This window comes from Copadichromis virginalis, linkage group LG11 (genome assembly GCF_057382275.1).
Source record: "Copadichromis virginalis isolate Kocher_CV1m ecotype Utaka linkage group LG11, C_Virginalis_male_GT1.1, whole genome shotgun sequence".
NCBI lineage: Eukaryota > Metazoa > Chordata > Actinopteri > Cichliformes > Cichlidae > Copadichromis > Copadichromis virginalis.
Genome location: NC_140628.1, coordinates 21605035 through 21745887, shown reverse-complemented (window position 1 = coordinate 21745887; position 140853 = coordinate 21605035). Strand labels below are relative to the sequence as shown.

At 41.6% G+C, this 140853-nt stretch overlaps 11 protein-coding genes and 1 pseudogene across 19 annotated transcripts in view; 2 read left to right on the top strand and 10 right to left on the bottom strand.

The window, feature by feature from the left end:
- The window catches only part of atxn1b (ataxin 1b), an 11610-nt gene extending 10611 nt beyond the window's left edge, over positions 1 to 999 (bottom strand). Inside the window, exon 1 of one of the 2 annotated variants that reach the window (XM_085473690.1) lies at positions 627 to 999. The gene's annotated coding sequence lies outside the window, so the exon portion shown is untranslated. Of the gene's footprint in view, positions 311 to 626 lie in introns of those variants that run through there. The other variant, XM_085473691.1, reaches the window with a different exon arrangement.
- Positions 1000 to 13286: 12287 nt separating this feature from the next.
- On the bottom strand, positions 13287 to 17261 carry LOC146698533 (protein FAM8A1-like). Its single transcript, XM_085473689.1, has 5 exons — positions 16748 to 17261; positions 16461 to 16581; positions 15656 to 15779; positions 14571 to 14710; positions 13287 to 14458 (listed from the first exon to the last, which is right to left on the bottom strand). The coding sequence occupies exons 1-5, from the start codon at positions 17244 to 17246 to the stop codon at positions 14314 to 14316; spliced, it is 1029 nt and encodes a 342-aa protein (XP_085329815.1). The 5' UTR covers positions 17247 to 17261; the 3' UTR covers positions 13287 to 14313.
- Positions 17262 to 19763: 2502 nt separating this feature from the next.
- fabp4b (fatty acid binding protein 4b) lies at positions 19764 to 20603 on the bottom strand. Its single transcript, XM_085472688.1, has 4 exons — positions 20519 to 20603; positions 20230 to 20405; positions 20040 to 20141; positions 19764 to 19903 (listed from the first exon to the last, which is right to left on the bottom strand). The coding sequence occupies exons 1-4, from the start codon at positions 20589 to 20591 to the stop codon at positions 19850 to 19852; spliced, it is 405 nt and encodes a 134-aa protein (XP_085328814.1). The 5' UTR covers positions 20592 to 20603; the 3' UTR covers positions 19764 to 19849.
- Positions 20604 to 30689: 10086 nt separating this feature from the next.
- On the top strand, positions 30690 to 32686 carry LOC146698531 (hairy/enhancer-of-split related with YRPW motif protein 1-like). The gene is made up of 5 exons (XM_085473687.1): positions 30690 to 30831; positions 30994 to 31066; positions 31162 to 31245; positions 31337 to 31418; positions 31529 to 32686. The coding sequence occupies exons 1-5, from the start codon at positions 30746 to 30748 to the stop codon at positions 32152 to 32154; spliced, it is 951 nt and encodes a 316-aa protein (XP_085329813.1). The 5' UTR covers positions 30690 to 30745; the 3' UTR covers positions 32155 to 32686.
- Positions 32687 to 37111: 4425 nt separating this feature from the next.
- stmn2a (stathmin 2a) lies at positions 37112 to 40007 on the bottom strand. Its single transcript, XM_085473688.1, has 5 exons — positions 39850 to 40007; positions 38142 to 38237; positions 37807 to 37979; positions 37465 to 37656; positions 37112 to 37366 (listed from the first exon to the last, which is right to left on the bottom strand). The coding sequence occupies exons 1-5, from the start codon at positions 39866 to 39868 to the stop codon at positions 37307 to 37309; spliced, it is 540 nt and encodes a 179-aa protein (XP_085329814.1). The 5' UTR covers positions 39869 to 40007; the 3' UTR covers positions 37112 to 37306.
- A 1651-nt stretch (positions 40008 to 41658) lies between these two features.
- On the bottom strand, positions 41659 to 54379 carry upp1 (uridine phosphorylase 1). Of its 3 annotated transcripts, none has more exons than XM_085473683.1 (8): positions 54320 to 54379; positions 45095 to 45137; positions 44635 to 44746; positions 44370 to 44528; positions 44114 to 44228; positions 42719 to 42928; positions 42471 to 42617; positions 41659 to 42386 (listed from the first exon to the last, which is right to left on the bottom strand). In XM_085473683.1, the coding sequence occupies exons 2-8, from the start codon at positions 45130 to 45132 to the stop codon at positions 42235 to 42237; spliced, it is 933 nt and encodes a 310-aa protein (XP_085329809.1). In that variant the 5' UTR covers positions 45133 to 45137; positions 54320 to 54379; the 3' UTR covers positions 41659 to 42234. The 3 variants fall into 3 exon arrangements, with proteins under 3 accessions (XP_085329809.1, XP_085329810.1, XP_085329808.1); XM_085473684.1 differs by lacking the exon at positions 54320 to 54379 and adding an exon at positions 46788 to 46846; XM_085473682.1 differs by lacking the exon at positions 54320 to 54379 and adding an exon at positions 45393 to 46167.
- Positions 46246 to 54385, bottom strand: gra (granulito). Its single transcript, XM_085473686.1, has 7 exons — positions 54320 to 54385; positions 49835 to 49917; positions 49688 to 49731; positions 48624 to 48681; positions 46939 to 47045; positions 46788 to 46846; positions 46246 to 46504 (listed from the first exon to the last, which is right to left on the bottom strand). Exons 2-7 carry the CDS (start codon positions 49914 to 49916, stop codon positions 46477 to 46479), a joined length of 378 nt encoding a protein of 125 aa, XP_085329812.1. The 5' UTR covers position 49917; positions 54320 to 54385; the 3' UTR covers positions 46246 to 46476.
- A 1122-nt stretch (positions 54386 to 55507) lies between these two features.
- Positions 55508 to 59770, bottom strand: LOC146698527 (RNA-binding protein 12B-like). 3 transcript variants are annotated; one of them, XM_085473681.1, is made up of 2 exons: positions 59648 to 59770; positions 55508 to 57510 (listed from the first exon to the last, which is right to left on the bottom strand). In XM_085473681.1, exon 2 carries the CDS (start codon positions 57486 to 57488, stop codon positions 55584 to 55586), a length of 1905 nt encoding a protein of 634 aa, XP_085329807.1. In that variant the 5' UTR covers positions 57489 to 57510; positions 59648 to 59770; the 3' UTR covers positions 55508 to 55583. The 3 variants fall into 3 exon arrangements, with proteins under 3 accessions (XP_085329807.1, XP_085329805.1, XP_085329806.1); XM_085473679.1 differs by having other exon boundaries at positions 58661 to 59715; XM_085473680.1 differs by having other exon boundaries at positions 55508 to 58947; positions 59017 to 59715.
- A 2204-nt stretch (positions 59771 to 61974) lies between these two features.
- LOC146698526 (RNA-binding protein 12B-like) lies at positions 61975 to 69577 on the bottom strand (annotated as a pseudogene). Its single transcript, XR_014923034.1, has 2 exons — positions 69456 to 69577; positions 61975 to 63978 (listed from the first exon to the last, which is right to left on the bottom strand). The product of XR_014923034.1 is annotated as an RNA-binding protein 12B-like (transcript).
- A 2613-nt stretch (positions 69578 to 72190) lies between these two features.
- Positions 72191 to 92981, top strand: setd2 (SET domain containing 2, histone lysine methyltransferase). 2 transcript variants are annotated; one of them, XM_085473678.1, is made up of 23 exons: positions 72191 to 72567; positions 73941 to 74062; positions 74713 to 74753; positions 77866 to 77887; positions 78010 to 81974; positions 82087 to 82218; positions 82400 to 82528; positions 82756 to 82879; positions 82980 to 83057; positions 83150 to 83247; positions 83386 to 83518; positions 84557 to 84691; positions 84784 to 84912; positions 85000 to 86070; positions 86192 to 86240; positions 86319 to 86598; positions 86717 to 87443; positions 87835 to 87957; positions 88352 to 88488; positions 88587 to 88698; positions 90186 to 90260; positions 90438 to 90539; positions 91117 to 92981. In XM_085473678.1, exons 5-23 carry the CDS (start codon positions 78067 to 78069, stop codon positions 91276 to 91278), a joined length of 7704 nt encoding a protein of 2567 aa, XP_085329804.1. In that variant the 5' UTR covers positions 72191 to 72567; positions 73941 to 74062; positions 74713 to 74753; positions 77866 to 77887; positions 78010 to 78066; the 3' UTR covers positions 91279 to 92981. The 2 variants fall into 2 exon arrangements, with proteins under 2 accessions (XP_085329804.1, XP_085329803.1); XM_085473677.1 differs by lacking the exon at positions 74713 to 74753.
- Positions 92982 to 94768: 1787 nt separating this feature from the next.
- Positions 94769 to 104652, bottom strand: nradd (neurotrophin receptor associated death domain). Its single transcript, XM_085473676.1, has 6 exons — positions 104231 to 104652; positions 100253 to 100385; positions 99795 to 100148; positions 98745 to 98949; positions 98474 to 98616; positions 94769 to 96267 (listed from the first exon to the last, which is right to left on the bottom strand). Exons 1-6 carry the CDS (start codon positions 104267 to 104269, stop codon positions 95957 to 95959), a joined length of 1185 nt encoding a protein of 394 aa, XP_085329802.1. The 5' UTR covers positions 104270 to 104652; the 3' UTR covers positions 94769 to 95956.
- Positions 104653 to 107448: 2796 nt separating this feature from the next.
- Positions 107449 to 139904, bottom strand: nbeal2 (neurobeachin-like 2). 2 transcript variants are annotated; one of them, XM_085473674.1, is made up of 55 exons: positions 139348 to 139904; positions 132876 to 132964; positions 132540 to 132704; positions 131951 to 132032; positions 131532 to 131644; positions 131186 to 131268; positions 130400 to 130485; positions 129982 to 130285; positions 129727 to 129833; positions 129249 to 129335; positions 128372 to 128455; positions 128062 to 128160; positions 127264 to 127919; positions 127030 to 127162; positions 126732 to 126851; positions 126299 to 126629; positions 125978 to 126060; positions 125778 to 125870; positions 125378 to 125549; positions 124092 to 124225; positions 122195 to 122354; positions 121764 to 121866; positions 121432 to 121582; positions 121039 to 121194; positions 120758 to 120917; positions 120175 to 120263; positions 119353 to 120066; positions 119035 to 119219; positions 118708 to 118864; positions 117524 to 117667; positions 116554 to 116877; positions 115249 to 115398; positions 115007 to 115164; positions 114759 to 114883; positions 114554 to 114671; positions 114292 to 114449; positions 114079 to 114212; positions 113817 to 113924; positions 113629 to 113724; positions 113398 to 113522; positions 113171 to 113311; positions 112953 to 113083; positions 112755 to 112864; positions 112524 to 112641; positions 112314 to 112411; positions 112098 to 112211; positions 111916 to 111999; positions 111692 to 111801; positions 110886 to 111058; positions 110704 to 110798; positions 110462 to 110578; positions 109782 to 109943; positions 109535 to 109683; positions 109285 to 109420; positions 107449 to 109129 (listed from the first exon to the last, which is right to left on the bottom strand). In XM_085473674.1, the coding sequence occupies exons 1-55, from the start codon at positions 139420 to 139422 to the stop codon at positions 109022 to 109024; spliced, it is 8457 nt and encodes a 2818-aa protein (XP_085329800.1). In that variant the 5' UTR covers positions 139423 to 139904; the 3' UTR covers positions 107449 to 109021. The 2 variants fall into 2 exon arrangements, with proteins under 2 accessions (XP_085329800.1, XP_085329801.1); XM_085473675.1 differs by having other exon boundaries at positions 119035 to 119216.
- Positions 139905 to 140853: the final 949 nt, after the last annotated feature.

Below are 140853 nucleotides of genomic sequence, written 5' to 3'. Positions count from 1 at the left end.
TATCAATCTGAGCTCTGGCATGAAACAGAAAGGGGAGGTATTGTGGAAGACAATGTGTGCCTCGGTTTTATGATTTGCTGCACGCAAATAGGACCTCACTTCACCTACTGCTGCTTCAAGCACAGGGGAAAAAAATCAATACAGCGTACTGCTTTTTCTAATATTCAAAAGAGCCATTTTACTGTCCGCTTCTCTGTACAACAGTGCCGCCTGTGCCTTTAAGAGGCGGACTTAACTGTGTGGCAGACTAAAGCAGACAGTAAGAACAGGCACTGGGGTTCAGGCTGTTTGTCTTCACAATGACTCCAGAGTTCTGCATCACGGCTTGACACACAGCAGACGGTTCATGCATACATGCGTCCCCTTCTCAGCGAGAACCCCTGCAAACGAGCGTGGTCACTGCTGTTCAGTCCCAGCGGCTGGTTGTGACTGTGGTCAGATCAGTGGGACTGATGCTGTGGCTGTAGCTGTAGCCTCTGGGGGGCTTAAGGATGACAGTGAGAGCGCATGAGTGTAGTAGCAGGGCAGAAAATACTACTATGCCACAAATCAAGAAGAAAAGAGAGACCCCCCCTCCTCCTCCCTCCTCCTCCTCTCCTCTGTTTAAAGTACTAAGAATAGCTCACCAGTCTCACCACAGCCACTGCTTGCAGAGCATGTCCGAGGATTCTTCCTGCCTGTCAGCGCGTGTGCGTCTGTGTTAGAGACGTGTTTCCTAGTAGGACTCCTCTTCCCGTTTCTCTCCTTTGTGCTGCTCTCCTCTCCTGGAGCCTGTGCTGTAAAGCTGCTCCTGTTCTGCCTCCTTCTCGTTCCCCCTCTCTCTCTGTCTCTGCCTCTGAATTCCGGTTTTTGGAGGGTATGCTGCCCCTGCAACGAGCTGACGGTAAAGGAAGTTCCCCACTTCTAGAGCTCACACCAAGACCTACGTGCAAGGCTGCTCTAACGTGTGTTATGCAAGGCCACCAGACCGCCAGCTCCCTCTCTGCTTGGTTGCTTCTCTCTCTCTCTCGCTTTCTCTCTCTCTCACTCAGTGTGTGTTTCTGCCTCTCTCCCTCTCCCTCTCCCTCCCTCCTCTTTCTTTCTCTCGCAGTACTCCACTGACACAGCTCCTCCCCCAGCCAGCCTCATCAGCCGCATCAGGTATTCATTCAAAAAAAACACACTCTACTTGGCTCAGCGCCCAGACTACGCTCACACAGAGAGAGAGCGAGAGCAGGGAGGGGGAGGGCGCAACAGACGGAGGGCGAGGGAGGGAGAGCTGGAGATTCAGAAAGGGTTTGCACAGGCAGATACTGCATGGATGAGAACAACCGTGGGATATTAATGTTGCAAACATACATGCAGACACACACAAGCCAGGGGAGGATTGTGGTGCTCAGTACACTAAAGCTTTGTTAATGCTCCGCCTTGCACTTTTTCATTTTCATATGCATTTTTCCTCTTGTAGAGCCAAATCTCCTAATCTGCCCTATGAGCTGGTCTACAGTTTACTTTCTCAGCCTTTATTCAGCTGCAAAATGGCTCAGAGTACACCCACCATAGGTCTCCCCAGGACTCCCCAAAGATATTTCCCTTGGTGCAGGCAGGGAGGGCCAGTTGGCACCGGGGCCCTCCTCAAGGCTTCCTGCATATCCTGTGCAGTTCACAACAGAAAGACAAGGAGGCACTCAGCACCAGACCAGCCAGCTTCCTGGGCCTCTGTAGGTGAGGCAAGCAGGGGAGGCTCTTAGAGGATGCTGAATGAGGGGGAAAAAACAGGCTATAGAATACAGCAAATCATTTCTACTGCATCAATAAGCCCAGTATTACACAGGCAAAATCACAAATATATATATATTATGTTATAGTTAGGGCTGGATCAGGTGACCCTGAATTCTTCCTTACTTAGCCTGCAATAGGCCTTGGCCTGCAAGGGCTTCCTATGATACACTGAGTGTCTCTTCTTCACTCACGTTTTTTCGCACATTGTGTTTTTACACACCACTCTTTCATCATTAGTTATTACTCATCTCTGGCTCTCTTCCACAGTGTATCTTCTCTCCTCTCTTCTTCCCCTTATACAGATAAGATAAGATAAGATAAGATAAGATAAGATAAGATAGAACTTTATTAATCCCTCGGGTGGGTTCCTCTGGGAAATTCGTTTTCCAAAAGCACAGCACCGACAGAAGTTACAGTTACAGAATATTATATATACACACACACACACACACACACACACACACACACACACACACACACACACACACACACACACACACACACACACACACACACACACACACACACACATATAAATACAGAGACAAATATAAATAAAATATACGAAGGGAATTGCACATTTCAAGTATTGAGTCTATTGCACTGTTGACTATTTACAAAAAGTATTGCACAAGGTATTGTACAGTGAGGTGCAGAGGCACTACAGCTTTGTTGTTTCCCCCTCCTTTGTCCTCCTGTTTCCCCTCCCTCTCCCCTCCAGAGAGGAGTTAAACAGTTTGATGGCGTGTGGGACAAAGGAGTTTTTAAGTCTGTTAGTTCTTGTCTTGGGGAGAAGCAACCTGTCACTGAACAGACTCTTCTGGTTGTTAATGGCCGTGTGCAGAGGATGCCCAGCATTGTTCATAATGTCCAGCAGTTTTTTTAGTGTCCTTTTCTCTGCCACTGTCACCAGAGTGTCCAGCTTCATGCCGACCACAGAGCTAGCCTTCCTGATCAGTTTCTCCAGCCTGCATGAGTCCTTCTTATATAGAACTTATACAGAACCAATGGTGGCAGATGGCTGCCCCTCTCTGAGCCCAATTCTGCTGGAGGTTTCTTCCTGTTAAAAGGGAGTTTTTTCTTCCCACTGTCACCAAGTGCTTCCTCATAGGGCGTCACTTGATTGTAGGTCAGGAGTTCAAATCCTAACCAGGGCTTGTGGCATCTGGCAAGGCCCCCCAAGTCTACCTCGGTACAATCAAGAAGAATATGACTGAACACAGCTGCACGTGTTAAGGAACCAGGACATTCTGATGAGAAGTGAGCTAGTGGAACAAGAAGGCATCACAACCGATGAGAATAGGGAACTGTTGGAATGCTACTGCAAATGTAATCCCAGTGTTACAGATATTTGCAATCCCAGTGTTGCAGGAAAAGGATGTGGGACCTATGAATATATATATGTATAAAGTTGTAATTTTTGTGTTGCATGGGTGAAACCATAAATGCATACTTTTCCATGTAGACATTAAACCCTAATATATTGCCAGAAGCTTCAGCGAGCTGGAAGACAGAGATACAAATGACCACAGGCATGCAGAAGCACATGCCAAATGTACAAACTGAAGCTGTGTTTTTCCAGCTGTTGAACCTGAGAGAAAAAGAAAATAAACTTGCAGTGTGTCTTTCTTGCCAAAGGGGTACAGCCTCATCTTCCTACAATGACTGATATTACTACCAAGACGCTGCCAAGCCAATGTAAACCTCAGGACCAACACTATCCCCACAGAAAGGGAACCGAAACCGCTGTGAAACAAGCATCAACAACAAACAGAGGTTTGCACTGCCATAAAATGGCTCACTGTAAACTGAAGGTCAGAATTAATGTCAGACAAGTGATCTGACACGCTGCCTTCCGAGAATTCACAAATCCAGCTTAAGTTGCATGGGGTGAAATAAATGTGCAGTGTATAGAGGAGATCACATCAAGCGTGAAGTCGCATAAAGACAGAGCTTTCAAATGTGTCTGGCTGTTTGTATCTCGATCAAAGGCTTCCTTGCATTAGTATGTCGGGAAAGCTTTCACCACAGATCAGAATATTGAGTCCCTGTTGACATCTTCACAGACACTGAATAATATCGGATGCTGATTATTGTGGTCCAACCCGATATGTTTGTTTTGCTAGCCTAGCTGCACAGTCTAAGCAACATTTCTCAGTATGGTGCACACATAATGAGAGTGAGTGCATGAAACCAAATGTTTACACTGTAGTAGTGCAGTAGCGACAGTACTAGTCCTGGAGTACTTGCACTAGTAATAGATAGTGATTTTAGCAGCAGCATATCATCGTTCTAACAAAATAAACAACGTACCCTTTCATTTGTAAACACACACATGTTCCTATACACTGAGTCTACGCTCTCTCCTACTCACGCACTCAGTAGTTTTCAGCGAGGGAAAAAAAACCGTGAAAACTCAAGTGGGTTCCACTTGCTGTGGGCAATAACGCTGTATGACCTTCACTCCAAAGCCAAACATGTCCAAGTACCAATTTAAGTTCTGGGGCAACTCTTTCAAGGTTGAGCTTTAAATGTAAAGAGATGCATCATATTAGGCCTACCTTGAACCTGGTGGGTGTCGAAGAAACAATTATCCAAGCATCATTACCCGCATTCTGTCCTGCATCCACACCACTTACCGGGCATAAGTGAGCATCCACTACTGCGGAAGGCATGTCCAGACATGCAAAAGCGCTTCTACTACACACAACTAAGGGGAAGCCTGCACGATGCAAATGGTCACATGATTTGGGAAACGAAATGTATTTTTGTTTGTTTGTTTGTTTGTTTGTTTGTTTGTTTGTTTGTTTGTTTGTTTGTTTGTTTGTTTTTCCATAGTGAGTTGTTTTTGTAGCCATTAGGTCATTTATCGTTTCTCAAAATGTTCCCCAGAACATCTGTCCAAAGCAGGTATAGGTGTTCCACACAATAAGTCACACTCAGATAAACCAGAGAGCTAAAACAGCACTGACATAATGCAATAAATATTTAGCCAAAAATCCCCCATCAAAAAATTATGAATTATGAAATTATACAGTTTTATTTATATAGCGTCGACTTACAACATCATCTTGCTTTATACAGCAAGGTAAAAGACACATAAAAAATGTTAGAGGGAAAATAATCATAAAATCCCCTATGAGCAAGCACTTAGTGATCGTGGGAAGGGAAAACTCCCTTTTGACAGGAAGTATAACCTCTGGTAGAGCCAGCATCGGGGGGAAGGCAGCTAGACATCTGCCGGGACCGGTTAGGGAGAAAAAAAGGACGGCTTGGTGAAACGGGGACAGAACACAAACATGAGAGAGAAGACAAAACTTTATAGCAAGCAGTAGTAAATTATGTGGGTGGTGAAAAGAGGGGGTGGAGAAGAAAGGGTCAGTGCATCATGGAAAGTCCCCAGCAGTCTGAGCTGATTGCAGCATAACTAAACTACAGTTCGGGGTCATGACATCCAGTCCTGACTCATCAAAAAGCAAAGTTTTAAACCTAATCTTACAAATAGAGATGTTGTCTGTCTCCCCAGTGTAAACTGGGAGCTGGTTGCACAGAAAAGGTGCATGAAAGCTGAAAGATCTGCCCCCCATTCTACTTTCAGAAACTCGAGAAACCACAGTTAAGTCAGCAGTGTGAGAGTGAAGTGCTTTATTGGGATTCAATGCTATTTATGTGAGAAGAAAGATTTTAAATTCAAGTAGTCATTTTTTAAAGGGTGCAAATAAAGAGAAGCCAATATGGGAGAAATATGATCTGTCTTTGTAGCCCCGGTCAGTACTCTCACTGCAACATTTTTTTACCATCTGCAGGCTTTTTTTCAGGGAACTTTTAGAAAAACATTATAGAAAGAATGTATAATAGGCCAGCCTAGAAGAAACAAATATATGAATCAGCTGTCTGAAAAAGTAGTCTTATCAAAAACGCCACCTGTACAGGGGAACAGAGTGGGGTGGAAAGTGTCACATTAATAATAAGATGAAGTAGCATGCAAAATTAAATAAAAATACAATACTTCTGAATGGTAATTGGGTTACTTTCTTTTCAGCACTCGTTAGACACTCTATGCTTGTAATAAACCCCCTATTACTGTGTTATAAGGAGGTTTGCAAAAAAACCAATATTTTGTTTTACCTATATGTTCTATGCCAGCCTTTTATAATTTTTTTGTCAGCATTTTAAGGCTTCATTAGTTTTACATGAAAATGTTGGCTTTAAACATGCACATGTCCCCATGCAGGTTTAATTACAATACAGCTGTTGTGTTCCCAGTGACCTTGAACAGATTCCTTGGTGGACTGATGGACAGGAAATAACAATCAAATTTGATAACTGATTAATATTTTCAAGCAAAACAATTGAAAACTATACAACAACTAAACTAAACATCCCAACTCCTCTAATTTCAGGATTTACCATGTTGGTATTACCTTATATTGTTGGAGATATATTAGTAACATGAATTAAATAAACTATTAATAATACAAACCTGATTTATTCACCCGTGGACCTTCTTATCTTTTAGAGGATTGTAGGGGAGCTAAAGTCAGCAACAGATACAAGGTGTATAATGCCAGGAACACCCTGGGGAGATTACCGGTCACTCAAAGGGCTACTGATGTATTATTCTTAACATTATCTTTACTAAGATGGGGAAAATGCAGTTAAAACCCAGACTTTTTATTTCATTTTAAGGCTCCTTCACAACATCTAAACAATAGATAAGTTCCTAGCCCCCAATGACTAGTTCCACTTCACTGCTACACCCTTGTGAAAAATAACAAGCAAGCTTTAAGAAATATTTTAAAAAGCACCTGTTGGAGCAAAGTTCTCTGTGAGAGAGCAGCCACAGGGAATGCATAAGTAATGACGAGAATGGAAAGTGGAGTGTGGGTGGTGGGATTAGGAGGGCAGTTGGTATCAGAGCAGGAGGTAAATAACCCTGGCTCAGTCCTGTCTGAGAGCAGACCTGTCTCTGCTGTGGCGCGCTCCAGTTTGGAAGGACAACATGCATACTCCACTCTATGTGGGGAGAATGTGAAAGCGCTTGCTGCCATGGCAACAAGGCAGCTCCACAGTCTCCAGTCCCCATTAAGAAAGATGGGTGGCAACGTGGCTGTAGCTCAGTGGTGGTGTAGCATGACATGCTGAAAGAGCCTATTGAAAGCCAGTGAATTTAGCAGTTAATGAAAAGAGCAAAAAGGGACAGCAGGTCCACGAGGCAGGCGATACCGACCCGTCCTCTTGTTTTGGGTCCTGCGTGCTCTCGTGAGAGGTGTGCGAATATTAAATCGACTCAGTTTTCACTGTTTTGAACGGGGGATATTGTACACTTTGGGCTTCTGTGAGAGATTATCACAGGAGTGGAGGTTTAATTACAATAGAGCAATTGTTGTGCTCACAGTGACCTTGAACAGAGTCCTTGGGTATCTAAAGATGAAAGGAATGACGTGTAAGCGAGAGGATGAAGCACTGAAATGTTTCAAAAAAAAATGTTACCCTGGGTCTTTGTAAAAAAAATTAATAAATAAGCACATTTAAAAAAAATAAGCTGTTGAAAAAACTTTTCATAGTGTCAAGGTCAGCTGTAGATTTTAGGAAATGTTTTGTTGATTCAGGGTCTGAAGGTTTTCCCTACAAAACACAAGAGCTAAAAAATGATTCATAGTTTAAGCAGCTGATGCTTGATGTGGAGGTGTAGACAACCTTTTAATCAACCTGTTACATCAGAAAGATCAGAAAGATTAGCATTAACATTTTCAACAGACATCAAACAAATGCATTCTATCAAAATGGGTTTATTTTTGCCATCGTTATATACGACAGATTCCCATGGCGACAAAACATCACTCTAAAAGGCATTCCTCTCAGTCAGATGGTGGTGGTTTTACTGCAGGACACAATTAAACTGAGTTCTTTAACTCTGTTTCATGTAGATACTGTGCATGTGGTGGGAGCCAAATTCAGCAGAACAAAACAGATTTCATCCTGAGTCCAAGTGCCAAGACTCTTTTCATTCAGCTGAAAATAGCAAGCCACTGCTTACGCACATCTCCAGAACATAGTTTAGGCAACTAAAGGATTGGGTGGGAGTGATTTGTGGAGGAGGAATACAGCCACTGCAGGAGCTCAGTGGGGTTCGAACCAAATGAATCAGAAAGACACCAAATTGTGAATAAATAAATAAATAAGCACACTGTGGAGCCAGGAAGTAAAGTTAATGTTGGCCTTTTAATCACAGTTTCTAAAGACATTCGCAAGTGTTTTGCTGGGTGGTTTGTGAGCCAAGACAGGAAAGAGTAATGAGTAATAACCTCCCCTAATAACACAGTCTTCTTATATTTATCACTACGACAGAGTCAAAGTTACTACAGAGACATTTCCTCTGTTATGAGCACAACATTTGAATATTCCTGTCAAGAAATCCATCATGGACTGAAGTGACCTCAGTGACCCCAGTGACAGACTGCCAGCTCCTCCCGTCATACTGGACTGTAGGCTCAATACCAAACTCACACAGCAGGGGGCTGTTCATCAGCCTCTGTGACTCTTGAGCTGTAGCTCAGAGCTGGATAGATACTTCAGTATGTTGCCATTTGTCTCTGCCTTATGCTTTAAACTGCCTTATGCCATCCAGCAAATCCCAATATGAGTAAATGTTATAAACACAGGCATATGGAATCAGATTAAAGCAATGTAAAACTCTCAAAATTTACTGTTATTAAATTTATGAAATATTCATGACCCCTTTTGAACTAAAGAGTTGGTTTAATAAACACATTTAGTCAAAAAGCTGCAGATTATGCTCATCTAACTAACTTAAAGCCCAGCTACAGTCATGTGAAAAAGAACGTTTTTGCAGCACTGTGCAGTCGCGTGTACCCCACATGCTTCAGTAGCTTCTAACAGGACCTTCTGCGGGAGTGGGCGTCCCAGCAGTTTCGGTATGACTATCAGTCTCTCACATCATTGCAGAGGAATTTTGGCCCATTTTTCTGTACAGCGTTTCAGTTCATTGAGGTTTGTGGGCATGTTGTTGTTTATTGCTCACCTCTCTTCATGTTCCACTTCAGCATTTCGAGGTCTGGACTTTGACTGGGCGATTGCCTCACCTCGATTCTTTTCTTTTTCAGCTATACTCTCGTAGATTTGCTGCACTTGGGATCACTATCCTTTTGTTGCATGACCCAAATTCTGCCAAGCTTTACTTTAGCTTTAGGACAGACGGCCTCACATTTGATTCTAGAAGAGAGTCCTGTGGTTGCAAAACAAACCCAATTCATTATCCCACCACTACCGTGCTTAAGAGTTAGTATGAGGTGTTCGTGCTGATATGTTGTGCATTATGGCCAAAACATTGTGACATACAAAAATTACTTTTTCACATGACTGTACACGCTCTTCTTTTTATTCTAATTATATTTAGCAACTGTTTTAGCATTTGATCTTAGCCCAGTGAATTGCTGACATGTAACCAAGATACACTCTCTTGAGATAAAGGAAACCGAAGTCACAAGTAAGCCACAAAAAGACAAGCGGCTTTCTAAATGATACCAGCGAGACAGACATATTTTTTTACCCTTCAGCTTCTCACCAAACATGAAGGAGTTTCCATCTGATTTTGCTCTATACCACCATAATCTAAGAAAGAGAGAAAAGGCTGAATTTCTCTGCAGTATCCATGGTTGTCTTGACAACTCAAGCCACTCACTGCCTAGAGCAGAAATCTACTGTATTCAGAAACACAAACCCAGAAACCCGCTGTTATGTCACAGAAAATGGTATGAATGCTGTACTGCTTCATTTCAATGCACACACTCACAGTCTCTCTGTATGCTTTTATATCACTCATCTTGAGTTTGTACGCGCCTCATATTCACATCTATTTTTATAACAGGAAAATGAGCTCCTGCACAGGCAATGTACTATTCTGGAAAATGAGTTCACATCATACGCATTCTTATTCTTCAACTATCCTAGAAAGCCCTTTAATTGTTCATTTATTGGAACTGTAAAAGGAAATAACCTCAAATAGTAAACTGCTGATCAGACTAATCGACTGTATGTAAGCTATTGAGCCAATGCCATTAAAATTCCAATACAAACAAAAATAAATAAATAAAAATATTCAAACCACTCTTCTTTTGACCAAGTGGCCACTGAGTGCAGCGTCACTGTTATTACAGTTGTCTAAAATAACTACAAGAACTGGGTAGAGGTGGCAACTACATGTACTTCAAGGTAAGACATATAATAAAAATAACAGCCTGCTTTGAAAAAGTTTAAAAATTCAATTGTTCAGTCCCCAAACCTCTCTGTAAAAACAGCCCAGGGCAACGACTCGACCGCTAAATTAAATTATCCCAGTCCAATCACAGGTGCCACAAAAAGTGACCTACAGATTGTTTGATGGTTTTAATGTGATTAGGTACGTGTGAAGAAGATTCAGTTCAGTTCAATTCCATTTTATTTATATAGTGCCAAATCACAACAACAGTTGCCTCAAAGCGCTCTAAGGTAAGGTAAAGACCCTACAATGATCTTTACAAAGATGGGCAGACTGTGGTTGTAAAGGGACAGCAACAACACTCAGGTAGGTTGTGGTGTTTAAATAATACTCAGTTGGTACTAAGGGGCCTAAAGTGTGCCAAGAAAACATCCTAATACCACCACCATCAGCCTGACCTGCACACACAAGGCAGGTCATGCTTTCATGATGTTTATGCCAAATTCTGAAACCACCATTCAAATGTCGCAGCAAAATTCTAGTCACATCAGACCAGGCAACACTTCTATTGTCCAATTTTGGTGAGCCTGTATAAAATGTAGCCTCATTATTCCAGTGCTGTTCTTCCGCATACCTTTGTTGTAATGAGTAGTTATTTGAGTTACTATTTTTACCCACTTGCTGTATATTTTCCTCTTTTTCAGTCCACTATCAGTAAACCCTAGAGATGGTTGCGTGGGAAAATCCCAGTAGATCAGCAGTTTCGTAACACCCAGATATAAATGCCTAAATACACTGAGATGCTGCCATGTGATTGGCTAATTAGATATTTGCATTAACGAGCAGTTGAACAAAATAGCCAGTGTGTGCATTTGATTTACCGTTAATTAGCCAAGTAAATCCCACAGAGGTTAGAAAGCTCTTTTTCCAATAACTAATAACTATTTTCCATTATAGCCCATTAAAAACGGACATTTTATATGAAACAACCCTTATTTGTTTCCCCAGAAATCTCTTTTCTTTTTGCCAAAACATAGGGTTAAACATTAAGGTTAGTTCTCTCAGACATTTTTTTCTCCAGTAGTAACATGTAAAGTTTTTAAAAAGCAATAAACTAAATGAGAAACCATTAGATAAGTGCTGATCTGCGCAGCTGAATAAATTCTGTGCATGTAGGTAGCGACATTAGGAGCCAGCAAAAATTTTTATGTGTGTGAATGTGCCCATGAAATATGTGTTGCCTTATGACATCCCTAGCGTTAGAGCAGTCACTTATCTCCCTCCCCAGTCAACAGGTCTCCTCTTCATCAACAGCCCTTTCCACTCAGGCAGAACCCAGCCAGCCTGTAATTACTGATGCCACTTGAGAGGAATACCAACAGGCACAGACACACCAGAGAGGAAAAGCATCAGCAGCGAGCACTATTTCAGCCCACAGCACCTTTTCACGACTTCAAAACACCTGGAGCCTGCTGCTGTTGTCTGTGTGTGAAGAGCAGCAGCACCACCTGCCACTGCGGAGGATCTAATGACCAAATAATGAGTGTAAGGACACAAACTTAGGGAATATTTTAGTCTAGTTGAGCCCAGACTGTTTACTTCATTCCTTCTGGCTTGTACATGGCTGTCTGAGAAATCCGTGAGCCTGTACATGACTTCCTTGTTAAAAGAGCCAGACAGAGTGGCAGGAACTCAGGCTGGACACATCAGGTTGATAACGAATGGCATGTGACAGGTAGGAAGTAGATTTCTGAAGCAGGGCATGACAACATAAATATACTATGAGCGATACATTTTTGCACCCAGCTCACCTCCTCTAACCTCCATTATTTCCTTTCATGTTTTAAAAATTGATATTTAAATTTATTTTTACAAGGCTACATGAGGAATCTCTTCCAGCACTTCCATGCTTAGTGGCACATTTCCATTTATGGAAATGTAGGCGATCATCAGTGGGATTTACATACTAATGCCAGGAGTATTTCTAACTACAAGCGATTGCAAGGTCTTCATTTACTTCGGCAGCTGAGAGGTTTTGTAAAATATTAAGAAGTTAAACACAAAAATTTGCCATTAACTACGGGGATAAATGTCCCCTTGAGCTTTCCTAAAATCTGTCTCTTGCACTCTTTTTTTGGATGCGAGCCAGAAGATGTCAATAATAAAATCAATTACAAAAAACGCTTCAACTCCAAACTGAGCTACACTCACTCATCAGAATATAGCACAGTGATACTCGTGGGCAGTGTCTGCCCACACTTTCTTCACAACAATAAGCTACATTTTTCTATTCCCTATGGCATGATGCATGGCAGCCGCATGTGAGGGGGGGCGGGGAGTCGCTCTGTAATCTGGGAGTACCATCTGTGGCTGTCAGCTGAAACTGCCACTTAGTGGGCCTAACACAATCACCATGTCAACAGTTGCCAACACTTGGCGCTTCCACAGTCCCCTCGGAGCACATGTGACATGCCAGAAAAGTCTAAGCATGGGAGAAACGTCTCAAAAACAAGCTGAGTCAAGCTGCTGTTAGAGTCGGATTGATTCATGTCACGGGCACACAGCGATTGGTTCTCGGCGAGGATGAATGAAAATCACAAAGAGACAAATGTAGGCATGTTACCATGTAGTGATCTCTGTGATTCATCACAAGAGGCAGAAGCCTGATGTCTGCAAGACCAACAGATGTACAACAGGTGGAGCCAAAGTCTTATTAATAAGAAAAATAGGATCAGTAAGCTGCCATTTTTACACAGTGTAATCCTCTCACGACTGAAGTCGGCCCATTTACAGATTGTCATCAAGTTACACAGTAGATTTCATCACAGCACATCTAGCAGGCATTTTTGGTACTTTAGCACACAGAAAAAAATGCTTAACAGTGTCTTTGATCAAGGAAACTGGAGTAGAAAATGTCCATTAATGCATTTTTTTTAGCAGAAATTGTCACAGTACATTTCCTCTATAAGCTCTCATAATTAAATGTGTAAACACTTGATAATGCCATCTGTTATTAAATTAGGCCAATTAGTAGGAATTATCATAAGATCTTAAGTGGTTTTGATTCCACGGCAGCTTCAATCACCTTTGCACAGATCATAGGGCATTTTGCATATTGTGGTATCATCCATCCATCCAGCCATGTGGTGTTTTTCCATTTGTTACTCCTCTGCTTCAATTTCTCCCAAATGTTAGTGCTAATGATAAGACTACAATCAGCTATTACAAAGCAGCAATAATCACACGTTATCATTAATGCATGATTCCCACTGTGAGCAATGATCAAAAATTTTGAGTCTGAGCATACAAGTCTGAGGGTACGTATTTAATACAAAGACATACTTGATGGCGTAATCTAATTAATGCAGGATTAGCAACTTAAACTTGTTGCAGGCAAAATGTTTAAAAAAAAAAAAAAAAAAACACTGCATAATAACTCAAGCAGATGGAAAGGAAACTAGAGTCTTGCACCTTCTCCCAGCTCTGTCTTCAAGTTTTTAAAAAAAATAATAAAATAAAAAATTTGCCCCAGTAGACCTTGGCCAATCACAACGCACATCCCCCAGGAAATGACTAGAAAATAAACGCTTGGAAAAATGACATGAGCACTTGTTAATGCCTGGTTAAGCTGCTGCTGAGACACTGTCAGCACCTTTAGATGGGACAGAAACTTACATATCTATCTCCTAGACTCTGTGCCTCCTTAAAAGGGGAAATGTTCGTGCATTAGAGATTTGTTGCCTCTAATCTTGTTGCCTTTCATACCAGATCATGTGAGCAGTGCAAAATGTTATTATATATTATTATTAATATTATTTTAAATATTTTTTTTTTAAAGTGGGGGTGGTTAAACAGAACAAAAAAAGGTGCAAGAAAAGGGCTCTTTAATCTTCATATTCTGGCTGTTCTTTTAAATAAAATCCTGTCTTCTCTGGTTTCCTTGTCTACTGAAACTTTAAATACTGAGTTAGCCAAGTTAGACAGTCACCCTTAATCTTGAAAGACAATTTTAAAAAGGAAGCAAATCTTCTGTCAATAAAAACTTAGCAGATACCATCATTTTTTCCTTGCACAGGACCTGATTCTGAAAGCAGCATGTAGACATACGTGCAGAAATACAGTGTGTGTGTCAGAAACACAACAAATCCAAATTGAAACAGTTCATATTGGTGTGTCTCAAACTCAATGCAACCATCCCGATTCTCTTGTGCTCTGACAATACCTTGAAAGGGAGGTGTCTGAGTTCAGTCGACGTTATATTTTTAAAAAGAAAACAAATTGTCACTCAGTGCCTGTTCAGAGTTATTGTGGGGCCATTCTTCTGTGCAGCATCATCTGACCCTGGATCGCTTGACAACAATTGTACCAGCAACCATATCATACACAGTCCTGTTGTGCTGGAAGAACAGAAGAGTGATGAAGGCTGGGAAGAAGAAGGCAATGGAAAAGTTCTTATTCAAGGCTCGAACAGTCGATCTGAAGAGGGAGACAGAAACAGTACCGTTATGTGATGTGAGGCTGTTTGCATGCACGCTGTGACTTCTGATGGATAATCTTTAAAAAAATAAATAAATAAATAAATACTCACGCAGAAAGAGAGACATTAGTTGCTGGCACGACAAGAACCCTGTTAGGCTGAACCAGAACTGATGAGTCACATGTCACGACTCTGAGTCCAATGAGAAACTTTCCGGGAGTGGCTCCTCCTGCTCCCCAAATGCATATGATCTAAAAAGAGAAACGTGTATCAGCTACCAAACATAAAATACATTTTCCACAAACAATTTAACAAGTTACGGTCGGTAAAATATCACTGCTAGATGTCAGCAAATTGCAGTCGACTGAGTTCAGTCTTCTTCCTTAAGTGCTTAACTCTAAGTACAGTGGCCACGGTAGAACAAACAACTCTAGCTGCTGTTCATCTGTAGTGAGTGGAAGCTTTCAGTCTGCTACCTAAGCTGTTGATATGCTGGTGTTGTAGTCCATTTATGTTGGAGGAGGCTGTAAAACTTTGTGAAAGGACTCCGATAAGAGTCAATGAGTCAGTGAAGCTCACTTTTGACTGACGACAGCGACACTGAGGTGAGTTGATATCTCAGACTTTTTCTTGCTGGTTTTGCCACTGCTAGCTGCTGTTAGCCTCCATTAGCTGCTGTTAGTCAGAGTTAGTGAAACTTTCTTTGAAGTAAATGTAACACTGTTGGACTCGGACACTTACCAACCAGACCCTCATATGACGTGAGATGTGTAATCAAACTGTTTATCAGAGCGAAAGTGTGACTTTTAGGAAAATTGAGCCTAACATTAGCTGGCATAATGTTAGCTTATAACCCGCTGTTGCTGTTGTGTAGCCGGCTTAGTGGCAGCTGTCCAAAGACAAGAGGGTCGCATGTCAAATCAGCTGACAGTAAGGGACTGTGACAAAATCAGGAATGAATAAACAAGTTTATGTAGGTTTTTGTATGTTATTGCACTGACAAACTGGCACCTGCCCATTTTAATGGAGACGCTCTAAGGTTATGAGAACACAGTTTGTTGGAAGACGGAATTACACACAGAGCAAAATACTTAGGAGTACGACAGCCCCTGGTTCCCCTAGCAGCTGTACCCTTAAGACCAACATCCTAGTCAAGACTCCAGATAACAGCATAAAACTTCTCCGTGTCCACTCACCTCATAAAAACAAACTAATATCCGATACACAAGAGCAACAAGCATCATTTTCTGCAGCTCCTCCATCGAGGTGTCTTCATCGATTTCCTCCACTATAAAATGCATGGCGAACTTGGAAACATCTCTGAAAAGTGAATGAAACGATACAGGTTTAAAGAATGTCTTAGTCTGATTACGAGTCTCCTTCTTGAAGGGATAAAAATTAAAAAATTTAGAAAAACATAAATACACAAGGGGCGATCGTGGCTCAAGAGTTGGGCGTTCGCCTTGTAATCGGAAGGTTGCTGGTTCGAGCCCGGCTTGGACAGTCTCGGTCGTTGTGTCCTTGGGCAAGACACTTCACCCGTTGCCTACTGGTGGTGGTCAGAGGGCCCGGTGGCGCCAGTGTCTGGCAGCCTCGCCTCTGTCAGTGCGCCCCAGGGTGGCTGTGGCTACAATGTAGCTTGCCATCACCAGTGTGTGAATGTGTGTGTGAATGGGTGGATGACTGGATATGTAAAGCGCTTTGGGGTCCTTAGGGACTAGTAAAGCGCTATATAAATACAGGCCATTTACCATTAAAGTCCAAAGACATGCAGCTTGTGGGGATAGGTTAATTGGATAATCCAAATTGCCACTAGGTGTGAATGTGCAAGTGAGTGTGAATGGTTGTCTGTCCCTATGTGTTAGCCCTGCGACAGACTGGCGACCTGTCCAGGGTGTACCCCGCCTTTCACCCTATGACAGCTGGGATAGGCTCCCGCGACCCTGAAAAGGATAAGCGGAAGCGAATGGATGGATGGATGGCATAAATACACAAACTCACTTGATTCCACTAAGGTGCATAATACTGATGATTATAGTTGCTTTGATGAAAAACAATATGAAGAAATCCACCATCTCAGCCATTAGTCTTTGGAGAGGAGAAGGAATACTGTACTCTCGGCCTGGAGAAAAGAAGCAAAGAAGTTTGTTTTATTAAGGGATGCCGGACTGCCTTTCAATTGTTTTTAAAGGCGCTCAGTCCCAGAGGGTCATCATAACCCTCAAATGTAGTGACCCTTGGAGTTAGGAAAAATCGGATATGGTTATACTGTCTGTAGCAGCTTTTACCTGGTCTCGGTGCATTTCCATTCTCCCTCGCCTGCTGCTGCTGCTGCGGCTGAGCAGGCACTGCTGCCCCGACGATGGTTTCACCTGCACGGCCGCTCGAGGAGCCGGCCGCGGGTGGGTAAGGAGGCAACGGAAGACCAAACGGATTATTATGCCAGTGCTGGGAGTTGATATCAAGAACGGTCGAAGTCCCGTTAGGTGGCTGTAAACAGTAAGGGTAGGACATGGCTGACGCTGCTAGCCAGCTTTGCCAGTTCACATATCCACTGTAGTACTGCCACATCCATGCCTGTAGTTTCTCGCAGTATCGTGTCGTGGCACGGCTTTCTTCGGCGTCCTTCTTGCCATCAGTGCTGCCCCGGTTGTCTTTTCTTTGGGTAACTTCGTCAGATAATGGCTTAACTTGACTACCACAAGGTTTATTCTTTCTCTTATCGACATCCATACTTCTGTTTTCTTTGTCGGCCATGTTTGATCGCGTTGCGTCACGTAACGTCATCTGGACGAAGAAAATAAATACGTGTCAAGATAGAGATATTGTAAAGATATGCGATGTTATGGATTCAAATAAATTGAATAATATTTTTCAATTTAAAAAAATAAAAAAAATCTCTATTTATAATTCACGTTAAACTGTTACCCCTCCTCCCCTCTCCACCTAGCAGGATGTAGTGGTGCCGCCCGATAGTTGCCTGCTATTACGGGAATCAACCACAAGGGTGCAGCATATCTGCGAGGTAGAAGTTGCAGTGATAGTGAGACATTTGGGGTCTTCGAGTTCACACAATTTAATATTCAAATGAGAAAGTACGGCAGCAAAAGATTTTCAGGACTTACTTCTGGATTTTCTCGGATAACTGCATCTGTAATTATCACATTGTTATAGAACTTATGAGATTAACTACATGAATACATGAGACTACATAAGATGACTGCAAATACAAGCCTAGTTCCAAAAAAGTTGTGTGTGTAAAATAAAAGCAGAATGCATTGATTTGCAAAATCATAAACATATATTTTATTCAAAATGAAAGTGTGGACAAAGTTCACCCTGCCATCCACAAATGGTGGTTACAAATGTATGATGCAATAAAGAAGCCATCTAGAAATCTGGATCTTCTCTAGAAAGAGCTAATTTAAAATGAACTGAGGGCAGGTAGAAAACGTGTCTGTGGTCAGACCCATCAAAATTTAAAACTTTTTTGGAAAGCATGCACACCATGTCCTCTGGACTAAAGAGGAGTGAGTGCTTGTCATCAGGACTGATTTTAAAACCCTGCTGTGCAGGAATTGGGTGCATCAATGCCTATGGAAAGGCACTTGCAGGTTTTAGATCAACATATGCTCCCATCAAGGTGACATGTTTTCCAGCAAGACAATGCCAAACCACATACTGCATCTATCACAACAGCATGGCTTCACAGTAAAAGAGTCCCACTGATGAACTGATTCAGATGTTATTTTAATTGAAAACATTTTGCAGCCTCATCATCATGAAACAAATAGTAAAATGAGTCAGCTGATACATACGATATGTGTTCTGTGTGCAAGATTTGCAAATCATTGCATTCTGTTTTTATTCCCATTTTACAGAATGTCCCAAATTTTGGAATCACGATTTATTGTGTAACAGTAAATAATGTCATTTCTTACAGCTTCATGCTGATGAATGAGATCCTTGTAGGACCTGAAACCACCTTTCGCTATTGAGATTATTCCATCACAATCAACAGGCTGCTTTTCTTAAATAAAAGAGAAATGGAATAATTGTTACAGTATTGGTGTGCACACAGCTACCACATCCTTTCTTAATGAACAAAAGAACAAAAGAATTTAGCAGCTGATCATGTCATTGTGTTTAAGGGAGCTAAGCAATTTCAAAGGAAGTATGCTTCTTAAAGCTGGCACCCACACAACACCATAAGCATGCTTAATCTGTAGGGTTTTGTTTTGTTTTTTTGAGCTGGTAGGACCTCAGGTTTCACCGCATACCTTATATTTATATCTGAGCATGTATTTTAAAAATATAAGTAAATGCTCCACAACACATTCTTTGTGCAGGCAAAGCACCAAAAACATTTGTGTGCATATGGCACCATCTTACATAACATGGCACTTGACAAAACAAAGCAGCTTGTCATTAGTCAATACTCATTGTTGCTTGACCACCACCTGGGGCCACAACCATTCACTACAGCCTGGAAATCTTTGAGGATTTATACCTCAGTGTAGTGCTCTAAAGGACCCTAATTAAAACTAATTATGTGCACTCACTTGAATTTTGCATCCATGCAACCAAGACTAGGTCACTGCTCCAACTGCAAGCAGGGATTTGGCCTTCTCACCTCCTTGTCATATGAGGGCTACTCTGATTTTAGGAGCTTTCCTTCCCTTTGTTTAAACAAAAGGCTTTTGTAACCCCCTTCCCCTCTAGCTTCAAGATCAGGTGTGTGTTTAAGCCAATCAGGTTTCTTGCTTTAAAAGGTTTCACATCTAAACAGTTTGCAAGAAGGTAACTGCAGGTCATGCCAGCTACGAACATTAAACTAGTGCAGCTATACAGGGAGGTATTTCCTTAATTTTGCACCCTTAACTTTGACCTGATGTGCAGCTGGCACAGCATTTTTAGTAGAGGATGCACGTTTGCATAGTGATAGGCATCTGGATGCAGGACATGCTGTATTGATACAGTCTATAATGTAATTCTTGGAATTGAACCAGCCATATTGAAAATGCCTTTTAAAGTGCAATCTGTTAAACTGAAGGGAATTAGTCTGGCTTTGAAAGTAGTGTTAGAAATGGAGACAAACTGGCTCCACTGTAAATTTTTAGTAGGACATGAGCTGCACACATTGTCAATCATTTAAACCCCCATAGGTAAAGGATGTTGAATTGCATGGGTGAGTAGCATGTGACATTTGAGTTTATGCACCAGAGTCACATTCGAGTCAGTAAATGTGCACCTGATGCTTCACAAGTACAAGACTTTGTAGTAAGAGTCAGACAGAGTGAAGTGTCACAGTTTAAACTTTATTGGCATGTTTGGCAGTAGCGCACAGTCTTGAAGGAACAGAGGAACAGGAACTCTTCACAAAGAGTGCATTAAGCTACTTTCTTATAGGTCCTCACTGCAACAACATCATCCATGTAACATTTCTGTTGAGACAGGGTTCAAAGGTCAGACATTCATTCACTTAAAGCTGTAGAGCAGCAAAAGCGCCATGTTAGGCATGCAGACTGCATATAAAGAGCAAACAGCTTTAATGGCACAGATAAACCATCAGTTACTTACAGCTATTAGTTTTCCATCTTCAATTGCTCGCTCAATTCTTGTCGTCTTTCCATCCCAAGCCTGTTTCTGCACGAGTTTGCCATCCTCAATTGTCATGGTGGTCTGAAATTAGGAAAGTTTATAGAGAGGGCTTTAGTAAGACCTTAAAATGTGTGTAAAATAAAGTCTGGCTGGACCTGGGATGACCCACCTTGGTGGCTCTGCCGTCAGCAGTGTCCTCGTCGCATTCCTCATTCAGCTTGAACTTGAACTCCGTGGTCTTGAATGTAGTCACAGACTTTAGTGTGATAAACCCATCATCACCCATGCTGATCACCACGTTAGGCTTTGCAAGGATTCCCATTTGCCGAGTGGTGTAATTTACGCCTACAACACAGGAAGGATCCAATTAGTAAACTGTTAAAATACAACAGATAACAGCGTGCATCGTTTTAATCAAAAAAAAAAAAAAAAAAAAACCACAAAATGAACAAGCTTACCGACTGCTTTCATGTAGTCATCAAACTTGTCGCTGTTAACAAGAGTCCAGTTTCCAACAAACTGCTCAACCATGATGGTGAAGGTGACGTTTGGGCTGCAGACAAAGAATACTTGAATCCTCTGCTGATGAAAGGCGAAGGGACCGAGAAGTTGTGAAAATTGCCTATTTGTAGCTTGATTGAGCACGCGTTTGATTCGGGCCCACCAATCAAGAGCAGGTGCCGTGGTTGCCTTGGAAATCAGCAGATTAGGGGCGTGGCTTTAAATCAGATTTCATCTGATTTTGATTAAGTGTTTGATAGAAGTGAAATGTGTAGCTTATCCTGGGTTTACTGACTTCAGCAATAAAACGGAAGTAAAAGGGGGTTAAAAAGCGTTAACTTAGACACCTAAATACTCCTGAATAAATACTAAAAAATAAATATCATTTAAATGTTTAAAAGTATTATTTATATGTAGAAAAGAAGATGTTTTGCTTTTTTTACATTAAACTTATCCTATTAGAGATTTATTGTGAAACTGCTAATATAACGTGTTATATTTCAGTGAATTTTCCCACAACTGCAACAGAATGGTAAATTGGAAAATAGATTCCGACACAATTCTTTACTTTGTAGTTGTATAGTTATGTTGACTTTAAGCAGTAGGTGGCGCCATGTGAACAGCAGTTAATACTTTAAAAGGGCTAATTCTGTGTTAGAGGTGCAGACAGAACAATTTGTGTGAAAGTGCATTATCAGGCAAATTTATAAGGTCGGGGGGGGTCAACATTTATTTGCTCATATATCTTTTCGACATACAATAGTACTTCATAATTTGCTTCCAAGGAGCCAGACCTATCATTTCTAAGTAGTCTTTCTAAAAAAAGAGCATAACATACAATCTTTACACCAGGAAGGTGTTTGGCACAAAAACTTGGTACATCCGGGTATGCTGTACGACAAGCAGACAGGCCTGAAATACTTTCTACAGCAGATGAACAGTGTCTGAAAGTCAGTAAGAAACAGGAAAAAAATCCTGCAAAGACCTGACACATGACCTAAGAGATGCATATGGTCCTTCAGCTGATCTGTCTGCTGTTCACTGAAGTCTCATCAGAAATGTTCTCAATGGATCTGATTGACTACAGCTTCATTTTTCTTCAGCTTCAAGAGATGGTACTGTAATGTACTGCCCCCTAGTGGTTTCAGCAGCAGACTACAGTACGCTTTATATCTGAGCAAAGGCAACTCAAAATACCACACATGTCAAAGTGAAGTATGACAATGCAAAAGAGAGAAGCAAACTAATCCCAGTTCAACCAGTATAGTATAGTACAGGTTCTATGTTTCATTCTTAGTAGACAAGGATTTATTCACCCAGCATATGTATTTACTTATCTTTTTTTTAAAACCCCTCTGTGGAGGCCAGTATTTTGCACAAAAGTACAGAGTGATTAAAATAAAGTATTTTTTTCATCAAAGAGCAAAAGAAAGCTAAGTTTTTACATTTTCACTAAATATTTTGGGCTAATATTAGTGCCGCTGACAAATGTCTGAAGATGATCAAACGGCGGTGGGAACGGCTAAGATACAGACTGGAGCTGCTCAAAGCCAAAACAGCTTCAGATCAGATGAGTGCCCTGTGGCACATCTATGTGGACTGCTGTTTCATTCTCCTATGACCTCCTCCAATCGTTAAATTTCACAAGTGGCGTGTTGTGAAATCACATAAAACGGATTTGTTACTGCCTGCAAGGTATGAAATGGTTGCTTAAGTATAAACTCGTAAAAAAAGAAGAATCTTGTGAGTTTTGGTAGTGGAATAAAACAGGCAGGCCATCAGGCAGTTTTTGGCTTCAAGATGATACCTAGCACAGTATGAGAACACTTTTATATTAACTGAATATAAAACAAAAAGTGGGTCAGTGGGAAAAAAAAAAACTTGCTCTAAATCACAGAAGAAGCGATTTTGTCTTTTAGCCATTTCGTTAGTTTGTGATTGATTAAAATCAGCGATGCTGGAATGAATACATGCTATAGATAGAACATCTGTAATGGGACTGTCACATGGCTGCAATATTAGATTTCATGGTCTCCAGGAATCACTTTATTATTAACTTCAGTGACAGACAGTAATGATGTGATGCATCACGTAATGTCCCAGTATGTCCCATCACCTGGGGTTTCTCCGCATACATACAGGTGCCATCCAGTAGGCACAGTGGTCACCTAATGAACATGAACTCTCGCCGGCATCCACAGAGAAGTCCTTTCCTTCTGGTTTTCATCAACACTTCAGCCCCCATTGATGGGAGAACAGTGACCATGAACAAAAGCTGTATATACTGTACAAACACAGCTCTGAGCGGCAGCACACTGACTCATTCTTCAGTGTGTGTGAGAACGGAGGGGGACCCCTTTCAGCTCCTTTGTGTTGGTGTCTGTCAACAGTGTAGTTGGAGGCAGAGCCCATTGTGGCGGCCAGTGTTTCGTATTGACACAGGGCCTCGTTCAGCTTGTTCCCAGGGTCCAACCTGAGGACTCATGAATAATGGAGAGAGGATCCTCAGGGCCAAGGAGGAGTTTGCCAGTCTGACTGGGATGGTTTAAAACCCAAACGACAACTTTATATGGCAGCAGGTAAAACTGGGGTCACAGCTGATCATGTTGAGTGCCGTGAGAGTCCAGCAGAGTAGTGACATGTTCCACATCAAGGAAGTCTTTTCACTTCTTCTACTCTGTGTACATTTGATCATATTCCCTTCTTTTAAGCCTAAATTGTCTTTTCTATTCCAGGTAAGCTTTTGTCTGAGGTATAGGGGCTAAATTTCCCTCACATAGAAATGAGTGAAACGCTCGTAGGAGTTTTGTCTGTGAATCCAAACCTTTGAGTGACTGATTTTTTTTTTTTTTTGTTTTCATCTGTAAGGGTCAAATTCTGACAATGAAAATATGTCTAGAGACTACAACAAATTCATAGCTAGTAAAGAAACCCACTTAATTAAAAGAGATTTTTGCACATTTTTTTTTTAATTTTCTCTCCTTTTTTTGATAAAAATGTAAAATACCTGATGAGCAAGAAGTAAGTACAGCCCACATTCAGTGTGTGCCACACCTTTGGCACCAACAGGGGGCACCACTTTAGGTCAGGTTCCCAGCAGGTCCAGATCATCTGCTGAACGGCTCACACGGCCCGAGTGATGTGCCCTCTCCTCTTTGCCTTTTTACACGGCTGCTAGGGGAACCAGAGGCTGGTTACCGACTGTTCTGCACAGCCAAAATGAAGAGTGTATGTGTGTGTGTGTGTCTGCATGTGTGTGAGTTTGAGTGTGTGTGGCAGGGGTCAGTGAGGTGCCTCTCGCTTGTGTGCTTTGAGCTTTTTCATGCTTCCTGCTTTGATCTTCTCTCTCATCTCTTCATCCCACACGCTCCCTGCGCCTCAGGCTTCTGGTTTGCACACCGACAGAGGAGCAGGAGAGGGATGGGAGGGGGACATGGGGCTGCCTCTCACACAGACACTACTTGTTCTGTCAATACAGAGAGAGGTGCAGGGAGAGCTGCCCATGGGGCACAGCCACCGGGTGCAGAGTGCAGTGGGTGGAGGGGTCACCAGGAGCTAAAGTGATGCATACTGTACAGTTCTCTGCTCCTCTTTTATGCTCTCTTAGATCATCCAACAGTGGGTTGAAATTCTTGTGTGAAAAACAACTGCCACAGAGCTTAGAGGGTGGCCTCCTGACCCCTTACAACATGGGAAAGTGCACCCCTCAGCTGGTAGTTATATAAAGCCTGCCACAGAGTCATGAGAATCACTGGCTTGAGGCCACTTATGTCTTTCTAAGTCTGAGCAATTATTTCTAAGACTATTGTGACCTTTTCTGCCAAAGGTTTAAATAGCCTGTGTTCAGAGTGTTGCCATTTAGTTCATGTGGAAAAAGTGGGGACGCTTAGAAGAGCAAAACAACCATCATGTGAATACACGTCCTGCGAACCTCATAATCCTCATGAAAGCCCCCCTCATATACTTACACACATACACACACTCAATACCCCTCCCGCTGATGCGAGACTAGGAAACACAGATGCAACAGCACAGAGCAAGAGCCCTAATTGAAGATTAATTGGAAGGGGGGAACACTTACCTTTATTTAGACATGTGGCTAGTGTTAGGCAGTGACAAGCAACTCAACCATCTCAACAGATGACTGCAGTTAATATTTCATGACTAGCTCTGAGGGAGAGGGCACGTTCAGGGAGATTACCATCCATTTCTTCTAGCATATTTACATTGTTGTCATAGTATAGAATAAAGCCTACTGGTACAACTAATCAATTATAACTTGAAAATTAGAAAAGAATAATAATGAATTAAGAATGGATTGAAAGAAAATTAATGAAGAAAATATGTGAATTATAGGGAAAAATGACAGCAAAAAAGAAACAACACTGGATGTAACAGTCGGCCTTGCTTGGATTGTGATTCATGCTTGTGTGAGTGGGAAGAGAAAGAATAAGGGGTGCTGTGCTAACAGGCTTTCTGCAGATCACTGGCAGTTTGACTGCAGTGGAGAGTAATGGGGCTGGCAGGGCGGAATCAATTACTGGCCACAACAGATTTTCCCACAGGTCAGAGCTTGGGAAAGCAGTACTTTACTGCAGAGCAGACAGCTGGCACAGAGCATCCACTGGGAAAGGAGCCGGCTCTTAAAAAAAGACAACTTTTTTTCTCTCCTTTTTTGATAAACTTGTGACACATCATAAATTGGCTCTTTTCAGTTTCTCTATTATGTATAACATTTTTGGTGGTTATACCCATTCCTAATCAGATTTTATTTGAAACTGCACTGGGAAGGGAAAATAAAACTGCATGTAAGTGACCAAAAACACTTTGGAAAAGGTTTTTTGAGGTAAAGAGTTACTCATAAAATGACAGCTGAGCTTCAGAGACAGACTTGCTCTAAAACACTGATTTCCCACAGAAATGACCAAACGTGTCTTGTGGCACACAGATGCAGAAACAGAGACTCTGCAGCTTAACTTGGCTAATAATTCATATGGCCGGTGTCAGTGAGGGTTTCTTGTGATGTAAACCAGGAGATACATTTCAATTAGAGCCCTCACACCCCTGCACTTTAAGACACACATACACAGAGACACACACACACACACACCATTGATATGCAAACAATGTTTTTCCTGTGGCAGCACAATGTGTGGCCTTAAAAGTAGCTTGCTCCGCGGTCCTCCTTTCTCTGTGAGGACATCACGTGCTGTCTCCTGTTGCGCTTATTTGAGAACCAGTCTTGTGATCTGCCTTCCCCCCATTGTGAACTTGCATAAGTTAACTGGTAATTTGAAGCATTCTGGTAAACCTTATGAACAATATAATTGTGAGGGGCCTATGTGCAGGAGTGTGCGACATTGTGGGGGGAAAAAGGAGCGAAAGAGATTTTATTTATTCAGGAGTAACTTAGGTCATCCACTTCTTTTTTTTTTTTCCAGGCACATAAGGTTGTCCATATTGAGTTCAAAGTATTGTCTGAATCTTTCCTAAATGCTGTTCGTGCCCTGTAATCGACTCCAAGCCCTGTAATTGGCAGCTGGCACTGAAATACTGGTGTCAGTATTGTGACCTGAGGCCTGAGGAGATGTCCTCATAAAAAAAAAAGAAAAAGAAAAAAGAAAAGGCAAAAAAAACTTTGCTAAACAAAGAAAGAGGGAAGTCAACATATCCTCCCTGGCTTATACCTATCTGAAAAGTACAAGCAGAATGGATGCCAACAAAGACAGGAAAGTAAAGAATGAGAAGGCGGGTGTATTACGGTTAAGGAGTGGGAATGGGTCTCAGGCCTGCCCAATATAGCGCCTGGGTGCTGACCAGAAAGAGAGGGGACAGACAGGAAACTGTGGCCCATAGGATAACATTGTTGCATGAAAGCTGTCTGGGAGACATTTCCCTCAGTCAAACAACCTATTGAGGACCAGCATGGGTGGCATTTTCCTTGCCTTACATAATAATGTCATACCTAATGTAAATGCGCAGCAAAGCTCACACCTTTGGGCAAACATCGTCCAAATATGGATGAGGAAATTATCTCACACACATTAACAGACACATACATACAGCACACAAACCCACAGTTCACTCCAGCAGTTGTTGAGTGACAGGTATAAGATGTCAGGATGGTGTGCGCACAGGACGCAGGCACGGCTGTGAGCGTTGCTGCTGCCGACAGCCCCAACGGTTGACATAGTAAATCAATCCTGATGGGAGGGAGGGTAGGATGAAGGCGGAGAGGAGAGGGCAGGGGGTGGGGGTGTGGGGTCCAATGGGACTGAGCCGGCCTCCGTCAGACACACTCAGCCACTCAGCCAGCCAGGGAGAGACGGCCGACGGGTGGGAGAACACTCGCCGGGAAGCGCTCACACGGAGATTGAGTTACCACGGAATTAGATCAGGGTTGTGGGAAACAGCACCTCCTAAACACACTTGCACGCTCTCAGTCGCACACACATAAACACATGCAAACACACCAGCGCACACTCAGGCCGTGCTCTTGCACACAAAGAGTCACCAAGGGAAACCTGAGGGAAGATTGAGGAAGGCAGCTGGGCACACGCCAGTTTCAAACAAATGCTTGCTTATACCTTTTAGCTTCCTGGCACTGGGTTGAGAGGGGTTTCTAGAAATCGGTGCCGAGTTACGCCCACGTTCAATAGGCAGACTGGTAAGCTGTTGGAGTTATTAAATGTAAAGATGGTAGTCAAACAACACAAATGAGCCAAAGCCAAACACACTCTAACAGAACAGGACATTCACGTCCAGCGTCACCAAAAGTGGACTGGGAAGGGCGAGGAGATGTTGCGATACCACAGGTGAAAAGTCAAGGTTTTTAAAAGACGAATCGTAATTATGTTTAATGGGCCACAGGAATGTCAGCTCTAATGTGAATGACCTTGATGGTCAGGTGTGAGGAGAGTGGTTTGTGTTGCCATAATGGCCCTATTTCCATAATAGTATCATAAACAGTGCAAAAGAGTGAGCATAAATATATTCAGATTGACATGTAGCAGAGTCACTGGAAGGCCAAGAAGGCACAGTTCATGCATCTTGCATGAGAAATTCAGTCCAAAAAGGGAGCAGGCAGGCTGTGAGTATTTTTCAGCACTGGATTAAGCACATGTTAGGATCTATAAATCCTCCAAGTGGGAGTATGGGAATGTGGAAATGCATGAAATGGATGAAGGTAGGCATGACAAGGAGAGGAGATTAGGTGGGGGTCTGTGCATGTATCTGTGTGTGAGGGATGGTGTGAAGGCTCATCCGCGCTCACTGCATCAACAGAGTGACCGAAGCTCGCACATTGTATCTGTCACCACTGAAGCCCCTCTGACATTCTGGGACCAGCGTGTTGGCCTCCAGTTGCTCCATAGAATCAAGCTCTCATCCGCACTTGTCTAGCTCCCAGCGTACAAAGTTAACAACTGACCTGATGGACAGAGGAGAGAAACAGCTGCTTCTCTACAAGGCACTGGAATTGAAGACAGCAGGGGCACTGCGCTCCCGCTGACAGCCTTAACAGACATGTCAGGCACATGTCAGAGCAGGCGCTATATCCCAACATCAAGTCATTTTTCCAGACCTTCCATCAGACAGAAAAGACTAACATTCACCTGTTTCTTTATCTTAACTGCTTTCTATTCTTGGTTCATTTGTGGTTAAATGTGTATTTTTCAAAAGCCTGGTAAGGTGATGGTTCTAAAACTTTTGTTTTTAAGTAATTAAACCAAATTTCTGTTACAAGAGAAAACAATTTTAGATTTATTAATTAAATGTGCTTACAATATGACCATAAAGTGCTCTTTGTGCAGGGAAGATATGTTGTAATTGGATCACATCCTACCATATATTGCATATGGAAACACTTTATCTGCAGGGTAACTACTGATCTTATTTGTTGGCAAATATAGTGATATATATAAGCATCAAATTTCCAGCTTTGTGGAGGATAAAACAGCAGAAAATATATATATTCGGGCATCTAAAAGTTGCACTATCATGTAGTATTTGTGTAAATGTACAAATATTACTTTCTATTTTTGTTTTACAATAATAGAAATTGTATATAATAGAAATTAGATATGGTTTTACACCATATACATGATATATGGTATACATACATGACAGCAGAAGTGCTGAGATTGTTCAATAAAAGTAGCAATACCAAAATTCAAAAATAAAGTAACATAAAGTAAATAAAGTAAGTCCCACATTCACATTATTGTTTTAACCTGTAACCCTGTAAGTGTATCTAAAAGTGTATCTAATTACTTATTAATACATGAGTTTTTGTGAGTTTTTACCCCTCAAAATCCAAAAGAATTTGGACAACATTTTAAGAGATAAATTGCCAAAAAAAAAAAAAAGAAAGCCAAATGTAGCAAAAAATTACAAGTTAGTTAAAACTCTTTTTTTAAGTGATTTTTTCTAGTATTTTATATTCTAGGTTTTTATAGTTCAGTTAAGAATGTAAGAATTGTTTTTATCACATAAAGTATCAAGAGTAAGCGATTGTATTTTGCAGAAAATGTTCGATGGGAATATTTTAATGTGATATATGATTGACTTTTTTTTTATTGTTTCTACTGAAATTATGGAGTCTTAATGCTGTAGGTGTGTAAAGTTGGCCTTATTTTAACTACTAACTGTAACTGTACTTTTAGTAGTGTAGGGTAGTATAAATAAACCAAATTTTGTGAGATTCCCATGTTACTGCCCTGTGGGAAGCACTAAAAGGTCAGCTTGTAAGACAAACATCCCTGTTTTTGGTTCTGTTTCTATTTATTTTACAGTTTTCCAAGAGTATTTTATTAGTTTAAATATCTCATAAAGTACAAGAATGTTTTCAAACCAGAAAAATCATAAAACGCTACATTTAAAATCCCTAAAACATAAGAGATCTGTTGTGGGTTCTTCTGAGTACACAAAAGAAAGAAATCAATGTGAAAACTAACAAATATCTCAAAGAGAAATAGTAAAACATCAAATAAAGTACAAACACCTAAACTTTGTACTGTAGGTACAATACTAATGTCTAACAATGTCTAATAATGTACACACTTTCTTTCTTTCTTTCTTTCTAACATATTTATATATTCACACTGGCCACAAGTGAAAGAGAACTTAGACTGAACAGCATCATTGCACATTAGCACGACTTCTCCAAGTCCTGGAACTTAGTTGGAGAGATATAAATATCTAAATACATAAATATAGAAATATCATTTGCCCAACAGGAATCCCCTCACTTGATGTTTTGAACTAGAACTTCTTTTATTTATCCTTCCCTGACAAACCATGCCTCCACAGCGAAAGAGACCCCCCTCCCAACTAAAAGATTTGATATGCCCCTAAACTAAAAACATATGCCTAAAGGAATCAGTTACACAGTAGCGCTAGCACTGAAATCTCCCATGTTTCATAGTTTGCCCCCCTGACCCGCTTGTATTAGTGGGGTCACCCTATCACACTTCTGCAGACGCCCCCCTGTTCCCCTTGTGTTCCTTATTTTACGCCCAAAGCAGCTTTACCTGCTGTTATAGTTTCTATAGCTGCTTATAGCTCAAGCTTAAGAAAAAATTTCTGGTTTTTTGCACACTGCACTGCAGAGAGACGAATGTTCACCCAGCGGGTGTATGGCTCCATTGGAAGGTCTGCCTGCCTGTTGACCTGTTTGCAGAAGGTTTAGAGGAGGAAGTTCCCCAGGAGAGCGTGGACACACTAGCCCACTGTGGAGTCTCCTGGCTGATCAGTGACACTCTGGAACCACATGGTTGAAGACAGTCAGCTAATAGACCATCCAACCTTTATAATGCAGGAGAAGAATCTATGCTGCAGTCACTCCAGCTCTCTACAGGATGGATTAAAATGTTTAATTAATACATTGTTTTTATATATAGATTCATAATGTGATATCATTGTTTCAGACCACTTTTATTAGGATGATGCTCTTTGATCCCTCAAAACTTCATTGATATTTTTAAGGCCCCCGTCACTCAAGCCTCAGCTCGATTCTGACTGGCTCAAGTCTGTCAGAGCCCCGCCCACATCATTCCGGTCACCCCGCCCTCCTCTCCGCCGTGTGAAAACAGTCACAGCAGATGCAGATCAGACAGTTTTAAACTGTTACGCATACCTCGTGCTGTCTGTGCCCCGAGAGAAGAGATTGAAGGCTTGAAGGCGAAATGAAGCGAAGCCACAACTACAGCTCATCGGACAGCGATCTGGACGACACTGTTGAGGTGGAGAAGGACAGTGGGGATGAAAATGGGTATGTTAACTTTTTTTTTTTTTTTTTTAAGAAAATCAACCTATACGACATGTTTTAATTAAGAATTGGGTGTTTTTTGCGTTATTCCACACATATCCTGTTTTTTTTAAAGTGCTCTTTAATGTATTGCCTCAACATCGTTTTTTGTTTTTACTTTTTTAGTCAAATTGACTCCCACGGATCGATGTCACTCTCCACAACCACGCAAGTCCAAGCCAGAAAAAGGCGCAGAGGGGTATGTGAACCGCGTTTCCCGCTCTTGTTTAATAGTTTCCAAAGTTTCTCATCCTCTGCACGATTGAATTAATGTTGAAATATGTTTTCAAACAGATCATTGAGAAACGGAGACGTGACCGGATCAACAACAGTTTGTCAGAGCTGAGAAGATTGGTGCCGAGTGCTTTTGAGAAACAGGTATGTTATTCTTCATTTTATTTGGCACACACAATTTTGTTGATAGATAATATATAACTGAAAGAGACGCTTTATTATAACGTCTTTGCAGGGATCTGCTAAACTGGAGAAAGCAGAAATACTCCAAATGACAGTGGACCATTTGAAGATGCTTCATGCTTCTGGTGGGAAAGGTAGTGGATATTTTCTTTGAATAAATGCATGTTTCAGCTCTGGTATTAATAAATATGACATATTCTTTGAGTAACACGTTTATTTAACCATGTTTGTTCTTTTCTCACAGGTTACTTTGAAGCTCACGCTCTTGCTAAGGATTACCACAGCCTGGGCTTCAGGGAGTGCCTGGCAGAGACAGCTCGCTACCTGAGCATCATAGAGGGTCGGGACAGCACAGACACCCTCCGTGTACGTTTGGTGTCCCACCTCAGCAACTATGCCTCTCAGAGGGAGGTGCACACTGGACTGGAACACTTAGCCTGGGGCTCTGCCTACGGGGCTACTCCTGCCCATCTACCCCACCCACTCCTTGTACAGCACCCCCAGGGCAGGACACCTGCATCCAGAACCGCCAGTAGCCAGGCCCCTTCCTCCTCCTCTTCACCCTCATCATCATCTTCCTCCTCCTCCTCCTCCTCCTCCACTGAGACATCTGGGACATCCAGACTCAGTGCCATGCCCCCCACAGAGTCCCTCAGGGTTGCCCCCAATGGCTCTCTACCCCTCAGTCTTCCCATGCCAACAACCAAGCTTTCTCCACCACTGGTCTCATCTCTGTCCTCGCTTTCGGCCTTCCCCCTCTCCTTTAGCGCATTCCCCCTCCTTTCCCCGACAGCCGTCAGCACCGTGAGTCCCTCCTCCACACTGTCAAAACCTTACAGGCCATGGGGCATGGAGATCGGGGCCTTCTGAAGCCAATCCCTGGACTGAGGGCAACAGCTGAGCTGTGTCCACCGTCACATACAGACTGCTTCAACTGTTTTACAACAATAAAATACAGGGGAACAAAACTGATTTTATTTTATTAAGCATAAGGAACAAGTGGGAGCGGTTGCTAGAGGATCTAATTTCTCATTTACTTTTAACAAGTAAAAAAAAGTATTTTTATGTTATTAAATGAAATCATAAACTAATTTAGCTAGCCTGCACTGCCTCCAGGTTGAGGACTGTTGTAATGGTATGATAAATGGGTCATGGATTGATTTACAATAAGCACAAAATTAGAGATCAGCTGTTGTAGGCCATATACTGAAATATACAAATCTACACCTGGCGTAACATAGATTAACTTAATTATGTCAGCTTTCCTTATGATTTTGGGAACTACAGTGACAATAAATATGCATATTATGTGCGCAACTTTTGGGAAAATAACTTTTTAAGGTTTGGAAACCTGGATTCTTGTACCTGTTTGTAATATTTTTGTACCAATAAATTGATTCTAAATATATACAACATGGTTATAAAAGAATGTGTATTTCTGTTGCCTTCACTTCTTTCATTCCTTTTTGGTTCTTATCATGTATACCATGTTGTTGCTTTTCACATTCATTCACATGCAGCCAAGTCCTACATACAAGCAGACGACAGAAGCTCCTTTACTCATAAAGCCCATACATTCCCATAATGACACACAATCTGCAGGTGCACTTCTATTGCAGTCTCATAGAAGTCAATCATGAGCTAATGAGGTCCTGGCTATTGACTGAAAGGTAATTCCTTTACTGTGTGCCAGGTAAGTAACTGAATTCGACAGCATTGTTGCCCTTATGAATACACAGGAAATCATTAAGAGCCAGAGGAAATCCTTTACAATGTTACCCTGACCTCACCAGCTCAGGTTGGTCTGGAACGGAGACAATAGTGTGAACAGTATGAGGACATTGGAGGAAAGAGGTTGAAAAGTAACAACAACACTCAGGCAGCTGGACCCATAAATCACTGTTCCGCATTTTAGGTACTGTTTTTGTTTCTGTCTTTTAGAGGCATGGCTTTTAAGGGGTTCATTGTTTTAATGGCTTGGTCTTTTATCCATGCATGAAGCACATCAGGCATTCAGGTGGGGCATCTGCTGTCTGAATTGTATTCCCCCAGGGCTTTAAGTCACATGCTGTAAATAATAAATCAGATTATGAAAACTAAAATGTCAACAGCAGATTTTAGGGAATCTAATATTCTAATTCAGCCAGTCAGTAATACTGTTAATATTGTTGCCTATATTCCTGTTTAGCATATTATATATTTTGTTCCAGTTTTGAAGGGTTGTAGGGTTTTGTTTTGTTTTGGGAGGGTTCTGGTCCCAAATAAATCTGACACTGCCACCTGCTGGTGGAAAGCTTAAGTACAGTTAGAAGAATTCAACCCCCCAGAGCTGGTGGCTCAGTTATGGCACTGTGTTGTGGAAAACTGGGCCCAAACCTTAGGGAAGGTTTACTGCAGTTTAACACAACGTGTGATGAAATATTTCTCTCCAGAGAGGACACGATGCTCCCAAGTGATATGATGAGTACAGAAATCATGTGAATCATATGCTGTCCCCTCCACGGGCACAAAAGAATAAGTGCACATGGTGAAAATGCCTTAGTAGGGCACTGCGTTTCCCATATATGGAATAACCGTTTTTTCCCCACTATTTCCACTGCTGCACAGCAAACAATAACTGTTGATAACCAATTTGACAAGTTTTGTTTTTTAAATTGTAAACAAATACAGTTTAAGACAGTGTCGCCGTCACAGTGTAATTCAGTTAAACAAGTAAGCTGAAGTGTCCATCATATTGACCAATCACATTAGGATCCGTCATCCGTTGGGTTCCGCCTCCAGACAGTCGAAAGTAAGTTTAGCGAGCGCGTACGTGTTGGTTTAGCAGGGTGTGTGTAAGCAGGCTTTCTCCACAGAGCACCCGCCAGAGCGTAAAATTGTAGCAGCACGTGCAAAGCAGCTAGCGTGCACGATGGCTTCTTTGTGCGCGTTGCTGGATGGATTGGAATGTAATTGTGTCCCTGAAATGTTTTTGCTCGTGCATGTGTTATGTCATAAATATAATTCCATACAGAAGCACCATGATGTCTTTTTCCGCCACTCCTTTGTAGATTTGCAAAAAGAAAGTTATAACTTGCCTTCAAGACCTTGAAAGGCAACCTCAACATTGAAGTTTACCGGAAGCCCACACACACGGACCAGTACCTCCTCTTTGACTCCCATCACCCTCTGGAACACAAACTTGGAGTAATTAGGACCCTACACCACCGGGCAGAACATGTTCCCTCTAAGCCTGAAGGGAAAAAGAAGGAACACACACATGTAAAGGAACCACTTAAAACATGCGGTTATCCTAATTGGGCGTTTATAAAGTCAGCAAAGATGCACAGGAAAGAAGATCAGACACCAGCGAGGGAGGATAAGAAAGACAGACGCAACAACATTGTCATCCCCTATGTAGCTGGTGTATCCGAGAAACTCAGGAGGGTTCTCTCCAAGCACGACAACCCGGTGCATTTCAGACCCAGCAACACACTCAGACAAAAGCTGGTTCACCCGAAAGACAAAGCTCCTAAACACAAACTTAACAATGTGGTGTATGCTGTACAGTGCAGCGAGGAATGCCCAGACCTCCACATCGGAGAGACCAAACAACCCCCAGAAGAGCCACCTCCACAGGACAAGACTCAGCTGTCCATCTGCATCTAAAGGACAAAGGACACTCTTTCAAGGATGCCAATGTTCACATTTTGGACAGAGAGGACAGATGGTTTGAAAGATGAGTGAAAGAAGCCATTTACGTCCACTGTGAGCGACCATCTTTGAACAGAGGCGGTGGTTTACGACACCAACTCTCTGCCATCTATAATCCAGTTTTGAGATCCCTTCCCAGACGCCTTAACACCCACTCACATCCTGGGCCATCTGACCTCAGGAAATCACATGATAGGGAGGGGCCAGGTTTCACGATGAGCTCACCCAAAACCCTGGCTGATTGTAACCCACACCCGCTTTCACACCTTGGCTCATGTGATTAGGTAGAGGATCATCAGGGGGTCCTTTGTCCCTCTTTGGGGGGAAACTCCCACTGGGTTTAAATCTGGGACTCTCCACTATTTGACCTTAGAACTGAAGAAGCTTCTCAGATGAGAGGTGAAACGTCTTCAAGCAACTCATAGAAGTCCAGACGCTTTTCTTTCCAAGCTCCTTTGACTACGATGACCTGGATGACTGAGAACCTTCACAGACATATAGCTCTCCTTAGGATCATTGCCCTGTTGCACCAACCAATTTTGGCCAGCCTTTAGCGTTATTTGTCTCTAGAAAACTTTGGCATACAGAGGAGAGCCTAGATGCTCAGGTCCTACAAATGTAAAACAAGCCCAAATCATTACACCGCCACTGTCGGGCTTCACAGTTGGTATAAAATGTTTGTGTTGATGTTCTGTATTTTATTTTTGCCAAATATGGGGCTGTGCATTATGGTAAACCATCTCCACTTTGACGGCTTCTCTCCACTTTAAATTTTTCAGAAACGACCTCATGACCATTCCCAAATCATAGCTGATGTTTTTCGTCCTTGGCATTGTGATAACACACAACTGCTCCAGACCATCCAACTGTAAAAATAAAACCCTCTGCTTTTATAGAGGTGCTCATACTTGCTGATGATCAATTACATATCTGTACATTTTAACTACTCTAAACACTGCAATAATAAAAATGTTAAAACGCTATTAAAATCAGATTAGAATACAAATTTACAGGAAGATTCTCAGGATGTGTAGATAACTGGTTCTTTTATTTGGCAGTTTACAGAAAAGTTTCAGATGGTGCATGCCATGTTCACAGAACCCCAAACTTTTATTCAGCAAAGCTTTCACAGAGAAATAGATGGAGGGAGAAAAACAAGCAGCAGAAGATGCAGGCAGATATCAGTGGTACTGTATATTAAAAAGAGACTAGTTTAGTGTGCTGAATGTAAAGCATCCTGCATCCATTCTCTATCTAACCCCCTAAATGAGAGAAGGTGCTGATGATGCCTCAAGGTAATTCTTCATTCACACACACCCACACAGACATACGTAATGTTCACACTATCAATATCAAGATGGGAGCAACAGCACATTCTACTGTCCAAGACACTATGCATGATACCAGTATGGTGTCATAACATTCACAACTTTATAAGGTTCATTCCCAATACCGTGTTCTTAACAAAGCTATTCGTTTGGGTAACGATGGATTCATCGAAAAATGGCGCCGTCGGGGTAAAGTGGTAATCTGCAAGTGTATAAACAGTTGCTCCCATTGGGCATAGACATTCTTAATAACAATAAAGCACCTATTGAGCTCATTTCAGAGGAAGTGGACTTCTATGTATCTGTGGGGATTCGATTATTGTTAAGTTCCAAGTGTGCGTGTTGAGAATGAGTAGGTGCGCGTGAGGGAGATACAGATGAGATACGTTGATATCTTGAGGAGTCTGTAGTCTGGAAACACCAACCGTCATTCTTCACAAAAGACACAGCAAAAAACATCATTATCAGGACATCATCGGGAATCAATGCAAATGCCTGTCTACAGCCAACTCACACCACTGAGAGCTTCCACAAGAAAATGGTCGCAGAGTCAAACTTCAAGAACTGAACATTAATCAAAGACAAAGAAAATATTAGATAGATAGATAGATAGATAGATAGATAGATAGATAGATAGATAGATAGATAGATAGATAGATAGATAGATAGATAGATAGATAGATAGATAGATAGATAGATAGATAGATAGATAGATAGATAGATAAAAGTACTGACAAAATTAAAGCCAATAAAACCCATATTCTTTCAATTTCTCTTAAATCAACAAAACCATTCAATTCTCAAGATGAGTGTTATTCATGTTTATATCCACTGATAATACTGATAATAGTGAGTACTGGTGGCATGGTGGGTTGTGATATAGTGGTGAGGTCCTTGAACCTCTCAGCCTCCAGGGTTGAGTGTCTGTTACGAAGAGGGTGAAGGCTCTACCGAGGAAGGGGACAGGACTGGGTGGATGGAAGTCTGGACTCGTGTGAGGCTCATGCTGTCAGCTCTTCCCTCAGCTCTTTGTTTTTGCGCACCACAGCCGCGTGTTTCTCCTGGAAACGTCACAACAGCACAGTGAGAATGATTACTCATCAGGACGCTGCCCAGCCCCTTTCATATGCTTTTAGTTCTGATAAAGCTGACGACTCACCTTCTCTTGTAGGCGCTCCATCATGGCCGCCAGGTGGGCTTCACGGTTCTCCTTGATCTGCTCCATCTTCATCTGGAGCTTCTCCTCAGCCATCTTGCTGAAATTACTGTTCTCTTCCATAGCCTTTAGCAACACGTCCCTCTCATGTTCTCGCTTTTCTGCCAAAGCCCTCAGCACCTGGGCCTCTTGGTACTGAATATACAGAAGTATTCAAATTGAATCATTTGCACCTCCATCTTGTAACATGAATTATTCATTTTCCATAGTTAAATGTCTCAAAGATTTCTTTTGTTTTACAGTTTAAACACCTAAAGCTTGTTGACATCGATGCAATATACTCACCTTCCTCCGTTCTTCAGCTGCCTCGAGTTTCTTCTCAATGTCGTCCAAGGAGATATCCCTCTTTGGGGGTGAGGGAAGGTTGTGGGCTACATCTGACACTGGAGACTGAGGCTTGAGAATCACCTCAAAAGCCTGACCCGAGGCCCGCTTGTTTATAGGTTTCACCTCCATGTCTGTAAATGACACAATTACAATGCTAATGGTAGCAAAGTCAAGACATATTACTGTATCAGTCCAATGATACGTATTTTTTGTCTAAAATCTGAAAGAAATCATCAACATGGAGTTAGCTTGTTTAATTTAAAAGAAAATCCATGATTCAGCTGATTTTGTACCTTCAAAGTCACACACAAGCTTATTGCGTGGCTCTGGGTAGAAGCAGGAGCAGATGAGGGAGAGGACAGACAGCTCCTTCATCTTCTCTTTGTATGCTGCAAGAACATAAAACCATAAAACAAACACAGCATTATCCATTTGTCACAACCAACATTGTCACAAATGGATACATATAGTTGAGATTTTCAATTTGATTACTTGTTAAGAAAGGGGAAATTCTCAACAAGCCTGTTAGCTCAGATGACTGCCTAATGAGCTGTTAAAAGTCTGAAATGTATCTAAGTGCAGCACTGCTTAATAATTAATTGGATGAATGTATTCTGTGAGCATTATCAAACTAAGAGCATAACAACCATTACTTTTACTGAAGTTCACATGTGAGCTAAAATCAGGACATGAAACAGCTTTGTCCAATAATGCGCCTCGGTCACCGTGGTGTCATAGTCATAAAAAACACCAGATTAATGACCTGAACGTTCTTTTTTTAATTAACTTTCACTAGATCTTTGGACTATTTTTAATCTTCACCGCCAGTTCTTCGTGCTCTTTCTATTTTTGACAAAGTGCCCACCTGGCTCTTCAGGACTACAGATTGTCAGTGCTGCTATGCCTTCTGCTGCAAAGGCCAGCGTGTGAAGCAGCCCCTTGCTGCAGGGCTGGCCTGCCTCCCACCCTGCCGTACACCTGTCTGGTTAACTACAAATCTATGCTACTACATGCAGAATAGTGAGTTGGCACATTATATTTTATGTAAAAAAAAACCCTGAAGGAATGGGTGGCTTATATTAAGAATTTTGTAAAATAGGTAGCCAAAAACAAACAAACCCATGCTAAATGTCTGGCCTACAACAATAACTACCCATCAGAAGAGATGACTAGCGTAAAATCTAGTTCCTAATACCAGTGTGCTAACTCTACCTACATTTTATTTTTGTAACATATATCAATAATGAATTTTTGGAAAATAAACTGCAGCACCTCTGCCACAGCTGGTGCAATCCTTTGCAAGGAATAGATAAGGAAAGCTAAAGACATGAATAAAGGGTGCAATCTTATAACCGACAACAATCATCTTAAAGAGACGTTTAAGTGACAAAAAAAGTGAAACGATCACCTGCACCTTTCATTATAGCCACATGAATGTAAAAGTCAAACAGATGAAGCCTCCAAATGATTTGGTGTCGGCTAAATGATCGGCAACCCAGCATCTTGGGTGCGGTCCGTCTGCATTATGCTGCATGTTGGGGCCGCTGTAGCGTGAACCGCAGGTGGAGCATTGTAAGGTTAGTAAACCCCTCTCAGGCAGCCCATATTGTATAATTACACAATGTTACCTAACACAATTGTTATATAAAAATGAATATGTTTACATAGGTAGGATAATATAGGAGATTTTTCAGTAACCTAACGACAGAGGATGCTCGGCGTGAGCCCACATTCTTATCATCAATAGAGTCCTGCGTGGAGACAATAGTCTGCAGAAATGTGATTTAATGCAATTTAGTGTTGAAAACGGCAAAGAAAGCTTTTATTTTATTTTATTTTATCTATTTATATATTTATTTTTATGGTGGAGCTGTTACAGAAGCACGACCACCAGCCGGTAGGCTACACCGGGCCGACACAGACCTTCCGCAAAAATCCTGCACCTGTACCGTGCATCCATCCCGCTTTAATCCATCTGAACCCATCCAGACTAATGCTTACCGGTTGCTGTTTTAGCCATGGCTGATGTATTTCTCCGCAGAGGATGCTGTAGATCTGTTCTGGTGAGCGGTGATGCTGCTTAAGGCACTGAGTCAGCGAAGAGACGGAGGAAGGATCGGATAGCAGACGGGAGGTGGGCACGCACGGGAGCGCGCAAACAGACCCTCCTCTCACGCGCCGCGCGTCTTACACCACCCAGTGTAGGCTAGAAGCTCAAAATACTGAGACACCACAGAATAAAGCCGTTATCTGTCCTCAAGCCTGAATAATAATGTAATAATAATGTGTTTGAGAACGATCCAAGTTAACAGTGCAAAAAATATAGGCCAGAAATAAAATACACCAACATTGTCACTTTTTTTGCGTAAAGAAGTGAATATCCTGGTGTGCAGATGATTCACCACACTGACAACAACCGATATTTCCTCAACCTGCAACTGTGTCATGATATAGTCCAGTATGAAGAAGTTACAGGAATTATAAATGACTAAAGTTTAGATTGAAAAAAACAAAACCAAAGTCTACGTGATTATAACACCTGCATTCACATACTGATTCGTGTCAAAGCTGTGGCGGTGAAAAGGATCTGTTAAACTAATTCAAACAGATAATACTGTAACATAAGTAAGAATGAAGACTTCTTCACCGAGCTGCTGCAGACTGCCACGCCTGCTGGTCAAAAATATCAGCAATGACACTCGCCATTAGTCAGAGTGTTCAATTTTATCTCAACCTTTAATGCGTCATCTATCACCAGCATTAGACAAAAGAGGGAATGAGTGTACTAAAGTTATTCCTCTGACCAAAGCAGTCCAAAGTAACTTCAGTCTCAGCAGATCTTTCTAGAAAATGAACCCTGTGACACCAGCTGAAAATTTTAAAACCAGGTGTTTTCCCCATATAGCTGATTTTAACAGACAAACTAGGTTAGACCAAGGTTAGTATTCATGATTTTGACTCGAATTTACATGAATTGCTGATTGATTGAAACATCTTTCAATAACTGTTCCTTCATTAAATCCAAGCCTAAGGTACGACCTCAAAGTAGGTATTCTTTCCATTTTTTTTTCATTAATTGTAACAAATTAATGTAACTTTATGATAACCTTAGCAGACAACACAACAAAGCCATACTTCCTTCGGCCAGCTGTTTGTGTGTGGCTCAACACAAACCATTCTGCCAACAAAGAAACAAACAGATATATTTATACAACACTGCCTTTACATGCCTAGCTTCAAATACCTTTCTCATTTCTTATACTCGGGCGGGGGCTCAGTTGTTACATGTGTCACATTTTAACCTAGCTACCACATGGCTTAAGCTTGCTGATGAAAAACCTTGAGCTTTTTAACAAGTGTCCAATTTTTAACCGACTAATACTGTGTGAGCTTTTTATTACAGAAAAAGCAGCAACATGAAAAATTACTCTGACCCCTAAAAATGACAAAATACTTCCTCCCCTCAAACTTTTCTGTCTTTTCCACAAATTAACCACCGCAAAAGTGTCCTTTAATGTGGCGTTAACAGTTAATGTGACAACAACACCAGTCTACCCAAAATCTTTTAGGGAGATTATTATTATTATCATTGATAATTTACTGTTCAATCAGTACACACCAGAACACCATTTATTAATATCTTTGGCTTGTTTATTGGTCAGGATGCTGATCTTGACTTCACCAGGCTTTTCAAGAGCTGCAAATACTGACAGATCATATAACAAACTTCACATTGCATTTGTGCCGCAGTGCCTCTTACTTAAAGAATTCTTTTCTTAATATGTTGTGAAATTTCAGACTGCACAAAGCTTTACTTGCTTGCTTTATTTATGACACAAAGCAGAAATCTTTCTCAAGCGGAGTGTTGTGTTGTTGCAATTTTATATTGTGAAAGAAATGCTGAGCACATATACAAAGGTCGAAGAAACTGAATACAATCTGGATGACAATAAAAATGTAAAAAAAAATCTCCACATACACAATTAAGTTTTCAATAACAAATCTAAACCTATAAAATATTTTAAAAATGTATTTTTTATAATAGGTGTAAAAAGGTCATTTTGTTATGGCACCACTGTAAGTTTAGACTTACAGGTTCAAGTTTTACGGATCTGAAACTTTACATGTCAAGTAGAATAAGACGACCTTAACTAATACACATGAACTTAACTCACTTTAAATACAAGGGTGCTACATCAATTCAAGTGTACTTAAGAGAAATACGAAATAAAACAACAGTGTAGCGGTGCATGTTTTTATAGCAGTGTATCAACTAAATCAGTGTCAAAGGATAAATAGAAGGCATCATTTAAGTCTTTTGGAGATATTTAAAGGTATGACTTCTAGACAGAAGATCATAAGAATTTACTGTATGCTTGCATTTATTTAGCTATCTTTCGCTTTGGCATTCAGCTGCTTCTTAATGTAGTAGCCGACCAGTATCTGAGGACGCTGCTGGTAACTGTGAAGAACTTCGTGAGAGCTGCGCAGCTGATCTCCCTTCAGCCGATCCAGGAGCGTGACGCAAACCACAGCCGCTTTTCACAAACAGAGATAAAAGTTTTCAGACACAAAAAAAATGCTGTCAGAAGTAAAACGATGCTGATATTGAAATTTCTTACCTCGTAGACCACTCAGTTTACACATAGCAGCAAACACTGATGACTCCATCTCTATATTACAAACTCCTGCTTCCTGAGCTTTGTTGAGGTAGTCTTGCTTGTCCTCCTCAGTGTAGGAGCAGAAAGCGCCATCCAAACGGGCTTGCCCTACACGTGTGATCAAACAGAGAAAACAGGAAGACAGTGAAAGACTGTAGATGTTGGCAAACAGTGTACTCGCTAACACATTGATGCATCAGAACTCAAACCTTCATAGAAATCCAGCGTGCACATGGTGTTGCCTACAACTGTCTTAAACTGGTTTAGCTCCTTGCTGCACTGCAGCAGGTCCTCAGCCAGGCTTTGGTCCAGATCAGTATTGCGCACCACGGTCTTCCCAAGGATCACCTGCTCAAACCTGGGCTGAAAGGTGGGATCCACAGACTGTTTGGTGACAACAACAGTGCCAGGCTCAAGTCCTGAAAGCCAAATATAGCAGGTTAGATGAAAAAGTTTTTTAAAGTGAAAATACAAATGTAAAGATTTTAGGACAAATTACTTTATAGCCCTTTCTAGAGCATATATCTTTACTATGAAGATCTGTGGTTGTAAAATTTAGTCACAGCTTCTAGAATTGAATCACCATCGTGTGCATCATGTGCTGGAAATGTTACATGTATAGACTTCAAAATCAAAGATGCAACACAGGCCAACAGCTAAATGTTCATGCAATTGCTTGTGTAAGGCCAAGGTTGTGTAAATTTCAAAGGCAGGCTTCAAAGATCAGCTGATCTCTCTTTCAAAAATCTGATAAAATGAGTTAAAACCAAGTATTTGCAATTAATTGTGAAAATGTTTTCATGAAGCAATTTGATTAAGGAACCTTAGTCTGTTTCTTGGGATAAAAATAGAAAAATATGCCCTTTTTAAAAACAAAGACTCTGTTGTCATCTCTTGCGTCATCACACGATCCATCTACTGGAAAGTACGTGCGACACAATTACAAGGGAAATTAGCATATTCTAAATAACAAACGAATTTCTAGCTTGCTAATGCTGCACATGTATTATTATATATTTACAATGACAAAAAATATATAACCCCTCAATACTGATCTTCATTTAAGTGTAACTTTAACCTAAAATGTCACAGTTTTCCAGTCTAGTGCTCAGCATTCATCACTCTTATGCTGTCTCTCATTTTTGCTTACACCATCTCTGCTTTCCCGCTAGTTGTAATACCCGATCCTTTGAGCTTTGTTAAAATGTAACGAATAACACAGAAACCTTTGCCTCGTTTTGTCTAAACTGAAAACAAATCATTAACCTAGAGACCATTTTGTTGACAGGATCATACTTTCGCTTTCAGCTATTCACCGGTAACATTTTGTAACTGCATCTTGCACAGCTGCACACAAGAAATAAATCAGTCCCCAAACTGACAAATATTTATCAAATTAAACAAAAAACCTTATTTTGGTTGTTTATTTTACTACAATGATTTGGAAAATGGGTCTGGTATGACATGTAATTAGTCCCATGGTAACTAAGATCCTATCACAAGCTGGTCTTTAGGCTTAATCTACAAATTAATCCCAAACAGCACCCAATTCCAAAGGGTCACTTCACCTTTCCTCAACAAGAAAAGGGCCCAAATGCACATACCTACTCCACCTGATGTCCCAATGCGTATAATTGTAACATCTGTGCACTTTGCATGATAGAGGAGCTTTATTAGCTCATGCAACATTATGGCAATAGATGGGATGCCCATTCCGTGCTGCAAAAACAAGCAGAGATATACACAATTTTTAAATGACGTTCATGATATTATTATGCATTTTGGTAGATTAACAAATACAAGTTAAGAAAACGATCATGTGGAAAACAAAATAACATTGAGGATATTGTTCTTACATACACTGACAGAGAGGACAGGGCCAACTTTGTACATGGCGTAACGATCCGTCCCAGCACAGATATTTGGATACTCAGATTTGGGGTCTTCCATACCGAGCTCAGCTGCGATGTACTCAGTGAATGCTTTCATTCTCCAGGGACTCCCACCCACACAAACAAACTACAGTGAAGCACACACATAAAGATAGACATGAGAACTGCACAGACAAAAACAGGCTCAAGGCTTTAAAATAAAAATTTAAAAAGATGACTATGGGATACATTACTTTGACATCACCAAACATATCTTGTAGGCTATGAGTTTCAGTTCCTAGACTGAAGTGGTAGAGGATGTCTTCTTTCAGTGCATCCAGGTGTGGGTTGTGCACATAAACAGGGCTTTAAGAGGGGAGAAGGATAGACATGAAAGGGTCAGTTAAAACAATGAATCACACAGATCAATGAAGAGCAATGATTGTTACGTAAATATGGTGGGTAGCTAACGGGGCAGTATTACAAATATCTTATTGGTTCTGTAAAGACGGTGTTATTTAACAATAACAAAACCGTCACGACTTTCAGGGGGGGAAAGAAAGAAAAGAAAATCAATGGACATATATCCTGTCACACCCCAGCTTCCTCATTCCAAGACGACATTGCAGTTGACGTGTGTGAAGCGGTTTTGTCGAGTAGTACCTGCGTTTTTAAACAAATATGTCGAACATTATGTTGACCGGAACTTCTCACCTGCTGCACGGAGCGCTTCCTTCGGCCTTTGAGTCCATGTTTCCTGCGAACAGCCGAATCCGAACAAAATTACTCAGTGAGCAGAATGAAAGAAACGCATAACCACACCTGGCTGCTGAGAAAGCCTGTTACTTAGAATTTCACCAACATCTAACTCAGTTCTCGAATCTGGACAATTAAGGTTTTTGGTTTTGTTTTTACATTTAAAACAGTCACCATAGGAACATACTGTCAACATGCAGATTCAGCACTATCGCGCACCGGCTACAGGAAATACGGTAATGAGCTTCATCCTTACCTGAAAGATCAGCCAACGGGACTCACGAAACCAAACAAAAAATAAAAAGCAGATATAGATGTTTTGCTCTTTGCGAGGTTACTTTTCTGCTGCTGTCTTCCTCCGTTTCATTTCAGTATTAAAATCTGACTTAACGCCGAGAGCCGGCCCACAATGCCGTGACGTCGGATGAGTCACAGGGGTACTAAATGAGTCTCGTCACCCACTCACTTGTTGGCTACCGGCTTCCGGTCACGTACAGAGGTCGACGAAGTGCAGCAGATGTTCAGTTACAGCGGCGCTATTAAAGGATTTCCGCATATGTTGGGAAAAGCAGTACTTTTCCGAGTTTATTTTGTGTGAGTCAGTTTGGTCAAAATGACGAAGGTTGTACAAGAAATTAATTCATTAAGTACAGGAATCGTGGTTTTATCCTCGAATAGTGTAAAAAATACTTACATTTTATAAAATGTGCTCAACAAAATCTTTCATGTGTGATTTTCACTTCCTGTAGATTCATGTTGACCGTTAATCTTTTTTTTTTTTTTAATAGCAAATTTGTTGTCAAATAACCACTTTATGTAGAACACATAACAAACAGATAAAATAAAATACCATTGGTGTTCCTGTTAATATCTGCTTGACTGATGCAAGAGTCACTCCCGTTTATGCCAATTTCTTAAGCTGTTTAATGCACGGACATGCTCACCAGCTGTACAATACACAGGTGTGTCATTTGTGATGGAAACTGCTGCTGAAGCAGGTTGATAATAGCAGAGGTATAGGACAGAAAATCAAAAGCAATTTGTAGACAAATGCAAATCTTAACTCCAGAGAATTTCTAATTATGTGTAAACATAATTGGCGCCATCACTTCAGTTCAGGACTTTTATTAAAGCATCTGAAAAGTAGCCATTCAGTTTTTTTTTTTTCTGTTTCAAAAAGGTGTTCACACAGTATAAATACACTACAGCACTCTCAGGGGGTTATCAAAAACCGAAATTCTTGTGAACCTCCTGCAAAATAATAAATAGGAAATAAAAAGTTAAATTAAACTGAAAGGAAGAACAGCAAACACAAACACTGCACAAGCAAGACTCATTTCTCAAGGTGAGTGAAGCCCTTCAGCCGCCCTAAAAACAAACAAAGGTGACATATTTTTATTATGGTGTTTATGTTAGCGACCTAATTTTAACAATATACAGTAAAAACTACCTTTTTTTCTAGGTTTTAACTTTAACTTAATTCCTACATATACACATTAACTGGTGTTATAAATGTCCAATGTTCAAATTATTCTTGAAGAACAATGGGTATTTCATTCAAATCATAATCTATACTCTCTACTGTTTTTCTACTGTATGAAAAAAGCATTAAAGTCAAACTGTGGTAACAAATTTACAGTATTAAACTCACATTTTATCTTTCTTGCCATTCATCCTCATTTCATAAAGCCTTAGTTGCTCAGGATCTCTCTGTGAAGATAGTATAAAAGCATTTTAAATCCAGACACTACTGATACTATTTGGACCACTTAGCAAGTAAACAACAAGAATTTTACACTTACTGCCTCACTTAACACTATTGGGTGCTCTGGCAAGAATTCTGGCTTCTTCCTGGCCTCCGGACAACTGGCCAGACCAATTAAGAAGTCCCTTGTGTAAGATATCCTGTCTGAAGATAAACATGGTATAAGAGTTCAAGTTAGGGATATCCAAAAGAATCTGGTTGCTTCTTTACCTCAAAGGTAATAAAGCTGACAAAAAATGTTTGTGATGCATTGGGATTCACCAACACTTCTGCATTGGCTAACATCAAACACAACCTCACTAAAAAGACAAACTCCTTCTAAGAAGCTTATTCAGGTGTGTGATAATTCTCTGATTACTGGATGTTAAGGCCCTCTTGTGGTCATTCCTCACAATATCAGCTTTTTGAGGAAACATTTGTGATGTCTTTGGTCCAAAATTCCTCCTTGTCACTGTTTATGAATTCAGGGTTTGATGACAGGTGTAACAGTGAAGCTGTAAAGTATAGAGGTAATGAGGGTAAATGGGTTTAAATACATGGGGTTAACCCTTCAAAGGGATGAACAGAGCACAAGCGAGGTGAAGAAGAGCATGCAGGCAAGGGGGAGTGGAGGAGGTTTGAGTGATTTGTGACAGAAGTATCGCTGCAAGAGTGAAAGGGAAGATTTGCAAGACGTTAGCGAGACCTGCTGTGATGAATGGTTTGGAGACAGTGGCTCTGACAAAAAGAGACAAGGTCGAGCTGGAAGCAGTAGAGTTGAGACACTCAGATTTTCAGTCAGAGTGACCAGAGGCCTGACTGTGAAGCAGGATATCAGATTATCCAGGTAACTTCAGAGTTAACCTTGGATTTCCCGTACTACAAAGGTGGTTTACTTCTTACTGGGGTACATTGCCATGATAACTTATAACCTGCTCTGGAGCATGTTATGTTCCAGATTAGAGACCAATCGGTATGAAATTACTGCCTAATGACCAAACAGTTCTTCACAAAACACTAATTCCAGGAAGATTCTTCAGACACCTGAGGGGAGAGTACGAGGGTCTGAAGTCTTTGAGTTTCCCTGATGACAAAATCTGATTCCTTGATATATTTTTTTTCTGCTGGCAACAAAAAACTTTAAAATAGTTTCATTGTTCTATAAGCATTAATATATGATCATAAAACAGGACCATATATTGTTGACTTCCCATCAAATTTGTTCATAGACTGAGTCTATGATTTTGTTTTTTATTTAATGTTTATGCTTGAACCCTTAAAAACCAGAAAAGCTGCAGGTGGGAGAATAAAAACTAGAACGGCCAGGAGCAGGTTATGTTTGGTTCAGAGGTTTGGTATAAAATTGTGAAGAACATTTTCAGCATTGTGATAGATTTTCTTCTGGCAGAATAAATTTTATATGTGCAAGTTATTAAACCGTAACCTTACAAAAAACACTGAACGAAGTGAAAACTGTGTCTCACTCTCATGCAAACGTATGTGTCTTAATCTGTGATTCAGAAAATATATGAAATGCACTATCTATGTGTATACTTTTTTTTAATCTCCTGCTAAGCCTCCTTGGCATTTCTGGAATTGCAGCTACTAGAATGCACACCAAAAACACTTGTTTACCACACTGACAAGCTGAAGTGCTTTCCACGCCTTGTTTATTAGCCTATGGGACAGCAAAATATATTATTTTGGAAAAAAATAATATAAGAAGAAGAAGAAAAGACTCACCTTTTTTCTGTTTATGAAGGTTGATGATCTTGTAGAACTGCTCTACACCAATATTTGTCTATCAAATACAAAATTTCAGCTTAAATATATTTTTTTAAAAAGCATGATATCATGAGTCTAAAATACTGAAGCGCCGAATAATTAAATGATTAGTTATTTGAAAGGTTAGTGTTATGTGTCATCTTTGTGTAGTGCCACCGTTCTCAAATGTTGAGGTGTGTCACAGGTTTACTCTGGTGGCATAAGGTGCTCACACAGTGGAAAAAATCATCTTAGATTAATCTTAGCCTGACAACGTCTCACCATGGCAAACAGCATCTCTACAAAACCCAGATTTGCAGTGACAAGCTAGAGCCTGATGGACAAACTATGGAAAGCCAAAGCTTAGAACATGTTCACTTTCCCATCCTTTTTTGTTGTTTGATTATGAATTACCTTCAAACAGGTGGATGCTTTTTAGTACTTTTTTTCAGTACTGTTATACATGTATCTCCATATCATATATACACTGTCAGCTTCACCTTTTTGTAACAATGTCGTTTAAACTCCTTTTTTATTAGTAGGCTTCATTTACCAAAACTATATTTTACCTTCTGTGAAAAAAGTGTAATATGTTTAGTTTATCCCAGCTTTCATAGTGCACAGCTGTAATAGAGAGGGAGACAGACATACTCACATTCATACCTACAGTCAACTTAGAATCACATATTAACCTAACGTCTTGATGCATGCTCAATCATTAAGGTAAGTAAATCCCAAAAGGTGGATTCTGTTCATCTGGACGTAGCGTTGCGTCACTCATCCAAGGGAATTCTTCAATCTCGAGACTGAAGAATTCAATTGGATGAGTGACAAAACATTTTTCCCATTGAAAACGTAACGTCCAGATGAACAGCTACTAACCTAACCTTTGCATGTCTTTGGACTGTGGGAAGAAGCCATGCAGACACATGGAGAAGATTTAAACTCCACACAGAACTAACCTTCTTCCTATGAGTCACGAGTACTAACCACTGCATCACCATGCAACCATCTTCATAATTAGGGTTTTATTTTTTACTTGCCTCTTGATCCATCAGGACATGTGCAGCAGGATTTATTGGTGGATCTAAACAAAGTATTAAAATCCCCATATGAACATTCATTACACGGGAACACATTACATTTCAAACTGGCACATTTGATCCTGTTTACTTGCACTGATGACTTACCAATGTCGGCAGGAATGCAGCGGCGCAGGGGTCTCGCTGGCTCCAGGTGCTTTTGAAGGATTCTTCTCCTTGATACCTCCATTCTGGCGTCAGTAAGGTTCAAACATGCTTTAAGCCAACTAATTTCTACAAGCCTACTAAGCAGTGCTGCATTAACAGAAGGAGACATTAGTCACTAATATATTACTTTTCAGTGTTTTAAAAAGAGGGGTTTGGAGTCCAAACCAAGGCCAAGGCTGCATATCAGGAATACTTACAACTTTTCACTATAGTGTGTAATGATTTATGACCCTATAAATTATTGATATTATTTTATTCCCATTGGTAATGACTTTATTATTTCATAATTAAGTATCTTTTTTTACAGCTACAATATTCAAATACTTCACTAAATAATTTGAGTTTATTGGTATGAAAAGTTGTAAATGTCATGCATCTACATAACAAGATGATTGCTTAGATTTTGTGAAACTAGCAAAATAAACAAAAACAAAAAAAACGTTTGTGATACAAAACCAAACTGCAATCACAGTCCCTGTTTCAGTTCAATTTATATACAGTCATGTGAGAAAATTAGGACACCCTATGAAAGCCTGTATATTTTAAAATATATTTGGCCATATGGATATTTAATGCCAATTTTAATGATACTGAGGAATCCAAATAATATCACTAAACAATTAAAAAAATAAAAAAAGCCGTTTTAAAATTTTATGTGAAATGTAATTTTAAAAGAATGCAATTTCTGGTGAGGAATAAATTAGGACACCCTCACATATTATCCCACTTAAAATGGTTAAAATCACACACAGGTGTATCACATTAGGTGCACATGATCAGTACATCGTTAACCAGCATTTTAAAAGAACCTTGCCTTATCTATACCTCAAATTTAGTTTGGTGCTTTGCTGCAGCAGGACCTGGCCAGCTCACCATCACAGAATCCATCATGAATTCTGCTGTGTATCAGAGGGTGCTTGAAGAACATGTGAGACCATCTGTTAAAAAATTAAAGCTGAAGTGGAACTGGACACTAAAACATGACAATGACCCAAAGCATACCAGCAAATCTACCAAGGACTGGCTAAAAACTAAGAAGTGGAGAGTCCTGGAATGGCAAAGTCAAAGCCCTGATCCTAACCCCATTAAGATGCTGTGGGGTGACTTGAAACGGGCTGTACATGCCAGAAAACCCTCAAACATCTCACAGCTGAAGGAATTCTGCACTGAGGAGTGGAGCGAACCTTCTTCTGATCATGTCAGAGACTGGTAAAAAGTTACAGTAGTTTTATGTTGTATAGGACTACAGAAAGAGATCCAATTTATGAAAATGAACTAAAAATTTAAACTGTACAAAGTTTTTTGTAAGAAGATACCTGAACAATATTTATAGTGTTATATGTTTTTATAGTATGTTTGTTGGAATTACATTTCTATGTGTTTAAAAAAACAAAACAAAAAAAAGTTATTGGAAAGTATATTACTTTATATGAATGTCAGCTCTAAGCAAAACCAGTTTGACCAGATATCCAAAGTAAATCCTGGTCAGACTGCTGCTAATAACTGGGTAGACATTAATAGAAACTGCATTTTGGCTGGATATTACTGCCTGTGAGCATGTCTGTTTTGAGCTTGTGTCTCGTTCTTGTTTACATATTGTATATAAAAATAAATGGATCCGTGAAGGAAAAAAAAAAAAAGTAAAAAGTTACAAAAGGCGTCTCGCTGAAGTTATATGAGCCAAAGGAGGCAACACTAGTTATCAGGGGGTAGGGTTTCCTAACTTTTTCCTCCATTAAAACAAACATTTTTGGGTTTTTTGATGTTTCACAAAATGTTCATTTATACAACAACAACAACAATCTTTATTTATAGAGCACATTTAAAAGCCTTGGGCATACCAAAGTGCTTTACATAAAACAATAAAAAATAAAACAGTTCACACATTAACATCAAATACATAAAGGTAACGAATTATGTTCACAGATAAAAGCCACCAATAAGAGTAAACTGCAGCACATAGGTTATAGCAAGGTAAGACTGTACCACCATGATAAAAGACACCAATAATGGAAAGATAGCAGAGAATTTAATACAATAGGTCAATAGGTCACTGCAAGCAAGCCAGCATTTAACTGGTAGAAAAGGCAAGTTTAAAAAGATATGTTTTTAGCTGTGATTTAAAAGAATGAATAGAATCAGACGCCCGGATGCCAATCGGGAGATTGTTCCACAGCTCCGGTGCAACTAGAGCAAACGATCGATCACCTCTAGATTTCAGCCGAGATCTGGGCTGAACCAGCAGTAACTGTCAGGATGACCTTAAAGCCCTAGCAGGAGCATATGGGTTTAAAAGTTCCTTAAGATAGCTTGGTGCAGTGTTATTGGTAATTTTAAAAGTAAACAACAAAATTTTAAATTGAATACGATATTTGACAGGCAACCAGTGCAGATCAGCAAGGACAGGAGTAATGTGGGCAAACTTCTTGGTTTTAGTTAGAATGCGTGCTGCAGCATTCTGAACTGTCTGTAATCTATGTAAAAGGGAAGAGTGGAGACCACAATAAAGTGAATTACAGTAATCTAGCCTTGACGTTACAAAGGCATGGATGAGCTTTTCTAGGTCTTTATACGGGATATAGTGCCTGGCCTTAGAAATAAGGCGAAGCTGGTAAAAACTAGATCTGACAACAGCAGATACTTGTTTATCAAGTGTAAATGAGCTGTCAAATAAGACACTCAGATTCCTAACAGTGTCAGAGAAAGAACTAGTGAGAAAACCAAAGGCATCCCGAAGTTTGGCACGAAGGGCATTACTACCAAAAATCATAATTTCGGTTTTCTTATCATTAAGGATAAGAGTATTTGCCAAAAGCCATTTCTTGACCTCACACATGCATTCTCGGAAGCTATTCAAAGACAGAGCAAGATCATCGTTTAGCTCAAAATAGATCTGGATATCATCCGCATAATAGTGAAAAGCAATGTGGTATTTCTCAAAGATAGCACTTAAAGGAAGCATGTACAATGAGAAAAGGGTAGGGCCTAACACAGATCCCTGGGGGACACCACAGCAAACAGGTACAGCCGAAGAAGAGGATGTGGCCAGATGTACCGAAGAGAGCCGATTGGAGAGGTAGGATTTAAACCAATCCAAGGCAGCGCCCTTAATGCCTACAGTGTGCTCTAGTCTCGCCAATAGGATGTTATGGTCAACCATGTCAAATGCCGATGAAAGATCCAATAGCACTAGGACAGAGGGGCGTCCATTGTCAGCCATTAGTAAAAGATCATTGAAAACACGAAGCAGCGCTGATTCAGTGCTGTGATGTTGTTTGAAGGCCGATTGAAATTTATCATTTATATTTATGTTGTTTAATTGCAATTACGTCGCTTTCTTTTCCAGTAATACATAAAATCATGATTGGAAATTGATATGTGAACAGTTCATAATAAAGAGCTGATTAGTTAATGGGGGTGTCCCAATTTTCTCACATGACAGTACACAGTGCCAAATCACAGCAACAGTCACCCCAAGGCACTTTATATTGTACAGCAAAAAGTATTAACTCATCTGGCATTAACTCATCCAGGTGTGAAAGTGTGTTTTGTAAGAAGTCACAGACAAGGCTGGCCAAACAACAACAACAATAATAATAATAGTAATTTTGTTTAAACAATTTTTCATTTCATCTTTGTTTAAAGAATACAACGATTAAATGCGGTGTGATATCTGTGATGAAAAGGAAGAATTACTGATAACGAATAGGGAAATCTCAAAGAAAAAGAAAGTATTCGCATTTTATTAGCTAAAATAGTCTGGTCAGGGTTAGACCGTTAAATATCAAACTCCTAAGGTTTAGCATACAGAGAAACAGAATAGAAAAATAATTAAATAAGAAACTTACATAAATAATAAATTCTCCGGCTTAATATACTTAAATAAAAATCGGTTTAATGTTAGTTGTTTATTTACTTATTACTTAACATGTTTCATTTAGCTTAACTTTACTACACTGGATGTAAGCTAACTTGCCAAACTTTATGAGGCTGTCAACAATAGTTGTTAAAAGCCTTTTCTAAAAATCTAAATCTCAATTTAACTGCATTAACAAAACAACTTTTGAAAACAGGTGTAACGATCCCGCTGTCCACTATAACGCGCTCATGGCACCCCCTAAAAAATAAAATGAATCTGTGTAAAGCCTGCGCATCAAGGCAACGGCGAGCAGCTAACGTTAACATTAGCGGTTGATGTGAAGGTTCACAGTTCGCTGCGTATTTAATGGTCAGCATTGTGTGTACAGATAGGCTAAATGACGTTAAAACAACAAAACGAGAAAGAAAAATAAGACAAGTAATAGAAAAACATAACTTGGAAAACGATGCAAAAGTTTGAACTCCTATAAACATCTATTAAATCTAACTAGCAACGCTCTGCTCATTGCGCGAATTTATAGATATTGAGGTTTAAAATTTATTCACCTCTAGTTCAACGAAATTCCCTCAGCGTGGATTTCAGCCTGTTCGCCTCACCAGTGTCATGCTAGTCAAGAGGAAGAAAAAACACAAATAACACGACTTCCGAATTTTAATTTTCAAAATAAAACTCATGCAGTCACCATCATCGATACACGTTCTACTGTCGTGAAAAGGGAGTAGTGTTGTTTCCACATTTAATCTAATTAGCAATTTTATCAATATCTGAATGTTTTTTCTGTACAAGTAGGTATTGACTATCGTTACAGCATTAAAAGGAGTGTTTTTTCTTTTTATAACTGTACGGTCTTCTGTAACAGCCGTATTTGATGTGAAGCCACACCTCGCCATTGCTTAGGCGGCTACCAGGACCCGGTACACCTCGTTGCAACATTGGATAAGTGCTTAGTGGTTGATCAACTACCGTTTATCAGTTAACTAAATGTCTTGAGAAATTTTGTATACAAAGTTATTTTAGATTGTTATACACAAGAGAAAATTAGAAATTGTCATTTTAAATGTTCACATTTTTTAAACTAATTTTTCACTAGGTTTGAGCTGTGCAGCTCTCCCAGTGCTTACAAATTATGTAAAATGAGCAGAAAGCACACACACACACACACACAAAAACCCCCACCACGCAATAGTTTTAGACAGGCCTCTATAGTTATTATTTCAAACCTGTCAGTACACCATATTCACCACTACAGATGAGTAGTGACCATTTAAACGGTGGTCGTATTTAAGGTTTTGTTCTTTGAAGGCTGTCTACAAAAAATAAAATCAATAAAATGCAGAATATCATAACAGGTCTTTGAGGGGAGAAAAAAAAATACATCACTGAACTCGAAATATTTTTTATTTATTATTTATCTGTATCCTGTATAGACAAGCTTGATCAGCAGATCCTAATTTAATGTTAACAATTCAAAAGCATCCATTTTTATTTTAAAATGACAAAAAGACAGTAAGATGAAATGGAATACACACTATAACAAGTTCAATCAAAAATTGAAATAGAGTATTGCTTTTAGCAGCTAAAACAAGGCTAAATTAAATACATGCAAGCTAACTTTATAGTTAGAATCATAAAGCCACCCCATATCAACAGCCCCCAACACCCTCCTTTTCCCCACCCTACATAAAAAAAATAAAAAAAAACGAAAAAAAATGAAAAAAACAACAACAAGGCAGTGGTTTTTCAAATCAACATTGTTTACATTTCCAATTACACCTGGAATTTTAAGTGCAATGAAAAGCAATTTTACTTTCACACAAGGAGTAGCTTTATTTTTCTCTGCCCTATTGGTCTCCCACCTAGTTCTTCAACTGCCGTTAAAGCCTCTCGACGAGACTCAAATACCAAAGTAGCAGAGCCTTTAGGTTTTCCACTCTGGTCATACTGCAGTGACACAGATCCAGGTATTATACGATACCCGTAACAAAAATCGTAGATTTCTTCACTTCTGATTTGGAAAGGTAGGTTGAGTAACTGAACACAGGTGGGAGCGTCAAAAGGCTCCACAGGGGAGCGAAAACTGCCACGAACTCCATTGCCCCGGTCTTCTGGAGAACGAGACCGCGCTGCACGAGACTCATAATCAATACTTCCATGGATGCTATCCTGTGCATTAGTTACTGGTATACCCCCATCACGAGGAACCCTGAAGTCAGGATATGAAGTGTCACCAGTGAGATAAGATGCTTCGCTGCTCTTGCCCGAGTACTGCTCCCCTCTCAGCAGTGGCTCTTGCACCACTGGTGGATCAACACCCAACTCCTGCATCTCAGAACGTGTAATGCATTTTAGTATGACTTTTGACCCAAGAAACCGTCGTCCATCGAGAATGAGTGCCCTCATAGCCTCCGTCTCAGATCCAAAGACCACCATAGCTTGTCCAACCCCAGCACCTTCTCGGTCCTGCAGCACACACACATTGTCCTCTGTGATATTAAACCCAAGGAAGAAGTCGATGATCTCAACTTTTCGTACATCGAATGGCAGGTTTCGCACAAACACACATATCTTCTCTGAGTCATAAGGATCACTGGAGTAAGATGCAGGCCCCTCCCGAAACCTTTCAGAGTTTCCAGAAGGCCGGACAGTGGTACCTTGAGGTTTCAGAAGGGCAATCATGTTCTCCCTCGAAACTGGACGGGTATGCACTAGTCGATTGAAAAACTGTCTTTTTTCATGAGCTAAAGCTTCACAATAGTCACGCAAACTCTTGAACAGCACCAGTGCAGATCTTTTTTGTTTCCCATCAGAGTCAATCAAGTGCAGGATCTGGTCATCCCCAAGTTTCGCATTATGAAAGAGACGTTTTATATGTTCTTTTTCCACTGCAAATGACAGATTTTCCAACAAAACACAGTACTCCCCTTCTGAAGGAGCAATGTGCCTCTGAGCCACAGGTGATCGTGACCTTGCACGGTGCTGTGGATCCCTCTGATCGGGAATGGGTGATCTCCCCCTTTGGAAACTGCCACCTATGACAGCTGTTGGCATTCTACCAGTAACCCGATGCCAATCATTCAATGTTGTCGTGGAGATCTCAATATACCTTGCGCCAATGTATTCCCGATCTCTCTTCAACCCTTCCATTGCATCCTCTCTTGTTGCAAATTTGACAAAACCTGTTCCATTGTTTAATCCTTGGCGATTTTTTACTAAAACAACTTCATCAACAACTAAACCACCAAAAAAGTCACAAATTTCCTTTTCAGTGACAGAGAAAGGCAGACCTTTTAGAAACAAAAACACATCATCTGTGTTTGGGGCCCTCTGGAGCAGGGGTGGAGGACTGTCACCCGATCTGCTGGCTGATCTCCTGCCCATCTCTGGCTCCATAGATCTGCGAGGATGTCCAATGTCATCTTCAAGCCGCCTTTTCTGATCCCTCTCCACAATTTTTGTTGTTCTGTCGAGCATATTCTGCATCTCTGCTTTACTACTTAAAAGCAATGTAACAGGTGAGCCTCTAATGACACCACCTGAACGTATCATGGCTCTTCTTGCATCTTCATCTGAAGCAAAGATAATGAAAGCCTCGTCTCGCTCCCCACCAATTATATGCACCCCTCCATCAGGAATTTTGAGGCCAGTGAAGAACCTGCGAATATCCTCAGAACCCGCTGTGACTCTCAGGCCCTGTAAACGGATGACGACCGCCATGCTGAAGCACAAACAACAGCACCTGTAGACAGAAGGATATAGAATAATATTATTGCCAACAGAGCATCTGTAGCTCTGTGCCAATTTCCCGGCATTTCACTGTACCACCATGGAATCTGAAAAGCAATGCACTCTCAGGGGCAGATACACCATTTACACCAATACCCAAAACGGTCAATTTTTTAAAAAAAACACACAAGACTGCCTAATAAGAACTGCAGAGGTTAATCACAAATCCACCTCACATTCTAAAGAGCCAAGCTTCAAAGCACAAAACTAAAGGCCTTTACGTTGAAATCGCAGCAAAATTAAGGAACTAAAACACAGACCATATTAAAACTAAAATTCTGCTCACTATTTAAAATATTTGACTCAAGTTCCCACCAAATTGACTTCACCAAAAACCCAAAGAAACAAACAAAAAAACATCGGTGGCACAGTGTTCACCAGCAAATGAGGGGGGAAAAAATAAAAATAAAACCATACTGGTTTCAATAACCGAGCAAGATTAGTTCTGAAAGATGCCAAGCTGAAAATGAAACCACCTCCCAAAGAAGAAAAATCCTCAATATAGCGAGTCCACTTTCAAGTTTATAAATAATGTCCACTTATTTAGCCAAGTGATCAACTGCAGAACAGCCTCGATGACCAGTCATAAATCCAGCTGTGAAATCTGCGCTTGGTGGGGGGGTAGGGAGTAGTTCTTCATCTGGCACTGTCATCTTACAGAAAAAAATGACAAGATCACGCTTAACAGCAAATAACATCTCCAAACGTTAACCTTTGCTCCATCTGTTCCAGACATGATCAAACGCTGCTCCAAATCAGTCTCAGACTTCACAAGCACATTAAGCTGCACATTTACAACACGTGAAACCCTTCAGTATTGCTTTAGAGCTAGGAGTATACCAGTGTGGTCATAGCTCAAAGCAGCATGTTCATTTGTTTTGGGCAAAGAAGTCCTTACTTGACGTTACTTACAATACCCAAATGTATCAATTATGTACATTTTAGCTTCAAAGCTGTGCAAAACACTCCAATGTTTCAGAAGTTAATAGTTGACTGCTCGTAAAAAGCTAGTTAAAAAAAAATGTTTTATGCTTCAGCCACCACAAAGTCCACCTCAATTCATAATTATAATTAAATGAATTTGGATCTTCTTATAAGCAAACCTAATTAGATGGTGAAAATTCACACTCCTTTGTTCACTCCTTTTTTGTGTTACCAGTTCAATTTCCTGCTTTCAAGCTGGTCAGACAGGTCGAGCTAGACTGTTGTTTCTGATGAACCAAAGCAGGAAAAAAAACCCCAACGAAATCAGGATGTTGTTCTTCTTCAAGGTTTCTTCACTACATTGCAGCCTTGATCCAGCTTCTCCCAATGATTCCAAAACGTGCAGTTTATAGCAGCAATGGCTGTATCAGGTAAAGGAAATAAGTAGCCAGTCACTCATATGGTCCTTATGCAGCAGTACGCTGAAGTCACTGCTCAGTTCAAGATCATTAACCCAAAGTGAAAATTACAGGACCTTTTACCACCAATATCAATGAGAAAACGAACTAACATGGTATCTTGATGAGTCGCCTTCATGCACGGCAGGGAGATCTCAGAATCTTTGCAAACTGACAGTTGCTGTCAACCAGAAATCACCACCCATGCATCACGGGAGGGGGGCACGACCAACGACAGAGCCTTAACTGTTCCAGGTTGGCCATCCACGTAGAGAGAAACCCCCAACATGTACAATAACTTGCTAAATGACTTAAATGTGTCTCCAACGTGCACCTAATCAAAAGCTCAGTGCTCCAAATACATAACAACCACGTCGCCAATACTGAATCGGACATGCCCCCGTTAGCCGCATCGTTGACAAAATATACACGTAAAATACACGCAACCTGCACACATCGTAACCTTGTATGCCAGCTGAGATTAGCTAACGTGGATTGTTCCCCAGGTTGTTTCTGGCACTTCAAACGCCTCTGCCGCTGAAACCAAGAACAAAATGTCGAGCTGAGCTGCACTCGTCTTTGTACCCAGCTAGGCCTGTAGCTTTAGCGTTAGCTCGTTTATCGCCCGAACCCGGCCAGCAGCAATGACGACGTTTTCGTTTTTTAATATTACCACCATACTGTCACATAACCAACGTCAGAACTTACACAAAAGGCAACCAAAGACTCTCGTTAAAATATCGAGAGTAGTGGAGATAATGAGAACAATAAAGCTCGGGTACGTCGCTCTCACGGCACTGTTTCAGGGGAAAATGGCCTTCTTCTTCCTCCTTTTAAATTTTTATTGCCAGTTGACAAACAACTGAATGGTGCATTACCGCCACCAACTGGTATGGAGTGTGGTCTGAAACGCGAAAGTGGGAAAGTGGCCTTCTTCGGCGCCTTTTTTTCTTCTTCCTCAGGCGGCGCGGTCCAAACCGAAGTCAAAGGTGCATGTTGCCGTCTACTGTACCGGCGTGAGAATGCTCAGGCAAAGTTCTAGCAGAGCCTAACCATTAGTTGACTTGCTAATTAACCAGCCTGTATCCTTAACACATTTACAATCTTCTCCAAAGTTACATTCATCTAGAGTTTTTTCCCCCACAATATACAGTTTTATATTGTCTGTGTGTGTGTGTGTGTGTGTGTGTGTGTGTGTGTGTGTGTGTGTGTGTGTGTGTGTGTGTGTGTGTGTGTGTGTGTTAATATTTTCTGCTATGCCTAATGATAATACAAAAAAAAGAAGAACAAATCAAAACAGAGATCCGGCAATCAGATGAAATCTGCCCTTTAGGTATTGTGAGTGCAGTGTACTTTGGTGTAGTCTGCTGCGGGAGCAGCATTGGAGCTGATACCAGCAAACTGATTAAACCGCTCTGCAATTTTTTATGGAAGCCCATTTCCACCACTAAAAAAGGAAGAAAAATAAGTATCCATAACTTGAAATTTCGAGTTATCTTTCTCAAATCTTTGAGTTATTTTCTCAAAATTTTGACTTATGAACTCAAAATTTCAAGTTAGCTCTGCCAAATTTTGAGAAAAGTGAGTCAAAATTTTGCGTTACTTATCTCAAAATTTTGAGTCCATAAGTCGAAATTTCAAGAAAGATAACGCGAAACTTTGAGTTATGGATACTTTTTTTTGTGGCGGAAACGGGCTTCCAAAGACAGCAGATCACTTTCTCTAACAGGCTGATTCAGCTCTGATGGCACAAGGACAGATAAAGGAAATCTTTCATATCACTTGCGATCAACCTCAATAATTTAAAGTATCTGTCAGGCACAGAATCATCTCCTGCATACTATCATAATCAGTAATATTATTATTCATTGCAACTGCTGTACCAAAAGAATTAAAAGAAAGTATGGGATAACAAAAGTATTTCTCTTTCCATCATCACATTAGTGCAGTTCAAATTGTTCCAGTGGATGACAAAAAAACTGAATAGGCAGAACAAAAAGTAATCAATCAAATAGACTATGATAAACAACATCAAATAAATGAAGCATGAAATATGTTTATCAAAGGACCAAGGTCTCTGTTATTGAGATTTTAACCACTGTGTGATGCTCTCTAACAAGGCCTGCCTTTTTGAAATTTTAACTGGTTGTTTGACTCGTAGGAGCCGCAGTGCGCTCCGGGGTTCGCGCCAGCTGTGCACCCATATCATGTGATGCTGAACAGAGAAGCCTCAGAAACAGAGGCACTCGATTAGTGGCTGATACAAATAGAAATTGGCTAAAACACATGCTCAAAAGACTTCGTTGGGGGATCAGACTGTTAGTCTTGTCATTTTAAACACTTCCCGAGGCGCTGCATTCGCTATCATTTGTGTTTTAGAGCTCTCCCACAACTCTTCGCTAACTATGTGAGCGCATTCTGGCTCGTTCGTACCACCATTCACCCATGCTGAAGCTAGGGCGCAGCAGTAGCGGAGCAAGCAATAGTTTTAGACAGGCCTCTATAGTTATTATTTCAAACCTGTCAGTACACCATATTCACCACTACAGATGAGTAGTGACCATTTAAACGGTGGTCGTATTCAAGGTTTTGTTCTTTGAAGGCTGTCTACAAAAAAATAAAATCAATAAAATGCAGAATATCATAACAGGTCTTTGAGGGGAGAAAAAAAAAATACATCACTGAACCCGAAATATTTTTTATTTATTATTTATCTGTATCCTGTATAGACAAGCTTGATCAGCAGATCCTAATTTAATGTTAACAATTCAAAAGCATCCATTTTTATTTTAAAATGACAAAAAGACAGTAAGATGAAATGGAATACACACTATAACAAGTTCAATCAAAAATTGAAATAGAGTATTGCTTTTAGCAGCTAAAACAAGGCTAAATTAAATACATGCAAGCTAACTTTATAGTTAGAATCATAAAGCCACCCCATATCAACAGCCCCCAACACCCTCCTTTTCCCCACCCTACATAAAAAAAATAAAAAAAAACGAAAAAAAATGAAAAAAACAACAACAAGGCAGTGGTTTTTCAAATCAACATTGTTTACATTTCCAATTACACCTGGAATTTTAAGTGCAATGAAAAGCAATTTTACTTTCACACAAGGAGTAGCTTTATTTTTCTCTGCCCTATTGGTCTCCCACCTAGTTCTTCAACTGCCGTTAAAGCCTCTCGACGAGACTCAAATACCAAAGTAGCAGAGCCTTTAGGTTTTCCACTCTGGTCATACTGCAGTGACACAGATCCAGGTATTATACGATACCCGTAACAAAAATCGTAGATTTCTTCACTTCTGATTTGGAAAGGTAGGTTGAGTAACTGAACACAGGTGGGAGCGTCAAAAGGCTCCACAGGGGAGCGAAAACTGCCACGAACTCCATTGCCCCGGTCTTCTGGAGAACGAGACCGCGCTGCACGAGACTCATAATCAATACTTCCATGGATGCTATCCTGTGCATTAGTTACTGGTATACCCCCATCACGAGGAACCCTGAAGTCAGGATATGAAGTGTCACCAGTGAGATAAGATGCTTCGCTGCTCTTGCCCGAGTACTGCTCCCCTCTCAGCAGTGGCTCTTGCACCACTGGTGGATCAACACCCAACTCCTGCATCTCAGAACGTGTAATGCATTTTAGTATGACTTTTGACCCAAGAAACCGTCGTCCATCGAGAATGAGTGCCCTCATAGCCTCCGTCTCAGATCCAAAGACCACCATAGCTTGTCCAACCCCAGCACCTTCTCGGTCCTGCAGCACACACACATTGTCCTCTGTGATATTAAACCCAAGGAAGAAGTCGATGATCTCAACTTTTCGTACATCGAATGGCAGGTTTCGCACAAACACACATATCTTCTCTGAGTCATAAGGATCACTGGAGTAAGATGCAGGCCCCTCCCGAAACCTTTCAGAGTTTCCAGAAGGCCGGACAGTGGTACCTTGAGGTTTCAGAAGGGCAATCATGTTCTCCCTCGAAACTGGACGGGTATGCACTAGTCGATTGAAAAACTGTCTTTTTTCATGAGCTAAAGCTTCACAATAGTCACGCAAACTCTTGAACAGCACCAGTGCAGATCTTTTTTGTTTCCCGTCAGAGTCAATCAAGTGCAGGATCTGGTCATCCCCAAGTTTCGCATTATGAAAGAGACGTTTTATATGTTCTTTTTCCACTGCAAATGACAGATTTTCCAACAAAACACAGTACTCCCCTTCTGAAGGAGCAATGTGCCTCTGAGCCACAGGTGATCGTGACCTTACACGGTGCTGTGGATCCCTCTGATCGGGAATGGGTGATCTCCCCCTTTGGAAACTGCCACCTATGACAGCTGTTGGCATTCTACCAGTAACCCGATGCCAATCATTCAATGTTGTCGTGGAGATCTCAATATACCTTGCGCCAATGTATTCCCGATCTCTCTTCAACCCTTCCATTGCATCCTCTCTTGTTGCAAATTTGACAAAACCTGTTCCATTGTTTAATCCTTGGCGATTTTTTACTAAAACAACTTCATCAACAACTAAACCACCAAAAAAAATCACAAATTTCCTTTTCAGTGACAGAGAAAGGCAGACCTTTTAGAAACAAAAACACATCATCTGTGTTTGGGGCCCTCTGGAGCAGGGGTGGAGGACTGTCACCCGATCTGCTGGCTGATCTCCTGCCCATCTCTGGCTCCATAGATCTGCGAGGATGTCCAATGTCATCTTCAAGCCGCCTTTTCTGATTCCTCTCCACAATTTTTGTTGTTCTTTCGAGCATATTCTGAAACTCTGCTTTACTACTTAACAGGAATGTAACAGGTGAGCCTCTAATGACACCACCTGAATGTATCATGGCTCTTCTTGCATCTTCATCTGAAGCAAAGATAATGAAAGCCTCGTCTCGCTCCCCACCAATTATATGCACCCCTCCATCAGGAATTTTGAGGCCAGTGAAGAACCTGCGAATATCCTCAGAACCCGCTGTGACTCTCAGGCCCTGTAAACGGATGACGACCGCCATGCTGAAGCACAAACAACAGCACCTGTAGACAGAAGGATATAGAATAATATTATTGCCAACAGAGCATCTGTAGCTCTGTGCCAATTTCCCGGCATTTCACTGTACCACCATGGAATCTGAAAAGCAATGCACTCTCAGGGGCAGATACACCATTTACACCAATACCCAAAACGGTCAATTTTTTAAAAAAAACACACAAGACTGCCTAATAAGAACTGCAGAGGTTAATCACAAATCCACCTCACATTCTAAAGAGCCAAGCTTCAAAGCACAAAACTAAAGGCCTTTACGTTGAAATCGCAGCAAAATTAAGGAACTAAAACACAGACCATATTAAAACTAAAATTCTGCTCACTATTTAAAATATTTGACTCAAGTTCCCACCAAATTGACTTCACCAAAAACCCAAAGAAACAAACAAAAAAACATCGGTGGCACAGTGTTCACCAGCAAATGAGGGGGGAAAAAATAAAAATAAAACCATACTGGTTTCAATAACCGAGCAAGATTAGTTCTGAAAGATGCCAAGCTGAAAATGAAACCACCTCCCAAAGAAGAAAAATCCTCAATATAGCGAGTCCACTTTCAAGTTTATAAATAATGTCCACTTATTTAGCCAAGTGATCAACTGCAGAACAGCCTCGATGACCAGTCATAAATCCAGCTGTGAAATCTGCGCTTGGTGGGGGGGTAGGGAGTAGTTCTTCATCTGGCACTGTCATCTTACAGAAAAAAATGACAAGATCACGCTTAACAGCAGATAACATCTCCAACCGTTAACCTTTGCTCCATCTGTTCCAGACATGATCAAACGCTGCTCCAAATCAGTCTCAGACTTCACAAGAACATTAAGCTTAGGGCTGCTCAATTAATCGAATTTTAATCAGATTACGATCTGGGCTTTCAACGATCATTAAAAATGACTGAGCCGATTATTAGCCCCTCCCTCGTGCTTTACTCTCGCGCTGCTCCGTGTGGCGAATCCAGCGCACCTCTCTGCATTTCTAACACGTGTCACAACAATTAAGAGCAGCCAGTGTTGCCAATTTAGCGACTTTGTCGCTATATTTAGCGAGTTTTCAGACCCCCTTAGCGACTTTTTTTCTAAAAAGCGACTAGCGACAAATCTGGCGACTTTTCTGGTATTATTGGAGACTTATTTATGACGACTTTTTGACGTGAAAACGCGCATCGCTCTTACTCTCAACAAGCAGCGGGTGCTGCCGTGGGCACCTCACCCGTGCCAAAGCTCTCCCAGGCGGAGGATAGTCCTCCCCCGCTGTTATCAGGGCAGGAGATGTTCACACCCATGCGTCCAAAGGACAAATGAATCGCGCATGAGTGAAGCCGCTGCTCCCGCACTGACTGTAACGCAGTCAATTCTTCTTTTACTGTTATGCTGTTTTGTGGATCACAAAGTTTAAAACTACTTATAAACAAACACTTTCACACACAAAGTAACTCCACCAGAGCGCCAATTTCGGGTCACTTTTGCCAGTCCAGGCCCGGATAAAGGAGCAGGGTTGGAACTGTGACATTAAAAACAATAATTGTTAAAAGAAATTTAATTTGTAGTTCTAAATAAATTCTAACTGCATTTAGGACGTTTTTTACTCACTTTATGTCTCTTCCACGATGTTATTTCTCTCTCCAACAACGTAGGTTACAATTACATTAGCATGACCAATTCTACAAATTAAGCGATGACGTCATTTGGCGACTTCTAGCGACTTTTAGGACAACCAATAGCGATTTTACTTACTGAGGAGTTGGCAACACTGAGAGCAGCGGTTCCCAACCTTTTTTGCGCCACGGACCGGTTTATGCCCGACAATATTTTCATGGACCGGCCTTTAAGGTGTCGCGGATAAATACAACAAAATAAAACTAGTACCGGTACCGAAAAAAAGAACATTTATTCATAACACACGTGAAAAGACCAAGGAAAACTGAGTAAACGATAAAAACGATAACAAAATAACGCTGAAAACCGATAAAAACCCTGAAAACTATACATTTCACACCTGAGCCTCAACTCTCGCGGCTCGGTACCAAACGACTAACGGACCGGTACCGGTCCGAGGCCCGGGGGTTGGGGACCGCTGATTAAGAGGACCCGAGGGAAGCTCGGAAAGCTAAGCAGAAGTTATTTGGAGAGGAGAGTGACTGCTGTTGGTTTAAAAGAGAGGTAAAAAAAAAAAAACTTCAGTGGTGTGGAAACATTATGGGTTCGCGGAGTCAGACGTGGATCAAGTAGACATAGTGTGTAAACTTTGCTACAGTGTCGTAGCTGCACCACAGAGCAACACTGCAAAGTTCAGTGAACAGATGTTTACATTTTTCATTTGTTTTTTATATTGCAAACATTTGCACAGTTATCCGTATTTGCACACTATTTTATGACAATCTTTAAAGTCATTATTCAATACATTGTTATTGTTAAATAAATATCGTCAAATAATCGAGATCTCAATTAATAAAAAATAATCGTGATTATCATTTTTGCCATAATCGAGCAGCCCTAATTAAGCTGCACATTTACAACACGTGAAACCCTTCAGTATTGCTTTAGAGCTAAAAGTATACCAGTGTGGGCATAGCTCAAAGCAGCATTTTCATTTGTTTTGGGCAAAGAAGTCCTTACTTGACGTTACTTACAATACCCAAATGTATCAATTATGTACATTTTAGCTTCAAAGCTGTGCAAAACACTCCAATGTTTCAGAAGTTAATAACTGACTGCTCATAAAAAGCTAGTTAAAAAAAATGTTTTATGCTTCAGCCACCACAAAGTCCACCTCAATTCATAATTAAATGAATTTGGATCTTCTTATAAGCAAACCTAATTAGATGGTGAAAATTCACACTCCTTTGTTCACTCCTTTTTTTGTGTTACCAGTTCAGATTTCCTGCTTTCAAGCTGGTCGGACAGGTCGAGCTAGACTGTTGTTTCTGATGAAGCAAAGCAGGAAAGAAAAAGACCTCAAAGAAATCAGGATGTTGTTCTTCTTCAAGGTTTCTTCACTACATTGCCGCCTTGATCCAGCTTCTCCCAATGATTCCAAAACGTGCAGTTTATAGCAGCAATGGCTGTATCAGGTAAAGGAAATAAGTAAGACTTTGAGCCAGTCGCTCATACAGGGAGTGCAGAATTATTAGGCAAGTTGTATTTTTGAGGAATAATTTTATTATTGAACAACAACCATGTTCTCAATGAACCCAAAAAACTCATTAATATCAAAGCTGAATGTTCTTGGAAGTAGTTTTTAGTTTGTTTTTAGTTTTAGCTATTTTAGGGGGATATCTGTGTCTGCAGGTGACTATTACTGTGCATAATTATTAGGCAACTTAACAAAAAACAAATATATACCCATTTCAATTATTTTTACCAGTGAAACCAATATAACATCTCCACATTCACAAATATACATTTCTGACATTCAAAAACAAAACAAAAACAAATCAGTGACCAATATAGCCACCTTTCTTTGCAAGGACACTCAAAAGCCTGCCATCCATGGATTCTGTCAGTGTTTTGATCTGTTCACCATCAACATTGCGTGCAGCAGCAACCACAGCCTCCCAGACACTGTTCAGAGAGGTGTACTGTTTTCCCTCCTTGTAAATCTCACATTTGATGATGGACCACAGGTTCTCAATGGGGTTCAGATCAGGTGAACAAGGAGGCCATGTCATTAGTTTTTCTTCTTTTATACCCTTTCTTGCCAGCCACGCTGTGGAGTACTTGGACGCGTGTGATGGAGCATTGTCCTGCATGAAAATCATGTTTTTCTTGAAGGATGCAGACTTCTTCCTGTACCACTGCTCGAAGAAGGTGTCTTCCAGAAACTGGCAGTAGGACTGGGAGTTGAGCTTGACTCCATCCTCAACCCGAAAAGGCCCCACAAGCTCATCTTTGATGATACCAGCCCAAACCAGTACTCCACCTCCACCTTGCTGGCGTCTGAGTCGGACTGGAGCTCTCTGCCCTTTACCAGTCCAGCCATGGGACCATCCATCTGGCCCATCAAGACTCACTCTCATTACATCAGTCCATAAAACCTTAGAAAAATCAGTCTCAAGATATTTCTTGGCCCAGTCTTGACGTTTCAGCTTGTGTGTCTTGTTCAGTGGTGGTCGTCTTTCAGCCTTTCTTACCTTGGCCATGTCTCTGAGTATTGCACACCTTGTGCTTTTGGGCACTCCAGTGATGTTGCAGCTCTGAAATATGGCCAAACTGGTGGCAAGTGGCATGTTGGCAGCTGCACGCTTGACTTTTCTCAGTTCATGGGCAGTTATTTTGCGCCTTGGTTTTTCCGCACGCTTCTTGCGACCCTGTTGACTATTTTGAATGAAACGCTTGATTGTTCGATGATCACGCTTCAGAAGCTTTGCAATTTTGAGACTGCTGCATCCCTCTGCAAGATATCTCACTATTTTTGACTTTTCTGAGCCTGTCAAGTCCTTCTGTTGACCCATTTTGCCAAAGGAAAGGACGTTGCCTACTTCTTCAGTCAAGTTTAACGGCAGCTTGCATCCAAAACTGTTGCATTACTGCCATCTCCTGGCTGTCAACCGTCCGTCACTAGGACGTTGCCTAATAATTATGCACACCTGATATAGGGTGTTGATGTCATTAGACCACACCCCTTCTCATTACAGAGATGCACATCACCTAATATGCTTAATTGGTAGTAGTTTTTCGAGCCTATACAGCTTGGAGTAAGACAACATGCATTAAGAGGATGATGTGGACAAAATACTCATTTGCCTAATAATTCTGCACTCCCTGTATGGTCCTTATGCAGGAGCACGCTGAAGTCACTGCTCAGTTCAAGATCATTAACCCAAAGTGAAAATTACAGGACCTTTTACCACCAATATCAATGAGAAAACGAACTAACATGGTATCTTGATGAGTCGCCTTCATGCACGGCAGGGAGATCTCAGAATCTTTGCAAACTGACAGTTGCTGTCAACCAGAAATCACCACCCATGCATCACGGGAGGGGGGCACGACCAACGACAGAGCCTTAACTGTTCCAGGTTGGCCATCCACGTAGAGAGAAACCCCCAACATGTACAATAACTTGCTAAATGACTTAAATGTGTCTCCAACGTGCACCTAATCAAAAGCTCAGTGCTCCAAATACATAACAACCACGTCGCCAATACTGAATCGGACATGCCCCCGTTAGCCGCATCGTTGACAAAATATACACGTAAAATACACGCAACCTGCACACATCGTAACCTTGTATGCCAGCTGAGATTAGCTAACGTGGATTGTTCCCCAGGTTGTTTCTGGCACTTCAAACGCCTCTGCCGCTGAAACCAAGAACAAAATGTCGAGCTGAGCTGCACTCGTCTTTGTACCCAGCTAGGCCTGTAGCTTTAGCGTTAGCTCGTTTATCGCCCGAACCCGGCCAGCAGCAATGACGACGTTTTCGTTTTTTAATATTACCACCATACTGTCACATAACCAACGTCAGAACTTACACAAAAGGCAACCAAAGACTCTCGTTAAAATATCGAGAGTAGTGGAGATAATGAGAACAATAAAGCTCGGGTACGTCGCTCTCACGGCACTGTTTCAGGGGAAAATGGCCTTCTTCTTCCTCCTTTTAAATTTTTATTGCCAGTTGACAAACAACTGAATGGTGCATTACCGCCACCAACTGGTATGGAGTGTGGTCTGAAACGCGAAAGTGGGAAAGTGGCCTTCTTCGGCGCCTTTTTTTCTTCTTCCTCAGGCGGCGCGGTCCAAACCGAAGTCAAAGGTGCATGTTGCCGTCTACTGTACCGGCGTGAGAATGCTCAGGCAAAGTTCTAGCAGAGCCTAACCATTAGTTGACTTGCTAATTAACCAGCCTGTATCCTTAACACATTTACAATCTTCTCCAAAGTTACATTCATCTAGAGTTTTTTCCCCCACAATATACAGTTTTATATTGTCTGTGTGTGTGTGTGTGTGTGTGTGTGTGTGTGTGTGTGTGTGTGTGTGTGTGTGTGTGTGTGTAAGATAAGAGATAAGATAAGATAGAACTTTACTAATCCCTCGGGTGGGTTCCTCTGGGAAATTCGACTTCCAAAAAGCACAGCAACGACCGAAGTTACAGTTACAGAATTGTTATATATATATATATATACACACACACACACACACACACACACACACACACACACACACACACACACACACACACACACACATATATAAATACAGAGACAGATATAAATAAAATATACAAAGGGGATAAATAGAATAAATAGGAATAAAAAATAAAAAATACAAGTGAATTGCACATTTCAAGTATTGAGTCTATTGCACTGTTGACTATTTACAAAAAGTATTGCACAAGGTATTGTACAGTGAGGTGAAGAGGCACTACAGCTTAGTTGTTCCCCCCTCCTTTGTCCTCCTGTTTCCCCTCCCTCTCCCCTCCAGAGAGGAGTTAAACAGTTTGATGGCGTGTGGGACAAAGGAGTTTTTAAGTCTGTTAGTTCTTGTCTTGGGGAGAAGCAACCTGTCACTGAACAGACTCTTCTGATTGTTTATGGCCGTGTGCAGAGGATGCCCAGCATTGTTCATAATGTCCATCAGTTTCTTTAATGTCCTTTTCTCTGCCACTGTCACCAGAGTGTCCAGCTTCATGCCGACCACAGAGCTAGCCCTCCTTATCAGTTTCTCCAGCCTGGATGAGTCCTTCTTTGCTGTGCTGCTCCCCCAGCACACCACAGCATAGAAAAGTACTCCAGCAACCACCGACTGGTAAAACATCCTCAGGAGCTTCCTGCAGATGTGTGTGTGTGTGTGTGTGTGTGTGTGTGTGTGTGTGTGTGTGTGTGTGTGTGTGTGTGTGTGTGTGTGTGTGTTAATATTTTCTGCTATGCCTAATGATAATACAAAAAAAAAAAGAAGAACAAATCAAAACAGAGATCAGATGAAATCTGCTTTTTAGGTATTGTGAGTGCAGTGTACTTTGGTGTAGTCTGCTGCGGGAGCAGCATTGGAGCTGATACCAGCAAACTGATTAAACCGCTCTGCAATTTTTTATGGAAGCCCATTTCCACCACTAAAAAAGGAAGAAAAATAAGTATCCATAACTTGAAATTTTGAGTTATCTTTCTCAAATCTTTGAGTTATTTTCTCAAAATTTCCACTTATTTTCTTGAAATTTTGACTTATTAACTCAAAATTTGAAGTTAGCTCGGCCAAATTTTGAGAAAAGTGAGTCAAAATTTTGAGCTACTTATCTCAAAATTTCGAGTTAATAAGTCGAAATTTCAAGAGAGTAGCTTGAAATTTCAAGAAAGATAACGCAAAACTTTGAGTTACCAAAACTTCGAGTTATGGATACTTTTTTTTGTGGCGGAAACGGGCTTCCAAAGACAGCAGATCACTTTCTCTAACAGGCTGATTCAGCTCTGATGGCACAAGGACAGATAAAGGAAATCTTTCATATCACTTGCGATCAACCTCAATAATTTAAAGTATCTGTCAGGCACAGAATCATCTCCTGCATACTATCATAATCAGTAATATTATTATTCATTGCAACTGCTGTACCAAAAGAATTAAAAGAAAGTATGGGATAACAAAAGTATTTCTCTTTCCATCATCAAATTCAAATTCAAATTTTATTTGTCACACACACACAACCATACACAGTATGACATGGGGGTGAAATGCTTGTAGCTGTACAATGCCCGACCATTAAATGACAGAAGAAAAGTTTTACAATATTTACAATTTTCAGGTTACTACAAAAATGTACAAATTAACTTAGGAATTTACAGTAAAGAATGTGCAAATAGCAGAAGAGATTATAAAGATAAGGATTATAAATTATAGGAATTATAGGATTATAGGAAATGTGTGGTGACGTGTGTGAGAGTCCAGTCCTACACAATGACTACCTCCACAATCACATTAGTGCAGTTCAAATTGTTCCAGTGGATGACAAAAAAACTGAATAGGCAGCACAAAAAGTAATCAATCAAATAATAGACTATGATAAACAACATCAAATAAATGAAGCATGAAATATAATGTTTATCAAAGGACCAAGGTCTCTGTTATTGAGATTTTAACCACTGTGTGATGCTCTCTAACAAGGCCTGCCTTTTTGAAATTTTAACTGGTTGTTTGACTCGTAGGAGCCGCAGTGCGCTCCGGGGTTCGCGCCAGCTGTGCACCCATATCATGTGATGCTGAACAGAGAAGCCTCAGAAACAGAGGCACTCGATTAGTGGCTGATACAAATAAAAAGTGGCTAAAACACATGCTCAAAAGACTTCGTTGGGGGATCAGACTGTTAGTCTTATCATTTTAAACACTTCCCGAGGCGCTGCATTCGCTATCATTTGTGTTTTAGAGCTCTCCCACAACTCTTCGCTAACTATGTGAGCGCATTCTGGCTCGGTCGTACCACCATTCACCCATGCTGAAGCTAGGGCGCAGCAGTAGCGGAGCCAGTGAGCCGACGACCATTTCCGACAGCTCCGTATGGATTTAACGTCGGTATACGTTGCTGCCTGATGTTTTAGAAAGCCGATCACCGGTGATTTCGAAGATGGGGGATCCCTGTGACCTTGAACACTTCGTAAAGTGAGTACCTCGTGAGCATGTCCTGGTTGTTTAGCGGGTCCTTATTTCTGGTGAAACCACCTTACTACAAAACAAAACATTAGCTATCATGCTAGCAAAGCCGGGTCACAGACTCCACTATAGGGGTCCATTGTATCCTAAAATAGAAGTGAACGTCATATATTTTCTTCCGTGTCAAAAAACTACAAAGGTAAGGTGCTCACACTGTCGAAAAAAAACCCATTATTCTGAGTGAACACACCAGGTAAAGCTCAAAGTATAACAAGTTTACGACAGCCACGTTAGCCTACAGAGCGAGGCAAAGCTAACACAGCTAGTGTTAGCTGCTGATGCTAGCCCTTTACAGAAGCAAATGTGATTGTTCAACCCCCTGACAGGCACCCGAAAACACACTAAAAGCCTTACTTCTAGCATGTCAAAGTACACAACTGTTTGCTAGTCGACAGTAATAGCCTACGTTATACACAAGGAATATGCCCCTGCTGTCTTTAAAGACGGCCCATGAAATCTCTGCTAACCTACCCAAGCTAGCTCAGCTATTATATTTTTTAGCAAATTATCATCACGGTCTAATAACTAAGGTATGACGTGTTTTCTGCCTTCTCAGTGTTAGTGTAAGCAATCCTTAAAAAATAGCAGACTAAATTATTTGCTTTAGAACAATAATTTAGCTAGTTCTAGAAGTGGCTGTCTTTTTAAAGGCCATGTTTTGGCTGCATACACTCACTGCACAGGCCATGCTTAAGTGTAGTTACTCAGTTTGCATTCAGTCACGATTTGTTTGTCCCATTACAGTGTCGATGTGGTCATTCACATAAATCGTTGTTCTGCAAACAGCATTTTGTTTTATGTAGTCCGCATGCTTGTCTTTGCCGTGTCTAATAATCAGCTGCATCTTCTAATGCCCGCCCTGCATCCATCCATGTTTTTCCATTTATCTTCGACCATGAAACTTGCTGTTAATAAACAATTGGCGAACGTAACTTCCTATATGTTGATCAGCTGAAGCAACAACAGTGGAAATTTACAGCCAAATGTACTTAAATTGGGGGGAGGGGGTCCATGTCTAATGGGAGTAAGACGAGGTACGGCCACATTGCATCGATAGATAACAGAAAGGAAGGCGGGTCTGCAGAAGTCGTTACTGTGCAACGCTTTAATGCATGTGACACAATGTGCTTTCTGACGTTGTGTGCTGAATATACAATGTGTGTTGGACAACAGAGACAAACTGTGAAATACTGCAGTTATTGTGTCATTAGCAGGAACTTTACTGAGATTTTAATGGTGTCAAAAGTGTACAAGTTCCTGAGTGATTAGCTGTTGTGGATACAGAGAGACTTAGTTCATTGCTTTGTCTTTCTTTTTGTCAGGTGTGGCGTCACTTTGGAGGGCTCATTTCTCTGATTTGGATTATTCTTGGCCAGCAGCCCCTTCAGGCCTACTAATCCTAGACGAATTTCTCTATGGACGCTCTGCACAAGTCAGAGATCAGGTATTAGACAGCAGAAAATGTAGAATGCTTACCAAGTTGTGTTATGTTTATGAATATAGTCTGGCACGCTACTTTTAAAACATTTTGACTTCTACGTCAACCCATCCACCGCCATGTTATTGTTCATATAAAGAGCTTCTTTTTTTTTTTTTAATTTAAGCACTAAAGTGTCTTATGCAACTCATAAGTTCTGTGCTTTTTCCACATCCTTTCATCTGTTTATTTATTAATTGTCAGTCATTGTCTAGATGGTGTGTTTTTTGTAGTTCATACACAGTTCCTTAAAGTTTGTTGTGGTAATACAGGACAGTAAAAGCAGAAAAAAACAAAAAAGTCATATATATATATATATATATCGAACAAATTGAATAGAAATTGTTACCTGAAGATGTATTTTTTTTTAACCATATATTTTTCATTTTCTTTTTATAATTTATTTATCAGCTTAAAAGATTAGATGCTTGTAAATTACAATTACAAAAAAATTACAAGAAAGCTGTTTGCAAAGGGAAAGATATTCATTGAAACCTGTGTTATAATCTTTTTTTTAATTGATTGCCCTTATTGATTCCAGATTCAATCTTTACAGGGAAAAAAGTAGTCCTACACATGTTTTTAGCATCAGTGTAACTGATTTATTATCTTTTCAGTGCAGAGACAGAGTAGAAAATATGGCTTGGATTTGACTGAGGTGAGCAAAAACTCCACTCTTTGTTATTATTTTGTTTTTTGTTTTTCTTTGTAACGGGCAACTGTAAGGAATACATGGCAGCACTAATTAATGAAAAATGATTGGCTTGGAAGCATTTAATTCCAATGGAGCTAATGGGGTTATTTGGAAGCAGTTCTTAACAGGAACCAGTTGTTATTCCCCATTCTTGCATTTCATAGCTCTTTCTGTATTACTGAATGTCCCAGCGCATGTGTCTCAGTTTGAAGGTCACAGGAGAAAAAAAAGAAAATTGAAATCCTAAAGGAATAAATGACCCATTTTTCCCATCACCCATATCAAGCTTTGCCCAAAGAAAACAGACACATTTTATTAAAAGTAGAAAGGGAATAAAAAGTCACACATTAAGTTTTCTTATATGTTGACCGCTTTTATTTCTTTGCTTTTATTGTTGTTTTGGAACACCAGTTACCAGTCTCAGTAAAGACAGTAAAGATATATAACAGCAACATGGCGATGAGAAAAGAATGCCCAATGGTGTGCCAAACCCCTTGTTCTGTAGTCTATGCCACTGAAACAGGAGTTGCATACCAGTCGCCCCTTTTCACTCTCAGTGTCATTGTATGTGAGCTCTATTTATTTAAGTTCAGGGTTAGAAATGAATATGAATCCATTTAGTAGAACGTAATTATTTCAGAACAAGTTTCGAAACATTTAAATTCATGGACATTCCACAATTATCTTACCAACTGTTATTCTTTTCGGTGTTTCTATTGAAAGAGTGATGAAAGAAACTCGTACTGCCAGAAAAAAATCTTACTTGCAGTAAAAAGGGGAGAAATCTGAATGCTTTGTCCTTCGGTATGGTAAAGCACAGAATACACTGTGTAAAGGGCCTATTAGACCCGCCGTTGTCACCCTTGTCAATGGTGACGCGCACCATAAGTGACGTCATATCCGCATAGGCGAGCTGCGCTTTGGTGTCGTTTCAGTTAGCCGTGGACTTCTTAGGTTTTTCTAACCCTTGTGTAGTTGGGGGCAGCCAGATTGAAGACACACGTTTTCAATGGTCATGGGTTTTATCGGCATTTCAGTGATTTATCAGTGCAGGAGCTCAGAGATTTGGAAAGTTGAGACTTTCTGGAGAAAGTATTCCCCTTTCGTCGTCTTTTACTCCCATACCAATGCTGTCGTATAGGCTTTGTCTGTGTGGCAGCACCTGTCGTTCAGGAGAATACTGCAGTGAATCTGGTGCCCCCTCAGTGCTGGTGTAAATGGTGACAGGGCTGTGGTGACGTCATGTTTGGCTTGCGACATAACCAGTGGGGGCCTAAAGATGGATGTGGGTCAGCCCACAAGAGCATCACAGCTAGATATAATAAGGCCTGCATATTTAAAAAAAAAAAAAAAAAAAAAAAGTTTGAAAAGTGAATCCTAAATATTTTTTGTTCTGGTCTTCACTGAAATATCCACTTATTTCATTCAGCTCTAAGAATGTGTGGTAGCCGTAGCGCTTTGTTTTGGTTGAGAAGTGGTGTTATGCAATGCTGGATCACTTTTGGAAGTTCAGAGAGAGTTGAACTTTTATTTATGTCTGACAGAAATCATTTCGAAATAAGCAGGAAATGTAAACAATAGAGGCAGGAATCACCAGACACTCCACTATACAGTATTATCACAATACTTCACTCATGATACAATATTTTTGTGATTATTATTATTATTTTTTTAATTTTGCGAAATTCTGAGCATTGCAATAATATATATTGTTAGTTTTCATAATTTTTAAACTGCGAATGATGTCCTCAAAGTTAAACTTTGTCAATATCTGTTTCATCCACTAAGATAAAGTTGTCTCACTTCAATTTCTCCAAAAGTTGATTCTGTTCATCTGGACGTAGCGTTTTCAGTGGGAGAAACTTTCCGTCACTCATTCAAGTGACTTCTTCAGTCTCAGCTGACTGCAGGTTTCCCCAATTTTATAAACAGTATATTTGCATAATAACTGAAACCAGCCCACTGAAGGAACACTGAGCTGGTTCCGTCAGTTTTTCAAAGAAAAACCAGTCAGACCGTTGTCTGTCAGTCTGCAATTGAATGAGGGCAAGCTGGCATTTGCATGCAATCTGTTTCTGATAATACAGGAATTAGTTGTGATCAAATAATGTTGAAAATCATATGTGTTGCTGTCTGCATCGATATCGTCTGCATCTTGTTGTAATATTCCCAGAGTATTTGAATTTATCTAATAAAAAAATTGCTATTTGCTGTTCTTGTGTTGATACAATGTCACCAAGCAAAATGACAATACTATGCTGTATCAATTTTTTCCCTAGCAAAAAACTAAAACCTTTAAAACTGATCTTGCAAGTTAGTCAGCTTTTAGTAATCTGATTGAACATGCAGTTTTTTGTTAGCTTTTCTAGTTTTTCTCTGCATAGTAGCTCATTGTTCTGCCCTCAGAGTAACAGGCTCAGAGGCTGAATGTCTGTTCTGTTCATCTGGTTGTAGTTTGCATGCTCATACCATGTTTGCATGGGTACGTTCCAACTATGTCACATTCTTCTACACCAAAGGCATCTTTATAAGGAATTTGGAATTATATAGACATAATATATATATGTATATACTTATGTGAGAATTAGGCATCCAAAAGACAGTGCATTTAGATAAAATGTAACTTTCCTCAGAAATGTTATTGTATTCAACATCACATGCTGAAGTTTATTTTTTGCTTAGCAGGCTTCCTCAAACTTTGGTGGGTTTGAGGAAACCTATTTAAAGTTGATCTGAGCAGTTATGTAATGTAAAGCAATTTCCTGTCCCTGTCCCTGTTTAACTCTGATAGAAATCAGAAGTGTTAATACACTTGGCATAGCATTCCCTTTGAACTTGAGAATATTGGGCAATGAGTGAAAGATACTGAACCACTGTTTCAGATTGGGCAACAGTTGTTTTGAAGTCATTTGTCATTAGTCCAGAGAACATTTTCAGGTAAATGTTTACATCCGCAGGTTTACCCTGATAATTTTGGCTTTAATCTTAAAGTTTCTTTTCTTTACTTTTACGATTGTAAATTAATTTCTGACTTTCCTTTCTTCTACTTTCCCATATTGCTCTTATGTAAATCCAGAGAGGAAGGGAGTGGTGCATCGGTAAGTTAACTAAATATAATTAATGACTATAAATATCTGCGGTCTTATCAGCATTTTACAGCCTTTTTTATTATATAAAAGAACTGAGGCAGCACGTTTATGTGTTTTCTCTTGTATTGTAGGTAAAGGTGGAGGGCCTGTCTAAAGCAGCTCTAATCAAAAGCCTGTCTCCCAGAGTCATGCTGTCCAACCACCTTTTGCCTAAAGGGACCAAGATGAAGGTCAACTTAGAAGATCAGGGTCGTCAGAAAGTGTCCTTCAGCTTCTCACAGACAAAGAAGCCACTCCAAAGCTCGTTCTTCATCCCTCCCAGTCCTGATAAGTCAGATCCTCATGCTGCCTCGTCACAGTCAACCTCCGAAAAACCTGGAAAGAGTGCAGACAGCAAAACTGAGCAAAGGCAGACACCCTTGGTGCCAGTATCAAAAACAGAGACACCTCAGACGCCAGTCCCCACAGCTACTAAAGTGAAAATGATGCATTTCAAGAAGCAAATTCTTAATGACTCTGTGACTGAAGAGAAACAGTCAGTTATGCCAGAAGAGCCGCACACCTCTCTATTTCAGAATGAACTCCCAGCACCCCAGAGTCTCATCAGCACCTGTCCCTCTGAAAGTGCTCACACTGAAACCTCTGAGACGAGAGAAACCTCAAGCCTCAAGAAACCAGCTGCTTCCTCAGGAAAAGATGGGGAGAGATCCAGCAGTACTGAGCAGGATGAAAAGATACACAAAAGGAAAACCAGGTCACAGTCAGATAGTGCCCCCCCTGGCTCCGAATCTGATGGAGATTCAGCCCAGATGTCTTCCAGCCACAAATCAGTTGATTCCAAAAGTAAAACAAACTCTGACAGCAGAAGTAAAGATGTAAGAAAATCTTCTTCTGGTTCACATGCAGAGGAAAGGGAAAAAAGTTTCTCAAAGCGCTCAGAGAATTACGAAAGGTCGTCTAGTTACTCGAAATCAGACCGTGATTCCAGACACACATCTTCACGCTCATCCCGATCAGAGAAAGATCGCCGAAGGTCCAGATCTAGATCACGGTCTAGATCAAGAGGTTCTCGAACAAGTTCTTCACACTCCAGATCAGACAGAATTAGAAGTGACAGAGGATCGCGCTCTGAAAGGTCCTACTATCATGAATCAGACCGGAGATCGCACAGGAGTTCTCCACGCAGGGATAGAAGACGTTCTCGCTCTCGGACTGACAGAACTCGGGACAGTTCCGACTCTGAAGATGACCACAGAAAAACAAGGTCGAGGACAAGTGACAACAGTAGGTCATCTAACCACTCAAGCTCACATAAGGAGTCAAAATCATCATCCTACTCAAAATCTGAAAAAACCTCAAAATCTGTAGATTCACCTCACTTTTCAGAGTTGGATAAAAGAACACAGTCCTCAAAGTCTGAAAGGATTACAAAGCGGTTATCGGACTCTGATACCCTACGCAAGGGTTCTCCTGATCTGGACTCCAGTCACCGTAAATCTAGCAGCCATCATAAGTCAGAGGCCAACAATAAATCTTCATCTTCCAGTAGTTACACACACTCTCAGACACATGAAAAACGGCAAAAAAGCAGCCCCAGTGACTCTGAAACGGATCATAAGGGCAAATTACAGTCATCCAACAGAAGCTCCAGCTCCTTGGAGAACTGTAAAAACTCTCAAAAGAAAAGCAGTAGACCAGAGTCGAAACAGGTCCCCTCTAGATCTTCTGTGAAATCTTCTGGGCAAGATAGACAATCAGATGATTTATTTCATAGCCCTGGAAAAGCACCATCTTGTGCAACCACAACAGAATCATTTTCTCAGAGTTCAAAAGAAAAATCCGATTCCCAACCGGTTGAAAATGAAAATGGCAATAAAGATGAAAAGGAGGTGGGGTCTTGTGGTGAGGGTTTGCAAGAACTGTCACTTAAGACAGAAGCAAAATCAGGTCTTGAAATGGAAAATAACATTGCCTCTGATGTCACTTACAGCGAGAGCCTAAAGCATGTAAACTCTACTCTGGAAAACGTGTCTAATGTGAAGGATAGCCTTTCCTCTAATGATCCAACACATGTGAACTCAAATGCATCTGTCGTAAATTTATGTAGTGGTAATGACAGTACAATGTGCAATAAGGACGAGGAAATTTTTTACTGTTCAACTGGGCCAGAGTCTGTACTTCATTCAGTGGATAAAGCTGTCACAGAGGCTGTCCAGCAAAACACTAAACCAGAAAATGTTGAGCTGGATGAAGCTCAGCCAGTCAGTAAAGAGTCTGACACAAATTTGCCAGTCAAATCTGATTCATCTTGTCTTCAGTCTGAGAATCCGCCAGAGTCACTACCTACCGATGTAAAAAAGGGCAGCTGTAGTACCCGAAAGTCACGGTGGGATATTGTTGGGCAGGATTCCTCGGAGAGTGAAAATTCACAGAGAACTGTTTGTGTAGAGAGTAAACTATTAAATACTGTTAAAAAGGTGATCTCTGTCAAAAAAATAGAGTTCTCTAAAGATAATGCTCAACAAGACTGTGATATTAAAGATGATATTCAGCAGGAAGCTGGAACACATTCCAGACTGGTAAGGCAGACGGAGATCTCAAAGCAGGAAGTCCAATCAGAGAGCACACCCGTGACCTTTAATTGCAAAGACCAAAGTGAGCCTTCGCAAGCCAGCACCAGCAATGACCACTGTGACTCCAAACTGTCTGCTTCTCAAAAGTCAAACACAGATCAGCCACTGCACATAAATGACAAGATACAGATCAACTCGGCAGCAACAGCACAGCACTCAAATGAGGAAAATTCCGAAAACAAATCCAAGGACAGTGCTAGCAAGAGCAAACTGAGTAAGAGAATGTCTCCCAGTCAGGATGTGTCAGGACAGAGTGAGGCCAGTGATAGCGATAACTCAGAGTATGACTCTGATTGCGACGAGGCTATAAAACAGTTGCACTCTGTAGTAGTGGTGCCAAAGAATTCTTGTCTAACAATGAATACAGAGGAGAGGGGACCTTTGAATATTTTACAACAGCAGAATGCCTTAGCAGCTGAAAAACATATTAGTGAACCCCCAAATCAAGTTAGCCAACAGAAAAAACAACCCACAACACAGACCGGTATAAGCGATTCACTCAGTAATAGTACATTGTGTCAGTCCCAGAGCAATATGATTGATAGCACCAGTCACTCAGAGGCCTCCACCTCCATCAGTACCCAACCTTATACTGCTGGTCATACCAGTTCCCATGCAAGTGTCACAGATTCCACCCCCATGCGTGATAATTCCAAACAGTGTGAGCAAGGGCACAAACAACATGATGTGAGCAACAGAGGAGATCGGACGCACGTGCATTACCAACAAGATCATTTCTCCAGGGCTGACAATATTAATGAGAAGCATGAATTCAACCTGGGTTGGGATTTCTCACAACCAGAACAGCCTACTAGTACGTACCAGCAGCCTGATAGCAGCCACGGGCCTCAGTTAACAAACACTAAACTGTCAGGATCTTTTTCCAAGGAACAAGAACACAGACCAAGTACTGCTTCCTGTATCCAGCAGTCGCAAAACATGCAGACAAGCAGAAAAAACTACCTCCATGCAAATGTCATTGATCAGGATCCTTCAGGCGAAATTCAACCCGACTCCCTCACTAATGATCATGACGACTTCAGTGGGGATAAATCATCAAGTTGTAGCAAAACGGCTTTTGAGGGCAGTGGGCCTAACACTCAAGGGTCATCAAGCTTTGTACAAGGTCATGAAATAAGCAGCAATAGCAGGGGTTCTGCTGTACCCGACCCCTCTAGAGAAGACAGTTTTAGGCCCCACAGAGGAAGGGGCCCTCCCAAGAAAAGGCGTCCAGAGATAGAGTCCGATTCAGACAACGAGGCAGAGGCTGGCCCTGCAGCTAAAAGGGACCGTCAAGGAGATACTGAAGTCGCTAAAGAAACTCTTGTAAAATCTGCAGCGGACCGTCCATCACTCACTCTGCAGGACTTTCAAGATGCAAATAGATGGAAAGAGTTTGCCAAGTCTAAAAAGATGCCTCCGTACTTTGACTTGATTGAGGAGAACTTGTACCTAACAGAAAGGTAAGATGATTCCCGTCAGAGAATCAAGTTTGTTTGTGAAGAGTAACTTCCTAGCAAAATGTTGAATTATTTTCAGACTTGATCTTTGAAAGTTTTAAAATGTAATTTGCAGGAAAAAAAGCAAATCTCATCGAGATATTAAACGAATGCAGTGTGAGTGCCCGGTGCTACCCAGAGAGGACCGAGCAAGGGGCGTACTAGCATGCGGAGATGACTGTTTAAACCGGCTGCTGATGATTGAGTGGTAAGTGTAATAAAGGTTATTGAACCGCTGGCATCTTTTACATCAATAAATATTTTACAACTTTCCTTAATTAAGAACCTGGAAATCCATAGTTTTTTAAGCACCTTTTCTGTTTTGTTAATCAAATCTTTTTACGTCTTTCTCGTAACATCTTTTTTCCATGTGATTTTTTTTTTCTTAGTTCGTCACGGTGCCTGAATGGAGCCTACTGCTCTAATCGCCGCTTTCAGATGAAACAACATGCCGACTTTGATGTGATCCTTACAGAAGACAAGGGCTGGGGACTACGGGCAGCTAAAGACTTGGCATCGTAAGACACTTATTGGTTTTTAATAGAACGCTGTGAAATAATTTTTAGAAAATAACATTCAGTAGTTGACAAAAGAGGCTCTCTGTTTCACTGCATAACGATAGAACAAGGCCTCGACAGTGCTTCCTAAGAGGTTATAAGATCTGACTTATACTAGATAAAAATGCATGTGGAAAGAAAAAACAACAGTGGTGATATATGTGAAACTGCTTTTGTTGTTTTCTTAGAAACACCTTTGTACTGGAATACTGCGGTGAGGTTTTGGACCACAAAGAGTTCAAAACAAGGGTGAAAGAGTACGCTCGCAATAAGAACATCCACTACTATTTTATGTCTCTGAAGAATAACGAGGTAAGTGATGATTTAACACATCAAATGGCGTCTGTAAATGGTTTTAATGGTTATTTGTGGTGGCTGGAAGAAACGGCTGACGCTGTACTGCCTCTCTCAGATTATTGATGCAACGCTGAAGGGTAATTGCTCTCGGTTCATGAACCACAGCTGCGAGCCCAACTGTGAAACCCAAAAGGTACGGTGGCAAAATAAAACTCTTTGGCGTATCCTTTTAGTTTCTTTTACTTTTTTGTTTTGTTTTTTTATTTAATTTTTTAATCGTTTCAGTGGACAGTCAACGGTCAGCTTCGAGTTGGGTTCTTCACAACCAAGGCTGTTACTGCAGGAACTGAGCTCACGTTTGACTACCAGTTTCAGAGATATGGGTACGGTTCCTGCGCGGTTACTGTATTTTTGTGTTCGACGTATAATATATGAATAGACTCAAAAAGAAAGACTGGTTAACCTTTTCATCGAATGGTTTAGCAGTGGTGGTTTCATCTCTGTTTAATTGTACCCTGCAGGAAAGAAGCACAGAAATGCTTCTGTGGAGCACCCAGCTGCAGAGGCTTCCTGGGTGGGGAGAACAGAGTTAGTGTTCGAGCAGCTGGTGGGAAGATGAAGAAAGACCGCAGTCGAAAGAGTGCTCTCACAACGGTCGGTTCTTTTAGTAATATTTAAAGGTCTTAAGGCATTTCTTTTAAGTGTAGCTTTAACAGGTTTGCATGGAGGCCAGCACTTTAGTGACTGATACACAACAACTAAGAGAGGGAAAGACTTACAAATTTGTATAAATTGAGTGCTGAGAACTGTTAAGCTGCATACACTGCTGTGTGCAACTGTTATTTTCCTCTTCTTAATAATCAGGTACATAAACCTGTTAGAAAATATTCATGCAAAATCAATCATATCAGAAAAGGCAACAGAAGCTGTGAACTCATTAACTGTTCCGTTTTTAAAAAGTTTACACAATAAAAGTGCAAAAAATGTTATCTTTCTTTTCCTTTTGATCACTATAATAAGTAACTGCTTCAGCAATATAGTGAAAATGTGTTAGTAATGTACCAGAACTTCAGGATATTTGACTACTTGGTATTCACAGCCTCATTTACAGGGTAATTGTAGTGGTCTTTGAAGTCATAGTGTTAAAGTTACAGTAGAGGATTCATAACAGCCTGTATTACAATGCCTGTACTTGCTTCTTAGATTAGATCTGTTTGTTTCAAGCTTATTATTTTTTTAATATTTAGACACTGCTGGAATATCTCTGCATAATTTGTAGTTCAGTTTTTATACTTGTCTTATATTGCATGTCAGTAGACACTCTGAAACTAACTGTTTTAGCTACCCTCCTTTTAAGGCCACCCTCAATTTAAGCTGGAATTCTTCAGAGTGCCTCACCCCTCATTTTGAACAGCAGGTTGATGGGGCAGAGCCAGAACTGTGTGCCTTGATATCCCCTCCCTTTGACGTCAAACGGAGCCAGAAATGGGGGGGGGGAATGAGCTTTTAGAACAGCCCAAGCATTTTGACTCACTGTGATTACTTGCACAGTACATAAGTTGACCTTTATTATTTGAAACTTTGTCCTTGTGTAATATGAGAAGCCATCATTGTAACTACAGGCTGTATACACAGAGTGTTTTAAATGCCAAAATGTATCTTCACTCTTGTTTCTATGCTGTCCTTTCACAGGTCGATGAAGAGCTGGAGGCATTACTAGAGAATGGCGAAGGCTTATACGATGAGAAACAGGTGGTGTCTCTCTGCAGACTGATGGTCCGAGTGGAAACGATGGAACAGAAACTCATCTGTCTAAAGCTCATACAAGTATGACTAGATCTGTGAATACGTTGTCTATATTGTTGATTTTTTTTTATCTTCTTTTTTAGGTTATAACATGTTATGTTTGTTTTGTACAGGATACACAAAATCCATCATGCTTGAAGCAGTTCTTAGACCACCATGGATTGTCTTTGCTCTGGATTTTCATGGTGGAGCTTTCCGAAGCTAAAGGCAACAGTGCCAACAACATCAAACTGCAATTACAGGTGAGATATGTCAAAATGTTATCATATATCACTGTATGGCCCATACACAGCCACTTGCTGTTTGACCAGCGATTGCCTTGTTTGCAGATCATGAAGACCCTCAGTGTGCTGCCCATCTCAACTAAGAACATGTTGGAGGAGAGCAGAGTCCTGACCTTCATTCAGCGGTGGGCTCAGACAAAAACTCTTCCTCAGCAGACTGAGATGGATGGTTACTCTAGTGAGAACACCTCCCGTGCCCAAACTCCCCTCAACACTCCTGATGGTTCCTCCGCTAAAATGGGACCAGAACTAGATAGTGACACGTCCAAGCCTGCTGTGTACAGACGCCTTAAAATCATTAGCGAAAACAGTCTGGACAGCGCTCTTTCTGATGCTAGCAAAGCATCCGATGGGAAAGAGGAAGAGGAGGAGGAGGATGATGAGGAAGATGATGAAAATTCACGTGCAGGACTTCCTGAAGGAAAGCAGTTGAAGCCAGACACACCGGTGGACGCTGCAGATCCAACCACAGATTCAGCGGAAGAGTCGGGAAAAGAAGTCATAGGAGAGAAACAGGAAGAGGCAGCGATGACTTCAAGCAGTGAACCTCAACCTCCAACTGAAGAGGTGAAGGAAAAACCTGATTTGGTTGTGGAAGAGGACTCCGATATAAAAGAAGTCAAAAGTGAAGATCAGGCAGATGAGCTGGAACCAGCAAAAGAGCCAGTTGAAACACAAGAGAGTGGGAAGCCTCAAGATACCCAATCAGTGACAGAAAATGCAGAATTAGAAGAAGGCCAGCCCAGTGTTAAAGTCCATGAGCCAGAGACCCAATCCAGTCAAACGGGTGTTGCTGATGCTCCACCTGAGCAGCCTTCAGAGACTATGGAATCCCAGACAGAGGCTGAAGAGGCTAAGAAAACACTGCCTAGCAGTGAGCCACACAGTGGTGAACCAACCACTGATGTTCCACCTATCGCTGAAGCCCCGGAGGCCACGATTCCCTCAGCGGTCACAGCAACCCCTGTGGATCCATCAGTGATAGGGACGCCTTCTCAAGATGAAGAGGAAGGTGTCTCAGATGTGGAGAGTGAGAGGAGTCAGGAACCACAGCTCAGTGTTTTCGACATTAGTGGCATGGCTGCTAGGCTTCTAGAAAGCTGGAAGGATCTAAAGGTATATTCATAAGTTGTCGCCTTCAAAGGAAAATAGATAAACATGTATAAAATGTGTATCATCCAAATGTTTGCGATGCTCTCATCATTGTATTCCAAAGTCAAAGTTCTGTTATTTTCAGGAGGTGTACAGGATACCAAAGAAGACTCAAGTAGATAAGGAAGGAAGAGGTACGGTTACCTCGAAGTTTATGTTTGGCTTGAAACATTATTTGCATAACTTTTAATATAATTAGATTTTTCTGGCAGATCGCAGCCGAGATCGAGATACATCTTTCACGCCACGCACCACGTCAGGAAGCCGAGAACGTGAACGGGAGCGAGAGAAGGAGAGGGAACGGGACAGGGATCGAGATTGGGACAGAGACAGGGATCGAGATTGGGACAGAGACAGGGATCGAGATTGGGACAGAGACAGGGACCGCGATCGAGGCTCTGAGAAAACTCCGCGCAGCTCTGAGCGACGGAGGAGACGCTCGCCATCTCCACCTTCATCCTACGAGAGGAGCAGCCGACGCACTGAGGAACGGTAGGAATTTGTGTTATTTGTTGATTGTGTCCTCGAATCATAGTGTTTTTTTCTTTTCCCAAACTCTCCTAGTGAAGGTTTGGTACTCAGCTGTCCTCATGTTCTCTGAATTGTGAAGGTTTGATCCATCTAACAGCAGCAAGACACCAAGAGGAGTTGGTGGCAAGGAGCGCAACAAACTGTCCACAGAGGAGCGCAGGAAGCTGTTTGAACAGGAGGTTGCCCAGCGGGAAGCACAGAAGCAGCAACAGCTTCAACAGCAGCAGCAGCTCCAGTCTTTGGCTTATGACCCGGCTCTAGCCTATGCCTCCAGCCCTGGTTTCATCACGTACCCACCTGGATATCCCATCCAGACTTTTGTGGATCCTTCCAACCCCAATGCGGGCAAAGTACTTCTCCCAACACCTACAGTGGAGCCGAGTCTCAACTATGAACAGACTCCACCCCAGCGTCTCGTCTCAGATCTAGGACTGACCTCTCCATCTTCCACTCCCCAAACCACTCCAGTCACCAATCTCCCTCAGCACGTCACTACCGCAAACCTTGCCTCTGGCAACCCTCAGCACTATGCCCAGCCAACTGTAGCAACCCAGGATGCAGGCGTAGCTGTCCTGTCGGTACCAGCCCAGTCTGCCCCTCAGGTACAGGGCCAACAGAGCTACACCACTCTCTGGGACCCCACCACTCAGCAGGCAGTGACTGTGCAGACACAACCTGCACAGCAGTATGCCACAGCCCCGGGACAGGGTCAGACTCCCACAGCTATCTATTATCAGGGCCAGCCTTGCCAAACAATCTACAGCATCCCTGCTCCCTACCCCCAGACCAACACTCCAGTCATACAGGTAATCTTCTTGCTCTGGTCATATACAAATGTCCATTTTACCTTTCTTAGATTTGCTCATTGCCCACGTTTGATTTTTGTGTAATTTTTATAAATAACCTACATTATGATATACAAGAGATAACTCCTTGATATAGAAAAAAGCGAATGTTAATATCTTTATTGTGATTGAACTGTATGAAAATACAAGACAGTCTTTTAAAAGATGGTTAATAAAGGAAATTATGTTTTTCCTGACCAATCTGTAGTATATTTTTGACCCAAATTCGATGGGGGTTGGGAAAACTAAGCTCATAATTCAGAGGAGGATATTTTATTTTATTCCTTAAAAAAGAAAAAAGAGGTTCTGAACGTCTGTAAGACTGCCATCTAATTGTGCTTTGTTTTTGAAGGCATACACTGATCCCACAGCCAGCTACCTACATGGCCAGCCGGTATATCCTGGTCAGCAGGGAGTGGTGGTGCAGCAGGGAGGCACAGTCACCACCATTGTAACATCTCAAACTGTTCAGCAGGTAACAGACAAGACGTAAAACAGGGATATTATAAGGCAGTTGAGTTTGTGGTTTTGAACAAGCCCTATTGTCGTGGCCACAAGGGGGTGGTATAGATCTGAATTATGCATCTGTCCCTTTTAATATGAGACAGAGTCCAGCTAAATGGGTCCCATTTGTTTATAAGAATGTAAACACGTATGACTTCAAACTACAGTTGTTATAGTGACAAATTTAAGTTGTTACATAATGGCCATATACATTAGAAATTAGATGTCAATTTGTTTTGTTTTTGTTTTTAAATGAAAGCTGTGTCAGTAATTTTTGATCTCTTTTTAAACACATTAAAGTGAAGCTGTATGTGTATATTTTGTGATCCTCCTATACTAAGTTTAAAACTTATTTTCTTCTCCAGGAAATGATTGTGCCCAACAGTGTGATAGACCTGCCTCCACCTTCTCCCCCTAAACCCAAAACTATCGTCCTACCTCCCAACTGGAAAGTGGCTCGGGACCCTGAAGGCAAAATTTACTACTACCATATTGTTACAAGGTTAGTAAAACTGTGTTGCAGGGGTGTTTTGTGTGTGTGCCTCAGTAAAGTCCTCACAAGCATATTGCGTTTCATTTATTTATTTATTTTCCCTTTAGGCAAACACAGTGGGATCCACCAACCTGGGAAGGAAATAGTGACAACACTAGTGTGGACCATGAATCAGAGATGGACCTGGGAACACCCACCTATGATGAAAATCCTTCCAAAGTGAGCTTTTGACATTGATTACTCTTCACTGAAAGATTTTAAAAAAGTTAACTGTTGTGATCTAATCTTAGGTGGGTGGTCAGAAACAGCGGGTTTTAGTAACAGTCTTCACAGAGTGGAAAAGTATCTCTGCATTCCTTCGTTTGACAATGAGAAAGAATCCACATTACTTTTTCGTTAGTTCCCCTGAAAGTTTGCGCTTGGATGCAAAACACGATTATAGTGTTTGCTCCTTGAGGTAATTGAAGATGCTGCACCAGTGATTACTTTCAGCTGTTTCTCAACTAAGAAAAAAAGAAGAAGAAGAAGAAAAGCCTTCAGCACAACACCACGTTCTGTCGAGTCTTATAAACTTGGCGGCGACTACACCTCTCAAAATGGCTTCATCGCACTCTACAGAGAGACAGAAATTTTAAGAGTGTGTCTAAACGCCCCGCCCCCTGCTCAGCTGTCTGTCCTTTAGCCTCAAGGCTAAAGAGGAGGCGATGCCTAAGCTCATCTCCTCTCTTCTGCTTCCTTTGTTTTCCCCTTTCATTTTTTATCCTGTCTTTAAAGATAATGGAAACCATGTGGGAGATTTAGCCTTCATTTATTTGCAGTTTGGGGTTTTACGCTTTAACTGCATAACTGTCTCTTTGAAAGACTTGCACAGTGACGGACATGCAACCCACAGCAAAGGTAGACGTGAGAGTCGGTGGAAGTTTATTTGTAAATTTTGTCATTTTAAGTGGTGACAGTACAGAGACGCGCCATCGTGTAGGAGGTCACAAGTCTTAAGTGTTGTCTGCATGCAAAACCCCAGAAATGAGACCACGCATCATCCGGGCAAACTCGACTCACGAGATACAACAGCTGTTGAGAAACACAAAGAAGACACACACTGACACGCATACAGAGATTCCTTGATTTATTCGTAGGGTGTGTTGGTTCATTTAACAAACAAGACTGAGGTGAAACATCCATGTTGTTCAATAATCCAAGAACAGCTACATGTGTGTGAGCTGTAGGCTTTAGACAATGGTGGTGCCGACTTCCAGGGCTCAAAACTATGACACATGCTTTAGCCTTGCAAAGCATTCTGTCTCACTGTCTGGATTCCTCCTCTGTGTGTGCGGCTGTGTGTGTGTGTGAATCCTTTATGCTTGTTCTTGATACTCACCGCTTCATAGTGGGTGTAGGCAGTTAACTGCTGCCTGCTTGGCTTTGCTGTGGAAGGCTGCGGCCAGAGAGGAAGCGGCACCCTGGCAGGATATCCCTGCGTTGTTTCAAATAGCTGGTGAACAGGTGCTGCATTTACTCCCTACTGACCTCAGTAGCTGTCGTTGCAACTTGTAGGAATGTTTTAATTAAGCTAAGCTAGGGTTGGGTTTGCAGCATAGAAAAATCAGTTTGCAAAGTGGCGTGCTAATTCTGGTCCGCAACATTTCAGAGTTATATTTGTCCGCAAACAAGCCTGTTAATGAGTTTCTCTTATGATGACGTTGTAGTTTTCCACAAAGACGGCTGAAGCAGACACTTCCAGTGAACTCGCTAAGAAAAGTAAAGAGACCTTTCGCAAGGAGGTGAGTCAGAGTTTCCACAAACTGTGTTAAGAGCAATGTTTTTAACTCCTTTTTTAAACATATATACAGTGTCTGCACTTCGATCTGCATGGTCGTGAATCTGTCCGGCCATTTCTGTTTTGTTTTTGTTTTTTTAATTCTGTACATTACTTAACTTTATACCTGTTTGTTAATCAGATGTCACAGTTCATAGTGCAATGCTTGAATCCTTATCGAAAGCCAGACTGCAAATCTGGACGCATCAGCAACACAGAAGACTTCAAACACCTGGCTAGAAAGGTAACCGTGTTCATACATGGATTAAGTTTTCCACAAAGCAAACGTTTCTTTCTTTCCTAGTGTGGTCACGGCACAGTGAGGATGCTGGTCAGCATTTAATGTAAACAAAGTTTTCAAAGTTTCCTTCAAACTATTACTAAATAATTAAACTCCCACGATTTCGGCGTCCAGCCAAATGTTTTTGTGTTCTGCCTCCAGAACAAATGTTGTACATGCTAGCTATTATCACTGTCTCTTTTGTTTTAGCTCCTTCTCAAAAGCTGTTTTCAACCAGCATCTCTTCAAAGGGCGGTGGGGTTTTTTTTCCATTATGATTCTCAGTAGGTCCATGGATAGTGCATGTGAGTGGTTTGCCACTCGAACATACCAGGACTCTGAGGACATGGGCGCAGTAAACAGAAAGACGACTTAGGCTTCACCCATTTAAAGACTGCAGCATTGTATTATGTCAAATTATAAAGAGCAAAGTCACTAAAGGGGATTAACCACTCTACCGCAACTTCAATATCAGTTTATTGTAGACTTGAGGGCAAGAATGAATGCCTAACTCTTTCCTCACTTCTGCTCTGTCTTCTAGCTAACTCACGGAGTTATGAATAAGGAGTTGAAAGCTTGCAAGAATCCCGAGGACCTCGAGTGCAATGAAAATGTGAAGCACAAGACCAAGGAATACATCAAAAAGTACATGCAGCGATTCGGCGCCGTGTACAGACCCAAGGAGGACACAGAGGTGTATTGAAGCATATCAGGCCACAGATGTTACACTTTGCTCTGCGCTAACACAGGAGAAGCACAGATTTGCCTTTCCATTCACTCCCACATGTACGAACTGTCCAGCCTGAACAGCGAAGTAGTTTCTTTATTTCTATTTATGTCTACGAATTGCACTGCTGAAGTTCTCCAGGCCCTGCGGATCGCACAGGAGCCCCGATATACGGACTCTGGGAGACTTGGTTGTTGATGACCAACCCAAGACTCCAGGTGCAGTGTTCTCAGACGATGACACTGAGGGGTGCTACAGAGACTGTTTTCACTGACTGTTTTATTTTTTAGCGTTTTTGTGTTTTTTTTCATTTGCGGCTCTTAAAAGTTCCTCAGATGATCACCTCAATTCCAGTTTTTAAACTGTTATATCCCTGAATGAGGATCATTCACAGGAATCAGCTTTGGTATCACATTTATCAAAGTTTTGTTGTTACTTTCCACTGTTTAAAAAAAAAAAAATTAAAAAAAAAGGATCCGTGCCCGAACAGTCGAGTTCTCCCTCCCCAGCCTCCTTTTTCTCCCCCCTCTGTACACGCTTCAGCCCCCCTGCCACTGACCATATCTGGTGCTGCTTTTAAATGGGCTGTGGAGGTCCAAGCTTCCACTCCTGCAAACCCTGCCTTCTTAACCACAAGACTTTGGAGCCTCTGTTGTTTTATGAATGCATGATGTAACCTGAGGTCAGAGTGATCCTTATGGAAATCCCTACATTTTCCACATCTTCTTACTTCAAGTAATCTTCCCTCACGGGGATGAGCTTTTTGCTCACGGTATACTGAGGGATCAATCGGTGGCAATCAGGCTGGCGAAAAGGAGTTAGCGGTCAATCTTTTCTTGACTTTTATCAGTTAATGTGTAATAATGGGAGCAGGGTTTGAATGCTATGTTTGACATGCTGTTTAGGTGTGTGTCCAGTTACTTCCCCACCCCCTCGTTTCTTGTCCGGCCCCACTTCCTCAACTTGTTCTGCCCGATTTCCTCTTCTTGCAGGAATGATTCTGAGAATGAAGGTCGTAGCATTGCAGTTTTAACCGTTTCTAAACATCCCACGTGTTCAGTCTTTTTACCACTCTTAGTCCTAGCAAGACATTTGAGACACTTTGGTCGACAAACTGTCGCTCATTAATTTCTGAGATTTTTACAGTTGGCACTAAAAGTTGTTTCTTTAGCATTAGGTCATCGATTTTACATCGCATAAAATTGCATTAAAAAGAATTCCAACATATGTACATTGCTTTATATGTGAATATACTGAATAATAGTTTTTTGGAATGCTTAATTAAGCCGACACTTTGTAAATGGAATATGATTTGGTGATTAAAAGTGTAAATATTGTGTAAAATTACCAAAGCTGTATGCAGGAGAGTAGGGTGATGGAGCACAGTGAGCCCACCCATCCTCACCAGCTTAGTCCTCCTGATGCAGTTCCCATATCAGTCAGTGAAACTTAGGAGCCCACTGACTCACAGCCAATTTATTTTAATGAAGTGGCCAGGGAGATGTTCATGTATTTTTGTTTTTTAGTTGTTATTGTTGGTGGTGTTTCTTTTTTTTTAATTATTATTTTTCTATGTACAAATTAAATTTCACCCAACTCTACTGTAAGTATTGTGTAAGCACATTGTCATACCGAGTGTAAAAACATTTTAAAGATAATAAACTTTTTTTGTAAAATCACATTTTTTCCTGCGGTGCAGTTCAGTTAGGTTCGTTTGAGCATCAATTAAATAGACCAGAATATCTCTAAGCAAATGTGACTGCCTTGTGCTTCATGATTAACAGCGTCGCGCACACCCAATCCCATTTTTAGATCTGCTCCCGCCTCTAATAAAGGGTGCACATGGCACGAATGCCACTACGGCACTTTCGCACAGCACTGAGCCAGATGTTCGGCCCCGCTAAAAGGGAAAAAAGTATGGACTGCCTTCATTAGATACATTCAGTGTGCTCTAAATATGGAGAGCTGTGAGGAGTAGAAAGAGGCGCTGCTGTGCTTCCCCTCTCTCTTCTGGGTCCCAACCCCACCCCACCCCCTTTCCAGTGTATGCACATTCCGCAGCCTCATGCCAGTGTGCTCCAGACCGCAGTTAAGCAGTCCCTTCTGGAGTGTGTGACGGCATGTAACGCTGCTCTAGGCCATGCACGATGCCTGCTCCCACTTAGGACTGTAGGCAAAGAGATCATTAACAGATCCGAGTTCACGGCAGAAGGGGAGGAGGAATGAGAGATGGTGTCTCGGTGAGAAACAGAAAACTGCTCCTCCAGAAGATTTAAGATTATTTTGGTTTCGCCCTCAAATTATTAAATACCTCTTAAATGATTTCCCCTCAGGGTTTTGGACAGGAAACGTCCTCATACACTAAATCCCTTGAAGAGAAGTAGTTTATTCCATGTCCAAACTTTGTTACTCTAACCCATCAGATGAGTTTTATACTTTGACTAAAGATGATAGACGTAGGTTTATGGGACTGTGGTTCTTTAGCAATAAATGTCTTATTTCCGTAAACCTAAAAAAAAGACTTTTCATTTGGTGCAAATACAACTGTTCACTGTTGCCTTTCACTAGACTGTCATAAAACACTGTATCATTATTACATAAACAATGCCAGAACTGTTTGGGCCTTTGGGAAGATGACAAAAAGATGAAAATTAAACTATACTGTGTGAAACTAATGAGGCCTGTCGAATCTCTTGTCAGCTGAGCTCTTTTATCATCACTTTTACATATTTCATCTGTTCTTCATTTCTGTGCTTCATGTTTAAGGCCCTTTTAAAACTTATTAACATTTGTTCTGATTGTAACTTTAAATTGTAATTCTGCTTCTTTTTCTTTTTTTGTTTTTAACGAGTTTGTAAATAATCGCTTAGCCTCGAGAAACTAAATAAAAGGTGCAAGTTCCCCAGGCTGATTGTAGCAGATCTGCAGCATAAAGACTGATGTTTTATCGTCTGTATAATGCTACACTTGATTAGTAATTCCACAAAAAGCAAAAGAAGTTAAACATCAAAGTTAGACTTGCTTGCCAATTCATTAGTTACAGGTAGTGAGTACTGGAATGGACCTCATTTTACCTTCAGAGCTCAGTTTCCTGTTCTTAGCTGACTGGAGAAGCCTTCTGCAGCTCTAGCAAGGTTCAACATGTTGTGGATTCAGAGATGCTCTTCTGCATACCTTGGTTGTAATGAGCGGTTATCTTGTTACTGTTGCCTTCCTGTCAGCTGAAAGCAGTCTGGCCATTCTCCTCTGACATCAAACGAGGCGTTTTCGCCCAGAAAACTGTCGCTCACTAGATATTTTCTCCTTTTAGACCAGTCTCTGTGAACTCTGTGATTAAAATCCCAGCAAATCAGCATTTTATGAAATTGGCTGATTAGATACTTTTTCACTAAACTTACTTACTAAACAGTTATACCTAACAAAGTGGCTGTATGGGTATTTGTTAAATGACAACTAGGCCACCACAGATATCTCATAGGTTTTATTTACTTTCTGACTTGAAGTGGTGTTAAAATAAATACAAAAACAAGGTGTCAAGCTGAACACAAGGATTAATGTTGAGAACTTTTTCTACATTTTAAAATGGAAAATTCCATCTGCATCTTCACAAATTTCCACTTTAATCCAGGACTTTACCAACCCCTTAACATTTAAAGCGTTTACAATTAAATGATGACAGAAAGCGCTAAGAAAGTTGTTTAGCAGAATCTGACGGTGCTTGATATTTCCTCAGTGTAAATGACCACAGCTACTTTGTGGCTGCAGCAGAAAAAAAAAAAAAAGATTAAAAAAAACCCAACAGAATAGGCAATAACTTTTAACAAACAACCTAGTGAGCAGTTCCTATCTACATACAAGATAAAAGTGTTCTTATAAAAAATATAAACTACAAGCAATAATGGGGACAATTACAGAGATATGACCTTGGTGTTCTCCTGAAGAAATCAGACCACATGCCCATTAAACCCGCACAAATGATCCCCTTTAGGAAAAGCCACATTATACTGGACAGGCAAAAAACATGCCAAAATCAGCTGTACCATAGTGGTTGCTTCAGTTGTGAGTCATAACAAAAAGGCTAGCCATACTAAAAACATGATGACGTAACCTGTGTGCATTTGTACAACAACGTGGGGCGGGATACATATATGTGAATATATATTTGGAGTTTTTTTACATAGGGATGGATCTAATTTATGATGTCTCTGAATAATAAAACTCATGCAACATGTAAACATGTTATTTCGCTTCCTGCCACTAACTAAATATTTACAAGACATAGTAGTGTGCGCGTATAAACAACACTGTAAATGCTCTTATTGTTGTGTGAGAGGAGATCTTTCCACGTCATCCCAGATGATCAGGTTGTTCTCTCACTGGTAGCATCAGTTGCAGTGATGAGATATACAACAGTTTATACCGTTAGCGTCCTGCTTATGTGTTGATAGGACACATTAACAGGAGAATCAGTCATGCAGTTAGAGCAATGTACAATCAAGTGGTGACATAAACTGGAGTAAAGGTTCAGAAGGTAAAAGAAAAAAAGAGATTAAAAAACCCATCAGTGGCAGAGGTGGTGATATCAGAGTACCTCTCATCATGTCAGAGTTTTTCACCTGAGTCTCTGAATTTCACACGTAGGGTCGAGAAGTTGTCAGACCACAGACACCCCCTGCACGGGACAGTTAAGAGCTGTTACTATGTCGGGCCTCTCGATGCGGGCCACTGCAGAGCACAGCAGTCCCAGAGTGGAGCCTTCTTTCTGGGCCCAGTTAGAGAGGAGTGTGTGGGCCGGGGCCTCTCCCCGCTCGAACAGATCCAGCTGTTCAGGCTCATAACCCAGCGCCGCGCCAAGGTGCCTCCAGCCTCGGCCGCTTCCTTCTTGCAGGAGGCGCTCCACCTCTTCCTGTCTTTGTGGAGGTAGGTTCGTGTAAAGACGGCTGTCCTGCTTGTCTCTCATGTTACCTGTGAAAACAAAATCCAACCAAAGTTACCACATCTGTCCGAAAAGCAGTAGCAGTGCTTACAGTATATTATCAAAAGCTATAAAAAATACCACAAACATGGGCGCTAGAATAATTGTGTCCTTTTAGAAATACCAAGTTAATTATTGCAAAATTAGGAAGTTTACAGTTGTTGTGGAAAACACTGAAAACTTAAAGGTGATACAGAGATTTCATCCAAACAAAGAGACTTTGTTTAGTTTTAGTGTTAGTTTCTGAAAGCCACAATGCAATACATGGCTTGTCTGCAAGACATCAGTCTGCAGACAAGCTTATATAAAACGGAGCTATGGTTATAATATAACTTTTTGAACTTGCTTTCATATATATTCAATCAAATCGCTTTTCTTAAATTAACCCCTGCAAAATACAGTTGCATTTTATTATAATAAAATAGTAATAATGGATGAACTTGAAAATGAAATTCCTCCTGTGGAAGTTTCCAAGCTAACCAATAAACGCGGCAAAGCTCATGGAGTTGTCTCAAAAACAGAGGAGGTTAGACCAAACACACGTGATTTAAAAGGGATTTTCACGGCACGTCAACTTCCAAGAGACACGGCAGGCGGCATCATGCATAACTTTAAAAACTCATCGGTAAAGCAGCAAACATCCCTGGGCATGGAAGAAAGGTTTCGCCGAGAAGAATCAGATGTTTAAAAACAACAGCTGAGATAATAACATATGACTGATGTCTTGGATTGTCTGAGGCACCACGTCATTTAAAAGAATAACACAATGCGCTGAGTGGATAAACTGTAATCGCTCGACTTTCCAGCAAGAAATCATTCCTCGGCGTATTTCCAAGTTAGGACTGGTTCCTGAAATGTCCTCACTTCTCATTTAGAGGCACTGAAAATACTTTTCAGGCTTTTAAAGAAAGCAGCGTGAGCTGAAAGTGTTTGGTCACGAGGAATGAACTAAAATTCCAAAAGCGTGGGAGAAACAACAATAAACATTACCCTTTGGCCTTCTTCTCATCATTAAAGTCAAGCATTGTTATTGTTACTTAAAAACTTTAAAACTGTCAACCTGGTTGCATAAATATGCACACCCTTAACCTAATACTTTGCTTCAGTGACTTCTTATTTTAAAACACCATCTAGTCTTTTTAGGTAGAACTCTATCAGCGTGACATGTCTTCACCCTCCCTCGCGTTGTCTCCTAAGCACAGCTGTCTTCACGTCCGCCCACAGATTTCCTGGTGTGTTTATAGATGTCGGGCACAAAATTTTAATCTTCCCCTGCTGAAGTAATTCTTTTGTTGATCTGGATGTATGCTACGGGTCATTGTTGTGATGAAAGATGACATTCCAGCTGAAGCATGATGCTTCAGCGTAGCTATTGTGCTCTTTTGGTGATGTGCATAACTTTGGACTTTTTTGCTGTAATTCCAAGTCTTGTCATTTTCCCACATGCTTTTAGGAAGACCGGATGTATTTTGTTCTGGAAAACTAGCAAGGCTTGGGTATTTTTCTCTGCAAAAAAAGGCTTCTGTGTTGCCACCCTACCACATAGCACAGACATATGAAGAATATGAAGATTGTTGTCACATGCAGTACACAACCAGATCTTGCCAGAACTTCCTGCAGCTCCTTTAATGTCTCTACAGGCCTCTTGGCAGCCTCCCCGACCAGTTTTCTTGTTATCTCTTCATCATTTTTTGAGGGGTGTCCAGTTCTTGATAAAGTCACTATTGTGCCATATTATTTCCACTCGTTGATGACTGTCTCCATTGTGCTCAATGGTATATTTAATACCTTGGGAATTCTGTTGTACCCTTCTCCTGACTGATACCTTTCAGCAATTTGACAATTTGTAAACTCTCAGTGGCCCTTTTTGCCGTGACCAGATTAGTTTAACAAAATCGGTTGATTTTGGTTAATCCTCAGTTATATGAGGGTGTGCACTCTTATACAAACACACTACACATTAAGCAGTTTGCTTCTCATTTGAATTGCAGAGGTTATTCGTCATATTAAAGATGGAAAAAGCTCTGAAATTATTTATATTGACATCACAAAAACCCGCGATGGGTGGAAAGGCTGGTTGTTTTTTTGTATCCACTGTTCTCGGGGAGCTGCTAGATGTTTTAGCAGCATTTTTAGAAAGCTTGAATCATTTGAAATCAGTTTAATTTAGTTTCATAGCGTCTGTGGCTATCATACCTTTGCTGGGCTGGTTGTCCTGTAGGCTGTAAGAATCCAGAAATACACCACTGTCGCTCTGAAGCTTCTCTCCTTCTGGAGATGTTCCCAACTCTGCTGCATGGGCCTTAGAGAGCGCCTTCTTCTGTTTGCATGACCTCCAGCTGTGAAGACCACAGTAAAAACAATGATAGTTAATTACCCATTAGGTCCTATTTTTAATCACTGGGGGAATATGTACAGATTCTTATGCACATTTCAAAATAAGGACCCTTCTTCAGTGAAAACCTACCATTTATAAGCCACATAAATAAGCAAACCCAGCACCACAGCAGCCAGAACAGACACATATACAAGAATGTTGCTGTTGCCGCTCTCTTCCTGTGTGGTTAAATCAGTCGTTCCAGGAGCAGGACTGGTCTTCCCGTCCTCCGTTACGCCGGGCCACCGAGGAGCATCGGTTTGACTGGGGCGAGAGAGAATGTGCAGCTTCTTCTCTGTGAAGATTAGGAGATGGACATGCGCCACAGTGAGGAGCATTGCATGTGCACATTTTGCACGTCAGAACACATTTGCACACCATAAATTAGGACCAGATGTAATGATAGCCTCAGCTATCCCACTCCCCTGAGGTTTTCAGACCTTTCATTGCCCCCGTTTCCAGCCTGATTCTCCCTCCTGCCGTCTGCCTATTTTGGGATCAAACAGTATATCGTACTGTGCTGACCCACGAGGGGTCAAAAAGTCATGACTTATGGACCCACGGTGTGCACAGATGACCTAACTCCTGGAGAGCGGGTGTAGCCATTTGGGAGCGAGCAGACTTGCTGTCAGGGTCAGCAGCCTCGCTTGACCTTCAGGTTTTTGAGACAGTTAACCTAAAGACCTGTCAAGCTCATATCAATTGGACTACAGCACTTAAGTGGGCTCTTTTTCACAACTCATGTTTCCCAATTCACAGTGTTACAAAGTGAAGTGTAGATGCAGATGTTGACCACATGTCCTCATTTTTTCAGAGACTCTTCCGCTGCTTGTCTCCCCCTTCCCTTCAGCTCTCTCTTTCATCTTTTTTATGCACTATTGCCTGCATCAGATCTTTAAAGGATAAAGCTCTCACTATTCTTTATTTTCCAATTATCAGCCAGTTATAAAATCAAGACCCCAATCAACCCACTGGGTAATTTATTTTTAATATAATTTATTTTAATAACTTTTACAGCTGATAAAAGCCTCCCCCATGATTATTCATGGTTCTTGGTTTATTCTTGTTAAAAGGGAGTTTTTCTTTCCCTGTCCCTTTATGCATTTTATTTACCGAGTCTAAATCTTTGATAAAGCTCACCCATGCAGAGTGTGTCAGATTGGGGCAGGCAGGACCGGATCTCCACCTCATTTTCAGAGCACCGAGCGCAAGGCTGACAGGGACCTGTGGGACGAACCGCCTCCGAGAAGGTTCCAGGGCCGCAGGTGGCGCACACAGTGTCTCCCATAGAGCCACACTGCCGTACAACCCCCTCACCACGATTGCATTTGGAGCAAGGTGCGCACGAGCTGTACGAGCTCAAAAAGAAGTAGCCTTTGTCACATTCACACTGTGTGTTTTGAGTGGCAGAGCATGGAGAGAAAGTGGGAATACTGTGTGGACACCTAGCACATGGAAGGCAAGAGCCAAGGTCTTCAGATGAGGAAAATCTGCCTATGGGAAAGATTACAAACTCTGCGTCAAACTGGGTGAAGAAAATGATGAGGCACTTGAAACACGCTGAATCAGAGTAGTAACATTAGATTATAAGTGCTTACCCTCTGGGCACGGTGCACATGTGGTGTCCTTTTTCCCACATTCTACCTTCACTTCAAACCCAGGAGGGCACAGACTGCAACACTCCCCTGATTCAGTGAACTTACCGCTGGCACAGGCATTTCCAAGAGTAACCTACAGCAAAAGTGACACAGTAAGAAAAATAAGATACCCCTACTGGGTTTTTTTTAAGGCAACAAATCATACGTTTGGGCCATTTTTGGATATAAAGTTTTAGGACTGCACGATTAAAGAAGCAGCAAAGAAGATAAACTGTAAATGCCCCCCCCCCCCCCACACACACACACACACCCCAAACCCGCCTTGTTTTTATCTTTCGATCTGCCTTGGTTTTCACCCATAAGTGCTCTTAATCCTTATCTGCAAGTGGGTAATGGAGGTCCCAGCTTGAGTTATGACATGACGAATAGATCAGACATTCCTAACAGCTTGTGCAGGGAGCGAGGGTGCCTGACAGGAGTTGCTGGATTTAATCACATGGCTTTAGGTCATTGAAAAGAATGAAACATAAAGGGGGAAGTAAAACAACCAGAAAAGGAGCGTGAAAGAAGTAAAAGAAAAAATCTGAGTTTCTGCCTCTCCACTCATTCTAAATTCTGTGTGAATGAGCGCTCTCTGTGTGAATTAACTATACTGGTTGTGGCGGTGACTGGGAATAAAGGAGATGGCCCCAGGCAAGAGTGTCAGTTAACCAAGGCTGCTCAGCATGAGAGTGTCCGTTTGGGTAAGAGGAGCGCTTTGAAGTCACAAAGCCCCGCAGGTGTGTCTGTGAAGGTCAGTATTTCACTAACACGCCCTTCTCCAGGCTCTATGCAACGGCATCTTAAACATGCACACATATTTAAGGGAGATTGACCTACTCCGCCTGGGGCCTGACAAGAGCAAACAGATGTCTAACAACTAACCTCCTGCAAAGGAAAAAAGTAACAGCTAAACAACCTCAATGATGTCTCTCTTTGTTTCTGAAGTCTGCCAAGACACTCAGGAGACATGTGTGAACCTGTAGCCTCCAACAAAAGCCCCCCAGATAAAAACCACACACTCACGCACGGACACACACACACACACACACACACACACGGACACACACACACACACACACACACACACACACACACACACAGAGACAGTGGTGCGACTCCAGTCGCGAAACCCAAAATGTTCCGTGCTGATGATACAGGCGAATCGGCTTTGAAACTGTGCTCGACTCGTACCAAAAACAACAGCCGGTTTGACCGCACAGCTTACAGAGGAGCCTGATGATATCTGAACACCAGCCACACAACCCAGAACAGAGGCATTTAGGAGACTGGGGTGGTAGGATCCAGCAGGGAGGAATCAGGATATCTGAGTTGGCGTCATAACCACAATAACTTGTAGCACAGAGGTATCCTGGTAACCCTGGTTTGCCCTCTCCATGTGACTGATGAAGTGCTTAATAACCTTTTGGCCTCTTAATCTATCCTTTGGTAAATATTTAGTGACAGTGGCTCTGTTTTGTTTTTTGGCATTTTTTTGGTGTGTGTGTGTGGGGGGGGGGTGTTGACCTCGAGCTTGAATTTGTAGCATTTTATAACGTCTGGTGTGGGTCTGGTTGGTGTAACTCGTTAAACTTGGCTGGGGGGCCAACTGTACGGAGAGCAGGCGCCGGCAAATGCTTGGCGCTTAACCCATTGGTCTCCAGTATACAATGAAAGATTTAATTCATGCCACACTGGAAACCAGCGGGAACTGACATCTACTCCTTACAGGAATAAATATCTACTCATTGTAAATTAAATAGTACTCCTTAAGGGTAAATTGAACTTTAAGTACTAAGAGGAGTAAATTATACTTTTACAGGACAATGATGAGTTTCCTGTTTAAGTCTAGAAAGTAGACATAATAACAGAAAAAACATCTAAATTATTTGTTGCTTGTAAACTCAGAAGGCAAAAACTGTTATTTTTAGTTTCGTGCCACATAAATCGACACGCTTTGCTTTCTAAACATGTATATAACTTGATTCCATTTAATTATTGGCTCTTGTTAATCATCTTGCTACAGCTTGTGTGGCTACAACGTCATACCTTGTCATTATGTTCACTTTTCAAGCAAAGTTTAATTTCCCTCAGAGTCCTCTGGGTCTTATCTGTTGTACTGGGGGGTTATAAAGTCTGAGGGGAACCAAGCTGCAGTTGCTTTTTCCATCAAGGTAAGAAGCTGCAATCTAAAGGGATTCCCCAGTGAGAACAGACGGACCACCGAGGAGCACAGCTTTCAATGGGGCTCTCAACTCCACGGCTGCTGGAGTCACTCAGTCATCGGAGATCTCACACACAAACACACATACACAATTCATTTCAGCCGCCTCTCTGCCTGAAACATTTTCTGAAGTGAGCTCCCTTTTAAAGCCTGCGGATGTGAGTTTCCACTGTTAATCTAATCTGTGTGAAAATAAACATGAAAAGATTGCTCTTCGCCTGTGAAGATGCTGACCCATGATATTTCACAATCCGGCTGTGGCAACAACAGTGAGAGGTCTTTCAGCAGAGTCAGCCCAGGCTGAGAGGGGAAACCTGTCTGAGCAGCACATCTGTGCCCATTCCTGCTATTGGTGCAGTATGCAGGCAGCATGAGGGACAAATTAAAGGACACAGGGTTCTACCACAACCGTGATCCTAAATCAAACGAGACAGCGCGCGCAGATACACCAACTATTCATCTAACGGTTTTCAACTCTCACCAAAGTAAATGAGGTAATTAAAAGTACTAAATGATCCTGAAGTCTGCCTACTCTGTGGAAATTCAAATTAGGGTGGGAACACACTAAACTACCCCCTTGCATGCACACACACACAAACACCACAAACTGGGAGAAAATGATGATAATTGCCTTGCTCCGGATATCCAGACCCCAGCAGTAGTAATAGACTAGGCCACATTTTCACCAGGAACTGCCACTAGCAACAAATGTATCAACGCGTACAGTAAACTAAATGGAAAATGTGTTGTAGAAAGAGTTAAGGTAGTAGAAAAACACCCAACTTCCACACTGAATCATATAGTGACTAATGAAACAATTATTTTTGGAAACAAAAGATTCCTTTTGTGTTTTTCCCAAATGAAAAGCATCTTAAATTCCACAAATTAATCCTACTGATATTATAATTATAAAGAGATACCTATCTTTTTTAGAACTAAAGCCTTATCTAACCACTTTGATCTAACAAAAGTGCTCTGACTCTTAAAAAGCATGTCTAGACAGGACTACAAGCCCCATGGGCTTTTTCAGGTAGATGAGTGTCAAATTATTGTCTGCAACTGTGAGGTAGAGGTTTTCTTTGCACCCTGATCCTGGCTTAATGGCATGCTATCAAACACCACCGAAACTATAATCTGTCTTTAAATCATACACCATTTATTTTAATGTGGCTGCTTAATCTTGATAAATGGTGTGCTCCTGGGTTTTGTTCCTGTTTTATGTGTTTGGTTCATTGTAGCCGGTGTGATGGGCTTAAAATGCGAAGTTTCGTGGGAAAACAATGAGATTGCAATAAATAAATAAATAAAAAAACACACACACAAGAAGAGGAAGAAATAGTGCCAAGGAGGTCTTCAGTAGGCTTCGTCTTAGCATGTGCATCTGAGAAATATGTTTACCACGGTTCGATTCCAGTTTTGTCAAGAGAGCCTTTCAAAGACGCACTAATTTTACTCTATTATCACCTCTGACGCTTATATTCACCAACATGTGTCGTGTGACAGCCCTGACGAAGTACGGTTCTGTGTTGTGAAACAGATTTCCTTTGGGAGCAATGGTGCAAACTGAGCTGGATTAAGTTTACTCAAGTTTAAACAGACCCCTGATGTAAAGCCACGAGTGTGGAATAAGTAAGAAACGCCTTATAAAACACGTCAAAGTGAAAATCTGACTTTAGCTCATGTGGTGGTAAAGCGTGCAATAAACTGTAGCTTACTTTTAACAGCAGAAATGCGCATACGACAAACGGTTTCATGTCTTCAGCTCCAAAATCCTCTTTGGCTTCGACACACAGGGGCGTCTCAAAATCGTCCACAGAACAGTGTTTTCACTCTGCAGCCTCCAACAATGGCATGAAAAATGCCAAAACCTCAAGTTCCCCGAGTCTAGTTAAATACACCAACTTGTCCTAAAACGCGCTGGTTCCACAGAAAGGAGAATTCGGTCATAGTCCAGTAACCAGATGAGGGTTTTTACGCGTGAGGAAGCAGTTTTAAAATGTGTATAATCCTTCGGTCTTCTCCGCGTAGCGCTGCAGCCCGATGCGTCTGTGTCAGTGCATTCCTCAATGTTACCTTAAAACAAAGTTTCTTCTGTCTCAGCTCACAGGACGCACCAACTGCCACACTCCTGCAGCTTTGCAACAGATGAATCTGCTGCGAGTTCTCAGGAGCCTTTTCTCCTCCCATCGACTCGGCTTTCAGTGCGGCTTCGTGATTGGCTGCATCCCGGAGCTCGGTAACAAGTACAGACGATACAGGAAGGGAGAAAAGTAAAGGTAACCGTCATTGTTATCGACTGTGTGTCAATGTTATGTATCTAATGTTACGTGTCTACAGGCTCAGTGCACTAGCTTAAAAAGAGCAACCCCAAAGTTTCCAGTATTAAACACAATAATGGGACATTAATACATAAACAGTCTTGTTAATAAATGGGATAAAGGTATTAGTTTATAGACTAGACTGTTCAGATAGTTTGTACTGATATTTATTAATTTTTTCCAAAATTTTATTGTAATTATTGCCTCTCCTGTATTTATCTGTCTGCTCTTTTTGTCAGTTAGCCAACAAAATAAGACTTTACATGCAGATATGAAATGTGTTGCATTGTTGGATACTTTTTTTTAAATCTGAAGCTGAGTAATCCTAGTGAAAAATGCGTAAAAGCAGGACTTTACCGATCACGTTTTACTGCGTTAGGCCCTACAGGGATGCTCGCAAAGAGCTGTGATCAGTTGTTATCAGAAACAAAAGAGGGCATGCGAATCAAACAAGCGCCCTTAAGAAGAAGTACATGTTTGATCTCAAGTAATTCAAAAGATTAGAAAACCAATCCAGGCTAAATTACACACCTTGTAAATTCTAGAGAGCGCATCGCAGGGGGCCCGGAGACTTCAGAGGCAAACAAATGGAAAGATCTCTCAGACACAATACTACTTGCACTTCAAAGCCTGCCGAGAGATAAGAGGAGACTGAGGATGTTCCTCCTCTGATAAAATGCCAAAAAATATTTGAGACAAGCAGGGATCTCCTTTGCGTTCATTCATAACAACTGACAAAGTCTCCGCACTGCAAAAACCTCAATCTGCCTGAGGAATTCTTTTTTAGTTTTGAGTCTATATTTTAAACACGTCTTTTCTTTTCTTTTTTCACCCTATTAAATCTACTTTCGGCTGCATGTTTGTTTAAGTTTAAAAAAAAAGAAATTACGCCGGATGCCCTGCCTGACTCAAACTTCGGGATCTGCGTCTCCTTCAACCAAGGAACTTTAGTTTGTTAGGTGAATGTGTAAACCACCACAACGTAGAGCTACTATTGCCCTGCAAAATCAAGTAGATTTTTTTTATCTTCTATGAGTTTATAATTGAGGCACTATGAGAGTGTGAATCAAATAAGCGCTCTTAAAAATACATGCATTGTTAAATAACGCAATACGAAGAAAAATAAAGTTTATTTCAAGACTGATTTAAAAATAAATAATATAAATGAGTTTGTAGTTACAGCAGACAAATCTGCCTCACTATGAAAACAAGCCTAAAAGTTTATTTTTATGGGGAACAGGTTCCAATAAGATTATCTTACTGGAACTAAAGAAAAAAAGTTGTTTTTTTTTTTTTTTTAGGATTCAGTAACCATCCTTCAAAGCAAGTTTTATCATAAATCAGAAAAATAAACAGTCTTCATCAGTGTCTTCCCCCTTCACTTGTCTGCATTATCTGGCTGTAGGAGCACAAACTGCTTATCAGAGTTTGTTTGTAGTTATACATGACTGGGAATGATAAGGAAGCTATAAAAAGGAAAGAAAATGAAGTTCTTCTCCACAGGCCAAGGTGAAATGGACCAGTGGAGGAAAAAAAAGAAGAGGAGGAGGACGCGGGGGTTGGGATCTGAGGTCGTTTGAGCGAGGACTATTTGAGAGTTGTTGCGGTTCTTGGCAGGAACATCTTGAACAACACCAAAATTGCAGCATATCATGAAATCAATCCCCTCTGCCTGCCCTCAGGTCTGGAGAGGTCAGACGGAGATGCTGGCAGCAACTGGGAGCGAGGTGTTAATCCCTCCCTCCATTGTCAGAGGGACCACATCAGAGCAACTGCACCCTCCTACTACACTTCCCTTATTCACTGCGCTGTGGTTTGTATTTGACTGGAGGTCCACAGGTCAGTTTTACCACCCACCTCCCCCCTCCCAACCCTACTGAATTGTACCTCATAGAGGCGTTTATGGGGAGGCTGACAGGATGTTCGGCCCACCAGGAGATCAAAGTCACTTGAAGTAAATGCGCTCTTGCTTGCTGTGACCTTTTCAACTCTTTTAGGGTTAACATCACAGATGCATGCAAGGCTGGGATTATGGAGGAGCTGGATGAGCTACATTGTGGCAGCAGATCAGTTTCCTTCCTCCTGGGGTTCACACACACACACACACACACACACACACATATACAAACACACACACACACGCACAATCAGAGCTCATTTTTCAGCCCTATCATCTGATCAACCTCAGGTAACAGGGCTGTTGGTTCACTGAAAATAAGACGATTGAAAGTAAGCATCGGGAAGGAGCAATACAACTTCTCACACTGAGAGCAAACAGAAACAATAATGTCTTTAAAGTTACAAGGAGCTGGACGTTTCTTTTACTAGAGCAATGCCACCACTTAATAACAGTGGGAAAGAGAAATGGATCAAGTCCAACTGCAACACGCATGGCGTTTCTTACGGATCACTTTGAATCTGAATGATTTCAACACCAAAATTAAAATACGTAAAATACAGCACGACTCAAAAGTGCTTTAGATGGAGGATCGGGACTGCAATGACTGCAAAGACGTACATCTAAAACTGATGAATTCAAAGTCTCTGAGAGTTACTGCATAGTTGTGTGAAATAATGCATTCGCCCTGGTTAGAGCAAAACGTCATAAACCGATATCAGTATTTGCAAGACGTGTTTTATTCACAGACTGTCTCAGCAATGCACAGCTTATACATTTATCCTTATCTTACTGCTGTGTAAATATGATTTTTAGACAGTCTGAACCCATTGAATCAAACAGTGGAGAAAAAGGTTGAAATGAGGAGTAAACATTTCATTTCAAATATAGTTTCCTTTACATTTCTTATGCATTTATTCAGAGAATCTCTGACAACTAGTCATTTTATGTGTGCAACATATTATGGGTATTGCTTTCACCCAGATAGTTCCCTTTGTCTTTCTCCCATTAATGACACTGCAAAACATCGACTTTGTTCCAACCGCAGTATTACAAAAAAAGAAAGAAAGAAAAAAGAAAAAGGAAAAAAAAAAAGCTGGCAGGAAGTGAATTCCTCTAAAACTCACTGACAGACTTTCTACACACATGTTTCAGATGTTCTCAGTACTTCATAAGTGGTTTTACAATACCAGCACAGTCAACAGTTCATCGAATCCACGTCTGAGTCACAGTGGAGTAGAAAAGTGTGTTCAAAATGGATCAGCAGGGACAACAAATCTGACATATAGTGATTTTAGATTCAGTGTTTATACAAGGCCTTAGATGAAAAAGGCACTTTTGAGCTCAAATATAACAGGAATACAGTCATATGGTGAACAGAGTAGCAACAAAACCATTCCAGAAGAATTTATAAAAGCCTTAACGCTATCATGAATAAGGCAACAGAGGGCCCTGCATTTGAGGTTCATTGCATCCAAACTCCACATAGTTAAAAAAACGAATATACTTCACATACTTGACCATTAAAGCAGTTATTGCTTTAATTGTAACAGTCTTACATTACCTAGAGCCTTAAGGAATGCAGAGATTATAAAATGTGGTATCCTGGTGTATTTCTGGTGCTAGGATAAGGATCTTTCAACCACTAAACATTATAAAACGGCATTAAGTATACTAGCCTTGTTACCCCGTGTCTTTCTTTACAAAATCTGACCTTTTGTGGTATTACCAGTATTGCAATTTGGGAATCTCAAGCAACATCTACTGTAGTTTTTTTTCAAGTTTTCAGGAGTTTTAAGAAGTTGCCATTGCCAAAGAATGGCTTTGGGACATTCAACAGTACAGGGATTGTAGCCGTGTCTCCGACAATAAAGGAGAAAAACATGGAGCCCGGGGAGTTCACAGCACGACTCGTCTTTGCGTCTGAGGCTGAATGTGGATCAGAGTGAGTCAGTCCCCTGAAATATGACTCAGAGCACATACAGTTCGACAGCAGTCCACAACCGCAAACACGGAGCTCTTCTCCATACACAAAACAAGGCCACTCTTTGGAATGATGCTGATTAAAAACAGTGTAACCATCAATGAAATATGCAATAAAATATAAAACCATTTAAGAGTAGAAAGTGCTCAGTGTATAGTTGCTCTCTCAGAGAGACAAGTGGCTGGCTGGAGAGCATAGTTTACTATTCTTTACAGTTTGTAAAGGACAGGAGGCCTTGTTGAGTCTCGCGAGCGTGTGACGATGCATCCTACAGAGTCCTCAGGGTTCCTCCCGACTGTCGCTCGTCTCATTTGCCAGCATTCTCTGTGGGATTGTACTCGGTTTCACCTGACGACACCTGAGAGATGCGGCGCGTGGAGCCCCACAGACGACGGGAGAATTGTCCTGAGCGAACCTGAAAGGAGGAGGGCCAGCACGTTAATCTTCACTTCTAAAAAGGCTCGATTATCATAAGAAAAACCTTGTTTTCAGCAAATATTTAGCATACAAGAGCCTCCTTCCCACACCCCCACTCTCTCACATCTGACAGTTACCACTCCTGCTTCTCACCTCCTCTGGTTTCCCAGCCCCCACCACAATTAACTTCCCGTCTTCTAGTCCCACTAGGATGTGGCTGCACTCTTTGGTGACAGACACACTCCTCACAGTGACCCTCAAGGCCAGGGGTGTCACCAAAGTATCCAGGCTGCAAAAGAGGGAAGAGTTAGAACCAAACATTTTTTTGCTCTGAAGTTTTGTGCAAATGCTATAAATTAGCAGCCTTTAAATTAACATTGCACCGTGTTCTTCATCTCTTTACCTGTATAAGTCCCGAATGTGGAGGTTGCCTTGAATAGTTCCCAGGATGACATATTCAGACACCAGGTGGAGTGCAGTCACCTGCTCCTCCATGGTGAAAGAAGACAGCAGACAGCCGTTCACTGAGTAAACATGAATGGAGTACTTGCCCTGCAGGAATAAGCAACATTTGGATAGTGACATAAGCGGAAAGAAAAAAGGAGCCGTACATTCGAATGCATTAGAAAATATATGTTTACTGGACGTGCCTTCTTGTTGGAGCGTTCCTCCAGAGACGTCTGTACCACAATGTGGCCTTCCATTCCCACCTGTAGCCCAGAGATTTGGGCGGGTATGCAGCTTTCGTTAGGTGGCCGCAATGTTCGCAAGAACTGGCCTCGTCGGACTGTGTGCACTATCACAGTTCCATCCTGGCACACAGGAAGCACAAGCAGAGCTTCATTAAAGATCCAACAGCACTTCAAGCTTAAACCTGTCATCTTGTCATGCTGCGAGGTGACAACTCTTGGCGTAAGAAGTCAAGTTTAAGTTCCTGTAATAAGAGCTAAGAATTGCAGACCTGAATTTTCTGTTTGCCCCCTGAGGATTTGATGCTATTTATTTATATAAAAGTTTGAGGGGCAGCTTGGCAGGATGCCTTCTGTGCACTCTAATCAAAAAAACGGAGTATTTCCAGAAGGGAGAACACATCTGAAGCATACTATCTTCTGTTGTATGCTACATGTGCAAAAGATCAACACTGGGCCACAGCCTGGCTTGATTTTCTGAACGTTGCCTGGACTTCATGTGTGAAACAGATCTAGATCATTTAATAATGAGATACTTTAAAAAAAAAATCGCTGGCATAACATCTTTAAATTTCTCTCTTAAATAGTAGCATAAGTACTTTTATTTCATCTTTAACACGTCCACGTTTTACATCTCTGACCTTTGATCCTGAGACAGCCATGTCCAGTTCAGTGCTGATGGCCACACAGGTTACCTCCTGGTCATGCCCACAGAGAATCTGTACTGGCCGGGGAGACAAGCTGCTGGAGAAACCACCCTGAATGACAAAAAAAAAAAAAAAAGAGAGACTCTTTGCGTGAAGGCTTCATTTTGAGCACAGCTGCTTCTTAGTGCAATTTACAACTGCTGCATGTGAGTGAGGCTAAGCATAAAGATGATCACCTGCTGTAGAACCTGCCACACTATACAGGATGTGTCCCTTGAACCAGAGATGAGGTAGATGCCACAGAGATCCAGAGCCAAGCAAGTAACAACGTCTTCGAAGAACACACAGAAACACAGATAAATGCGCAACAATGCAAAATACAAATATTCCTTTAAGACAGATAACCATCAGAACTCACCAACGTGCCGGCAGATCCTTCCAACCAGCTTGCCTTTCGCCAGCTGGGTGACGCGGAGACTGCAATCCCAGTGTCCCCCGCTGAACAGCAGGCGACCATCATTAGACACGACCAGCACCTGAGCGCTGATGTCGACCCCAGGAGCGAAAGGTCCGCTCAAGAAACGCTGAGTTCTGGGACACAAAGCGGGATTGGAAAAGATCAAAGCGACTTCGAAACAAACAACAAGAGCAAGCTGTGGTCTAAATGTGGACGATTTATAATGTGCCATAAAACTGTCACGACTTCTGCAGATTACAACCTGTGTGAAAGAAAATGTTCAAATGGTTTTTATCGTTATTTATTTCCTGCTTCCTGATCCATGGAAACGATAAGCTGAAAATAAGATCCAGTAAAGCAAATTTCAACAAATTAAAAGGAACTCTGAATCATCACGGACGAGGACAGACAGATGTTGTGCTTCCATCCAGCTATCAGGAATTTTCTTTATCCTGGGAAATGCTGCAATGACTGCAAAACATTTAAATTTAAGCACAAAGTACCCAAAGTAATCTTGTCACCATTTCTGTAGAGTCAGATAAGGATCCTGTACTTCAGAGGATCTTCTCAGAAAAGAAAAAAATAGCAGGGTAGTGTGATTTCTTCTGCCATCAGCTTTTAAATAGAGCTCTTTTACTGCTTGCCACACCTGCCTCTAGAGTCCTGCAATTGGGCCCTTATCAGGACATTATTACGTGTAATTTACGAACACTTTTCTCCCTAGAAAATGGAGTTCCCATGGGTGTATTATTTGTTAAGGCACTCACTTAGGATTATTCATCGTGGGGTCTTTAGAGAAGGTGAAGTAGTTGGCGATGTTTTTGTCGTACGGCAGCCAGTTGTGTGTCCCTATCAACCCGTTGGAACTGACAGTCACCTACAGAGGAAAAATCATCTTAATGCAAAAGTTACACCAGCCTTTTCTCTACTATCTAACACAAATGTCTTACTGTTGCTACTGCCTGGGTTTAGTTATGAATTTGGTCCTTACCAGTATATCTGAGCCCTGGGTGATGGAGCGGGTCTGTGTCTTTGGTACCACAGCTTGGACCACAGGAAAGCCATCACTTACCACCTGAGGCACACACGAATAAACACATACACATACACAAACATGACTTAATATTCATTATTTGAGTTGAGGAATGAGTTTAAAAAGATTTTAGGCCGTACCTCCTTAAATGGCCGGAGTTTTTGGATATGTTCAAAGATATTCAGGGGGAGAGTGTCCAGACGGGCCTGCCGCCTTGATGCGTTCTCAGCTGACATGCGAGGCGGATGAGGCTCCTGATTGGACACAAATGTGTTATAACACTGCTGCTTTTTTTTTAAACAAAAAGTCAGATTATTATTTATCTTGAAAAAAGCTGTGAAATATTTTGAGTGTACCTTAAGGAGCTGACAAGGTGTCTGTCCAAAGTTGCTGATGATGCCCTCCAAGGCCTTGCGCTCATTCTCATTGGCTATTGCATCCAGATCTACTGCACCTGCACAGAGGTCAAGAAAACTGTAAGAAAGAGCCACAACCAAGAAAACAGAATAACAATTAATGCTGAGTGAAGTTTCCTCTTTTTTTCCTGTTCTTTATTCTAGCCTTACCCTCATAAGTACAGTAGTAGAAGACATTGAGGGCATTCACTGCCTCTTCGCCTCTCTGCTTATAACCAAAGATCAGGTCAATCCACTCATGGAGGTGATTGGACACGTACTCAGACTCCTACAGTTTAAGATAAAAGAAATTACGTTCTTTAGCAGTTTCCTTAACAAAATATTCTCACAAGAAAATGCATGAGTAAGTTTTAGAGACACAGGATGTTTGTGTAGACTCACCAGGGCTTTCTTGTGTTTTCTGATAAAGTCTTCCCTTGATGTCGCCCAGCGAGGCAGCACAACATCTGTCACAGGCTCCTGAGATATCTGTAACTGGCCTAGGTCGAAGCCTATAACAGTCATGGAGCAGCTATGAGTTAATATTTTTCATCTTTAAGCATTTATTTGACAAAATATATATATATGGGCACTCTTTACCGTTCATATTCTGCAGGAATTCTGGGAAGTAAAAGAACTCTGGGATGAGCTCTTTGACATCAGCTGGACTCTCCATGCGAGCCTGCCAGGCTGCTGCCACCGAGTGGAACTGTCTGTCAGAGCAGTCAAACCTAAACAGTGGCAACAAAGACCTGTGTGAGAAAACAAGATACCAGGAAACTCAAGAAACTCCTGAACTAGTCAGCACTCCCACCCACTTTCCACTCTGTAGCTGGATATGCAGGGTGGTGAATGGCTCCATGCGGATCATGTAGTGCATGACTCCTGCTGCATTAGAGTAGTGTGTGCCATAGTGGAATTTGTCAATGGTGCCCGTTGGGTCCTCAAAGCTCTCATATCTAAAGAATAAAGAAAAATATGTCAACAAATTATTTATATTATCGATTCAGGTGGTAACACAGGAACTGCTTCAAGACCCACTTACTTCTCTCTGACATTCTGTGCATGACGTGGGTTGACCACACCGATGGGTTTGGATAAATCCCTGAACACTGCAGGGTCCTCCAGATCCAGAACAGTAGAGGTGTAGTCGCACAAGACCCAGGGAAACTGAAGAGAAACAAAAACACACAACTCACTGTAGCATTTGCTCACACTGAAAGTGCAAACTCTTTGGTGATAGCAGTGGTAGCAGATACAAGTGCGGCACACTTACCACAGGGTACTGCGACAGGTCGTTGTAAGTGCGTCCAGCAATGGTGTTCAGTTGCATCAAATACTCAAAATTGGAGATCTCTCTGCACACCCATTTCTGTTAACATCAATACTGGACTGGTCACAAACATGTACATGATTGATGATCTTTGTCTGAAGAATGTCTGAAGAAATGATATGAATTAAGACCTGTGTGAGCCCAGATGCCTTCAGCAGCTCTTGGGGAGAGCGGGAGCCAAAGTAAAAGAGGTTTGGAGGCCGCAGACCGAGTATCCTAGAATAGACTTTGTTTCGTACCTGAAGGGTGAGAGATTGAGAATCTTAGAGAGCACAGAAGCCGCAGTTTCATAACTTCAAAAGCACAGACTTCACTGAAACTAAACAGCAGAAGCTCTTTAGTTTCAATTATGGCTGCAGCTTCCTGAGCAGTTCAATTTAAATCAGGCGTCACCTTCTTTTTGAAGTTGATGAAGTAGTGAGCCTGGTCGATGAAGAAAAGCTCCAGTGCAGACCTTCGCAGGTTGTAGCGCCTCAAATGAACCTCTCTGAGCTGTGACAGAGGTCGCTTGAAATCAAACCCAATTCCTGGGGGGACACATTTATTAGTGACCTCAGCTTGGACACGTGTTTTGGGTTTTTTTCCACAGTGTCAAAGATTTCTCACCCTCCTCTGTCTCCTCTTTCTCACTGCTGCAGTCATAGAAGTACAAGTGATGTGTGGTAACCTCCAGACGACCGGGAACAACTGCCACGATGGTGATGAGCTCACAGTCTTCAGACAGAACCAGCTTTTCTTTCTGGCTCTCGTCTTCTCCCTCCGCCCTGCGAGCATTGAAAAAAAGTACAGCTTCAGTGGATGTCCATACCTTACATTTTTTAATACTGAAACCTGCAGCAGAAGGTGGCAGTAGCTCTGCAGAACTCACGTCTTATCCCAAAAGAGAAGGTCCTCTTCTCCTAACTGATCGTCCTCCATGTCGCTTACTTTTGCTTCCTTAGCAACAGCCAGTGGGAGGGGTTCGGAGCCACGGGGGCTTTCAGCTCCTGATAATCACAGAAATATGGCAACGTGGTGAGTGCAGCTTTGTACTTTGAGAAAAAACACTCACGTGCTTACAGTCTGTGGCATACCCATGTTATCCCGCAGGGCGCTGGCCTCGCTGTGTGGATCGTAGTTATAGTTGGGCACAAGTTTGAGGCGCATCTTTGAATATGTCTCTGCATTGGACAATTTCCATTTTACTTCCGGCTGAACTCTGGGATCAAAGACACAAAGTACACATCAGAACATTTTGGGTAGTGAGCACAGTAACAACTTAGTCTTAAAAATCCACAGCTAAACATGATATCTTGATCAGAGCTGAGAGGAGCTGTCGTACCTGTTGGCCCATGCTGCTCTCTCACAGGTCAAAAGCCTGCGGAGAGACTTCCAGTGCAGCCACACCACCCCCTGCTGGCTGGAGCTCTGCTTCTGCCAAATGAGGTACCTGTTGTTCTCAGTCCGGGCTCGCTTCAAGCAGGGATCCACTATTGCCTCCTGTTTTTACAGGCACATGCATGAAGTAAACGATGCGAAACTGTATTTCGGCAGTTTGCAGTGCGAAGGTCGTAAGGTCTTAACCTGAAATTTGGATTTGCTGTCAGATCTTTCTTTCTCCTGTTTAAAGGCTGTACTCATCAGGTCATCGAAGCACGAGTTCCAGAAATTGGACATGATGTCATGGCTCCTCCCAAACGTGTCCAGCTCGTACTGCTCCATGGTGGGCTGAACCTAGAGGCGCAATTGAAGTAAGTATAATGTGTTTATAAAGCACATTTAAACGCAGCTTAAACAGAACAAAAGCCGTCTCTGTACTAGGAAAGGCTTTGAAGCCAGACGGAAAGGATTCCAATATGCTATATAAGTGCAAGATAGGACAAAAACACTCTGGACCGCAGCACGTTTAAAACACAGAGAGACAGTGTCAGAGTTTATGCAGGAATTAATGATACTCTGGTATTGTCTCCCAGCTCGGACACTGTTTTTGAAGTGGTTAATAAAAGCAAATAAGCAAACTGATTTTGGTCACACAGCCAGCACACTGGTCATCTTTGAGAAGTCAAAAATTATTCAAGGTAACACTCAGTCATTCAAACTAAATATCAAATATCATTTCAATTAGAGAGCTTGCACATTAACCATGACAAGAACATCATTTTGGTCAGGACCAATATTGTTTTATTTAGGGCAGCTGTGGCATAAACCTTCTGTCGTTAACCGTTAAGCACTGCGTATTAAGATTCTTACTGCTTTAACGCTAAATGCTAAAACTGTAAGCACATTTACAACAAACTGTTCTAAAAATAAACTGAAAACACACTAAGACAGACGGTATGTGATCGCTTTCTGCATGAAAAAAGCGCCCTGGAAGTTTCACGTTAGCCAAAGTTATGCCATACTGGTTAATGTACTGCGGGATCCGTATACATAAGTAATCTAAACGAAGCAGATTTATAAACACACACTGTCACGCAGCGCAATGATAAATCAATGCTGAGCTCAGTGTGGAGTGTGTCTGTTTGGCATCAGTTCATGAACTATTTAAGGTGCAAGTACAAGCATAAACTAAGCTCTGCCTAAAATACCAGGCAACATTAGGGAGTTTAAGATTGCCTTTTCATTTTTCTAAACTTGTGATAGCTTTTCTTTTTTTTTTTAAACTTTGCATTAGATTTCTCAGTTGCCCACCGGGAGGTAACTGGTAAAGCCTGAAAATAAAACCGCAAATATTCCTAAAGTACACAAACCTGACAGAGAACAGAGGCAGCCGTATCAGAGTGCACGCTTTATTAAACGTGCTTAGTGAGGAGAACAAGTTCTCGAGACTCCCTAAACAAAAGATAAATGGCATCTATTTTTAAATGCCCCATTTCAGCGGACACTGACCTGCTGCTGGTAAAAGCCTTGCCACTCCAGTGTTTGACAATAGGCCTTCAGGTCCTGGGCGAAGGTGGTGCTGCCGTTGGTGATGGGCAGGTTGGGCAGGAGCTTCTGGAGGTTGACGGGGTCGGCGTGCTGGTCAAGTAGCGTACGCACGATGGGCACAAGGTGGGAAAAGGTCTCTGGCTGTCCGTAGTTGGTGTTGTCCATTGCACCACCAGGCCACAAGGGGGAACCAATCCGCCCCAGCAAGAAGCACACCTCTTCCCAGCTCAGGCAGAGCACAGTCTGAAGAAGGCTGTGGAGCTTGAGATAGGCCATCTCACTCACCTGATAAGGGGAAACAGACACATAGATCTCAGAAAGAAAAAAATAACACTAATTTATTATTATAGGCACATTTTTTATGTGTTATATCAGTATTTGATTGAGAAGTTAAAAAGAAACTGGTTAAAAAGTCCCTCAAAATCACACTTGTGTACATAGCAAATATCCATGACTACCTCCAAACACCTGATTCATTTTACTTTCCTTAGTAGACCAAAAATTGTGATATGTGTCAAAGTGCAATTAAGTTAATATATCTTTAAAGTGACAAAAGGGGGAGTTGCACTACTTAGGAGATGAATGAAACCAGCAGCATGTAATGGAAAGCCTTATGGTCAGTTCATTTAACACTGCTCTCTCTATCCTACAGCGAGAACAGCCACAACAGCCGTGATAACTCAGAGAGAAGCTGCCCTTTCATACAGAACACTCCCTAAAAAGTATGACTGCAATATCTTTGAACAGAAAGCCATAGAAGGCCTGGTATTTAAAAACTATCTTTATCTGGGTTTACTTATCATGATAGGGACTGTAAACCTTTACAGTTCTGCAAAATTCAATGTTGCAGGTGTTTGCGTTGTGAAAGACATGCTTGGTGAAAAGTATTTGACATATATGGTTGGTGCATAATATCGTGGTTGCAGCTGACCGTGGGGTGCTGCTGTTGGATATATCCGGTGATGATACGCAGGCCGATCTGGGCCATTTCCTTCAGTTCAGTGTTTCCTGGACTTCCAGGGGTGCTATGCCAGGCGTTTAACTTGTCCAGCAGGTTCACCACCCCTTCAAAGATCTGCAACAGAACAACAACATCTGTCAACAAAGAACTCAAGACAAAGCCTAGACCTGTTTCCACACCTTGCAGCGTCTATAAAAATCCAAAGCCATTCAGTACAGCCTGACTTTAAAGGTTATTCAAATGCAAACTTCTCACCCAACCACGCCTCTCCACCCTTCAGTAGAGCAAGTTCCACATTTAGTACATGGACTGGTTCTTATATAGTACTTTTCTAGTTTTCAGGGAAAGTCTGAGAATCTTTTTTGGAAACACTGATTTATTTTCTCGCTGAGCGTTATATGAGAAAATCAATGGCTAACGTAGCTGCATCGCAAAATAATAAAATCTTCCTTTAAAACAACAAAGGGTCAGTCATGACTCAGCATGGTGTCAGAGCAGGCTTTCTACCAATCACAGCCGTTCCTTGCTTGCTCTGTCTACAAACCAAGGTGTTTTGGGGTAAGCCACTGTGTATCCCTGTTTGATTCTGATGGGAGATGAGCACCTTGTAGTGAGAAACACATTATATACACATTATAAGTACTTTGTAAAAAGGATCATGAAGGTGGAGCACATTTACAAATTTTATGACCGTTTCTTGGTCTTGGAGCAGTCACAGAAACTGCCAGGCCACCTTTTTCTAAAAACCCTGTGCTAAGCTAAGCTAACGTTACTGATCTGTACTAGCTTGAATTTTATTTTGAAATTCAACTCACATATAGAAAGAGATAAAATAAGACACAATCATGAGGATATTCAGTAAGCTGATTATACTTAAATTGAGCACTTGTGCTTTGTGTTTAAAACTGAAGAATTTGGACTGATAAAGAGGAGAAAATGTGACATTATTTGGGCTACAAATTGGCAGGTTTTATTAAGAGCATATTTTTTCTTGGTGTATTGATTCATTTTGCTTATATAACCATAAAATATTAAATCAAATTTGTCAGGGACTTTCTTTTGTCTTTGGTGTTTTTCACTTATGAGAGTTAAATACAGGCTTTCAATAATGCAACACTTGAATGAGTTGCTGTTACATGAATCAGCTAATATACCTTTTCACTCCACAGCGCGTGGTTGTTTGTACCCTCTGCAAACAGGAAGTCCTGCAGCAGCCTGAGGAGCCGAACGAGACTGGGACAGAAAGGCAGGAACGCTCCCTGGGCGTCCCTCAGGTCTGACAGTGATGACTCCAGCATCATCTCCAACAAGCTGATGCACAAAGCAGCAAACAGACTTTGAATAATTCACTGCATAACAAGACGGTGCTTCTAGATATTTACAATAAGGTGATACAGATGAAGGAGTGGTTTCGTTTGTTTTTTCAGCTGCGAGACAGGCTCACTCCTGGTGCGTTTCTTCTCCAAGTCCGCGTAACTAACCTGCGTTTGATGTCATCGGGAGGGCGGACCAGCTGGCAGGAGGAGCCCAGTTTGGTGAGAACAGAAAATACCTGTCCTCGCTCTCTCCACACCACATCTTCCGCGCCCTCCGCTCCGCTGCCGCTCCACAGGACGGAGAACACGATGTTGGTTAGCAGGTTGCACAGCTCCTCCTCAGGGGTCTGCTGCAGTGTGAACAATAGCTGGTAAATGGAGCTCAACAAAATCTCATCAGATATCATAGACAAGGAACGAGATTTCAAAGCCTGGATTTACATGCTAAGTGCAGTGAAACCCGCATTAAGGGAGCAGGCATACCTGTGGGTTGGACGTGTTGGAGATTGTGTCTCCAGTAGGAGGATCGGTCCCATAGCTGGTGTCATCCAGCACATTGGACAAACTGGAGCTCTTCCTTGGTCTGAGCGGTGGGAATGGTTTGTAGTGCTCTAGAGGGGATGGTGTGTTGGTCAGACTACCAGCAGGTGTGTGTGTGCCAGTCTCTCCCACACCTGGCAAATCCAAATCAAAAGGTGATGTACCGAAGGGGGAGAGCGGATGGTAGTCCCTTCCCTCTTCTTCATGGTGAGACGAGGCGATGTCAACGGGATTGGAGGTAGAGGATGAGTGGCTCCCCTGATCCACCGAGTCAAACGACTTGAAATGCAGGGAGCCTGTGAAGTTTTTCAGCGGGCCTCCGCCTCCACTGGGAGGCGACTGTGATAAATCCGAGAAACCCTCAGAGATGTCCCGCTGTCCACCTTCATCCTCCTCGTCCTCATCCTCGATTTCCTGCGAGGTGCGGTAGTTCATGAAAATGTCTGTGCGTGCGTCCTCTATGACCAGGGATTGCTCTCTGCGCAGAGGCGGCCGGTAGTTTGGTTCTGCTGGAGTGTGGTTGCTCGAGTCGGCAATGGTGGCGGCGTGGGCCTCATAGGACTCTTTCACATAGAGTTTGGTGAGAACATCCTGCCAGCCAGGCTGCTTCGCAAGCTGTTTCACGTAATCCTCATTGGAGTAGATCAGATGAAAGAGCTGGGGTAAAACAGAACAAGAGCTTTTCATTACTGAGAATAAATCTTTTGGTGGGATAGGAGGGAAAAAGCCAGTTTTATAAGAGCACGACTTCTTAAGCAGACTGACCTTGCGACACACGTCCAGTCGGACAGTAAGTTCAGCTCGATGGGACAGACAGGCCACAGCCAGGAGGTCTCTAAAACTAGGACTGGCATCTGTGGAGCAGCAGTTAATTCATTGGTTTCATCATTTCAAGCTTGTTTTAATGGAAGGAAGTTATTGCTGTTTATTCAGTTTGTTTGGTTAGTCGATTCAAGGCTGGGGTAGGCAATATGTTTTCAGCGTCACTTTCAAACAGAAACCTGCAATCATTTTTCAGCATATTGTATCTGAGAAGGTCTGGGAGGCATGAAAAAGCAAGCTAGGCGAGTTGGGAGAGAGTTTCTTTTTTGGACTTCTGCCTGCTGCTTTTTTAATCTTACATACATTTATGAACCTTTAGTGAAACATTCAATTTAATTCACTATTTTGTCATTATTAGAACGTTTTATAACTATTATTATATTATTTTCTCAAAGCATTACAAAAAACAGGACTGACCACTGCACTTGATTTTGGGCTAAAGCGCAGCTTTCTTATCTAAACATCAGATAAATGTTTTTTGTCATCCATTTCCATCATAAAAGGAAAACTCTTGTGTTTGTATTACCTGTAGCGAGGACCTGCTCGTACAGACACCGGACAGTGGTCATGGTTACGGGAATGTTATCAAGACAGCAAACAAGTCCACGATAGCCAAAATCCCTTAGTTTAATGCGATGCTTGTTGCGCTCCGACACACGCTCGCTCTTGAGGATCTTGTACAAAACCTAGAAGGTAACCACAGGGAAACTGTGAGGATCCCATTTTCACAGTTTACAGTACGATGCACATATCTGCTGTTTAATAAATTGCAATATGTTAAGCAGAGGTCCGGTGACTGGATCTCACCCTGAAGACCCTCTCTCTGGCCTCATCCCCAAAGCTTGGATTGAGCAGCAAACTGTACAGCTGCTCCACGCCCCACTCCAGCAGCACTGTCTGCACCTGCTCGCGAGGAGGGCTGCTCCTCAAGAGCTCATACAGCACATCCAAGGCCTTCACCACCTGAGTGAGAGAGACACGGGAAAGATGTGAAGGAGGAGGTTGATGAAGAGCCAAGAAATGTGGAGTAGGGAGGGTAAAGTTTGAAGTTGCACAAAGAGCATTTCGAAAAGTGCAGATATACCAAAACAACATATAAAGAAAAAGAGATTAGGAGTAAAATATTACACGGAAAAGGTCAAATGATAGCAATTTTAAACTCCTGAAATAAAAACAGCTGTAAAACATGCGAGTTATTACCTGCTGCTCCTCTCCTACAGTCAGAACGTAGGCAAGGACGCAGTGAAGCTCCTCTTGTGTAGGAGACTTAAGAAAATCTTTCAGCAAGGCGAAGAGAGAGGTTTGAATCGTCTGCTTCTCATCAGACAGAGAGCTGCCGTCTTTCTCCACACTGTGACCAAAGATATTTCAATGAATTCAATGAAATCCCATCTGAGGAACAACGTTTTGGTATCAAAGGGGAGTGAACAAAACACGGATATTTACAATAACCCGATAAGAGTGATGAGTATTTTTGAATACACTAATCATTTACCTAATGTGACCGTTCATCATCGTAACAGAAGGTTTACCTGTAGTATGTTCGAACGGTATCCAGTATGTACTGAACGCCGTACTTCCTCCTCATCCGCTGCTTGCTTTTGTTTATCACAGACTGCAGGTATTGTATGTGTGCTTTGGGAGACAAAGAATACTTTTGTCATCTTCTTTCAGGCTGACATTTAGAAATGTCAAACTAATATGCAAGACTGTGGTGAAGAGGAGCAGCAATTTATAACACGGGGCGTTGAAGTGGTGCATCAGTCACCGATTCCCTTTTGACCCGTCCCACAGCCTGAACTTGAGACATTAATGTATTCAGCCCCCACTCTGTTGTGCTTTGACCCGTCTCCTTCTCCTCCCACCATGTGCACATGTATAAAAAGGGACACAAAAAGCTTCGGCAGACATTAAAAGGTTCACAGGTGCATTACTCCACAACAAGGGGCTGCTTGTGGCTTACCCAGACAAACAGCAAAGTGGCTTTTGGTCCAGATGCGGAAATTAAAGAGCAGGTGCTGGTAGAGATGCTGTAAGAGCAGACTGTTGCCCTCATTGAAAACCTGCTCCAGCAGCAGCTGACATGCTATTAAAACATTCATGTCCATCATACTGCCTGGAACCTGCAGAAGAAACAAGCAGATAGCAGTTTGTATTAAAGTTCAGTTTGCTTTCATTTATCTGGATTTTTGGGAATGAAGCCCCGTTTAAATAACACTAAAAAAGAAGAAGAAGAAGAAGAAGTAGTGTTTGTTTACTGTATATAACACTTCTATTTGTGAGCCACTGCCACACTAATAAGAAGTAGTTTCCTTACAGGATTGAACACATTAATATTATACATTTAAACATGCAATCACTGGCCACTTTATTAATTACCCCCGATTGTTAATGCAAGCATTTCAACCAGCCAATCACATGGCAGCAACTTAATGCATTTATGCAAGTATGAATGGTCAAGATGTCTTACTTGATTTAAGAAACTTTGAATGATACTTGACTAAGAAATGGAAACCTACGATTTGCACAGGCTTACTAAAACTGGACAACAGCCTACCTGTAATGTTGCTGACCATGTCAATCCTTTCATGACCACAGTGTACCCATCTTTTGATGGTTGCTTCCAGCAGGATAACATGCCATATAACAAAATCTCAAATCTGCTTTCTTGGGCATGACAACGAGGTCATTGTACTCATATGGCCTCCACAGTCACCAGATCTCACCTCTGGGATGCGGTGGAACAGGATTGTCACATCATGGATGCGCAAACAACAAATCTGCAGCAACTGTGTGATACTATCATGTCAACAAAGACCAAAATATCTGAGGAATTCCAGCAGCTTGTTGAATCTATGCCACAAAGAATTGAGGCAAAAGGAACTCCAACCAGTAATAGGAAGGTGTGCCTAATGAAGTGGCTGATTAGTGTATATGGCCAAGATGGCACAGAATGCAAGACCTAGCTAGGTGCATTGAAGAATTACATCTGAGAATACTGTATGATGAAGTCAAGTTCAGAGCTTAAACATACAGGAAATTATCACTGACCCGAAGAAGAAAAAACACTACTGTGGCTGCTGAATCAGCACTGTTGTAACTCGGAAACACGCCACATTAATCCGTGTTTTGTTTGATGCAAGACAGTGAGTGTTTTTGTTTAGCCCTTTTCAAACATGTAACATTGATCAGTCTGACATTCACACTCATCGTGTTTTTATTCAGACATTTCCTCAAAAGTATGTGTGCCACAGTACTTGTGCAACATCTGCAACATATAATGCACCAGAATAGAGCTTTTTACCCATATACTACTACACTTTATAAAATATGCCACATCCTGTATGTACTTGTGCATCCATACATACTTTAGTAGAACAAACTAAATAAACTATAGCTTATACACTCTTAGTCTGTGCAAAAGTTCACCTGTGTAAAGTTAAACACAAGAAGACTGTTGAAAATATTTAAAGCAGGAGACTCTGAGACATGAGGCTAATGTTTCCCATGTCACTGTGAGAAAAAGTAAACACTACTCTGTCCTTAGATATCACTAAAAAAAAAAACAACCTTACTGCAATTCAGCACTTTCTCAGGTCGTACAGCTGCTATCACCACTCTCATTCAAAGAGTGACTGTGCAGTCTAGCAAACTCCATACATTCACCCCACATAATCATTTGATACTGTCATTCTGAGAGAACCGCTGCTCTTTCGACAACACTAGACCCGTTTATTACACGGCGATTACGCTGCATCAATACAATGGAAAAGGTCAGATATTCGCTTTCAGATGATAATCAGTTCTTCTCTCATTTAGTTCCCACTCGATGGAATGGATAGCATGTGAGGGGAGCTTACTTTGCTGAGCATGGCTCCTATGATGCTTGGGCCGTGGCAGTGCAAGAGGCTCTCTTGATTAACGGGGTGTTGGCGAATCAAGTTTTTCACCATCAGCAGGAACGCGGCGATGCTGTTTCTCTCTAGTCTGCCCTCTGTGAGAAGAAAAATAGGGCAAATCATTTTTTCCGGTGTTACCGGCAGTCATCATTTCGCATTACCAGGCACTTTATTGACATTTTCTAATCTCATGATGAGTCATCCGACATATGTCAGATTATATGTTTCATTTTGTTACATTTTTTCCAGTCTTAGGTGAACTGACCTACTGACTTCTCATCATTATGCCCACATAGATTCTGACATTTAACCTATTAGGGTTGATTGCACAATGCTTATTGTTTGTCTGCAACTTCCTGCTTGTCATTGCATCGTGCACTACATCTAAGCTCTAATTTACTACTAGTCAGGATGTCACTTATAGATTACATCTAAACTAAATTCAACAGGAAATAATGAATATTTGTGATACTAGCTTTGAAAACTATAAACATGCAATGCTTTCTGACCAGTATACATGCAGTGTATGCAGACATGCTGACAGCTTGGTTTAATTTACTAAAGTTTTAAAAAGATTACAGATGCTACCTCAGTACAGTGAATCTAAATGTTATTTCATTCTCGCATTAGTTAAAAGCTACATTTAAAGTATTTTACATAGTTGCAGGATCATACTCTGGCTTTTCAAGGCACAGAAAGTAGCTCCAGTAAAAGTATACTATATGGAGTGTATGTAAGTACTGGGCCACCTACAGGAGCTGCTTGGCCATGGAAACCCATGCCACAAAGCTGCCGGCACACAGTTTTTATGCTGATGTTAATACCAGAGGAGATTTAGAAGTCTGCATTTATTGAGTTTACAGAGAATTGGCAACATTTACGCACCTGTCTGTAACTTTACATGGTCTAAAACTTCGTGGATGAGTTGCTGTGTAAATAAATAATAACGCCAGGAGGGAAGACATTTTATAAACTGAATTGTTGCATGCTGGGATCCTATTACACAGTGCCACTCTCTAGTCAGTGTGATCATTACAATATCCCTGTGGCTCTGGGACTTTCTTGAGAACAGCAATGGAAGACGAAAAGCAGATATCTCAAAACCTGGGCAAACAAATCGAAGACTATCTATATGCTACTAGAGATTTGTGAGATTCATTTTGGCGAGCGAGCTATTTGATTGTATGCTATAGCCGCATATAATACACAGAGCAGTAAAAAATTAAATTAACTCAAGATTAACTGACCTGCAGATTTGTTCAGCGGCAGCAGCATTGCAGCAGGGCCTCTGGGGGAAGTGAGTTCTGGCCCCAGCAAGTCTGAGATCTCCTGACCTCCATTGTAAACTTGTTCAGCCTCACACACCTGCTCAAGCAGGGGCAGCAAAACCCCCATACCACCGACCACGTTTATAACATCCTGCAGGGACAAAACAAAATAAATCACAATCATAAAAAAAGAAAAAGAAAAAGAAAATTAAACCATGACAAAAATAGCATTGTGCAGTGCTCAGTGCATTATTAGTACAGTATAGGTAAGAGTTCGCAGGCATATAACATGGGTAGTTATAACACTTCTTACTTGCCATAAATGTGAGATACAGTTTCAAAATGAATACAATACATTTGAAAATGCTTCATATCTAACCTTGATGTCCCAGTTCACCACCCTGTGTCCTGTAAGCCTGCCATCATAATGGTGACTGGGTGCCAGGTCCAGACATATCTGATTTTTAAAGGCCTGAAGAAAACATACACACACACATGCATAAACAGGAATAATCTGTACTGTTTATAATTCACCCAATGACAGCACTGTAGTGCAATATGAAAGTTTCAGTGAGCTACCTGTGGAGTGTAGTACAGCAGCAGTTTGCTATTGAGTTCAGACAGCTCTCCTTCCACTTTGAATAAGGACACGTGATTGGGGCCTGTGATGAAGTGTAGAAAGCAATGTAGGTCATGAAATATGCAAACATCGCTCGGTGCACATGTAAAAAAGCTACTCTTGTTTTCAGTGTGCGCAGGACTAATCTTTCAGCAACACGTCTGAGAGACTGTGATTTTTCTTTACTGCTGGTTTCCTGAATATTTGATTGTATGCTGAATTCTGGCAGAGGTGAATCCTAACTTACACTAATACTCAAAGTGATTAAGAACATTTTGCACCTGCAGCATGTAGAGCTCTTGTTTGGGTTTGCTGCAGAGCTTCGTGGCAGATGAAGGCAGTGCCTAGGAGCCCATCCAGGGATGTGGGTGTCCCCCACTCCGTGTCCTGCAGTCCTGCTGGGATTGTGTGCACTGGAGAGTCTCCTATGGACCCCCAGCGGCCACCCGCAAAGGAAGCTGGGAAGGATTGGGAACGGATGAGGGAGGGGGCATGGGAGGGGAAGGCAAACTCAGGTGACGGAGTGGAGGAAAATGATGTGGGCAGGTTAGGAGAGGTGGTGGTGGTAGTGGTCCGATGGCCTGCAGAGCCGATGCAGCAGGATGTAAAAGGCTTCAGGATCAGGTTTGGGTGGGGTACAAAGAGAAGGAATTAGAATGATAAGGAGGAACTCCTCTCTAATAATAGAATACATGCGATGCTAGTTTCAGTTACCTCACTGAAAGATGGAAAGCGAAGCTGTGCGGTTTTACGCAGCTCCCCGTCGATGTAGATAGTGACCAAATTCTGACCAAAAGGACGGCGGCCTGGGATGTGAACTATAGCCACTGAATGCTGTGAATATAGCACAGCAAACACACGTGTTGATGGAAAAAAAAAAATGCCATGCTAAAAGTTTGAATACTACAAAGGTGAACATTATGAACATTAGTTCAAAATTCACAGCAACTTTATTCTCAAGAGAAAAACTCAATTTATTACATCAGATATACTCCAAGGTGTCCACACTCACCCAGCACGAGTCAGCTAGTGGATAGTCTTGCAGAGCAACAGCCATGTAGTCTTTCTTAGTGCAAACAGCCACCACCAGCACGCCCTCCATGGTGAAGAAGGCCTCCAGTCCAGTTCCACTCGCTGTGAAGAAACTTTACAGAAAAAAAGCATCTCAGTCAAGCACTTTAGTCCACAGCAATAAATGTAATTATATCGTGTTGTTACTTTATTGCTCACAAATGTGTCCTTTTACCTGTAGAGCTGTTTCCTGCGTGGTCCCTTTCCCATGTCATGCTGAGTACCCATGCCAGAGCTGGCAGCAGGTTTACGGTTGTTGGAGAAGTCTGAGTGAGAAGAGGGGAACTCCATGTTAAGGCAGAGCCAAGCGTGAAAAGCAAACCCACTGCCTGGCCATCGCTGGATTGAGGGCACCATGATCCCTGCCATCGGGGGTGTAAGATCAAAATATTGCAAGGCACTGTCCTTTCCTTCTCTGGCTGCCATGGCTGAAAGCACACGTATAACGCGAGTGCAGTAGGGGTGGACCCTCCCTGCCAGTGCGCCGTTGTCCTGGCCAACCCTGAGGAGTCTCAAGAGACTCTTCAGCTCCTCTGGTTTGAAACATAGAGAGCCCAAGTCCTGCAAGAGGCCCAGCAGGGAGTCTGCACACTGCCTGTCCAGACACTGGGGATGGGAGAGCACCTGCAGCAGAGCCCCCACCATGCCTGCTTCCACAGCCACCGTGCGACAAGACAAGGAGCCACCGCAAACGGTAGCCAGCCACTGAGCAACCAACAGCTGCAGGTCCCTCTGACCTGAAAGGTCAGGCAGCCACTGCAGGAGCAGGAGCAGAGGCTGGTCGTTACTAATGCCAAGGTGATGAGCATGGGCGTGCGCGCCCTCCACCGCCTGGATAGAAGACAGAGAATAAGAAATAAAGGATAAGATATAGACAGGTTAGGCTAATGACTATAACACCATTTAAACTGGGGCAGTTTGACTTCTACTGTCTCTGTACTCATTAAGGAAAATGAGAAAATTCATATTTCACCATGTTCATCAGCTCTTGCAGAAGCCTTTTGGTGGGTTGACCTTGACTCTTCAGCACGTCAAATAGCTGGGAGTAGCCAATCCTCTCCTTGAAAACCTCCTGAGGGGAAGTGAGACAGAAATAGGCTGGAGAACGCTGTTCTGCAGGGGATAGCTAGCTGGCACACTTCCATATATTGGAAGGAAATACAATGAGCTTTCCCCACATTAACGGAAGGAACTTTCCTGGTCAGCAACCAGGAATTGTAACATTTGTAGCGTTGAGGAGAACATGCAGGTTTTTGTCTAGAGGACATCAAGGAGGGCTTTACCTTAGCATTGGGTGAGTTACTCATTATAGCTGTGAGGACTCCCAAAGCATGAACTGTAATACTGTCTGACCCTTTCTCCCAGACCTGTATGGAAAAAAGGAGGCACAGTTGATTAGAAATGTGCATCATCATGAGCTGGCGCCAAAATTTCCCAAAACAAACTAAAAGTAAACCCTACACAAAAGCTTCAACACATGAATTTTGCACCAAATATCTACAAATTGTAAGAGGAATTTTATTAAACAGCCCTCTTTAAAAAAGTTTAGACACCGTAAGTACTAAAAGTAAGCACACAGTTGAACAAGTCACCAAACAATCGCCCCGTTGTTAATTACTGATAGGTCTCAGCATGCAAAACCCAAAGCCAACCAAAAAAACCCGAAAAAAAAGAAAGAGCTGAGGCAATCCTCAACTACTGCGAGAAATTAAGCAACATCAAACTCCAGGATAGGAGCCAGATCTTTTATACAAGCACCACCAGTCACACGTCAGAGCAGTTAACGCATGAGGAAAAGAAGGAAAGACGTGCACCCAAAAGCAACCATTTCATGCACTATGAAAAACACAGCATGCTCTTATTGCTCAGTGCTGTCAACAGGGAATTCAGCCTATTTACATCTGTGATAGAAATCAACATAATGCCTGAAATAACTAAGATGAGCTGTGACAGGACACTTGTGTGATGGCAGATAAAAAGAAAACTCGAGACGGCAACTATCATGTACAGCCAGTGCTACCTGCTGTATTTACAAATGAGTGTAAGCCAGACTTCCTGCCCTAAGCTTCCTGTTTAAATAGCTCAGAGCAGCTAACGAGTGGAGAGAGCACTGAGTTTCCTGCTGACAGTCCAATAGCAACACAGAGTGGGGGAAAGTACCTGGTCCACTTCGACCTCAGTGAGTAAACGCGTGGTGAGGTCACACACAACCTCACGCTCCGGCCTACGCCTGTTGCTCTGAAAGAGCTACAGGACATACAAACACACGCAGGCAGACACGCACACACAGAGAGCACAAAAAGACAGACAATTAGACCAAAAAAGAAAAAAAAAAAACTCATCCGAGAGAGGCAGAAGAGACAGGTGTGATCCTGGTCTCTCTCAACAGATGCAGGGGTACTTCTTTATCAAAGCCAAGTGACGGACAAGTAACATGGAAGCATGAACATTTGTGATTTTTTTTTTCAAGGTAACCAAAGAAGAAAGAGATTAGGCGGCAGATGTGGCATTTATGAGAACAACAGAGGAAATAGACGTGAGACAAATAAAAAGGTGACAGACTGGTAGGGAGGCTGGTTCAGAAGAGCACAGAGATGAAAGAGCAGACACAAAATGTTTTTAAAGGACTTGCTCTGACCTTGCTGTTCTGAATGAGTCTGAGGATGTGTTCAAAGCAGTTGTTGTTCAGGAAGATAGCTTGAAGGACTGGTCTGTCAGAGCACTGCAGGATCTCAGGAATAGCAGCTAAAAGTGACAACAATAGGGTTGACTCATCTTATTTATCACACACTGGGACAATTGATTCTTGCCCTTCATACCGACTGAGAGAGATCAACAAAAAGGGAACAATCTGCACCCAGGCAGAGTTGAGACTTAGTGAATGTGCTCTTACTTAGCATTTGGCTCTGGAGCGAGATCAGGCTGTCTTCCCAGGACTGCCTGTCTTCCTGATCGCTGCTAAGTGGACGGTTCCAGTTGAGGAGCTGGAAGTAGTTCTCCAGGATGGTCCTGATCTCCACCTGCCGCTCCACAGGGCTGCTGGTGTGCAGGAGATGGATCATCGCTGTCAGGCACTGCAAGCTCAGCCGCGGGAGTCTGGTGTCCTTGGGTTCAGGGGAGGTCCGGCAGCACCATGCTCGCAGGACCGAGAAGAGGTCATCCACAGAGTAAGGAGTGATGGAAAGAAGACCATTCTTCTGCAAAAAACAAGGCGGAGCGTGACTCTGACTCACTTGTATTTTAGTTTGACTGTCTACTGTTTTTCCTCAGACTGCTGAGTGATTATTGATAGACAGGACAGAGTAGCAGACCTTTCCTCCACTGATGACAGCGCCTTGGAGATGAGCCAATCTGAGCGTGAGGAACTCTGGGATCTTCTCGCTCTCCTGCAGACTTTCTGTGTCAGGAAGCCAAAACAATATTATGTAAGACAAGCTAATACTGGAACCACAAGACAGAAAACAAACGCAGTGCTCTCAAAATATAATTAAATTAAAGCAAAAACATTTTCTTTTCAGCCTCTCTAGTTTGTTTCTTTCCCTAATGCATACTGGGACCGATTCCAGGCTCTATAAATAGCACACGGGGCTATAGTAAATGACCAACAGCAAAAAATAAATAAATGAAAGGGAAAACTTCATACCACAATGCCTCAGAAAACGTCCCTTGGAGTGCCTTCTTTGTTTTACAGTTATGCAAAAGAGAAAAGCCTAAGCCTTTCTTATAGGCTCGGTATTACACAAGTAGCCCCTTAACATTGCCAATTACAGCTTGGTATTATGATAATCCTCCTAAAATGTGGACATACTGAAACTTGTCCAGCCTGAGATTTCCCACATGGCTAACAGATTAGAGCAAACGTGACTCTATAATTACTAACGCTTGGACAGCTGATTGAGACCTGATAATTAGACGCAGAATAACTGAGTTCTTTTTACCCGAAGTAAACATGCTGAGAACTGAACCATTTCTACATACACATATATTTTTTCTTTTTTATTCCCAGACAGTGATTCACTTGGAACTGTTTGATTCTTGTGGTATGTGAAGCCTGACAAAGATCAGAGTTGCAGAACAGCTGAAAGGGAGTGTCTCACCATGGAAGAGGGCAGGCAGCTCTTCTGGCAAGGCCAGCGGGGAGAACTTATACTTGTTCCTCTCCAGCAAGCTCACCTCCTCCCTGTAACACACAAAGACTCGAGTCACCACGCTCCCATTCACATCACGCCTAGTTAGTGTGCGGCTGCCACTCAAACCGCTGGTACTAATGAGGTTTGTTTGACTTGAAGGCTTAGATGCAACAAGATGAGGTGTTACTGTGACAAAAGATTGTGCAAGACGTTGAATGCAAATAAGAGTATTCTTCTAGTCTTTGTGCGCCCAAATTCCACCTCCCACACATTCACGCAGGCAATGTCCAGTGTTGAAGTAACACACACTCACCCTGCTAGGCGTCTCCTCCACGTCTGATAAGGGTCAAACAGGCTCTCGCACAGCACAAGTCCGTACTGCACGACCGACTCCAGAGACGATTTCTCCCCTTGTCCCTTCTTTAACTGATCGAATGAAAGTTGGTACACATTTATTCACATCTGCATCATCTGTAGTTCATAATCAGAGTAGAAACCCCTGTTTGAACATCTTTCAAATTCCTTAACAATGAAAACAAGGTCAACTGCACACCCACCCACTTCTCTTTTAACCATAGCCTAGTTCTCTTTCCTTAGGGTAAGCATATATATTTTACTACCCAGTTCTGTGTAAGCCTACTGGATCTCTACTTCCATATCCTATTTCAGCAAATTTGTCCATGTATGGGGAGCCAAACTGTGTCGCTGAAATCTTGCTTATGAGGGCCTTACCTGGTTTAAACAGAAATTCAAAAGTTTGATAGTCTCGAAAACAAAACTAGGGGTCTTCTCTGGATCAATGTTCTCCATATTCCTAGAAGTAAAGAGAAATCATAGAATTAGGTTAGGAAAGGTGCTAGGAAAGGTCTCACAGATTGAAAGGGGTGAGGGCACTTTTTTCGGTTAGTCACTGTGGAGCATAATAAAAAAATCTACAGTAGAATCACCAGTCAAATCTGATTTAATTAAAAAAAAACACCTTCAAACGTTACTATATCTGTGAAAAATAGAAATTACCCAGTTCCCCTCACACCCTGTTTTTTTTGGTACAGACTGTTGAATAAAGAGAACTGATAGTGGTTAAGATTTAATTCCACCCACTGCGTGAACTAAGGTGACATCATGAGACATGCGACGCAAATTCGGGCGTATGATTTGGAACCCGAGATGTAGCCTGTCCTAATTAGTCATCTCCTGCCTATCGTCGTGAGAACGTCTGCAAGTTGTTTTACAGAACGCTACGATTAGCACAACCTATTAACTGCGCAACATGTTTACAGTTCTCATTACAACACATTTGCACAGCAGGCTGTGCCCTCACCTGCAAACAATGATGAAGAACTTGATGAGGAGCAGTGGGTGTGGAGTGCTGCTGTTTTGCTCTGCAGCTCCGGTGAGGTGTAGCGCACTGTGCCATAGCTGCGTGCTAAGGAACACCAGGACCTCCCGGGGGAGCAGGGGCACCTCTGAGCTGCACTCCTCCAGCCTGGGAGATGAGAGAGGAGGACATGAGAGAAGAGAAGGGAAGTAAGAGCAAAGAGGGATTGCAGCAGAGGCCGTGAAGCATAAACATGTCACATCCAATGTCCACAGTGCGGAATATAAACCGGTGGAAATTTGTGGCTTTGTAGTTTGTGTAAAATAAATAGCCGCTCACCTCCGAGGCTCCAGCGACTGCACATCAATGAGCCTCTCAAAGGATGCCACAAATGCCTCCAGCCACTGCTGCAGATAGCCCACATCCTTCTGTGGAAGGGAAGAAGAAACAGGTGAGGCTATAACAAATCGGCCTTCACGCCTCTAGGCGTACAGTGTTAGTAAACAATGAAGGGCATGAAAAATGCCCACCTATAAAAGCAAGCTCTTTGTGGTCAGTTGGACCAAGTAGTATCAAACAGAAAGGTTTAGCGCTAAACTCTGACACACGGTGGCTACAGAAAATGCTATGACCTGTTTTTGTAACAGGATGTTGCAAAGAGATGCAATTCTCACAGAGAGGAACACATGAGCTATTTCTTTCCTTTTTCATCACGGGGGAGGTTGAAAGAAACAAAAACAACATGTTCCTTTCATTCAAATCATAATTCCACCCATAACGTCAACAGTGGCCCTGTGTTCACCGTGAGCACATCCTCGTCTCGGACAAGATGTTCTTATTACTGCCCCTCTATAATGTCATGTAAGACAACTTCATTTGTACAAGGATGTTTATATACAACAGTTGCTATCACAGCTACCATCAGTCTCTGCACTGCAACATATCCTGTCAGTCTTCCCTCCACACAACAGTCTCTTGATCTCGTTACAAACAAATGACACAGGTCACAGGCGAAACAGGTCAACTTTAAACTGTTTTTCTTTTATGAGCAATGCTTTGATTTCGATATAAAGCTGGCTCATTATTATCGATAGACAAGTAGCCCTACTTTTGAGAATGTAAAGTTTCAAAACTCAATCTGAAAAAACTCAAAAAACTGAGAAATGTGCAGAAATGTTCTCTGATGTTCATGTGCCAAAACAACCTGTGCGTTCTGATAACTGAGCAAGCAAGTAAGCGTAGCGTGAATCTTCTCCGATTTAGAAGGAAGACATGAGCTGTCTCAGACCGCCTGACTCACTGTACACAAATAACATAAAAACCAGCACATGGTATAACAATTCATCAGGTACTTCCCCCTGAACCAGCAGGGAAATGGCTCGAGTGAGCAGCGTTTGCTGCAGCTCGTGTGGGAAAGCAGCACGGCGATTAAAATCTTACAGTTCAGCACAGTTCTCCAACATGTATGCTTTCATGTTCTGTTAGATCTGCATTTTTAAGTTGCCTGAGTAAGAGTAGCAGCAATCTAATAACCTGAACCCTTTGTGCAACTATGCCTTTCCTGCATTAATGTGAAATGTACATTACCAACTGGCATTGACTTATGTGCCTGTCCATCTCTCATTGTATGCGGCTGAGCAGGGTGCCGGGTTCTTGCGAACCCAGTCTCAGATGAACCGTCGGCGTAGACAAAAGTCAGCGGCTCAGCTGCACATCACTCCTGACCACCAGCAGCGTCTGACTCGCTCGTTTTTTGTCTTCAAGCCTAAAGCGAGCAACCAGGAAATTACTTGTCACTTTAACTGAAGCTTATTTCCTTCATCCTCGCCTCCTCGTCAAACCCCTTCCTCTTTTGGTTGTAGTGCAACTTGTGTGTAGATTGATGAGAGGCCTCTATAAAAACATCCCACAGTAACAATAAAGCACCGGGACTACATTTATGATTCCTATATTTAGCCAAAAAAAAAAAAAAAGATGTTGCAGGAGAAACTTTGAAATTTAGCGTTTGTTTTTGTAAAGTGTGTCTGGCTGTGCTTATGCACAGGGACCAGAAGACTGTGAGCAGATTCAGCTGAAACAGTAGGTGGATGCTATAAAATCACAAAAACTGCATTTGAAATTGGAGAAATTGACTTTAGATGCCTTCAAACGGTTAAACTTTACATGCAGAAAAACCCCCATCTGATTTTAAAGTTGATACACAAACTGCATTTTAAAATCTCTGCGTGTGCTCAACGAAAACAGGAAATGACAAACAACCTATTGTTGTGTGGCTCTGTCATCTGAACAATTAGGTATTTTAAACTTGAGGGGCGAAGATAAGAATCTTAAAGCTGGTTTTTATTTTTCATTATTGAATAGAATCCACAAGTATGCACACTAATATGCTTCATAAAGTGTAGGTTGACTAAAGAGGCTGTGGCATTCAGTTCAGGTACATTGGTTGGCTGTGCAACAGGTAGATTTTAGTGCATGATTAAAAAACAGGGAGAGACAGAGATCACAGATACACCAGGTGTTTGAATCAGTTCTTGTTTATAAAAACCCGCCAAAAAATGTGTGTTTTTTTAATAAAACAGAACTGGCTTAGACTTCTGGTACAGCGCTGCTTTATGTCTCCACCTTTAACGACTCCTAAAATCTTCCCATATCGACTTACTATTGATCAGCCCCTCTAAACAAATCCGAATCATTTGCTCGCAGCTAATTCAACAAGCTAGTTCAAAGACAGATTTACAATTAGAAAAGCTAATTAAAACCACAATTAGAACAAATGTCACAAACCAACCATGAGCTATCGGCCTCTATAAAGCATGTCATTTATCTCTGTTTTCTCTGCACATGGCCAAGCAGCTGTGCCGCTCAGTGCTGCTTGGCATTCAGCTTCGCTCCAGCTTCCTGCACAAGGGAAAGCAAAGAGAACTTTGATTTTCCTGGTTAGCCGTTCGGTCGGTAAACAGGGGAGCCCAGGCACACAAGGGGATTCAATCAGAGGGCTAACAGGGCTATATATCGTCAGCTGCAGGGATGGATGTATCTCTGAGAACAGTTTGCTGACATGCATCAAAGCACTAGTAACTGGGACAAACACACAGTAGCACGACTGACTGTGTAGGGACAAAAGCAAGGATGTGTGATTTGTTCTTTTCATAGAAATCTGAGGAGGTGGTTTCACAGCTGTTGATGGGTGGCAGCTGGGTTAACGCTGTGGCCCAGCGCTGCGTCTCAAGGCTTTAATTAGGTCCTCAAGCTATGGACCACAGAATAATAACACACCATTTCTCTTCCAGACTAATATCTTACTCTTACATCTTTACTGGCTGAAAATGATGCTTCTCTTTTTTGGCAGAAAAATGGCATCTGTGATTGGAGGCTTACTCCTGACTTAGAGCAGCCTGAAAGGTTGGAACTATCAGTCTTTTTTATTTCTTTATTTTTGAAGATTTATTGATCATCTTATCTAAACAGACTGAAAATCCACCTTTTTATTGTTTACTATCCTCAGATTTGTTTTATGTAGTACTTTCAAATATGACGGGGAAACAAAGAATTCTCACACGTGAAAGCTGGATTTTTTTTTTACCAGTATATTAATTTGAACACGAATTAAATCAGTTGTTGATTTATTTTTTTTTATGTCAGCCATCTCATCAACTGATCACTTCATTTGTACCTAGTGGTGCGTGTTGATGCATTTGTAACAACATGAAAGCATATTTACCAGATATTTAAGACAATATGACTCATTGAGCTATCCTGACTTTTACCAAGTCAACAGGTCAATTAAAGATTCAATATTTAAGAAGAACTCAAACAATAAGAGTAAGTACAACAATGTTATTAACTCTAGTAAAACTACTCGCTGCCTATTTATTCTTATGTAATAGTCCTTGGTTTTAATTGGACAAAATAGAAAACAAGAAGATACAAATGTAACTTTTTACTATAATCACCAGTTGATTGATCAATCAATCAATTACATTGATACAGATATAAAATATCAAACCAACAAAACTGATCAAGTACTGGTTATTACTACATCCTGACTTGGTGAAAAGCTCAAACATGCCCAAGAACAATACCTTTTTGCATTTTTTCCAGACAAGATCTAACAAGTTATGCACCAGAGCGATTAGATCAGACTCTTCTGCGTACCTCCATACCGCAAGTCATGAGGATTTTATAATGGCCTTCAAATATTCTTAGATGTGAGATATGAAGCAATGAAATAGTGCTGGAAAGGCTGGCCTTACAAAACTGGAGACACAAACACGTCCTGTCTCTTGCACAAAATCTTAAAGTGCCCTAACTACAACTTTGTTTAGCACATTTCCTGACAAAATTACATCAGCAAGCCCTGAAAACCAAGAACTTGTCTGTGAGTAAATAGTCTAGATGTAAATTGCCTGTGCTCAGGTATTTACTGAGCTACAGTATGTGGCAAAATAATAGGAAGCTGGCATCGAGAAAATAATCAGCCTATAAATCATCGTCTGCCTGTGATTTTTGAAGTCACTTGCACAGAACTTTTACCATTTTTCACCGGCTTTAGCGCAATACGCTACTCAATCACAATGTCTATTAAACATTTACATTAGCTCCTGATCTAAAGGTCTGGCAAGAAATGTGATTTTTTTGCACAGTCAAAGGAGGCGGACCTCCTTTATCAATGACAAGCTGTGCTTTCTAAAACAGATTAAAGGCTGGAGATACCACATTTACTCAAACATGCTGAAATCGATTGTTATGATGTATGAAGTTGTTGTGACATACTTAACAACTTCCACGGGACAATATAAGGTCACTGAAAATTTGAGTACACCGGTTTTGGTTTTGTCAGGGTGCACAAAGGAGGTGATAAATGCACAACATTTCTAAACCAATATAACAAATCTGTCAGTGTCACAAACAGGGACACGTAAGGCGCTTTCGGACTTAAAATGAGACGTGTTACAGGGCGTAAAGCAGCCGAGGGCTTATTTACAGCTTTGACAAAACCCCCTGTTGAATAAAGCTCAGGTTTCTTGTCCATCTGACTGATTTACAGCAGTCAATACGTTCTTTAGTGTGACAAATTACAAACAAGGTCTGTGAGTCAGAGATGGGCTGTGTACTAAAAGATGATATTGTCTGTGTCTACCTGACTAACAGGCGGGTAACAAAAACACTGAATACAATTACATGGTGGTGTTTGTAGGAGAGGCCAGTGATTGTTCTCTGTAGTGGTTCTCCTGCCTTTCCACGGCCTGCTGTGCTCCTCTGAGTCACATAAGGCGGTGACATTTAAGCTCAAATCAAATCCCGCTCGAGCAACGGGGTATGTCGTTTACACATGTGAAAAATACACTTTCAAGAATGCTGCGAAAACATGTGCCACTCTTAAAGTCAAAGGAGGAAACTTCTGGTCCTTTTAGGCTTCAGGGCAACTGAAGGAAAGTGACACGGAGCCAAGAGGCAGCTTAATAAGGAAGTGATCTTGCACATAGAGATGTGAGACAGCTGACGGAGCCAGATTCAGGGCAACCCCTCCCTACCTCACAGACACACCCCCCCCAATGATTTGTTCTAGCAATGGATTGTGACAGCACCTACTACTTGTTTTATTTGTTGCATAACCAGAAAAGTTCAGTAACTTTGCAGTTACATGCAGCAGCAGGAGGAGCACAGAGGAGTGGATTAAACACACTTCCTCTGGGATCTGCCCAGAGCGACCACAATCACCACTTTGACAGTAAATGCTGCAAAAGGTGATACACTGTTGACCTTCATCGGTGATGCATTTATTAGGGTTTGTTTGCAGTTTGTCCACCTTTGACTTCACTCTTCTAGAAAGTCGTTGGCTGCTTTCCAAGATTGGGATTAAGCCCTTCATTAAAACAACATTCAGTGAGATACATAATGAAACATGAGCCACTCTTTGAGAAGGTTTTATCACTGTCAAGAGACTAGCCCTTTAGATCTGCTGTGATGATGAGATACAGCGCGTACAAACTTGAAAAAAAAAACGCTCCTCTTCTTCTTTTTTCTTTTTCTTTTTTGTGTCCTCAGGCATGGAAGCAGATTGCAAACTCATTAAATAATAATAATACCCAACCAAACTGTCTTCCTTCTTCAAGTAGGAACATGATATGAAAGCATTTGCAATATTTTACTCCAGTTAATTTGTTTTCATCCATATTAGCAATATATTACACCTTAATAAACATCCAGAAACCTGAGCTGCACTCACGCCCACAGGGGACAACATCTGAGACCAAACTCCCACACAAACAAATTTGACAGTCAATTCAACATCGGAGAGAGGAAAGCAATTGGCTACTGCGTAACAGTGCTGCTGCGTGCAAAGCCTAAGCATATGCTTCAAGTAATATATGACAGTAGGATCTTCCAACAGTTTAAAAGGCGCATGCTTTCAGTAGGGGAGACAGGCAAGCAGCAGAAACAGGAAGTAGTCTGAGTAACACCTGCATCACAGGTATAACAACGGATATTCGAACAAGTGGTTAATCAGCTTCAAATGCCATTTTTTTACGCGTTGCTTTCGAATTGGGGACAGCTTAGAGGCGCATCAATGTGACATGATATTATTTTATAGTGTGCACAAGGCAGCTTCGGCTATTAACAGAGCGTCACTGTAAATGCAGGAGAGAAAAAATACGCGAGTTCCTCAATAAAACCTCGATTTTTCAAAGAGCGACCCTGTACACACACCGTGAATCACGCAGAGTATTTAGGGGTCACAATAAAGTTCAGGCAAGGAACCTGTGGCAACAACAGGTGTCACCGTCAGCTCTTCCGCACTTGCACTCACCTTAGTGTAATATAACATCCACAGCTCATACAGCTTTTCTTTCGATGCCATTCCGCCGCCCTTGTGGTTGCTCATTATTTCCTTTATTTTCTTTTAAAAGATCATGAAACTGGCAAAGATGGTCAAAGCCACGGCTGTCTGAAGTTGCTTCCTACAGGCAGGAGGACGCAGCACGCTCCTGGGTGAACCATTCCTGCAAATTCGGGCACAGTAATCCCAAATAAAAAAAAAAGTGCTCTTCAGTCTCGACACACAAAGTTGTCAGGGTGACGTGAAAAAGCAAAACATGACGGTGTGGATGTGGCCGCGGTGCGGTCACTGCCCAAACTGTGCAACCAGGAACACAAATGCGTGGAAATGCATGTCTGGAGAAACACCCATGTCCGCATTTAGAGCGAGCTCGCTGCCGTATGATTCCTGTTGGAGAGAGTTCCCACGGAAGCGACAGATGCCATCCGCTCAAGACCAACAAATTAATGCGCTGCCCCTGCGGTCTCGGTCTGGAGCGGTGCGCGATCCTAAACGCTGTGTGACAATCAGGAGAAAATTATCACCAACTAGTGTGTAACCCTGTAAAAAAAAAAAAAAAAAAGACAAGAAATGTGGTGAAGAGTTCTCTAGATCATGCTCACAGGTAGGCTGATATTCTTAAAGGCACACACACATATAAACACTGCCTGCTCGAGGGCTGATCTCACTAACTGACTGCCACCCGGGAGCAATGAATGCAGCTGCCCCCAAAGTTTTTATCATATAAACGTTTCCGTACAAATAAAACAAATAACCATTAAAAAATTGTGCAAAGAAGACTGAGTGCTCAAACTCTCACTTGATTATTGAATAAAAGCCTGCGTTGTGTAGTTACGGGTGTAGGGGTGTAACTGTCAGCTTTTAAAGCGAGCAACTTTCAGTTCTGATGACAGCTGCTCACAGTGGGTCCTTACTATATTCCTTATTGTGATCAGATAAAGCGACACTGTGGCTGCGTTAGTCCTTAAAAACTGAAATAATACGTAGGTGAAAGATTCAAAACATTTACTCCTGCAAGTATGAGGGGTATACTGAAAAAAACACGGCTTTATCTTGAACAAAAAATAAATACACACTGGAATGTTTTATTTTGTAAAATATTACCTTACGGAATTACTGTAAATGACAATGTTTCCTCTCCGCTCTGTGCTGAATGCATGTCAGAAGTATGTTTGTCCCCTGACTGAGCAATAACATGGTTTATTGCACATGGTCATTTTATTGATATATAAATCGTATCCCTCCTAGTTTTATGATCACCACCTTAGTAATATCAGCAGCAGGTTTGTATTGTCATACACACTCTCGATTAGGAGGATAGACAGGGTGAAGCTCGAGGCAGCTGTATTACCATGGCAATGGCCTACATTCCTAACCAGGACCTGTCACTGGGACCATCAGCAGGCAGGTCTGTGTACAAGTCCGTGTTTTACGTTTAGTATATAAATATAGGTTTGTCAATATCGTTAAAATAGA

Bases quoted from the DNA above. Each gene is read 5' to 3' on its own strand.
- setd2 (XM_085473677.1), top strand. From the start codon at position 74,034: ATGGACGCTCTGCACAAGTCAGAGATCAG. The intron at 74,063-77,865 runs GTATTAGACAGC...ATGTAAATCCAG, and splicing joins CTGCACAAGTCAGAGATCAG to AGAGGAAGGGAGTGGTGCAT. The intron at 83,248-83,385 runs GTACGGTTCCTG...TGTACCCTGCAG, and splicing joins TACCAGTTTCAGAGATATGG to GAAAGAAGCACAGAAATGCT.
- upp1 (XM_085473683.1), bottom strand. From the start codon at position 45,132: ATGGACTCAAAGGCCGAAGGAAGCGCTCCGTGCAGCAG. The intron at 44,529-44,634 runs GTAATGTATCCC...GCTTCACTGTAG, and splicing joins ATATGTTTGGTGATGTCAAA to TTTGTTTGTGTGGGTGGGAG. The intron at 44,229-44,369 runs GTATGTAAGAAC...TTGTTTTTGCAG, and splicing joins GCCCTGTCCTCTCTGTCAGT to CACGGAATGGGCATCCCATC.
- stmn2a (XM_085473688.1), bottom strand. The intron at 37,980-38,141 runs GTACAAAATCAG...TGTCATTTACAG, and splicing joins GCTTGTGTGTGACTTTGAAG to ACATGGAGGTGAAACCTATA. The intron at 37,367-37,464 runs GTGAGTCGTCAG...TGACGTTTCCAG, and splicing joins TGGAGCGCCTACAAGAGAAG to GAGAAACACGCGGCTGTGGT.
- gra (XM_085473686.1), bottom strand. From the start codon at position 49,916: ATGGAGGTATCAAGGAGAAGAATCCTTCAAAAGCACCTGGAGCCAGCG. The intron at 49,732-49,834 runs GTAAGTCATCAG...TACTTTGTTTAG, and splicing joins CTGCATTCCTGCCGACATTG to ATCCACCAATAAATCCTGCT. The intron at 46,847-46,938 runs GTAAGTGTAAAA...CTATCTTCACAG, and splicing joins CAATAGTGTTAAGTGAGGCA to AGAGATCCTGAGCAACTAAG.
- LOC146698531 (XM_085473687.1), top strand. From the start codon at position 30,746: ATGAAGCGAAGCCACAACTACAGCTCATCGGACAGCGATCTGGACGAC. The intron at 31,067-31,161 runs GTATGTGAACCG...GTTTTCAAACAG, and splicing joins CCAGAAAAAGGCGCAGAGGG to ATCATTGAGAAACGGAGACG. The intron at 31,246-31,336 runs GTATGTTATTCT...ACGTCTTTGCAG, and splicing joins CGAGTGCTTTTGAGAAACAG to GGATCTGCTAAACTGGAGAA.
- nradd (XM_085473676.1), bottom strand. From the start codon at position 104,269: ATGAAACCGTTTGTCGTATGCGCATTTCTGCTGTTAAAA. The intron at 100,149-100,252 runs GTAAGCACTTAT...TCTTTCCCATAG, and splicing joins ATGTGCACCGTGCCCAGAGG to GCAGATTTTCCTCATCTGAA. The intron at 98,950-99,794 runs GTGAGCTTTATC...TAATCTTCACAG, and splicing joins ATCTGACACACTCTGCATGG to AGAAGAAGCTGCACATTCTC.
- LOC146698533 (XM_085473689.1), bottom strand. From the start codon at position 17,246: ATGACGTTACGTGACGCAACGCGATCAAACATGGCCGACAAAGAAAAC. The intron at 14,711-15,655 runs GTGAGTGGACAC...TTCTCTTTTTAG, and splicing joins TATTAGTTTGTTTTTATGAG to ATCATATGCATTTGGGGAGC. The intron at 14,459-14,570 runs GTGAGTATTTAT...CTCCCTCTTCAG, and splicing joins ACTAATGTCTCTCTTTCTGC to ATCGACTGTTCGAGCCTTGA.
- LOC146698527 (XM_085473681.1), bottom strand. From the start codon at position 57,488: ATGGCGGTCGTCATCCGTTTACAGGGCCTGAGAGTCACAGCGGGTTCT.
- fabp4b (XM_085472688.1), bottom strand. From the start codon at position 20,591: ATGGTTGAGCAGTTTGTTGGAAACTGGACTCTTGTTAACAGCGACAAG. The intron at 20,406-20,518 runs GTAAGCTTGTTC...CCTGTGTTGTAG, and splicing joins TGACTACATGAAAGCAGTCG to GCGTAAATTACACCACTCGG. The intron at 20,142-20,229 runs GTGGGTCATCCC...TCCTAATTTCAG, and splicing joins CTGACGGCAGAGCCACCAAG to ACCACCATGACAATTGAGGA.
- nbeal2 (XM_085473674.1), bottom strand. From the start codon at position 139,422: ATGAGCAACCACAAGGGCGGCGGAATGGCATCGAAAGAAAAGCTGTAT. The intron at 130,486-131,185 runs GTGAGACACTCC...TTCCTGACACAG, and splicing joins GCTGCCTGCCCTCTTCCATG to AAAGTCTGCAGGAGAGCGAG. The intron at 113,725-113,816 runs GTCTTAATTCAT...TGATGTTAACAG, and splicing joins AGGCATCTGGGCTCACACAG to AAATGGGTGTGCAGAGAGAT.